At 43.7% G+C, this 124,333-nt stretch overlaps 8 protein-coding genes across 9 annotated transcripts; 1 reads left to right on the top strand and 7 right to left on the bottom strand.

Annotated features, from left to right (window-relative positions):
- Nucleotides 1-23,798: 23,798 nt before the first annotated feature.
- LOC133886422 (uncharacterized) lies at nucleotides 23,799-24,149 on the bottom strand. Its single transcript, XM_062326132.1, has one exon. The coding sequence runs from the start codon at nucleotides 24,147-24,149 to the stop codon at nucleotides 23,799-23,801; it is 351 nt and encodes a 116-aa protein (XP_062182116.1).
- A 1,256-nt stretch (nucleotides 24,150-25,405) lies between these two features.
- On the bottom strand, nucleotides 25,406-26,458 carry LOC133887013 (uncharacterized). The gene is made up of 3 exons (XM_062326922.1): nucleotides 26,191-26,458; nucleotides 25,826-26,095; nucleotides 25,406-25,759 (listed from the first exon to the last, which is right to left on the bottom strand). Exons 1-3 carry the CDS (start codon nucleotides 26,319-26,321, stop codon nucleotides 25,651-25,653), a joined length of 510 nt encoding a protein of 169 aa, XP_062182906.1. The 5' UTR covers nucleotides 26,322-26,458; the 3' UTR covers nucleotides 25,406-25,650.
- Nucleotides 26,459-32,628: 6,170 nt separating this feature from the next.
- LOC133887117 (retinoblastoma-related protein 1-like) lies at nucleotides 32,629-39,075 on the top strand. The gene is made up of 18 exons (XM_062327040.1): nucleotides 32,629-32,912; nucleotides 33,009-33,107; nucleotides 33,186-33,304; nucleotides 33,400-33,496; nucleotides 33,597-33,643; nucleotides 33,849-34,032; nucleotides 34,153-34,219; nucleotides 34,327-34,506; nucleotides 34,611-34,801; nucleotides 34,875-35,742; nucleotides 36,651-36,807; nucleotides 36,904-36,976; nucleotides 37,062-37,256; nucleotides 37,343-37,456; nucleotides 37,566-37,689; nucleotides 37,777-37,889; nucleotides 38,457-38,572; nucleotides 38,669-39,075. The coding sequence occupies exons 1-18, from the start codon at nucleotides 32,850-32,852 to the stop codon at nucleotides 38,820-38,822; spliced, it is 2,961 nt and encodes a 986-aa protein (XP_062183024.1). The 5' UTR covers nucleotides 32,629-32,849; the 3' UTR covers nucleotides 38,823-39,075.
- A 2,894-nt stretch (nucleotides 39,076-41,969) lies between these two features.
- Nucleotides 41,970-44,615, bottom strand: LOC133887118 (nudix hydrolase 13, mitochondrial-like). Of its 2 annotated transcripts, none has more exons than XM_062327041.1 (6): nucleotides 44,248-44,615; nucleotides 43,972-44,123; nucleotides 43,538-43,655; nucleotides 43,272-43,355; nucleotides 42,547-42,696; nucleotides 41,970-42,436 (listed from the first exon to the last, which is right to left on the bottom strand). In XM_062327041.1, exons 1-6 carry the CDS (start codon nucleotides 44,290-44,292, stop codon nucleotides 42,272-42,274), a joined length of 714 nt encoding a protein of 237 aa, XP_062183025.1. In that variant the 5' UTR covers nucleotides 44,293-44,615; the 3' UTR covers nucleotides 41,970-42,271. The 2 variants fall into 2 exon arrangements, with proteins under 2 accessions (XP_062183025.1, XP_062183026.1); XM_062327042.1 differs by having other exon boundaries at nucleotides 43,972-44,135; nucleotides 44,248-44,614.
- Nucleotides 44,616-61,045: 16,430 nt separating this feature from the next.
- LOC133886421 (uncharacterized) lies at nucleotides 61,046-63,143 on the bottom strand. Its single transcript, XM_062326131.1, has 3 exons — nucleotides 62,222-63,143; nucleotides 62,116-62,130; nucleotides 61,046-61,095 (listed from the first exon to the last, which is right to left on the bottom strand). The coding sequence occupies exons 1-3, from the start codon at nucleotides 63,141-63,143 to the stop codon at nucleotides 61,046-61,048; spliced, it is 987 nt and encodes a 328-aa protein (XP_062182115.1).
- A 687-nt stretch (nucleotides 63,144-63,830) lies between these two features.
- Nucleotides 63,831-64,394, bottom strand: LOC133886420 (uncharacterized). Its single transcript, XM_062326130.1, has one exon. It carries the CDS (start codon nucleotides 64,392-64,394, stop codon nucleotides 63,831-63,833), a length of 564 nt encoding a protein of 187 aa, XP_062182114.1.
- Nucleotides 64,395-64,460: 66 nt separating this feature from the next.
- Nucleotides 64,461-64,871, bottom strand: LOC133886419 (uncharacterized). The gene has a single exon (XM_062326129.1). The coding sequence runs from the start codon at nucleotides 64,869-64,871 to the stop codon at nucleotides 64,461-64,463; it is 411 nt and encodes a 136-aa protein (XP_062182113.1).
- A 38,074-nt stretch (nucleotides 64,872-102,945) lies between these two features.
- On the bottom strand, nucleotides 102,946-116,773 carry LOC133887409 (uncharacterized). Its single transcript, XM_062327349.1, has 4 exons — nucleotides 116,282-116,773; nucleotides 112,669-113,589; nucleotides 103,716-103,803; nucleotides 102,946-103,665 (listed from the first exon to the last, which is right to left on the bottom strand). Exons 1-4 carry the CDS (start codon nucleotides 116,675-116,677, stop codon nucleotides 103,268-103,270), a joined length of 1,803 nt encoding a protein of 600 aa, XP_062183333.1. The 5' UTR covers nucleotides 116,678-116,773; the 3' UTR covers nucleotides 102,946-103,267.
- Nucleotides 116,774-124,333: the final 7,560 nt, after the last annotated feature.

The raw sequence follows: 124,333 nt of genomic DNA, 5'->3' as shown, positions 1-124,333 counted from the left end.
CTTGTTGTAAATATGGGAGTGATCCCTCTGAATAGCTCTCCTTTTTTGAATATAATGGAAGCCTTTCTTTGGGATCGTAACTCCAGTGTTGTCTTGATGCTTGATGAAGTCTTTTCTCTTTTCATCTGATGTCCTGAGGAGTACTTAGTCGGACCGAGCCTGACCTTTCCGCCCCCGAGAACGAAGTAGCCCCGACCACTCATCGTCCGAGCAGTGAGGCCAATCCGCGCGCTCAGCCCCCGAGCCCTCGCGAGTCCGTAGCGGCTAAGTCAAGAGACAAAGGCACGAACTTCCTTGCTTAGGAGATAGGTCAATCCAGCACGGAGCACGCCACGACCAGTGAACACTTTTCCATTTTGCGACCACTCAAACACGCAGACCAGAGACACGTGCGGGCAGAGATGCGACCAAGAGTCCCCATGGCTTGGTGGTGCCTGGGCTAGGACGGACGGGACCGAGCATCGACAGCCCGCCCCCAGGGTCTAGGCTCCCGACCACTCTTTGCTCGAGCGGTAGGATTACCCGAGAACCCCAGAGGCTTGGTAGTGCTCGGGGTACTACCAAGCGGGCCGAACACCACGACCACCATGAAGGACTTCGGTCAGACATCACCGCTCGTACGGTACACCTTTCTACTGTCTGTTCTGTCGTTCCGGAAAAAGCGAGCACATGGGCAGGGTTTTGTGCGCGAGGAGACCATCTCGCCGAATAGATTAGAATGCGAGGGTCCCGAGGATAACTCGGGAATAATAGATTGCTGAGTATGTAAGAATGTAAATTCGTATGACTTTAGCCACTCACCGGACAGCTGTCAGCCTTTCGGCCGACCGATCCAGGAGAGGTATGCGCTCCGAGCTCGGGGTGCCCGAGAACTTGGTTCCTTCGGATAGAGCGCCCGAGCACTGGAAAGCATGAGAGGGAGCCCGGGGCCAGGCGGTCCTGACCACTCATGCTCGAGCGGTAGGACTACCCGAGGACCCTCTAGGCTTGAGCAGCGGTCTGGACGCTGAGGCCCTTGCGGTCGAGCTACTTTTATTCTCGGTTGTTGATCTGTAGCTTTAAGAAAATAGGATAAGATTCTTTGTTTGGTGCACTCTGTTAGTGCGGTACTCATTATAGACTACTCTTATTTTTTACCCGAGACCTCTCGAATACCCGGACCGGCGAAGTATACAGACAGAGGCATAACCCAGAGGTCCTATGGTTCGGTGGTGCCCGGGAAAGACTGACCAGACCGAGCACCGACAGCCCGCCCCTGGGGTCTAGGCTCCCGACCACTCTTTGCTCAAGCGGTAGGATTACCCGAGAACCCCAGAGGCTCGGTGATGCTCGGGGTACTGCCATGACACCGGACCCCACAGCCTACCACGACAGACTTAGGTCAACGGCAACTGCCTGCGCGCATACCGATTGGGATTCTTTTATCAACGGGAAAAATAAGAGAGCATGTTTTTCTCGCACAATCGAGCATCTCACCAGACAGATTAAACATATGGATTTCAGAGAGAAAATAAAATTTGAAATAAGAACTGGAGAATGATAATATATATTGACAATTTTGTACAAGGCTGGGAGACTTACATGGTTGGTGGTAGCCCCCGGCCAACTTGGGCGGGGGGGACCCCCGGCCTGGTTGGCCCGAGCACAAACATGCTAACCTAAGGATAGAACTTGTGCAGATGCTCGATGTTCCACGCATTTGGGAGCGGCTGCCCATCCTCCGCAGCCAGCCGAAAAGAGCCTTGTCGCGGGACGCCGATCACGGTAAAGGGGCCTTCCCACATGGGGGACAGTTTATTCCTTCCTTCGCGCGATTGGACGCGTCGGAGAACTAGATCCTCAACCTCGAGGGACCGGGCCCGAATGTGTCGCTGATGATAGCGCTGCAGGCTCTGCTGGTATTTGGCTGCTCGGACGGTAGCACGTCGTCGGCGCTCCTCCAAGTAGTCGACGTCGTCGCGCCTTCGCTGTTCCTGTTCGCCTTCGGAATAGTTATGCACCCGAGGGGAGCCAAGAATGAGCTCGGAGGGGAGGACCGCCTCAGCGCCGTATACAAGGAAGAAAGGAGTCTCCCCTGTGGCGCGACATGGCGTGGTCCGATCCACCCTTTCCCGTGCTTTGCGAGCACGTTGTAGGTCCGGGTTTTGAGCCCCTTCAGTATCTCAGCATTGGCACGCTCGACCTGCTCATTGCTCCGGGGATGAGCGACAGAGGCGAAGCAGAGCTTGATGTCGAGGTCCTCGCAGTAGTCCCCGAACAGGGCACTTGTGAACTGAGTGTCATTGTCGGTGATGATCCTGTTCGGGACACCGAAGCGACTTGTGATACCGCAGATGAATTGAAGCGCCGTGTTCTTCGTGATCTTGATGACTGGAACCGCCTCCGGCCACTTGGTGAACTTGTCGATGGTGACATAGAGGTACTCATAGCCCCCGATTGCTCGGGGGAATGGACCTAGAATGTCCAGCCCCCAGACCGCGAAGGGCCATGATAGGGGGATGGTGTGAAGAGCCTGAGATGGCTGGTGAATCTGCTTTGCGTGGAACTGGCACACCCTGCAGCCCTGAACCAACTCGGAAGCATCCTGGAGGGTTGTAGGCCAGTAGAAACCTTGCCGGAAGGCCTTCCCGACCAGCGTGCGGAACGATGCATGGCCACAGCACTCGCCCTCGTGGATCTCAGTGAGAAGCTCACCGCCTTCTGCCCGGGTGATGCATTTCAGGAGGACACCGTCTGTGCCGCGCCGATAGAGATCCCCATCTACTATGGCATAGCGTTTGGACTGCCGTGCAATCCTCTCGGCAGAGGCATCATCCCCGGGAAGGAACTTTACCTTCAAGTACCCTCGGATCTCATCCATCCATGAGGCATCTTGAGAACCGTCAGCAAGCGCAGCACACTCATCGGGCGGCGGCACCCTGACGGGGCTCCCCACTGAGGGCACCGTCTGGGTCCCCTCAACTAGGCTCGAGGGTTCCCCTTCATCCTGGTCGGCAAGCAGGACGGAAGGCCGTGTGAGCCTTTCTTCAAAGACTCCGGCAGGGACGTGCGCACGGGAAGAGGCCAGGCGACAAAGGTCATCGGCCAGAGCATTGTCGCGGCGAGATATGTACCGCAGCTCCAGGCCGTCGAAGTGCCTCTCCATCCTCCTGACATCCGCCACATACACCGCCATTTGAGGATCCGCGCACTGGTATTCCTTGGACACTTGGTTGACCACCAGCTGGGAGTCTCCCTTGACCAGCAGGAGACGAATCCCGAGGCCCACCGTGGCTCGGAGGCCAGCGATGAGGCCTTCATACTCCGCCATGTTGTTAGTTGCTCGGAAATGCAGCTGCACAACGTACCGGAGTTCTTCACCCATTGGGGAGGTGAGTATTGGTAATATGCCCTAGAGGCGATCGAGTTTGCGGATTGGATCTGCTAATGGGCTTTAATGTTGATTAAAGGACCATTAGGGTTTAGAGTCATAATGGGCTTTAATGTTGATTAAATGCCCATTAGCGTGCTCTATATAAGAATAGGCAGGGGCCAAGGCGCATTGAGTTTTTCAGAAACCCTGGCCGCCTCCTATTCCCGAACTCCCTTCGAAACCCTAGCCGGGCGCGCGGTGCTAGCACACCGGCGCACGGCGATTCCATCCTTGTACGTGTGGATACCGTAGAGGCGCTGCTACTATTGCGGTGCTGATCTGCTCGGAAGTACTCGGAACGTACCCGCGAGTACTCGGAAGGTGCTCGGGACGTGCTCGGGACGAGGTTGACGATCGACTACTTGACGCGCACGACGTTGGATTGATCTGCTCCAACTCTTCTTCCGCTGCACTGCTCGTCAAGTGGTAACGATTCATGATCCCCTACTCGCATGGCTTCCTGGTTGAATGCGGTAGAGAAAATTTATTTTGTGCTAGCGTAGCCTACCCGCAACCCTTCAGTGGTATCAGAGCCATCCTGCGTAGTTTTCGATCTGGATCAGTCACATATAGAAGATATGTGATAGAAATAGATTAGATCTATTGTTTTTGATCAGTTCATATGATGGATTGATCAATGCACGGTTGGTGAATTAGAGATCGGATGAGATGCCAGTCAATGAAACCACATAGCCAAAAAGATTAGCTCGATCTCCCACCTGGTTTTGCGTGCGACTTGCCCCTACCGGCTGGAATCACCATCGGGGCTAATTGCGTGCATCGCGACATGGTCGGGAGAACAGCAGGTCGAGGTCGTGTGTGCTATCATCGTTTCTGGAAAAACCTCACGCGATGATCAATGGGATTGATCTAATGGAAATTGAGGCATTATGAATGACTCGGAATTGGCTCAATACGATCGATCCGATGAGATTTTCATAGCGATTTCATAGATGCGATCTATGTATTTCCGAGAGGTTTTCAGGGCGCTGCCTCAGCTTGATGATTTGAATCCCACTTTTGTTTGGCATTGTCGATTAGGTCATATAAATGAGAAGCGTATGCATAAGCTCCATAAAGATGGTCTTCTACATTCATTTGATTTCGAATCATTTGATACATGCGAGTCTTGTTTACTTGGCAAGATGACTAAGACGCCTTTCACTGGTCGAAGTGAGAGGACAAATGAATTATTGGCCCTAGTACATACAGATGTATGTGGACCGATGAGTCCTACAGCTAGAGGTGGTTTTCAGTATTTCATTACTTTCACCGATGACTTTAGTAGATATGGTTACATCTACCTAATGAGGCACAAGTCTGAATCCTTTGAAAAGTTCAAGGAGTTCCAGAATGAAGTACAAAATCATATAGGCAAGACAATTAAATTTCTGCGATCAGATCGTGGAGGTGAATATTTGAGCCATGAATTTGGTGATCATCTAAGGCAATGTGGAATCGTTCCACAATTGACTCCACCGGGTACGCCACAATGGAATGGGGTGTCCAAGCGGAGGAACCGAACTTTGTTAGACATGGTCCGGTCTATGATGAGCCAATCTGATCTTCCATTGTCCTTCTGGGGATACGCTCTAGAAACTGCTGCTTTCACGTTAAACAGGGTTCCATCTAAGGCTGTAGAGAGGACACCATATGAGATATGGACCGGGAAGCGTCCCGGATTGTCTTTCCTTAAGATATGGGGTTGTGAGGCTTATGTAAAACGTTTGTCGTCTGATAAGCTCACTCCCAAATCTGATAAATGCTTCTTTGTGGGGTATCCTAGGGAAACCAAAGGATATTATTTCTATAACCGGGAAGAAGGCAAAGTGTTTGTCGCCCGGAATGGTGTCTTTCTTGAGAAAGAGTTTCTCGCGAAGAGAGTTAGTGGGAGCACGGTGCAACTCGAAGAAATTTGGGAACCACTTGAAAGTGTTTCAGCTCCTATTGAACCACAACTCGGTATGCAAGATGTTGCAGAACCTGTTGTCGAGACACCAGCCCCACGTCGGTCGGAAAGGTTCAGTCGTGCACCCGAGCGGTTTATGTTCCTAACCACGGGGCAGCGCGACATATTATTGTTGGACAATGATGAACCTAAGACTTACTCTGAAGCAATGGTGGGACCAGACTCCGAAAAATGGCTTGGAGTCATGAGATCCGAGTTAGAATCCATGCGAGAAAACCAAGTTTGGAACTTGGTCGATCCACCTGATGGTGTGCAAACTATCGAGAGTAAATGGGTTTTTAAGAAAAAGATAGATGTTGATGGAAATGTTCACATCTATAAGGCACGATTGGTGGCGAAAGGTTTCAGGCAAATTCAAGGTGTTGATTATGATGAAACGTTTTCACCCGTCGCAATGCTAAAGTCTATTCGGATTCTCCTAGCAATTGCTGCATATTTCGACTACGAGATATGGCAAATGGATGTCAAAACGGCTTTCCTTAATGGAAACCTAAGTGAGGATGTGTACATGACACAGCCTGAAGGTTTTGTCAATCCGAAAAATGCTGGGAAGATTTGCAAGCTGCAAAAGTCCATCTATGGACTAAAGCAAGCTTCTCGGAGTTGGAATCTTCGTTTTGATGAAGTGATCAAAGGGTTTGGTTTCATCAAGAATGAAGAAGAGCCTTGTGTTTACAAAAGGACTAGTGGGAGCGCACTTGTGTTTCTGATCTTATATGTGGATGACATATTATTGATCGGAAATAATATTCCAATGCTCGATGCTGTCAAATCTTCATTGCAAAAGAGTTTTTCAATGAAAGATTTAGGAGAGGCAGCATACATATTGGGCATAAAGATCTATAGAGATAGGTTGAAAAGACTAATCGGATTAAGCCAGAGCACGTACATTGACAAGGTATTGAATCGGTTCAATATGCAGGATTCCAAGAAAGGTTTCTTGCCAATGTCACATGGCATCACTCTCAGCAAGAATCAATGTCCTAAGACATCTGATGAGCTCGAGAGGATGAGTGCGATCCCGTATGCTTCTGCTATTGGGTCCATCATGTATGCTATGTTTTGTACACGCCCAGATATCTCTTATGCTCTAAGTGTTACGAGCAGATATCAATCGAACCCAGGTGAATGTTACTGGGCTATAGTAAAGAGTATCCTCAAGTACATGAGAAGAACTAAGGATATGTTCCTAGTCTATGGAGGTGAGGAGGAGCTCGTTGTAAATGGTTACACCGATGCTAGCTTCCAAACCGACAAGGACGACTCGAGATCGCAGTCTGGTTTTGTGTTTTGCCTTAATGGAGGTGCGGTGAGTTGGAAGAGTTCCAAGCAAGAAACGGTTGCTGATTCCACGACGGAGGCCGAGTATATCGCAGCTTCGGAAGCTGCAAAAGAGGCTGTTTGGATCAGAAAATTTGTTTCTGAGTTGGGTGTGGTCCCTACTGTGTCCAGTCCAATAGACCTCTATTGTGACAATAGTGGTGCCATTGCACAAGCCAAGGAGCCTAGGTCGCACCAGAAGTCCAAGCACATACTTCGGCGCTATCACCTCATTCGAGAGATTATTGATAGAGGTGATGTAAAAATATGCAAGGTGCACACGGATTCGAATATTGCTGATCCGTTGACGAAGCCTCTCTCACAGCCCAAGCATGAGGCACACTTGAGCTCTATGGGTATTAGATACTTGCGGGATAGACTCTAGTGCATGTGAGAGAATGTGTGACTTGTTTGTGAAACTCTTTGTTTTTATGATGTTATTCTAAATAGTCCCTAATCTCATATCATTGTGTGGGACAATAATGATTTATAGATTAGCACATTTGACTGAATGATGATCATGTTTCACGGATCATAGATATGGAGATATCAAATCAGTAATGTGGACACATGTTAGAGAACATGATGTTGGATAGACCCACCCTGAGATACTGCTGGGATTGTTATTTTTAATGTGCCATCAGTTGTTATCTCAAATGGTGTACCTACAGAATCCTTTGACCTGAGATCATCATTGATTCCAGAATGTGTAGTAACACACTTAGGAGCTTCCAAACGCTATTCCGTAATTGGGTAGTTATAAAGGTTGCTTTCGGGTATGTTATGAAACATGTCGTGGGATGTGAGTGATCAAGATGGAATTTACCCCTCCTAAATAACGGGAGAGATATCTTTGGGCCCCTCAAGGTAGTTGGATTGGAAAGTGCATGGCCATGCCAATGTGATTAAAGAGTTAATCATGGTGAATCCACTACTTGATCGAGTGAATGGTCGAGCTATCACAAGGGTGGCACGAATCTCGCCTTGAGCTTGACTGGTATCGTGTGGTAAAGGGATTGGTGCATGAGTATATCAAGGTTCAGCCGATATGATCTTTGTGTGCATTCGGGAGTCAATATGTCCTGCTAGGTACCGCTATTGACTTGCAATTCGGAAAAGGGTTTCCGGATAGCGGCCATTTACACATGAACCTAACGGGTCACACACTTAAGGGGATGGAATATAAAACTTGTGCTGACTCTAGTGCAAGTGGGAGATTATTGGTAATATGCCCTAGAGGCGATCGAGTTTGCGGATTGGATCTGCTAATGGGCTTTAATGTTGATTAAAGGACCATTAGGGTTTAGAGTCATAATGGGCTTTAATGTTGATTAAAGGCCCATTAGCGTGCTCTATATAAGAATAGGCAGGGGCTAAGGCGCATTGAGTTTTTCAGAAACCCTGGCCGCCTCCTATTCCTGAACTCCCTTCGAAACCCTAGCCGGGCGCGCGGTGCTAGCACACCGACGCACGGCGATTCCATCCTTGTACGTGTGGATACCGTAGAGGCGCTGCTACTATTGCGGTGCTGATCTGCTCGAAAGTACTCGGGACGTACCCGCGAGTACTCGGAAGGTGCTCGGGACATGCTCGGGACGAGGTTGACGATCGACTACTTGACGCGCACGACGTTGGATTGGTCTGCTCCAACTCTTCTTCCGCTGCACTGCTCGTCAAGTGGTAACGATTCATGATCCCCTACTCGCATGGCTTCCTGGTTGAATGCGGTAGAGAAAATTTATTTTGTGCTAGCGTAGCCTACCCGCAACCCTTCAGTGAGAACCACTCCGGCCCCCGCGCCCTTCAGCGTGAGGGAACTATCAAAGTGCATAACCCAGTACCCGGGCGCATCGTGCCCGGGATATGCGGAAATTTCTTCATGATCGATCTCGGGAACGGGCGTCCACTCTACCACAAAGTGCAGATCGAACTCCGCCAGCTCCACCACCCACTTGACGACGCGTCCAATGCTCTCTCGGTTCTGGAGGATCAGCCCCAGTGGATATGTGGTAACCACCGAGATCTTGTGCGCCTAGAAGTAGTGGCGCAGCTTCCGGGAAGCAACGAGCATGGCATAGAGCAGCTTCTGGGCTTGAGGGTACCTTGTCTTGGCGTCTCGGAGGACTTCGCTAACGAAGTACACCGGTCGCTGTACGCAGCGGGCCCGGACTGTGGCTTCACCCAAGGGTTTGTTACAGCCCCCGAGCTCAGCGGCATGGTCGGGGCTGGCCGAGTGCTCGGGCTCGACTCCCTAGTCGGGAGGAGCCGGGTGCTCGGGCTCGACTCCCTGCTCGGGAGGAGCCAGGTGCTCGGGCTCGACCCCCTGGTCGGGAGGAGCCTCGAGGACTGGGGAGTGCTCGGGGGCGGCGGGGAGCTGGGACCCAGCACCTTGGCCCGAGCACTCATCACGCTCCACCACCAGTACCATGCTCACGACCTGAGGAGTGGCCGAGACGTAGAGCAGTAGAGGCTCACCCTCGGAGGGGGCCACCAGTACAGGCGGTAAGGTGAGATATTTCTTCAAGTCGCGGAAGGCCTGCTCAGCCTCCGGCGTCCAGTCGAAGCGACCGGTCTTCTTGAGGAGTTTGAAGAGGGGGAGCCCTCACTCCCCGAGCTTGGATATGAAGCGCCCGAGGGCCGCCATGTAGCCGGCGAGGCGCTGAACTTCCTTGAGTCGAGCCGGGGGTCACATCTGCTCGATGGCCCGGATCTTCTCAGGGTTGGCCTCGATTCCTCGGCTAGAGACCAAGAAACCGAGCAACTTGCCCGCGGGTACCCCGAAGACACATTTCTCGGGGTTGAGCTTCAAGCGGGTAGTGCGGAGACTGTTGAAAGTCTCATCCAGATCGTCGAGCAGGGTGGCGCGGTCTCGGGACTTGACCATTAGATCGTCGATGTAAGCCTCGACGTTGTGGCCAACCTGCGAATCGAGGGTAATGCGCACAATGCGCTGGAAAGACGACCTAGCGTTGCGCAAACCAAACGGCATTGATCCATAACAATAAGTCCCCACCGGAGTGGTAAAAGAAGTTTTTTCTTCATCCTCTACGGCCATGCGAATTTGGTGATAACCAGAGTTTGCATCTAGAAAACATAAAAGATCGCACCCCGTGGTTGCATCTACGATATGATCTATGCGGGGTAAAGGAAAAGGATCTTTTGGGCAAGCCTTGTTTAAGTCGGTGTAGTCGACGTAAATGCAGAGCTTGCCGTTAGCCTTCAGGATGATGACTGGGTTCGCCAGCCACTCGGGGTGGAGGACTTCTCGGATGAAGCCGGTGTCAAGGAGCTTACTTACTTGCTCCCGGATGAATTCCTGACGCTCGGGCGCCTGCCGCTGGACTTTCTGCCTCACCGGCCGTGCGTCCAGGCGCACAGCAAGGTGGTGCTCGATCACCTCCCTAGGGATCCTGGGCATATCGGACGGCTGCCATGCAAACACGTCGATATTAGCCCGGAGGAAGGTGACGAGCGTGCTTTCCTATTTGCCGCCCAGGTCACCGCCGATTCGGACGACCTGGGAAGCGCCTTCGCCCACCACGACCTCCTTCGTAGGAACGGAGGCATCGGCAGCGAGTCGAGGTTTGGATGAAGAGGGTCCCAGGCCCCCTGGATGACCTTCGACCTCAGCCCGAGCTGAGACCAAGGCCGAGTATAGCTGTTCGGCGCAGGAGACGGCGCTGCCGGTCTCGACGGGCACGGAGATGGGGCCTGCAGGGCCCGGCATCTTGACCGTGAGGTAAGCGTAGTGGGTGACCACCATGAACCGAGCGAGCGTCGGGCGTCCGAGGATGGCGTTGTAGGGGAGGGGGAGTTCCACGACATCGAAGATGACGTTCTCCGTCTGGAAGTTGTCCCAGCTCCCGAATGTGATGGGCAGCTCGACCTGCCCGAGGGGCAGGGAGTGCCCTGGCGTCACCCCGTAGAAAGAGAGCGACGGCTTTAGGCGCTTGGAAGGCACCTGCAGCTTCTTGAAGGCTTCCCGGGAAAGGAGGTTTAGGCCTGCACCCTCATCGACCAGCACTCTGCTGAGCTTCACATTGCAGATGGTGGGGGACACTACCAGGGGTAGTCGCCCCACACCTGCAGTACTTGCGGGGTGGTCAGCCAGGCTGAACGTGATCGGGGAGTCCGACCACTTCAGGGGCCTCACGGCCTCCGTGCTCGGGGTCGCCGAGCACACCTCGCGCCGCATGGTCTTGACGCTGCAGCGGGAGGAGGGCGTGTACGCGCCTCTGTCGATGAAGGCGACGACATGCCCGGGCTCCTGAAAGCCGAGCTCTTGGTTGTCGGGGGCGGCTCTGTCGTCGCCGCCCTTGCGGGGCTCTTCGCGGTCCCTCTGTCGCCGCTCGATGAGACCTTTGATCGTGCAGCACTCCGTGAGGTCATGCCACTCGGTCTGGTGGATCTGGCACCACTTAACCATCTCAGGCTTCGCAGGAGCGGGGGCCCTTGCGAGAGTAGGAGCCCTCGCGGGAGCCGGAGCCCTCGTAGGGGCTGGAGCCCTTGCGGGAGCAGGCCTTCTGTCGGCGGCCACCCGGCGTGCTGGCCGGCGGTCATGCTCCTCGGCCGGCCTACGGGCGGGGCCCTGAGCCGGCACGACAGGGACAGCCTCGCGCCTCTTCTCTTTTTCTTTTCTCGCTTGTCAGAGCGGGAAGGACCTGGTTGATCTACGGCGGGCTGCTCAGGGCGTGGAACATGCCACGCCCGAGCCTCCGCCGCCTTAGCGCACTTGTCGACCAACGCGAAGAGTTCTGCGGTGGTCCCGACTTTGTGCGTGCCCAGCTTCTCGAGCATCTGCTCTTTGCGGACACCCTGCCGGAACGCGACAATGATAGCGTGGGGGGTTATCCGCAGGATGGTGTTGCGGACCTGGCTGAAGCGCTGTATGAAGCGCTGCAGCGTCTCCCCCTCCTACTGTTTGACAGCGTGGAGGTCGCACTCCAGGCCGGGGCTCGTGAACGTGCCCTGAAAGTTAGCTACAAACTGGTGGCAGAGGTCATCCCAGGAGCCGATGGATCCTGGGGGTAAGTTCATAAGTCAAGAATGGGCAGAGCCCCTCAAGGGGTATATGGAAATAATTGGCCATCACCTTCTCACTGCCGCCAGCCGCTTGGACAGTGGTGGTGTAGATTTGGAGGAGCTCGACAGGGTCGATAGACCTGTCGTACTTCTCCAGCAGTTCTGGCCAGAACTTAGTGGGCCATTTGACCCAGCGGAGCTCGCTGGTGAAGGCGCGGCAGCCTGTGCCGTACACCGCTGTGTGGGCGGCGCCCTTGGGCGATGAACGCCGGCGAGCCGGGGAGCCCCGACGGTCATGGGCCGGTATGGAGGAGGCCTGGTCCTCAACTTATGCCTCATGCCGGGACTCCCGTTGGCGCTCGAGGGTGACGCGCGCATCTTCCATGGCCCTCCGCTCATCGAGATGCAAGTGGAGGTCCTGGGCTCTGGTTGTGGCCAGGGGGCGGCACTCCGCCTGGAGGCCCCCCGACCAGTTCGGCCGCCACTCGAGGATGGACCGGCCTTGGTTGCACCGCGGTGGAATGTAGCACGAGAGCTCTCGGCCAGCATCTGATGGTGAGCCGTGCCCACAAGAGCGGCCACCTCCTGGAGCCAACGGCCTTCTGGGGTTTGCCCCGCCGCCTGCACAGGCGGATGCCTGAGGAGAGCTTGCGCTGCAAGCAGCGCACTCCCAGGACTGGCATCGCTAAAGGTGAGCCTGCGCCGCAACGGCGACCGGCGCTGTCCAGACGTGGATCTAGCGACAGGAGTTTCTGCCACTTGCTGAGGGTTAGGCGATGCGCTTACAGCGGCGGCGGCCCTGCTGGGCCCAGCGCCATGGTCCCCGTGAAAGGAGAGCGCCGTGCGGGCGGACCGTGGCTGCTGCTGAGGAGCAGCAGCGGCTGGGGCCTCCTGTGCAAGGGGCTCCATTTCCTCACTGGAACCGGAGCCGGTGCGTCGGAGACGATGGCCACCTGCCATTTTTCCTGCAGGGAAAAAACAAATTCAGGGATGCAACCCCCCTACCTGGCGCGCCAGCTGTCGGAGGGTGAACTCCTCGAGCAGGGATCCGGAGGGACCCCCTTTGAGATTCGGCCGGGGGGATGATTCTGAATCTGTTTCGCGGGAGAAATAAATGGGTGTAAATGCGATGGCAGGTGGAATGGAATGATCGGATGCAGAATGCAGTAAATGCTCATGAGGTTTTTAGACAGGTTCGGGCCGCACTGAGCGTAATACCCTACTCCTGTGTGGATGCTATAAATGCACTGAGAATGTCTCTCAGGGATGTTGCTGGTTACAAGAATGTTTGTCTATCCTAGAGCTTCGGGCTCCTTGTTCTTCGGTGGTCTCAGCTTCTGTGCTTGTACTGAACCTCTATCTTGGATCTTCATCCGAGATCGAGAGAGACTTTCCGTGTCCACCGGCTCCTCTTAAATACTCGCCGGCGGTAGCGTGCCCCGAAAGGGAGGGCATGAGTTCCAAGGTGCCATAAATGGAAAAACAACCATCATGGGCTGCTGCGCGAGGTGACAGGGAGGGTTGAAAATGCGCCCCCGTCTGGTCTCAGTCGTCATGATGTCGGTCCGCAACGGGCGCCGCAGAGAGGGCCCACCGGGCAGCCACCGAGCGGCCCGGCATGCCTGTTCTGTCTTGTACACCTGACGTAGCAGGGCGGCAGGCGGGGCGCTTCGGGCTTCGCGATGCTATCCCAAGGCACGCCGGATGTCGCGGGATGGGACCCGTGCATTAAATGTCTCCACGCCCCCCTGCCAAAACGTGGCAGGGGCTGACACCGAGCGTGGCAGGAGCAGTTGGAAGTGAAAGGCCACGCGCCCTCTTTAATGCGGCACCGGGCCTTTCACTGGTTGACACCTCACCGTTAGACCCCTATGGGGGCCACTAGCAAGGATTTCTTAGGCCGCCGGGGAACTGAGTGCTCGAGGATCGCTGTTCACAGCCCTGAGTACTCTCTCCCGAATATGCCCTCTCTTGGTCCTCGGGGAACCGAGTGCCCGGGGGCCACTGTTCATGACCCCGAGCACTCTCTCCCGGAATCTGACTGATCGGGTCCTCGAGGAACTGAGTGCATGGGGCCACTGCTCGTGACCCAGAGCACTCTCTCCCGGAACTGATTTCCTTTGGGTCTTCGGGGTACTCGGGTGCTCAAGGGCCGCTGCTTGTGGCCCCGAGCACCCCCTTCCCAGTACTCGGCTCTTCTGGTCGTCGGGGGACTTGAGTGCTCGGGGGTCACTGCTCGCAACCCTGAGCACTCTCTTCCCGGCACTTTATCTTCTCGGGTCATCGGGGAACTCGGGTACCCGAGAACCATTGTTCATGGCCCCGAGCACCCTCTCCCGTGTCTTAGTCTTCTCGCGCTTCGAGGAGATCATCCCCGCGGGAGGTCGCCACGTGGCAACTTGCTGATCTGGCCTCGGGACTCGGGGACCCCTGGTTCCTGTGTCACTGACAGTATCTATTTGATAGATATAGATGATTTTTATAAAAATTCATCTGTAATATTATCACAGGCGGCTTCTTGTAAGATTCACCTGTATCCAAACAATCATAGAGTATGTTCCCTTAGTCCTATGGAGTATTTTGGTGCCCTTCATCGTCGAAGGTTTCGCTGAAGTCCTTGTCGGTGACCCCGCGAAAGTGTTGCCGGCAAAGTCTGGTGGTCTAACCGCCAGTAGGTTAGGTCAAGCTCTTTCGCTAGATTCGGACTAATTCAACGACATTCGACATTTTCGGCCATAGAGAACTTCAAATGGTGACATTTCAATAATTGATTGATAATTGTTGTTGCAGGAGAACTCGGCAAATGGTTAAGAAATCTCACATTTCTTCCCATATGTGAGAGCACAAGCTCGCAACATGTCTTCTAGAGTTTGATTTACCCTCTCGATTTGACCATCGGTTTGGGGATGATAAGAGGTGCTATGGAAGAGCTCGGTTCCCATGGTTTCATGAAGGCTCTTATAGAAATAAGAGATGAATTGAGTGTCTCGATCGGAGATGATCTTCTTCGAAATTTCGTGAAGGCAAACAATTCAAGTGAGGTATAGCTCTGCATAGTCCTTGGCACTGTATCGAGTCTTCACAGGGCAGAAGTGCACTGATTTTGTGAGTCGGTCCACAATGACCCAAATCGAGACATACCCTCGAGAGGTCTTACGTAATCCGGTAATAAAATCCATACCGATCTCCTCCTATGTCCAAGAGGGAATAGGTAAGGGCTAGAGTGTACCGAACAGCTTGAGGTATTCGGCATTTACTCTCCGGCAAACATCACACTCAGCGATAGAACAATTGATTTCTCATTTCAAGCAGGTCCACCAAAATCTGGACTTGATGTCTTGGTATATCTTGGTACTCCCCGGGTGAATGGATAGTAAGGAATCATAAGTTTCATCCAGAATCTTTAAAGAGTACATAGAAATAATCCGACTCCAATGATCATGCATTTAGATGTTAACAAGGAGATGACCATATGGTTAAGTACATTCATAAGCGAAAGAAAATTTGGACACAATAATGTGAGTATCTATACTTAACCATACACATATATCCCTCCTATCCTATAAGCATCAACATCATAAATATCTGTAACGAAACCATCATAAATATATCTGTGAATAGAACCATCTCAACCACATCCCAACATACCATACCACATCATTTCACATTCATGACTCTATGACCGATGCGAATGAATAAAAGCATGATCATAAACGAGAGTGTGACAATTCGAATTGTCTTTACACCTGTAAGGGTACTCTTTTACCCACACGATACGAGGACCATTCGGCTTGTATGAAACATGTAGGGGTACTCGTGACAACTTTTCCCAAATAAACCCCAATCGTTTGAACAGACGCCTCTAGGTGCGGGGTCATCACTTCCAGAGCAAACTAGATACCCCTACAAGCCTATTATGCCCACAACACCCGGGACATGCAAGCCAAAGGGTCACAACTACATAAGATATTCAGCTCATCCTTCCTATAAATGGATATGAGGTTAGTACGAAAAGTACTAAAGCCAACGGCACCAACGGACGGTACTTAATCTATGCAAGCGATCTATGACATCCGGCTCCTCTCCCGACCTACCCTTAGCACCGCCCACATCTCGCATCATCCTCACAACTCATAAATCCCAACATCATTATCAATTTTGTGAACAAGTAATAAGACCTAAGCTCACGAACAGTGGTTGAATCCACCGCTCGACTTCTACCGATAACCTATGCATTGCTAAGCATTCAGTTAACCATTGAAGTTAGACAACCACATAGTTAAACCCATGTTACAAGGATAGAAAATATCAAATAACCAAGGTAAGATCAATGCAACAACATAGGTTCTACCCAACATCAACTCGCTATTCATGTACAACATACATATATCATATGTTACCAAATTAGACACAACTGATCCAAAGTAGTGGGTAGAATATGCTTAGATGCTTACTTTGATGCTCCGACGCCTGCCTAATGCTACCTACGCATCACTCACAGAATTTCGGACTATCCTCGATCAACCCGTGTCACACTTTGGTTCTTCGTTCACTAAATAAGAACACATGCAATGTGATGAGCATGAATGAGAGGCAAAGATGTAGGCTACAAGATGCATAGCAACAAATTAAAAGTACCAAGACACGTGAAAGATTAATGAAGTTTACATCTAAATAAGTTCGAAAACTCTAACAGAATTTGAAAGTTCTAGGTGAACCTCCGAATGGGGGTCCTTGGTTTGCAACTTTTGAATTAACTCGGAAGTTCTGGGTTGAGCTTGGAACTTATGGGTTGGGCCAAAAAATCTGGTTTGCTTCCGAATGGGGTACTCGGCTAATCCTAAATCGGATCAATCCGGAACTTTCGGGTTGATTGGATTCTCTGGGTGAGGTTCCGGGCGAGGGTGCTCAATTAAATTTAACTCGAGATAACTCGGAACTTCCAGGGTTAGGCCGAAACTTCCGAGTTCTGGCAGACTTGAGTTCGCGATGATTTTCCTCGACTGATTCGACTTGCATGTCAGATATATCCCACATAAATGTATATGCACTAGGACAAGGGTCCTAGACTCAAATTACATAATAAACCCACACGATTTTTGAGTACAATTCAACAGAGATTTCTTGGTGCTTCCCCGGAACTTCTGGGTTACACCTGGAACCTCCGGGTTGTTGTAGAGAGAGTTCTTCGCAGGGAAACTTTGGCTGATTTGGTTTGCGCGCCTCACCAATCTAAGGAGTGAAGGGTTTGCATTAACACATGGGTTATAGACTTCATCCACCAACAAATCAACATGATTTCCTAGCTCAAACTCATCCAAATCATCTTTTTTGCTCTAAAGACTCAAAAACTCAAGGCGCTTCATAACTTCACAACCGAAGCTCCAAAACTCGAATTCAACCAACCAAAATGCGCATTCTCACCATGGAATGCTATGGGACTTACCCAAGGTCCTTTATCGAGGCTGGTGACCGTCGGGTGAAGGAGGAAAAGCTTGAGGAAGAGGAAGAATGCGGTTGCTCCTCGTTGCTTCAACCAAGAACACCAAAAGTGGTCAAGAACGGCTCGAATCCTTTGGGCACGCGCAAAAGAATTGGATGGATGGAAGCTTAGAAGCTAAGAATCACGTGGGTACCGCATACATACCTCGATTTTGCTTCTCGGAGGAGGAATCCGAGGAAGAAAGAGAGAGAGATAGCTTGAGAGAGAGGAGGGGAGAGCAGCAGGTTGGCTGCTCGAGTGGGAGAGGGAGAGAGCTTGGGAGCGAGGGAGAGTGAGGGGGAGCAGCCCATTAAGGAGAGGGGGTGGTTGGCTAATTAATGTGGGCTCCATTTGCTAGAGAAAAAGTGATTAATATGGTTTCGATCGATCAATCATGTATAGCTATCTAGGTTTATGCGTTCTGAACAATGTATAATTTGCATATGTGTGATATTCTTAACATTTATGATATATATGTAAATGCATGTGTTTTTTGTTCTGAGCAATGTATGATCAATGTTCTGAATAATATGTTAATGTATTTAATTTGAGAATCATAAAATGTGTATCTGTGTGACCGTTCCCCCTATAAGCAACGAAAAGGGAGACACGAACGATTTTTTTTTAAAAAAAATCCGCCTGTGACAATTAACACAGACACATTCCAACAAAATTCATCTGTGACTCTTAGTAATCATAGACGGATTTAAACAAATACCGTATGTGACTTTTACTGCACACATACAGTTATATAGAAAATCTATCTATGTGTAAGTATATTGCAAACAGTTCTGAAATCGTTTGTAACAAGCTCAATATCATAAATACTTTTATAGAGACAAAACCTATAACCGTCTGTGATATGGTTTAAAATCCGTCTGTAAATATCCATTCTGCAGTAGTATGACTTTTCTTCTACCCAACCCAAGTCCAGCACCTTCCTATTAAATTGTTAAATATCTCGGTCATTTAACTTTTTACCACTGAGTCACTGACAATAAATCAGAGAGGTAAATACATTGCCACTCACCTCATACGAGTGGCAAATTGTTAAGTATCTCGAACTTTAGAGAAGTACAAAACCATGTGCTATATGCATGTATCTAACTAAAAGCATGATATATCATGAATGGAATCGAAGAGATGACCAAAAGAGATAAATGTTCGGTTTGGCTACATGACATTCCATGGTTTTAGAGGCAAAATAATTCAATTTGGACAATTAGATCAAATTACAAAACCCTTCTCCTTAGGTCATCTCCTTCTTTAGCAATTTAGGTTTGGATCAAGGCTAGGGTACTAGTTGTGGAATGGTTAGGGTTCAGGTTTTGACAAAATCCTCGTGACTGGAAATCCACTTTTTCTCCTTTGCCATCTCAATAGAATAGAAAGAAAAGGGAAGTTTTCTACTGTTAGCAATTTGTGTTTTAAGATAGAATCCATCAAGGAGAACAAGCAAAACAGGATCCAAAAAAGTAGAAATTGATTTTTTGAAAAATATTGAAAAAAAGTAAGTGGAATTAGATTCAAGATAAAAGAAAAGGGCTTTTAGTAAGAAAATGCAATTGACTTCTCCCTTCTTCATTGATCCGGGGGAAAGGGAACCGTCTACCAGTTGGGAAGCTAGACATCAAGGTTGTGGCTTGATGAGGATAACTAAGCTGACACGCCAGAGTTGGCTGCTGGCACAATAGGGTGGTGCCTTACCGCACTGCAGGAGCACGCGCGGTAGTGTTCGTGGTGGTGCTTCAGGATTCTAATGTACTGCGTCCAAGATCAGAATGAGCTTGCTGGTGGACCACTGCCGTCCCATTCTTTAGTGAGCTGGAGCACTGCCATCTTATCCACGGAAAACGTGTCAAGCTATCGCTTCGGGTCGAAGCACTAAAAGAAAAGGACCGGCAAACTCTTTGACCGGTACATATCGGTATGGTTGGTCATTGTGCATCCAGTACTGCTGCTAACTAGCGCCTTGATTTACCTATATATAATGGACTGAAAGAGTCCACAACATATCAAATTGAAGCGCCAGAAAAGGAATTCTGGAATCTATAAAATGTTTAGAATGAGATTTTTTCTTCCTTCCTACCAAGTCAGCTACACAAGCCCTCTAAAAGCTCTAAGGAATTGTTTGATTTTTCGACTACTCCATTGAGGAATACTCCTTAATGTCATATATTGGATGCTCGAGGCTCCCCCAATCGACAGCTACGGCAGTTGGGGAGTTTCAAGAAGACCAATGAGCACCCATTCATCGAGTTGGGGAGTTTACCTCCGCCTTCCGATTGATCAAGTAAAAAAAAATCCAGTTGATTATGAGACCTTCTGATATAGGATTTCTAAGTCAGATCTCTATCGAACGAACTCCCTTGAGGGTATACAGACCTATTCAATATTTCATTTCTGAAACCGTACCCGTAAACTAAAATGGGCATTCCTACGCAAACCAATATACACTCTCTTACGTGAACCTATTTTTGGTGTAGCTTTTGTCATATTTTATTATCTCAAACCACCCTTGCAGTAGGATAACGTTTGCTTTGGTTCTTTATTATCTCCTTCGAGGGGTTTTTAGGATCGTTTAGGCTATATTTATTTAGTCTATTTTGGCTTTTACTATCTACTTTTCTCAAGGAGATGGTTAAGTACCTCAGAAGATAGAGGAGAGCGCCAGGCGTGGATTTACGGAATACTTCTACGGGGAATCATTCTCCATATTATGCCTTGAAGAGGACTCGAACCTCCATGCTCTTTAGCACGAGATTTTGAGTCTCATCGATCACTGCTGGGTCAGTTGGTGAGTCACCTAAAAAAAAGCATCGAAAAAGGTCAAGCAAAATGATCAGCGGTCTCATTTATGCTATGCCATGCATCGTGTTCGTGTGTGTTTATTGAGCTTTCTTCACTTTCAGCGCCATGCGCTTTGCTTATATTTATAGCATAGAGAGACCGACCAAAGACGAGGTTTAGGGGAAATGAGGGTGGCGGAGTTATGTCGTCGGGTTGAGGCAACAGTATAGGGGTGTGGACTCGTATCATCATGCTAATACAACAAAGGCACCTTCTAGGGACAAGGATGGCGGCAAGATCCATAAATCCATGTATATTTATATTTTTTAGAATATAGTATAACTTGTAACACACTCATATCACTACATATGGACTCGTGTCTAGAGCTTGAATATAATGAAATCATCAAAAGAGTCTCACTGTTAACTGGTACGTCGCTTAAAAAAATCCAAGAAAATCTCTAGACATTTATATAGCTACAATTTAGAGAAACCAAGGTGAAAAGAAAACAAACAATCCCCAGACATAGCCTCTACACATCGGAGTGAGGCCTTAAAAGAATGTATACGGAGAGATATTTGCTTAGGGCGTCTTCGAGGCAAAGGAATTGTGGAGGAAAGTTACAGGAACCAAATCCAAAGAGTGTTCCAAACATATAGGAACCAAATCCAAAGGAGAAAATTCCAAATATTTGATCCACTTCCCTAGATTAGCCAATAGGAAAAATAGAGAAGATGAAAAGATACGTCTTCTCTCTTTCCTCTCTCCTCCTCTCTATTCCTAATGAACATCTACATCTCTCTCTCCTTATCTCAATTCCTAATGAACACCTACAGGCTACATCTCAATTCCTAATGAACATCTACATCTAAACTTAGACCATCTCTAGCGGAGTCCGTTTTCGCGCCGCAAACCCCTGTAGCGCCTGGTTTGCCGCCCGACGTCGGCTGCATCTGTCTCCAACGGCTACCTTATCGGGTGGAACAGGTTAGCGGGGAGGGGCTCGGCATCGGCAAAATTGCGGAGAGATGCGGGCGCATCATCACTGTGCGCGAGGGGACTAGAGTAGTGGCTGTTGCTCCCGCGAAGAGGCAGAACTGGAGCTGGCGACTCCTTGCGGAGGCGAGGCGGGCAGCTTCGGTGGCCGGCGCAAGCGACCACCATCCGGCGACCCGGCAGACGACACAGATCCGGCGACCGAGCTCGAAGCTTCCCCACCGTCAGTTTGCTCGGCCGCCGCCGCCCTAGGAAGACCGTGGTCCTCCCGAAGCCTGTGGTAAGTCCTCCGGTCCCAGATCGATGGCTTTGCGTGGCGGCCGGGCGGTGCTGGGGTTGGTTGCCGCCGGCAGTGAAGTAAAAACTGCGATCTTTGTCAAGTTCTTGGGAAGCTTTGACTCCGGATTCTGCTGTGATTTGTAGTGATTTGTCTGTGAATGTCTCATCTTTCTTGCTTTCTTGCACGGATCTGTGGGTTTGGCACAATAAACATTTCTATCTGCTAGGCAATGATGGATACCTTCCTTTATCTTTCCACCAAAATGGTAGGATTGTAGATTAGAACCAATTGGGTTCACCTTTACTTAAACAACTGTATTTTAGCATCTATCTGACTTGAACTGTGTTGCTTTTCATTTATGCTTGAGATTCAAGCGAGTTCCCATCCTGATATGAGCTTCTAGATTCAAAGAGTCAGGTCTTTTAGCATGCTTTGGACATCTCGATTCCCATTTGTTCGTCCCCTTTTTGTGCTTAGGATTCTAGTAGCTGCTATCTTGCTTTAGGTGCATGATGGTGGCTTTTGATAGGATCTCTGATACACTCAAGCATTGAGTGGACGCAGAAGATATTTTGACATAATTACATATGTTTTTGTTATTGTACAAGTCCACAATAACATAAGTGAGGATGGATTGATCCTGGATAACATAGATTGTTGTGATTATTACTGTAAATACACCTTTTTTATACAAGAAATGATGTGGCATACATTCTTTATGTGGACTTGTTTTTTAATTACATACGGTTATTTCTAGACCTAGTTTTGAGTTGACTATGCCCTTGACCATTTGTCTTGTTCTGCAAGGACTCCTGCAAATATATTGCAAATTGTCATGTGATAGAACTTCATCCACATAGTATGTTCAAAATTGATTTTGTGTCCAATTTTGAAGTAACCTGATGCTTGATAAATATAGTTTGATTGCAAGTAAAAGGTGAGGGAAAGAAAGTTAGAGTGCAAATCATGATGTAAATATCACTGAACTAAGTGCATAGTGTTTGATTAGAAAAATGTAGTTTTGTACTTTGGACAGAACCATATATGTTGCTGTTACTTAGTACTTGTGTGATTCATTATTCTTTATGCTACTCATTCGTGAACTGAAGCTTGAGTTAAGTAGTTAATTGCATCTTTTGTTCATATATGGTTCATGTAAGATAAAGGGTCCTATTAGAGGGAAGGCATGGTACCTAGTGCACTAAAAATGAGAATGGGCACTATATTAGTGTGCACTACTGTGTATATATGTATGTTGCATGAAATGCCTATCCAGTGTACAATTTGAGGTGAAATTTAGTTTCTCGCTTTAGTCATCTCTCTCCCGTGCTTGTAGATGGACACCGCAGCGCTTGCCGCTCTTGTGTCGAAGATGCAGGACCGTATGTAGGTGGCGGCTGACGCGTTGAAGAAGGTGGCCACTGAGAACATGAGTCCGGACAGCACCCCTGCTGCCGTGGACCTGAACATGGCACTTCTGCAGGTCGAGACCATTGCGGCGGACTTGGAACAACTTTGGGTTCAAAGTTGAAGATGCTATGAGCGGTGGTGGCGTGCCCAACCATGTTGGTCACGCCGACAATACAAGCATGGCAGTGGAAGGGGAAGCATCGGGATCGAAGGATATTGAGGACGATGACGTGGTTCCCGCTAACTGGAGCCCGGATGACCTACTGTGTTCGGATGATAGCATGTCATATGAATCCGATCGTTCTGGGAGGATGTAGTCGGGTAGGGTGTAAACTTAGATGTTTGGAATTTGCCGAGTTGAGGTAGCCGGTCCCTATATGTTGACGGTTAACCTCTAGTTGTTTGTCTTGTACTCCAGTAGTACCGCGTGATGTATGTGTTCTTTCCTAAGACGTATCCGTCAACGTGTTTGTAATGGCCTTACAACAATTTGGCGTAATGTTATTTAAGAATTTGAGTGTGAACTGGTTATGGTAGGGTGAAATCTGATGCTCATTGAGCTAAGTTCTGTCTCAATGTATCTTTCAGAATCTCCAAAGATGCTAGTTGCCACAAATTCTGCATTACTGGCAGTACCACTCGAATTGGGCTCCACACCTCCCAACTGTACTAGAGTGCTATCCTGGGACTTAGTAAATTAAGTATAGAAATTGTATTTAATTGTATCTATCTCTAATAGCATAGTGATTTCTTTAGAATGTCAGCCCATTTGCTTAATTTGTTGTGTGCAGGGAATCTATGGAGTATGCCGGGTTCCTTCGTGGTGACAACGAAGACATGAATTGGGGCGATGTTACGCCGCTCACCCAACAAGGCATCTTCGGTACCCAGAACCCTTCGGCAGAGGTGCAGAATCTAGAGGCCCCGGAAGATGTGGCAGCTGTGGGTGGCCGTGGATCCAGTTACAGGGTGGAGGAGGACCTTCTACTGGTGGGGGCATGGCTGCACGTGAGCATGGATCCCGTGGTGGGGAGCAACCAGAGTTTAGGATGATTGTCGGAGAGTTGACATGGCTGTTGAAAGAACCCGACCACGTCGTCGGACAGTTCTTCCACCTTCAATGCGTACAGTCGATGCTTCCCAACATCCCGGGGAACCCTCTTCGCTCGTTTATAGCAATCAAGTGAGCGGTGTCCTCCTCGTTCGGAGAACGGAGGTACTCATCGCCAAACACCCCGACGACGGCACGAACAAACCGCCTTATACTCTCAATGATGGTGGCCTCCCCTAGCCGGAGGCACTCATCTAGAGAATTGGCAGGAGCATCGTATGATAGCATACGAAACGCCGCAGTGACTTTTTGCAACGCCGACAGCCCGAGCTCCCCTGCAGCGTTCCTCCTCTGTTGGAACCACGGGTCATGGTCCGCAACTACCTGCACAATCTTGAGGTAAAGGTCACGTTTCATCCTGAACTTGCAGGACCAACGACCATAAGACGCCACACACATACATGTGTTCATAATACTTCGACAAGAGACTTTCTATTCACAATATTACCTACGACGGAAGATGTAATCGGGGTACACCAGGGGATCACGAAGTAGTCGTTGAACAACCTATGATGGCCCTCCAGTCGATTCCGCTGGATACGCCGACGGCCCGGCACTGAACCGCCCCAAGCTCCCCGCTATGATAACTCCGACTCATGCAAGGCACTGACAATCGCAAGAAACAAATTATCTTCCTCATCGGAAGAGTCATTGCCGAAACACATCTCTCTCACGGTCTGCTTCCAGGCTTCGCGACGATCTATTTTTGGCTGGCTTGCAAAGTCTGAGTACCTCACCCTCATATATATAGGTATATGATAAGCCTTGTGACGGAAGCCAACGCTGTTCCTTCCCCTAGAAGCCAGTACTCGTGAGGCTTCAGCAGCAAGACTGGTGGCCTTCTTCCGTAGCAAGGCACCACAGTTCCTTCCACTGCAAGCCACTACTCGCCAGTCCTTCGCAGCAAGACTGGTGGCCTTCTTCCTGTACAAGCTACATTGCAGTGGACGCCACGTCCTACGTACGTTGGAAACATTCATTTCAGACTGCGTATTTGCAGGTGGCGACAACAAAATTAGCGCTCAAATATTTAATGCAACAATATCGTGCGCAAAAATAATCCGAATAAATAAATTTCATCACACTAATTTATACCATGCCATTCAATAGCTGTTGCAACGGGAACATGTGAAAAAACAATACTGCTGTAGCGGTTATAGCGATTGGAAAAAAATCAGTTTAATATAGGAGAGAGAAGATAATTGATGAGGTATAGAGTAGCTACTGGAGATAGATGGAATAAAAGATACTGTAATAGTGATAAGAGATGCTGTAATAGTATTTTTTAAAGATAAAAATTTGAGATAGCTATTGAAGATGATCTTACTGTTTTTTTTTTTTGGGTAAAGCATCTAGACAGCTCGTGTGCCATTTCATGTGTTTCTTGTTCCATAGGATCTGAAGAGCACCTTATGTTTCCTGTATTTGGCGAGGCTTTATATGTAACAATTGACTGTAAACAACCAAACTCTAGTCACGCCATTCATCATTTGGCTGTAAGCAAACCACACCAATTGACTGTAAACAACCAAACTCGTCGACTGAAGATATTTGATCCAACTTAAGGGAACCGAAATTTAGATTTTAAAGACGGAATTGAAAAATCTCAAAAATTTGAAAGCTAGCACTGCTCTTCCAGAGATCGTCACAGTAGAGCAGACAAAGCTGCTCCAAAAGTACAGCCCTTGACTGTTTTCTTTTCTTAATGACACGTGCCATATCCTCGCACCCACCAAAAGATTTTTCTTCACGGGCGGGAGACTTCCAGGTAGGCGCCGAGTCTTATTTTTTTAGAGCTAGCTAGAAAACTCTCGACTATGTACTGTACAAATCACATCCACTTCGAATAAGCACTTGATTAAGCGTCGTTCTTCTTCTTGAAGATCTTGTCGAGCACTCCCTCCCTACCCTTCTCGATCTCCGGCGTGTCCACCCCGACGTCCTTGAGCGTCACCGCCTTCTTCGTCCTGCAACATCGATCGTCACCAGCACGCAAACAGCTGATCAGTCAGAAATCGCGACGACATACGTACGGGTAGCTCGCAACGGGGTCGGCGACGCCGGCGGCGAGGCGGCGGTCGTCCTGCACGTGCGCGACCTTGCGGAAGAAGGATTTGCCGACGAAGCGCTCGGCTTCTTCGAGGGCGAGGTCGGGCGCGGCCACCTCGGGCACGGTCTCGCGCTTCTTCTTGTCGACGCGGACGTTGGGGGAGTGCGCCAGCTGCTGCCGCGCCGTGCTCAGCCCCAGCGACACCGACAGCACGATCAGGCCCAGCGCCACGTACACCGGCACGTACTCGCCCCTACATGCATGCATCACAGCGTCAGGAAGTCGTGGCGGCGAGCACCAGTGGCGGCGAGCAGCGTCTGCCATCTTGGTGCGTCCGTGTGCGTGTACCTCAGCTTTCCCTTGGCAGGGCCGTCGGGGTGCGCGGCGGCGGCCGTGGCGGCGGAGCGGGAGGCGGAGACCTGCCGCCAATAGCCCTGCGCCGCCGTGCGGAGGGCGGAAGCTCGTGAAGCCATGGGCATGGTGGAAGGGTGGCTGAGAGCAGACACTCTCTGGTTGAGCTGACGGTTGGGTTGGCGACGCCGGCGGCTTTTATGCGGAGGGAGCAGCTGAAGCGTCTGGAAGGGGGGAGCGAGCGAGGTGGAGCCAGGGGGGACTGGACGTGTCGCGCAGCAGGGGCACGTGGCGGGCAGTCACGCGCCGGTGTGGCCACCTCGAAGGGGCTGGAAGACGACACGCTACTAGTCAGTCGTGTGTACATGCAGTTCTCGGTGGGGGCACCGGCGGTACGTGTCTTAGCTCGAAGCTCGGCCGTTGGTTGGATCGGAACGGTCATTTGTTACAGCACAGTACAACTGTTGCCGCATATCGGCTGGAAACAGCTATTTTTTAAAAAAAATTACAAATTGCTTAGAAACCATGCCTAAGAAGGTATCAAAAATTTTGAACAAATTTCACAAACACCCGGAACCCCCTCACAAGTGCTTACACGGTTTTTCCACTTGAATCGATTGTTGTCGTGTTGGATATGATATGCATTTTTTACCCATGTTTTTTTAGTTAAATTTGGTTGGTATTATGATCTCAGCAGCTAACAACCGACCGAGATCTAATGAGGTAGAACGTCCTAATCGGATGCCAAACCAACCGATAGTTTAGGTCTCTGTGGCCCAGCACAATATAAAGAAAGGGGGAGCCAGCCCTTTGATTGATCTATCTCCAGAGATTGCTCTTGCCTTCCAACAAATCACCTGCCCGATCGGTTTAACACTGGTGCTCACGGGAAGACCTAAATCTTTACTACAGGATCACACTAACAACCACATCTCTTCGGCGAACTCTCCCTCACGCCGACGTCCTCTGCATCGTCTACACGAGCATCACGTCGCCTGACTGGACCACACCACCATCTACACCGACAAATCAAGACCCTAATAGCATCTTCCAACGCTGGTACTTTCGCTGTGATGTTTAGGTGTTCAATCTAGATGTTAGTATTAATGAGATCAAGTTTAGAACATACATTTGGCATCAGAGCTGGGCTAATCTCAAATTGAACCCATTTAGTCATGGTTAGATGTTAATTATGGCCTGATACCATTAAGCCCAAAACTTTACTTCGGTTTTATGATAATTGAGCTTGATTAGACTCGGATTAGTATTTTAGTTCATGTTTATACACTTATATTCATGCAATCTGTGATGCAGTTAGACACCCTTTTGGATAATTTGCATCGGATCAGATGCAGTTAAGACTCATTATGCTTTGGTTTAGTGCTAACTGGCATATTAGTTCACGTTCATGTTCATGTTTAGCTTTAACTGGTTTCGGGTTAATGCAATTAGATCAGTATCGTGTTCACACACTCATGATTTGGAACAATTAGTTTTGGATTAGAGTGTTTTAATCATGTTTTAGATGTTCTTAATGTATGAATGTGTGTTGTGTGTGCTCTTTATACTCGGGATCGGAATAATTGGGCTCGGTTTGGGGATCCAGCTTAGGTAAGCATGAAAGGAGGAGAATTGCGGAAATCAAGAAATCCTAAGACAAAATCCTAAGAAATCACCAATTCCTCCTCCACCCCCACCTCGAAGCCAAAATCCCCGAAACCATAAATCCTATTGGCCCTAAACCCTTAACTCTAGAATCGAAGTCCAGTCGGGAATCCTGGACTAAACAAGGAAAGGGGAAAAGAGTAACATTTTTGCACATCTCATCGCCGTTATGCCCTTCGGAGACTCTTGTTCTTCTTCGGCGGGACCTTTTGTATTTCCTTGGTCTCACGTACGGATCTTCCGGCCCTCAATCGCATCGTTGCCATCTTCGAGCGTGTGTCGCAGATCCGATAGAGTACGCCTCTTCTTCGCCGTGTGCGCATGTCACCTTCACGACACCACCACAGACCACCCGACGGAGCGGCATGTGACCGCAGTCGCACGCGCGCGCCGATGAGCCGACCCATGGAGGCACCGATTACGCCGCCGCCGGAGCTCACAGTTGCCTCTCTCGCACAGTGCAGACAAGGTGGAGGAGAGAGGCCGTAATGGGCTAGGATTAGGGAATTGGGTGAGTGACGTTAGTTTTGTTCTGGCGAAACGCACAGGCAGCCGCATGATTTGATCCGACGGCCGAAGGTGCCTCATTGCATTGCGGGCCAACGCGAGTAGATGGGCCACACAACACCTTCTTGGGCCAAAAGGCCAATTTCAATTTTTCTTGGGATTTTTCAATTTATGAAATCATTTTTCCAGTGATTTTTATGTTTTATCAATTATGCACTAGATCTATTAATGTTTACGACCCAAAATAATGATGTTTTATGCATTAAAATTCTGAATTAATTGTCTGAACGAATTAGAACCAACAGTAAGATTTTTTAGAGAATTTTACGATGAATTTACGTAGGTTCATAATTACTTTCTGACCAAAGTTGACTGTAATTATGCACCATTTATGTGTTTATTTAAATTCTTTTCCAGTTTTCTGCCCAATGGTGATATGGATTAGAATGTCAATTTTGCATGAATTTAATCAGATCAAAGTAGGGTTATTTTCATGCAAATTATTTATTTATGATAACTTTTCTAATCTCGTCCAAACTTTTCTCTTCAGCTCTGCTTCCTCTGTTGCCACCACAATTGACAGCATAGAGCAATTTATGGGGAATAACTTTCCTGCTTGGAAAGCTAAAGCGACTGTTGTCCTTAGAGTTTTGGGTTTTGACTATGCGCTCAGGGTTGACACTCCCACTGCTCCCATCATTGACATGAAGAATTATGATGAACTAAAAAAACTTATGATGCACTTTTTGATAAGTGAGAGCGGTCCAACCGCATATCACTAATGATTACGAGAAACTCGATCTTAGAAGCTATAAGGGGAGTAATCCCAACCTCAGAAAAAACTAAGACGTACTTGGTATCCATAGAGAAGCAATTGAAAGGTACTTCTAAGATGTATGCCAGTACGTTAATTCAGAAGCTCATCAACACTAAGTATAATTATAACTTCGGCGGCATAAGATAACATATCATGATGATGATAGACATGGCTACTAAACTCAAGAGGATGGAAATGGAAATTTCTGATGGTTTTCTTGTCTACTTCATTATGACATTTCTTCCTCCTTAGTTTTCTCCCTTTAAGATCAACTACAACAGTCAGAAGGATAAATGGACCATGAACGACTTGATTGTGGTGTGTGTCCAAGAGGAAGAAAGGCTGAGAGCTGAAAATAAAGATTATGTTAATCAAGTAAGAAGCCCTAAAAACAAAAGTAAATTCCAAGCGGATTATAAATCTAAGAAAAAATTGCTTTTTTCGCTAAACATGACAAGGCAGTGCAGAGGGCACCCAGCCTGCTCCTTCTGTCCCTGACAATGAATAAACTGAGGATGATGGTTGCTACTTATGCAACAAGAAACAATATTACCAAAAAGACTGTCCTGATTTCCTGAAGTAGCTTGCAAGAAAGGGCATTCCATACTATAAGAACCATAAAAGAGGGGGAGCAAAGTGTTAGAATTGCCAACAGAAGAAAGATGAAGTTGCCGGATCACTTCCATTAGTATTAGATAGTGACTTCATTTTTCAACTTAATAATGTTTTTAGGTTCCTTCTATCAGGAGGAATCTTTATTTATTTTTTCCATTAGACAATTATGGTTATTAATGTAATAACTGTATCATTAAGTTTAAATTAATAAATTATTAGTTTTGCTTCCTCTGAATGAGTTCTTGATATCTCTAAATGTTTGTGATGAGAACAACGAGACTTATTCGAAACCGTGGCATTATCTTTTTGGTCACGTTTCAACGGGGAGAATAAAGTGTCTCATTAAGGAAAAGATTCTCCACCCTTTAGTCTCCTCTGACTTTGACCATTGTATAGATAAAGGGGAGTTGGCGAGTTTTCTTAACTTCCTAATGAAGCACCTAATGATGAGCCTCAGCAGTTACAGAAGATTGTAACTCATATAAAGAACATTCGCCTGAGTGGCTTTAATGCCATGAAGGATTAATTAAAGTTTATGAACGATAATTATGAATGTAACTTAGTAGAAACTCTTAATAGAGCTAAAATAGTAGGTTGTAAATAGGTCTACAAAACAAAATGTGATTCTAGGGAAAAAAAATCAAAAGGCTCAAAGCAACACTCAAAGAGAAAGATTGATAATAGTAAAGCTCATTTTGGCAAATAATAAGGAAATTGACAACTGCATTTAAGTAAAGTTTAGAAGGTAAACGATTCACCATCTTAGTCATAAGAAGGATCTTGGTGAAGCTTCTTACGTTCTTTATAATGATATTAACCGAGATAGGTCCAAAGACATACATTGACAGAGTACTAAAGAAATAAAATATGCATAAGTGCTCTGTCTCACCTATTCCTATTATTAAGGGCCATAAATTTGAGACTTTTTAATATGCGATGTCCGAGGAACCATTATGAAACTGATCAGATGAAGTCGGTTCCTTACATTTCAGCGGCAAGAAGCATTATGAACACGCCCTAATTTAGTTTTCGTAACTGGGATACTTTGCAGATATTAGTCAAATCTAGGTATTAGACCACTGAAAAGCTGTTAAGAAAGTCATTCGCTATTCGCAATGCACTAAACACTACATGTTCATGTTTAAGAATCTATTTACAAGGTGTGTGGATACTAAGGAAATCAATGATATGCTTTATTCTCACCCTCGCCAGATGAGCTATCTCGTGGGAAAACTCCAAATAGACACTTACAACATCATCAATGATGCAAACTAAGTTTATAGCATGTTATGAGGTTACCGAGCAGGCTATATGACTAAAGAATTTATATTATCTCAGAATTAAGAATGTAAGACAATATTATGAAACTACTTATATTATACTTAGTTTTCTATATAAGTAAGAAAGAGTCGAGTGATATTGTCAAACATATCGACATTAAGTATTATGTTGTAAAAGATAAAATTCATAATCAAACCATTAGTGTCAAGCATATAAATACTGAATTAATGCTTGCGGCGCCGCTCACTAAAGGTTTACCACCCCATTTTTTTCATGATTATGTTACCGGCATGGGGTTATAGGAAAGCCTACGATTCTAGATTAAGAGGAACATTAAACAAACCAACTCCCATTAAGTATAGAGTTTTTTCCACATTGAAATAAAATAGTACACTATAGGTACTAGGGTTTCAGTGGTATTTTATGGATCATTGTAACACCTTATCTTGGTGTATTATTTTATTGAGATGTGGGCCTATGATGTTAGCCTTTAACGATCAAAGGGGAGAATGTTGGTATTATGATCTTGGTGGCTAACAATCGATCGAGTTCTAATGGGGGTACGATGCCCACATAGGCACCCTGATTGAAGACGTAAAACCAATTGATGGTTTAGGTCCCCCCGGGCCCAACACAATATAAAGAAAAGAGGGAGCCAGCCCTCTGGTTGATCCAATGATCTGTAGAGATTGCTCTTGCCCTCCAACAAATCCTCTGCCCGATTAGCTACACGCTGTGATGTTTAGTGTTCAATCTAGAGGTTAGTACTAATGAGATCAAGATTAGAACCTACATATTCCAAACAAACAATTTGACTTTCGATCATTCTTTTACAAATACTAATATTGTATAAAAGTTAGGTTTAAAGTTCACTATTATCAGAACATGCAACAACATTATTCTTAATCACAAATATTTAGAGAAGAATCAAGAATTATTTCGTTATTATCACTGTATAGACAAACAATTTCTCTATTTCTAATACTCAAAATTCAAATTTCACGAGAGTGAAACAAATTAATATTATCATTGTCGGTTCCAATAACAATATATTCATGTTGGCTATAAATTAGAACCTACACTGATAATCCTAATACCTATGCCTGTCTCAAACTATAACCAAAAATGATGTATTTGTGTCATTTTTGTTCTAATAAATAGAAAATCTAGTTAAGTCGGCAAATGGAGGCAAAGACAAAGCTTAGCACAAATCGATCCAAAGTTCCAAACCATCAACAACTTAATTGCCATCAGATAGTGGTACATACTCTGACTATTCTCCTTGTAATTTAATCAGCTCAGGAGAATTTTCCTTAGACGTTTTGGAACACAATTTGGGAACAATAATAGCTGACGTTTTCCAGGTGGCGTCTCCTCATTGGTCAACTTTTGGCTCGCACGTGTAAGAAACGGACCACCTTTCCCGCGCTTCCGGCATGACCCAATCCCATCGATGCCCCAACGGTAGTAAAAAAAGGCTCTCATTCACATAGCCCCCTATAGAACTGCATAATACCGCTACGTGCAAACAGACCCGCACAGTACAAAGCGGGAGAGGGACAACACCAGTTTCCCGCAAACCCCCCTGTAAACAAATAAATTCACGCCGGGGCCCTCACCCTCCACAACCTTCCCGATCCCCAAATCCCCACAAACCCTAGCTCGCCGGAGCGAGCCCACCTTCCGGTGGCTTCTCCGACCGCCTCGTTTCGGCACCGCCGTGTGATGAGTCCAGAGCCTCGGGGTTGAGCCCTAATCTTAGTTGCCTTCAATGGCCGCGCAGACCCCGCCGAAGCCTCCCGCCGTGGAGGCGCGCTTGGCGGATCTCTGCAAGGTCAGATCTCCCGTGTCCGTCCTCCGGTGGGGTAGGGGGGAGGGTTCAGGCGTTTGGGGTGACGAGATCTTACGGTCCGATGGTGCGTTCGTGCAGGAGCTGGGAGTGGAGGAGGGCGTCGCCGGCGAGGCCGCGGCCCTGCTGGAGGAGGGGAAGGGCGCGCTCCTCGTGTCGCCTTCGTTCGGCAGCAGATCGGTGAGAGATACTGCTTTCTGCGGTGTACAGCTTCGATCCTTGTGTCTCGCTTGCTAATTAAAGCGTGGTCCCCTACAGCGCGAGGATGCCGAGAGGCTGTGCTTGGCGTTCGTGCTGTACTGCGCGGCGAGGCTGAAGGGGCGGAAGGAGGGCTCTGGGGTCAGGCTGTGTGAGATCTTGAAGGGCTGCAAGCTCGAGTGGGTTATCTTCAATTACGATAATTTCAGTTGTAGTCTGGTAATTTTAGGGTTTGGTTCAATTGGTTGGGGTTGCCTTTGGTTTGGCGTTGCAGGTACGATGATTTCTTCAAGGAAGCACAGCAGCTTGGTTTGAAGATCGATAAGCTTTTAGAGAGCCGTTATGGCCTGGACTGGGAAGGCTGGCTCGAGGTGGGTTGAGGGTTGGTCTTGCTTTTGCTTGCAAATATGTGATTTCCTGGAGGTCCTAACTTGCATGTTCCTGCTTTGGGGTTTTGACTCGTGAAACCAGCTGAAGCAATTGGAGAGTTTGGTAAAGCTGCTGACGGATGCAAGCAGGTAAATATTGCATCATGCCTTGTATTCAATTTGACAATAGCAAAAGTGTTGGTGAATTTTCTTGTCTTGTATTGAGATGTGATGCTCATCATCTGCAAGAATGTGTTACTAATTACAACTGCTGATATGTAATTTACAACTTTTTAGTTTGTCTATTTGCTCATATGGTAGTATAATTCTGACCTATGTTCTCATAAAATGCCAGGTTCTATCGTAAAGCATATAATGAACTATTCTCAAGTGCAAGTACTGATCAGAAGTCTGGGTCAACTACAAATACTCCTGAGTATATTCTTTTTGGGTGGCATCTTTTCTTAATGCTTCGTTCAAGATCACCAGAATTGTTTAAGGACCTGGTATCCTGCATCCATGGATTAGTTGCTGTATTGGTCAGTTTGCTTTTTTTTTTTTTAAATTTCGTTATAGATATTTGAATTTTGACTCCTTTCAATACTGCAACCTGGTACTTGTATTTTTAAGTGACCACCAAACTTATTGATCAATTGCAGGCCATACTTTTGATTCATGTCCCTTCTAAATTTAGGAGCTTCACAATTGAAGGATCTTCTCACTTAAGTAATAGTTCTCGACATTATGTCATTTGTTCCTTCTGAATCTATTCATTAATCTATTTGTTCAGCACACAACCCATAGTTACGTTTGTTTTGCTTGTTTGAATTCAGTCAAAAGAACCGAGAAAGGTGTGGATCTTATTGCTTCATTATGTCATAACTATCATACCTCTGAAGACCGCTTGAAAGACATGATGGGCAAATCTCACAAGGCAATAGAGGACTTCTTCAGCATGAAAGCAATAAGTGCTTCGGAGTGCAAAATAGAAAACTTGGATAAAATAGACACAGGCATGTACCCCTCCTCCCTCGCATGTGTGTGCACACATATTGAGTTGTGGTTATGTGGCTATAGTTTAATTAGCTGAAGTGTTGTGTTATTGTTCTGTTGGCAGATGGCGTGATGTACTTCAAAGTTCTTCTTGATGAGGAGTGTTTCCAGTCAAATTTGAAAAAACTGGAGAAACTATGCAATTCCAATACCAGGGAAGGGGAGCTTGATTTGCAGTTGTTTTTGATCAATAATGACTATATACCCAGGGCTGAGAACTCTCCTGGGGGCTCCACTAATTTAGGATGTTCAAAGGTATCCAGAATTGTTCATAATCATTTCAGTATTCCTTTTGCAGATTATTTCAGTCAATTTTTCCTTTTTGCAGCGTGTCTTTGAAACATTAGCATCGCCTACAAAGACAATAAAGAGCATGTTGACTGTCCCTAGTTCCCCTTCATCACCTGCCAGTGGTAGTTCAGTTAAGATTGTGCAAATGACACCAGTAACTTCTGCCATGACAACAGCTAAGTGGCTTCGCGAGGTGATATCATCATCGCCAGAGAAGCCTTCATCTAATCTCCAACATTTCCTTTCCTCATGCGATATGGATTTGACAAATGATGTTACAAAAAGGGTCAGCAAAGTTTTGGAAGCAATTTTCCCGACCAAGTCTTCAGCAGATCGGGGTGGTTCCATAGGCCTCAACTGTGCAAATGCATTTGATATTCCATGGGCGGAAGCAAGAAAAAGGGAGGCTTCCAAGTTGTACTATAGAGTGCTGGAGGCAATCTGCAGAGCTGAATCACAGAACAAGAATGTAAATAATCTAACTCCATTGTTGTCAAATGAGCGTTTTCATCGATGCTTGATTGCATGTTCAGCTGAAATAGTATTGGCAACACATAAGACAGTCATCATGATGTTTCCTGCTGTTCTGGAGAGTACTGGTCTAACTGCATTTGATTTGAGCAAAATAATTGAGAACTTTGTGAGACATGAAGAAACCCTCCCAAGAGAATTGAAAAGGCATTTAAATTCATTAGAAGAACAGCTTTTGGAAAGCATGGCATGGGAGAAAGGTTCATCGTTGTATAATTCACTGGTTGTTACTAGGCCATCGCTTGCTTCAGAAATAAATCGCCTTGGTCTTTTGGCTGAACCAATGCCATCTCTTGATCACTTAGTAGCACGGCAGAATATCCATGTTGAGGGCTTGCCAGCTACACCATCTAAAAAGCGTGCTGTTGGTCCAGGTACTTTTCTACTCAACCTTTATTTGAAGTTTGTGTGAGTAAGTATTTCCAAGCTCAGAACTGTTGCTTTTTTCTTGTTGAGGTTGCTATATACCACTTGCAGTTTTTTTCATCATCCAGTCAGTTTGGTTTCAGTGTTTTGCACGTTGTTGTATCAATTTGATTGCACAAGGTTTCATATTTCTCATTGTACAATAAAGTCAATAGCGGCATATCTTACCAATTTGGTTGCCCAATGTTTTGCAGTTCTCACTGCCTTCAAAATTTGATTGCACAACATTCCTTTTTTAGGTTAGGTAGCAACCATTGTTCTTCACTGTGTAATTGTCATCACCACTTCAACAGAAGTTTTTCATGAATCATGAGTTCAGGATACACCAGCCTTAACATTGTGCCTAGAAGGTTTAGATTAGCAGTTTTGCTAAAGGGCAAAACAAAGGGTAATGTGCGCTGACAAGCTATGGTCATGAAAAATCAAAATATCATCCTCAATTATGTGAAGCGAAGTGTTACGCACCAAGGAAACCTCTTCATTTGTAGCGCTACAATGTATAGCTTAGTATAGAGTATAGTCCATGTGCATAGTCAATCATTTTGTACTGCAGAAGGCATCATGAAATTAAGATTGCAGTCCAGCATTGGATCTATTTTCCCTTATATCTACTGTGGTATATTTACATAGAGCTGGGATATTCTTGAACAAGGCATGCTTAGGACAGTATGGTGCGTTTCTGAGTGGTCACCATTTAAGAATTTCAAAGTTCAATAACCTTAGGAGCTTAGATTGTATTTTTTTAAACAAGCAATTCTCAGGTTTCACTTTGTTAATCCCTGTCTTTATTACTCTTTGCTAATTACTTTTGGTTTCTGGTTCCTTTGGTTATTTATTCATCCCATGTTTCTTGCAGACGACAACAGTGATCCCCAATCACCAAAGAGACTGTGCAATGAATCCAGGAACACAGTAGTAGAGCGCAATTTGCAGACACCACCACCAAAGCAAAGCCATATGGTGTCAAGTAGCTTGAAAGCAAAATGCCATCCACTCCAGTCCACATTTGCAAGGTTTGGTCACCCATTTCAGTTTGTACTAGTGTTCAATCATTCTACTTTTCTGTTAACCAAACAAAAGTATTGATGCTCTACTTGTCTATTGTGCAGCCCAACTGTCAGTAACCCTGTCGGTGGGAATGAAAAATGTGCTGAAGTAACGGTCCAAATATTCTTTTCCAAAGTATGGATCTTCTTGTAATTAAAATTTCATTTCTGTGTTTTATTTTCTTTTTCAAAGTTCTAATTTTGGGATGCAATTTCTTCAGATTCTGAAGTTGGCTGCTATTAGAATAAGGAACTTGTGCGAAAGGGTTCAACATGTGGAACAGACAGAGCGTGTCTACAACTTGTTCAAGCAGATTCTTGATCAACAGACAGCATTATTTTTTAATAGACACATTGATCAACTTATTCTTTGCTGCCTTTATGGTGTTGCAAAGGTACTTGGCCTACAGAGTAAGGTATTACCCATATACGCTAGTTAATGAACTTCCTGTTGTTACTTACCTGTTATTTGGGCTGACCCTGACAATGCCTTCTCCGACAGGTTTGTCCATTACTGCTGTCATTCAAGGAGGTACTGAACAATTACAAGAGAGAGCCGCAATGCAAACCAGAAATTTTTTTAAGTATCTATGTTGGGAGTAGAAATCGCAATGGGGTATGTACCTGGATCTCAATATTTCACCTTTTCTTCTGATAGTTTGTTCTCAACCTTCTGGTTTCATCCTTATTGCTTCTTTCCTCTGACTGTTCTTTTCTGCTAACAGAGTCTAGGATCACGCCATGTCGATATCATTACTTTTTATAATGAGGTATTTGTTCCAGCTGCCAAGCCTTTCCTGGTGACACTAATCCCTTCTGGTACTCGTCCAGAAGACAAGAATGCTAATGGTACAATGCTATACCCCTTTTCTAAGTTTAAACTGCTAGTTCTTCACCTATGGGTAACTGATGTCATTACTATTACATACTCTGTAGGCCAAATTCCTGGATCACCCAAGCCATCTCCTTTCTCAAATTTACCAGATATGTCCCCAAAGAAAGTTTCGGCTTCACATAATGTTTATGTGTCTCCTTTGCGGCAAACCAAGGTCTTTTCTCATTCTATGTTATATTGCTTTACGTTGTCTGTTTGCTCTTCATTTAGTACTATTAATTTCTTAAGCTGAATTGTATACCTCCAATCTATTTTGGTAAGGTAGTAAGGTTACGAATCATCCTTTTATATAGCGTATGCATGTTTGAAATTCTCTATATACACAACACAGTAGTGTATTATGTAGACAAATATCCACAATTTTGCTAGGTCACTCCTGACATGCCATTAAATGACGGGGACAATTCTCAAGTGGAGTTGGAGCACTCTTTGCTGCAACAGTTTGGTGTCACACATTTCACTATATTTCAAGTAACCTTACGAATAGTCATAGTCCTTTCATCAATTACAGGAAAACTGTCCACATGTCAAATGCGATGAGGGTGGGTGGTGCTGCCACCTTATTGCCTATTTCATGTCACAGTATTTTGATCCATAGATATCTGAATAACATTTTTTTGGTTTAACTAGGGGCTAGGATAATGTAATTAGTTTTTTAGCACTTGACTCTTTGCTGCATTCCCTGCTCCATTAACACATGCTTCTCTATGCCACCTATCAGATGGATGCACTGCTTTCACCAAGTTCCAGGAGTTTTTATGCATGCATCGGTGAAGGCACCCATGCTTTTCAGAGCCCATCTAAAGATTTGGCTGCTATAAATAACCGCCTAAACTAGTACGTTAGCCTAAAACGAGATCTTTTTTCCCGTACAACATGAAGTTATGTTTACAACACTAATTGGTACCATTCCATTTCATGTTAAATTTACAGTACTAGCAGGAGAATAAACACTCGAATAAACTTCGACATGGTGAGCGACTCAGTGGTAGCTGGTAGTCTGGGCCAGCCAAATGGTGGTTCTGCCTCCTTGGATCCTGCAGCTGCATTTAGCCCCCTATCAAAGAAGAGAAAACCAGATTCTTGATCAAATAAATGACAACCTCTCTGTATATAGCTCAATCCACAGCATGCTTTCTATTCTTCTGAATAAGTGGGTTAAGTGGAGTGCTTTAACTGTACATGTATGTGTTAGTGAGTAGTAGCAGTCGACAAGCAGCAGACTATTTAGAATTGGCTTTGAGGTGTATCATTTCATTTCCTTGCTGATTGAATGCATTAGATTGTAACATCTGATCTGTATAGAATGCTAATTAACCTTTTTTCCAGAATACTGCCAATTAACCTTAATTTTCAGTAAATAATTTGTTCTCATTTCCTCTACCAAATCCTTATCCCGACTCTTGGAAGGTATTCGTCACGGGTATATTTGGTCGGCAGATGGTACTGCATTTTATTTATGCCTTTTTAATTCGTCACTAGCATTGCCAACATTAAATCATTTCCCTGACTTTTAAAATATATTCGTCAAGGGTATAAGTTTGCTCTTCAGATAGTATACTATTTGAATCCTTTTAGTTTCTCACTTTGTAAATAAATTCTCTGTTTCTGCTACTTCTGTATCATGCATTTCCAGCTTCTCTATCAGACTGCTGGTTCCATATTCACTGCACTGCAAGTGATATATGCGGCTTCTCCTTCAGATGTGTCTCAGGGTGAGTGTGTGTCAGATTTTCAATGAAATTGCTTTTGTGGTGAATAAATGTAACATTACTGTTGACTCCACTGCTCTGTTGAAGTCAACCTTTTCTTGCTTAAAGTTCTTCTATTTTGACTTGCACACCCATAGTGATCGGTTTTCTGCATCACTCAATTCTTTCCTCAGGACACAAGATAACCTTCAAGGGCAAAGTTACAGTTGTCAAAATTGTTAATTCAAAAGGCTGAAACATTCCACAAATGAAATGTGAAATTTGTTAGCTTCTTTCTTTCAATTTTCTCAGCAACATTGAACAGTTATGAATCAATCGTCTAACAAGATGAGACGTGCATCTGGTGATTCCAAATAATCTGATATCACATCTCTTTCTGCAGGTGAGATGAGAAAAGCCTGAACCATCATCAGCATCTAAAACATTGGCTCCAGGAAGTTCAGATGATTAGCAAAGCTGTTTGCCACCCCCATTGGAGTGAGATCAGCAGCATCAGCACAGTGCTAGATCTCCTTCAGCTACATCTGGCATCACCATGTACAGGCTCGATGAGTCCAGCGACTCCAGTGCTCTCTCAAACAGCAGCTGCTCCTTCAGTTTGTCCAGCGCTTCTCACAACCGTACGCCTCCCCTACTGGTACCTTTATTTATATATGCACAGCTTCACGAGCAAGAACTGCATGAGTTGCTGATGTGAACTCAAGTCTGTATAATGGCAGAGAACTGCAGCTGTAGAATGAGATGCTCACCCATCTCCTTCCATAGGTGACCTGCTCAGGCCATGATTCCAGTAGCTCTTTGACATGGAGCGCAAAGATGAAGCCCTTGCAAGCACCTTGCAGGCCACAGCTGCTCTGCTCGCTTTTGCTCTTGAAGATCCATTCTCCCGGCAATGTTGCCTGAATAAAATCCATTTTCAGTTATTAGCTCCACCCTTGACATATTGGCAGATATATTTTGGATGATTAGTGTTGGGCTGAAATCATGGGCTGCTTAAGTCTCGGAGCAGAAGTCATTGCCGGGCATGGTGAGTTTCAGGCACAAATATATTTGAAAGTGAGAGTGCTGCTTGTTGCCAAAAAAACCAAGGAACAAAGGGCAAAAGGTTGATAATCAAATTAAGTTATCTGTATACACCTCACATAGAAGGCTCTGTATTCTTCTGTGTAAGTGGGTTAAATGGATGCTAACTGTACATGTATGTGTTAGAAGAATAGCAGCAGCAGACTATTTAGAACCAGCTTTGAGATGAATCATTTCATTTCCCAGCTTATTGAATGAATTTGGTTGTAACTTTTGAGTTGTATAGAATGCTAACTGACCTTAATTTTCAGCAGGGGCGGAAACTAGAACCACATTTATGGTGGTGCACTAATTTACCATACATGTGGCAATATACACAATTATGTTATTTTAGGTTGGATAATTTTGGGTTAAATGGGTCCTCATAGCCAAAACGAGTCATAATTTCTTTTTTTTTACCTGGTGCACATGCACCCCTTGGCTAACGTAGCGTCACCCCTGATTTTCAGTGAAATATAAATTTTTCCATCTCTACTTAACTAGCAATGTGATACTAAATATGTATATTCAAATACTTATGAGCTCAATCTAAATTAGACCGGATGTCACATATAACCCTCAAAGGACCTGATACCTTTGTTGGACGAACCTACCCACTTTGTCACTTTGGATCCACACACGTCATGCACCCTATGCCTGTGCCCCCCTAGCTTGCATGCAATCGTGTAACCGTGAGGATTGGCTTTGAAAGCATTTGTAAGTTGGTGATATAGACTTTAGGGACCTTATAAGTTGGTTTTACTCTTGCTCAACTAGTAATGTGGTACTAAACATATGTGCTCATATACTCATATGTTACTTATGGGCTCAATCCAAATTAGACATGTCACAAGTTGCTAGCATTTGGTGTGCGAAATTCTTGCCCTGACTCTTGGAATGTATACGTCATGGGTATGTTTGGTTTTCAAATAGCATTTGATTGTACCCTTTTAGTTTTTCACTAGCATTTTCTGTACTAAATCATTTCCCTGACTTTTGGAATGTGTTCTTTAGGGGTATATGTTTGGTCGTTATATAATATAGCACTTGATTCATATCCTTATAGTTTTCCACTTTGTAAGTACTTTCTCTTTCTCCTAGCCCTTTTTTTCTCTATTGCGCCTTTCCAGCTTCTACATCTGACAATGGTTTACATATTCAGTGCACTGCAAGGGATTTGATATATGCAGCTTCTCGATCAGGTGTGTCGCAGGGTCTCTGTATGTGTTTGTGAGGTGAATGTATGCATTTAGTCTGTTAGTTGTTGAATGAAATTACTTTTGTAATGCACAAATGCAACGGCACTGCCTAACTCCATTGCCCTTTTGAAATAAACCTTTTCCTGTTTTCTATCGCCCTGCTATTTTGAGTTGCACATCCAGAGTGATCAGTTTTCTGCATCATTTAATTCGTTCTCAGGAAACCATATAATTCTTATAACTTTCACGAACAAGTTGCAGTTGTCAAAGTTGCATTTCATTCATAAGGTTGAAACATTGAAAACTGTTAGTTTCTTTCTTCCAATTAGTTCTCAGCAACATGAAACAGTTATTACTTAATCATCTAGCAAGATGAGATGTCGTTCTGGTAGTTCCACAAGATTCTGACATTGCAACTCTTTTCTGCTGGTGAGATTAGAAGCCTGAACCATAATCTCACCATCCAAATCATTCGCTCCTGGAAGTTCAGATGACGAGCAAAGCTGCTGCTGGCAACTGCCATTGGAGTGGGATCAGCAGCATCAGCACAGTGCTACAGCCCCTTAAGCGACAGATGGCATCACCATGTACAGGCTCGATGAGTCCAGCAACTCTGGCGACGGCAGAAGCCTGAAGTTGTTCTCGAACAGCAGCTGCTCCTTCAATTTGTCCAGCGCTTCTCGCATCCAGTCGTATCGACAGAGTCCGTACGCCTCCTCTACTGGTACCTGAATATATATATACACAGATTCATGTGCAAGAACTGTATGAGCTTGCTAATACGAAATCAAGTCTGCTAAAATGGCAGTTAGTTGCTGCTGTAGAATGATTTGCTCACCCATCTCCTGCCATGGGTGACCTGCTCGGGCCATATTTCCAGCAGCTCTGTGACCTGGAGTGCAAACATGAAGCCCTTGCAAGCACCTTGAAGGCCACAACTGTTCTGCTTGCTCTTGCTCTTGAAGATCCATTCTCCCAGCGGTGTGGCCTGAATCAAAGCCATTTTCAGTTCTATTTTCAGCGATGAATTTTGGACTGAATCATGTTCTGCTTAAGCCTCGGAGCAGAAGCCATTGCAATAGCAAGCCCAAATTCAGGCACAAAAATACTCCAAAGAAAGAGTGTTCAACCATATCTAATATTGCGAACCCCCCCCCCCCCCCATTTCTATGTTCTGTTTCTCTGAAGCAAATATCTGGTTGATAATCTGTTTTAATTTTTCCGGAGCCCTTGCTTCAGGAAAAACCTGTAAGCAACAGATAAATAATTACTGTCTTTTCTAAGCTGGTAGCTACCTGACCATTCCATCCATGACAAAACCAAAAAGACAAAGTCATGAATGACTCATCATGCACTGCCTATCCTTCCAAATCTATCCAACGTGATGCACGTATATATATAAATAAAAACACACAAAAAGTCCAAACATGCATGTCACGCCAGAAGAACAAACAACTCCCTATCATGATGCACGCATATATTATATTATACTCTAATCCAGCAACTAATAATATATAATTGATTAAAAATCATGCCACGTCAGGAGTAGGTCAAGGCACCTACGCTTATAATGCCCTTGGCGCCTGCTTCCTCGAAGGCCTCCCTGCACGCAGCTTCGTCGATGCTCTCGTCGTCCTCCCATCCACCCTGCAGCATGAACACCAGACACAGCACATGATGTCATCACAAGAGCTTTTCCATGGCGATTTCTTTTCTCGGGCTTGATTGAGTTTATGCTTAGCATATAATTGAGCAATCATGATATATATTCTGATTCTTTTCATGATTAATTGAAGGGTGCATATGATCGTATGATTTCGTTGCATCACCTTTGGGAAGATGAGATCGCTTCGCTTTGGCGTCGAGATCATGAGCACTTGCAGCCTGCCTAGCACATCCTGGCAGCTGTTTTCCTCCTCATCCTCCTTGAGCATGTAAGGGATGCATCTGGTAAAGAAAATTAAAGTAAGATCAGCCATTCGTTGAAGATGAAGGAGAAGCATGTCACACAGAGAAATCTTTGCTAGACACTCATTTCAGCATCAAGCATGACTTCCTTGGCAAAGTGAAGCCGACATATTCTTTGCCGTTCTTCTGAACTCAGTTGTAATTTCATGTGGGTTTAGGAGAGAGTAATTTTGCTTTCTACAGTATTCCTCAAACGTGTAAAGTCCATGTCCATCCTTTACTTTGGATATGTCACCAATTAGCGCTTAACGAACAAGGTGTGCATGATATACAGAAAGGTACTAGTTAAGTATACCCGGAGACAAGGCGATAGAATCCTTCATAACGTTGCCGGTGGCGTCCCTGTCTAGCGCAAGCCATGGTTGTCGACGGCGATGACGATGCAGGTGGTGCCAGTGCCATCTTCTCTTTTCTCCACAAGAACAGTCTCCTTAACCGAGCAAGAACCTATGCACACAACTAAAAATCTAGGTCAAAACCTGAACTAGGCAATTAGCTTGGTACATGCTACATACATCATAAGCTTCAGATCAATATATATAGGCAGATAGCTAGAGATTAGCAAGCTCACCTCAAGTAGACAAATCCAAGAGCAATTCCACCTCTCCTTCCTCATCAGGCCCAGCAACTGGTGTCCCTCCTGATGCCACCAGCTTCCCCCAGCTGCATGCCACCGACTCCAAGAATCTCTTCCTTTGCATTAGTCCACTGGTTCTGATGCAATTGAAGGCTCTAGATTTGGGAGATATGGATGCCCAAATGGAGATAGCTGTCCAATTTGCTGCTGTGAAATTGGAATCCAATTCTCTTGGAATCTAATCCTTCTCTTTCTAGCTTCTAACTAGAGCTTAATATATGGTTATATACCAGATAGAGCTTTGGAATTGATCCAATGGGGGTTTATATACAAAGTACCCAGAGGCGACCTTCTTGCTCCTTGTAACTCTTGGAGCTATTTATAAAGAGAGGATGGGGTGTTTTGGGCATATTTGCTTTGAACCCCTTCGTTTCTCTGCAATATCGTATGCATCCATACTTTCCTTATTTTCTCAGCTGATCAATGGATTGCTGGGCTTTTCTTATTGTGTCAACCATACCATATTAACTAGGAAACCGCCAATTTGGACGAAGGGGTGTCCTTGGTCTTATATGTTGCCCTTTGGAGTTTACGATTCTTGTAGCTAGAAGACTGATTGTTTGTAATTGTAAATTAAAGGACCAACCGATTAATTTTAGTTACCGGTGAACTATATATTTACGCTATTTGTGCATTATGTCAGCTGAACTTCTCAAGCAGAGAGTTATTTCACGCTTGACGGTTGAGGCCCGTTAGAAATTTCACAGAATTTTTTGTATCATTTTCATAGGAAACTGTTTAATTCCACAAAAATCGAACCACCCCCCCCTCCCTTCATATTCCAAACCAGCCTGGAGGAGAATACTCAGCCTGATAGAATGGATTGATAAGGCGCACTAGGCATCAATTTGGAGGAAAAGCTTTGTAGGGTTCGATAAAAATGGACACCTTGATATATTAGGTACCAATTAAAATAGATTAAAAGATGCAGTGGTCATACGCAACTCACCAACAAGTCATTTTCTAAGAATTAATACAAGTCCACTATTCTCTGCTGTACCTTTTCACTAGTGCTTAGTGAAATGGAGTATTTTATCTAAGATGTAATTTTAATATCGGGAGGAAAATACTCGACACCTTCCTCCACCCCATTTTTTACCAGGCCACACCAAGAAGCTGCAGGTTAATTACTCTGTTGCTGTCCTATCCCTTCATTTTCCTACCATTCATGGATCTTAATTTGTTGGGTATATTATTGTTCTTCCCACTAAATCAAACGAAGATTAACCATGTCGCTTCTTGCCTTTGATGGGAAGTTCAGAAACTCAACGTCGGTTTACCCTCCAAACAAAAATTGTGCAGAGAACAAAAAAATCAGGATAATCATTTTCATGCCACATTACCGCATGAGATCAACGCTAACCACTTAAATCATACTGTGGCAACCTCTCTTTGATAATTTGGGCCGTTTTGCCACACCTTAGGCAGGGGAGTCTGACTGACTCTGGCAAGCATTTTAATTTAGTTTGCTGCCACAGTTTTGGGGCGTCACGAAACTGTAGCCTGGAGCTCTACCTGTTATAGACACATTTTCTTACCAGCTTTTTTTTTTTTTGCGTAAGTTGCGATGAAGGATTTTTTAGCCACACAAACTATGACATGCCACACTTTTTCGCAGATAAAGTAATTAGCAAAGTGTGGCTTACCATCAAACAGGCCCATGGTCTTTTGAGGGCGCATGGAGAAGAAGATGGTGGAGACGGAAGCCATGTACACGAGGAGTTTGTGCCTGCTGCAACTTGGCCACTGCTCTCCTCTCCCAAACGGCAGTCTTTTTGACGGCTTCCGGTCCATCCACCATACAGTCTGCACCCTCTTGTCTTCTCATGATGGATGCTTTGACTGCCCAAAAAACAATGTCCTGAGCAGATATAGGATAAGCTTGCTGAGAAATTTCGTGCGGTAGACCGGTTCTCCTCCTAATGTGCACGGCTCTCTTCAGCTATCCCCTTTGGATCTATGTTGCTGCACATGGACACAAACGACACCAAGCTTCTCCTTCTCCCTTATTTTGACAGGAAAAGGACATCAAGGTGTGAAAATTCTGCCTTTTATTAGAAGTGTTGGCTTGAACTAAAGGGAAGGACGAGGTTCCTTTTTTCATTCTTTTTGTGTGTTTAAAAATATAGATAGATCTTAATTTCTATTTCTTGCTGGACACATTGACAATCTAAATTTGGAATTTTTTATACACAATAATGGAAAATGATTTTGAGAAACAAATCAGCACCTTGAACTACGGTAACTATATATATATGTACAAAAAATGTTTCATGTGTGCATCAGGAGTACTATGCCACGAGCAGTTTTGTGAGTGTGACATCGACACGCTAGAATGGAAGTCTGAACCATCGGTCGAGTACATAGCAAGTTCATGCTTTATTTCATATTTCATGGCCTGACGAATGAGAGCTACTATGGCTAAACGTTTCAACTCGACTTTATCTGTCTGTCCTCACGAGGATGGATTGAAGGTGACTAGATGATTGCTCAGAAATGTTCTTTCCTTCGTTCTTTTATACACGAAAGACCCTTTCTTTATCTACATTCAACAGTTCAGTACCATTGACGGATGCAGAGAAGTCAGATAGGATCCATCCATCTCTCTCTTCTTTTTCATCCTCATCCCTTTTTTCGTACTCCCTCTTTTCTTCTTCCTCTTTTATCTATAGCAAAAAAAAAAAAAAAAAAAAAAAATCAAGGATTTAAAAGAGGTCTTCATTGGCTGTGAAGTTAAGAGAGTTAGAGCTCTCCAGCCCCTGGATCCGCCCATGTCCAGTACAGCTTCTTTTGCTTGCACCTACATGCTTTATTTCCCTTTTTTCCATCTAAAAAAAAAGTGAAGATACACTACAACCTCTCCTTTTACAGTGAAGTTTCCGAACCAATTTCCAAATACTGGTGTCATCCACCTGGACTGCAGGTGATAATATATATTTTTTTTGGGCCAAGGGAAAACGCCTCTACCTCCTTTTTAAGTATATCCACCCACAAAATGTGCGCTGCAGGTGGCAGTATATTTCTTTAAGATAAAAGAATAGAATTCACTATGTAAAAAATAGATAAAAGATACATAAAATTAGTGATGGGTCATCGTGACCCGTCACTAAAGACACATTAGTGATAGGTCCCGTTATAACCCGTCACTAATGTGTCTTTTGATCAGGACTAGACATAGACCCGTTACTAACGAGTGATAATTAGTGATGGGCCATATAACAACCCGTCTCTGATGATAATAGTGACGGTTTAAGTTGGGACCAATCACTAATGATCAGATTATAAGTGATGGGTCGTACTAGGCCAGTAATTAGTGATGAATTAAGTTGTAATCTGTCATAATGATCAACTTATCAGTGATAGGTCATCCTAAGTTAGTCATTAGTGACAGGTCAAGTTGTAACCCATTATTAATGACGGTATTTATCAGTGTAGAACTTTGGTAAGTACTCTGCTTGTGGTATTTGCCATTGATAAAAAAAAAATGGAAATGGAATCATAGATTGTTTTGTAATATGCTAATCTTCATCTACTCAACAAGTGTTCCCTGTTGAAATAAACATGTTATTTTAGCTCTCCATTTAAATGCTCAGCAATGTAAAGCGATATAAGTAATGATGATTCATCCGAAAGAACTTCTTGATTTGATCAATGAGTAACAAAAGGTCTTATAGAAATAAGCTAAAGAACTTAAAAAATTTAATACCCTTAATGATATTCATGCTATCTTTTGTTTCTAATTATGAATAATTATTGAACAAATTCAATTTGCTAAACAAGAAGCATGAAGAGCTTAAGGCTAAATTTGAGTGCATTGAATATCAAACTAAGGCCCCTTTGAAGTATTCTACCTCTCTCTTTAATTTCAATCCTAAAGTAGATGCTTTCACTTCTTGTGATGATTCATTTGATTTATCTAGCTCACCCTTTGCAATGAGACATGCATTAAGAATGTTATTGTAGAACCATCTAATAAACTTATTGAACAAGAGAATGATGAGCTCAAGTAAGAAGTGGAGAAGCTCAAGAGGGACTTGGCAAGATTAAAGGGCAAGAACCATGTCCAACTTCCTCAAGATAACCATGCTATCATGCTGAAGAAGCTTACGGAAGAATTTACCGTGACATGCTTCAAGTACCATCAAGAAAGTCACAAGTCTTTTCAATGCAAGCAGCTCAAGAAAGAGACCAAGAAGAAGAAGAAAATCATGAACCTCTACAACAAGACCTCCAACATCTACATCAACCCCAACTAAAAGACCAAAACCATAAGTAACCAGTACAAGCTCAACAAGAAGAACAATGACAAAGTTGTTGCACATATTGTTGGGAGACAGAACCGGAGGTGGAACCAACCCATTTGGATGCTCAAAGAAGTCATCACCAATATGAAGGGGCCCAATCGGTTTGGACTACAAAAAAAACCTGAGGTCCACAAGTCGACTTAGGGATTTAAAGACTTGACTTACAAGATGAAATGAAGATTCAAGCAAAGAAGCTAAGTATACAAGATTGGACATATTAGTGAAGATCATAATCATCATATACCTAAATTTCTATCCAAAGGAAAATAAGGCAAAGGTACTAGATGTTAAATCCTCTAAAGTGATGAATTCACTTGCCTTGTCTAGGATTACATACTCTCAATTCAATTTATTGCAATGCCTAGTGTAAATTTTTCATATGATTAGTTGAGTGCCCATGCGTTGCATTGGAAACAAAATTTATGCAAGATGATATCAAGCATATGCATAGATATTACTTACATTAATGGATCTAAGAAGTGATTTCCTATGCTACCACATGACAGATCTGCTGCTCATTTGTAACTATTTTTATTCTAGTGCCTCCACAGGATGAAGGATGGTTTTGCCCTATATACATGTCCAAATTAGACGGTAGAGTTGAATGCCCATATGTTGCAACAGGAGTCGCAAATTTACACATGATAACATTGTTGACTCCTCTAAAACCAGCCATCATCATCGAAGTATCTTTCAAGCAATAACATTGTTAATATTGTTTAAGTACTGCAAACACTAAAGTCACTACTCTAAACACCAGGCAACACACTGTCGTACAACCAAGTTTATACTTTGTGCTTCGGCAATATGAAAGAATCAAGCTCGTACCCACCGGTGAAGAAGAGAAAACATGGTTCCTAATAAGCAGCGCGCACTGGACCTCATCGTAAACAAGTTTTTTGTCATCATCCACATGGGTTGTTACTCTTGCCCTTACCCTTACCCTCTACATCATATCAATTAGGTACCTCCTACCATTGAGCCTGCGCAAAAAAAAAAGAAATTTATTAGATGTATCACATCAAAGATAAGCGAAGTATAGCAGTAGCCACAAATCAATCAATAAGCAATAAAATACCTTGACTATGGTGTGAGGACTTCTCTATAAACGATATTCTTAGTGCATGTCCCACTCTGCTTTGAGTACTTCTCCTTTTTCTTATCGTCATCTGGGGTGGCGAAGATCTTGATGTTCCTTCTAGCAGTGGCTCTAGATAGCGCGATATATAGCTGGCCATGAGAGAACACTAGCTGGGGGAGGTACACGTCGACATTCGGGATAGTCTGACCCTGTGCCTTGTTTATTGTCATGGCGAAGCTGAGCCTAACAAGAAACTGCTTCCGCTTGAACAGAAAAGGGAACATCTCATCATCAGAGGGACATAGGGAGATACGAGGTAGAACAATCCTCTACCCAGCATGCTTCCCGAGCATGATCTCTGCGTCAATAGCATTTCTTTGGAACCCGCGGATCACAAGTCTTGTCCCGTTGCAAAATCCATTGGTAGGGTCAATATTTTCGAGCAGTATTATAGGACAGTTAACCTTGAGCTTTAGCACATGCGTAGGTAGCCCGTTTGGGGCCAGAGAGTTAAGGAATTCTGGAGGATAGTAGTTGTGAGGGTCATCTTCAGCGCGATCAAAGCTATGGTACACCATCTTGTCTCCCCTAAAATGACCAACCATCTTCATGTTAATCATATCCAAGCACTCATTTTGTGTGGACAAGATGGCTCTCGATGTGATGTAGTTTGGGTCAGCCAGGTTAGCGTCAAGCATCAAAAACACGCTATCTATAAGTTTATCAAGGTCTGCATCCTTTCCTGTATACAGCACACATATATCATTAGGAATACATATTTTGCCATCACCATCAGCCTCCTCGGTGCCATTACCGATGCGCAAGGTATTCCGCAAACCATGGGTCGCTCTGATCCCTCATGTTATGCATGATCCTTAGGTGTTGCATATGCTCCCACAGGTAGGACATGCGTAGTGTCGAATCAACTATCTGAGACCTTGACCCCTTTCGGACAACAGGGAGGATCTGTCTAAAGTCACCACCAAACACAATTGTCTTCCCGCCGAACGGGATATCTGGCTGGCCCATTATGTCGCGCATGCTGTTGTCCAGGGCCTCCACCACCTGCCTCTTAGTCATGGAGGCTTCATCCCACATAATCAGTGACGCCGCCTGCAGAAGCTTAGCCGTCCCACTCTACTTTGTGAGACCACAGAAACCCCCATCATCAATGGTTAGAGGTATCTTGAATCACGAGTGCACGGTTCTTCCTCTGGGCATTATAGAAGCGGCAACACCTAGACATCGCCACGATGATCTTCCCCTAGCTGTGGACCATAGCAAGCAGTGCCTTGTAAAGAAAAGTCTTCCTAGTGCTTCCTGGGCCATCAATGAAGAATAGGCCTCCTTCGCCGTTGTCAACCACGGTTAGAATCTTGTCGTACGCAACCCTCTGCTCAACGTTGAGGGAGTCAGAAAGGCTGTGTGCTCATGATCCATAATGATCATAGACTACTCGAATATCTCCCTTGGCATACCATTTGCCATGTCAAGTGCATCATTGATATCAGGAAGAGGAAACGATCTTATATCCTTCCCCATCGACTACAGCATGTTCCTAACATCTATCAAAACCTTCTGCTCGACCATATGTGTGCATTGATCGATGCGGCAGTAGTCATCCAACATTGCCTCAAGGTGTCTATTCTAGAGGCCACCCACGTCACTGGGCTCACAAAATACCAATATTGTTGCAAAGAGCCTCCAAAGCGACGATGGCATTTGGAACAACTTGGCCTCCGTGAGGCACTCGTCTAGCGTATTGTCTGCCTCAATCAGACCCCTTCTTTCTGCGGCATCACTGAAGGACGATAGGATCTCACCATCAACTATCATCAGGTCCTCGTAGGATGTGGTGCCCGTCACGTGGTTCAGGAGAACCTGGAGGTAGTAGCGTTCCCCCTCGGCTGGATGGGCCGTCACAATTCTACGGACTTGTTCATGCTTTGTTTCATATTTCATGGCCTGACGAATGAGAGCTACTATGGCTAAACGTTTCAACTCGACTTTATCTGTATGTCCTCACGAGGATGGATTGAAGGCGACTAGATGATTGCTCAGAAATGTTCTTTCCTTCGTTCTTTTATACACGAAAGACCCTTTCTTTATCTATATTCAACAGTTCAGTACCATTGACGGATGCAGAGAAGTCAGATAGGATCCATCCATCTCTCTTCTTTTTCATCCTCATCCCTTTTTTCGTACTCCCTCTTTCCTTCTTCCTCTTTTATCTATAGCAAAAAAAAAAAAATCAAGGATTTAAAAGAGGTCTTCATTGACTGTGAAGTTAAGAGAGAGCTCTCCAGCCCCTGGATCCACCCATGTCCAGTACAGCTTCTTTTGCTTGCACCTACATGCTTTATTTCCCTTTTTTCCATCTCAAAAAAAAAAAGTGAAGATAAACTACAACCTCTCCTTTTACAGTGAAGTTTCCGAACCAATTTCCAAATGCTGGTGTCATCCACCTGGACTGCAGGTGATAATATATATTTTTTCGGCCAAGGGAAAACGCCTCTATCTCCTTTTTAAGTATATCCACCCATAAAATGTGCGCTGCAGGTGGCAGTATATTTCTTTAAGATAAAGGAATAGAATTTACTATGTAAAAAATAGATAAAAGAGACATAAAATTAGACACAAAATTAGTGATGGGTCATCGTGACCCATCACTAAACACATTATTAGGGGAAAATAAACCAGTCTGAGGATAATGGTTGAAGATTACCATCCAGGTCCCTCTGGAGCCTTGATCTCCGGACCCTCAGTTAAAGGCTCGATCTCTGAAGTTATCACATCCTTTCACGGTACCTCTTCGTACCTGCGAAACTTTCCCTTAGCTTAACCGGCTCGGCCTCCCGAAGGCTCAGCCTCCCAAAAACCCGACCTCCCGAAGCCTCGGTCCCTCGAAGCTTCGGCCTTCTGAAGCCCTGGCCTTCCGGAGGCCTGCTTTCTGAAGCTTTCACCTCCTAGTTCCATACCTCCCGAGGCCCCGCCTCGGGTTGCTTGGGCCGCCTTCCCAAAGGCTACAAGATGAGTCAGCAGTCCTTAGGAAAGATTTGCCAAAAGGGGAGCACCGGTCGTGCTTTGCCTGCAAGGAAGTGACCGGTATTAAAAGCCTAGGCTGATGGACACCGCTCTGACACTCCAGCGTAATGGAAGCTATCCTGACACCCCTGACATTGCGGCGCCGGGCGTAAATTGGCGATTGGCTCACCGCACTCCAGGGGGTAGGCACCACGGTAGTTACCACTGTGGATATTTATCTCCCAGATAGGGTAGAAAGTAGCTATCCGGGATAAGGCCCAGTAAATCAGTCAGATCCCAGATATTTGTACATTATGATAATTTGTACACCAAGCTACGCATGACCCTATAAATAGGGGGCCATGGTCATCTGGGTAGGAGGACGGGCAAGACAACGAAAAAGACACAGAGGTGAAAATACACCAAGTCACGCTATGATACTCCTCCCAGAGCGATCTATTTTTTCTACCATCAATACATTCGTGGTGTTCCTTCCTCTTAAACTTCATCTCCAAGCTTGGGTCTCCTCCTTAGAAGAAACTCTCGCCGTACTTGCTGAGGCAAGGCAAAATCTTGCTCCAACAGCGCGCCGTCCGTGGGGACTCAAACACAGAAGTGCTAAGAGAGGTAGGAATCCACCAGGAAAACCACCAAAGGCCTAGCTAAAACCGCCATACCCACCGTTGCAAGCATGCAACCATATGCATGGCTGTCCCAGCCATACGCACTGTATGCATGCTCCAGCCCCGCTACCGTGTGGAATGGCGTTCCCCCGACCTTGGCCAACTTAGAACCCTAGGTCGGTACAGGAACTCCAGACGGCGTGGAGGCCTTCCAGCCTCTGCACGACGAAGACCTCACCGCCTCAGGAGAGGACACGGCCGAAACCACAGCCAAGCAGGCCGCCTTCCAATGGTTCTGGGCGGTCCAACCCAGGAGTGCTCCCACCTGGGCTTGGTCCCCAGGTATCCCCTTCGACCACACCTGGGATACCCTAAGCGAGCCAACATCTTCGGAAAGTGTGTCCACCCAGCACCCTCCTTGGGCCCCTCAGGCGAAAGAGGGTTCCAAGGAGACGGAGGGCTCCAGGGTGCACGGACCCTGCCGGTGCCTCCAACGCCGCCCTCGCAACGCCAATCGTGTGCAGGAAACCCCAAGCCCACCTCGTCCGGGGAGGCATAGCCAGAACCACTTCGGCTCCAAAAGCCGGTTCACCGGGCAGCCTCGATGGTCTCCCAAAAGGGAAGGAGACCCTGGGGAAACCACAGGCTCCGGGACACACCGCCTTCGGCAGTGATCCCAACGATAACTCCAAGCTCTGGCACCCCAGGAGGCACACGGGTGCATCCTGTATGGACCAGGACGCGGTCACAACACTAACGACTGCCGCACCCTCATGACCTTCTAGGAAGAATACTTCGGAAGGAAAGCAGAATACTTGGCCGCAGAAGGAGTAGGCGAAGGACGACGCAGGGTTCGAAGGCCTGGGGAAAACTCCCGGGCAAATCCCCGACCCCTCAACCCTGCACCTTCACTACCGACCCTACATCCAACAATACCACATCCAGCAATGAGAACTGAGTCAGGGACACGCCGTCGCCAGGCTCCGGACAGGGTACCTCTAGAGCTGGGCAACGGCTAAGGGCCGAGGCGGTCGAGGACCGCCTCTCCCGACTAGCCTTCGACTACACCTCCAACATGCCATCGCCAGGCTCCGGACGGATTACCTCCGGGGCCAAGCAACGGCTAAAGGCTGAGGAGGTCAAGCACCGCCTCTCCCAGCCTAGCCACAGGCTTTGAGGCCACTAAGCCTCACAATTGAGGCCTTATTCCTACAAAGGTACGCCCACTGTTAACCACCAGGTAGTTTACTCAGTGATCCGTCTTTCATACGGCCAGGTTAGAGTCTGTGTGAGGCCTCCAACCTTACTGCTAGAAGTCTTTTTGCAATAGATAGCCACTAGGTAGAAGCGGTAGAATTTAAGTTATATTCTCATTTAGCATGAACAGTTATATAACCTAGCTATGTTTTATGCTACAACTAGCTTCTTATTACCAAAAATAGATTGCAAAACTTAGCTAGTATAACCATGCAAAATCCCTACACTCCCGCAGACGCATTGTGCCTAGGTCGCCTGGGGGGCGGGTCTGCCCAGGTCTCCTGGAAGGAATTGTGCAGCCTCAGAAGTATAGTTGCCACGTATCAAGGGATTTCCTTGATAGACCGTGTTGCGGCACCACCCGTAGGACATATTTGGGTGGCGTGACAAGCCCACGTACCACGGACGTAGCATGCCTAGGTCACATGGAAGGCAAGACTGCCTAAATTTCCTAGAAGGCATTGAATAGTCTCGGTACACAGTGAGGGCCACACACCGCGGGCGCCGCTTATGCTTAGGTCACCTGCAAGGCAGATTATGCCCAGGGTGCCCTGGAAGGCATTTGCACAGCCTCGGGTGTCGAAGCCACGCCCCGGGGGATGTCCTCGGTGGCGGAGTTGCGGTGCTCCGAGGAATGCTGTTGCAAGGAATCCTCGTTGCACGACATGCCTACACACCGTGGGCGTAGCGTGCCTAGGTTTCCTGGAAGGTATTGTGTAGCCTCGATAGTGTGTAGATGCCGATTATCAAGGGACTTCCTTGGTAATGTAGTTGCGGCGCCTCTGAGGGATTTCTTCAGAGGCATGACAAGCCTACGCACCAGTAAGCATTGCTTGCCTAAACCCAAAGTCACCTAAAAAGGTTTCCCGGAGGGTAGGCTTTGCCTTGGTAGGAAGTGGAGCCCACACACCGCGGGCGTAGCATGCCTAGGTCACCTGGAAGGCAAGACTGCCTATGTTTCCTGGAAGGTATTGTGTAGCCTCGATAGTATGTGGACGCTGCATATCAGGGGACTGCCCTGATGTGAGGATGCGGTGCTCTGAGGAATGCCGTCGCAACACGACATTCTTATATACTACGGGCGCAAAATGCCTAGGTCACCGCTAAGGCATCAAGCCTAGGTTTCCTGGAAGGTATTGCATAGCTTCGGTCGTATAAATGCCACACGCCAGGGCACATCCTTGGTGGGTAGTGTTGCGGTGCACCCTGGGCGTTTCCCCGGGAGCACGACAAGCCTACAAACCGCGGGCATAGCATGCCTAGGTCACCTGGAAGGCAAGACTGACTAGGTTTCCTGGAAGGTATTGTGTAGCTCCGATAGTGTGTAGGGCCTTCGGCATTAATACATGCCAAGGAACCTTACAAAACCTCTAGCAAAAACGAAGAGTCTTACAAAAACCTCCAACAAAAACGGAGAGTCTTACAAAACCTCCGGCAAAAACGGAGAACTTTACAAAACCTCTGACAAAAACGGAGAGTCTTACAAAACCTTCGACAAAAACGGAGAGTCTTACAAAAACCTCCTACAACAACGGAGAGCTTTACCAAACCTCCACACAACGAAGAGCTAAACATCCGGTAGAAACAGAGAGCCTTACCGCCTTACCAAACCTCCGCACAACGGAGAGCTTTACCAAACCCCCGTACAACAGAGAGCTTCACAAAACCTCCGGCAAAAATGGAGAGCCTTACCAAACCTTCGTACAATAGGGAATTTTACCAAACCTCCACTAAAACGGAGAGACTTCCAAAAACTCCTGCAATGGGGGTGTTTTCCAAAAACTCCGCCGGGCGGAAAGGTTCTGAAAGGACCTAATGGGAAGAGTACCTCGGCATCTTGAAGGCAAATGCCTTCGTGCCGAAGGGACAAAACCCACTGGCCTCTAAGGAGCACAACACATAGATCAAAGGGGTATAAAAATCCCCCTCCCGACATGGAAAGGTATGACCCGCGTGACTCAAACACGTATGGTTAAAGGTAAAATCATTACCCTACCATCTCCTTTAAAGACACATTTCATACATCATTTTATGAGTGTTATACTAACACTTAATAAGAGCCACGTTGCGTGGCACGGGAAATATAGTGGAACTCTCGACTGTCCATTGTAGAGACCGCAATTTAGGGCACTGGCTAAGGGCCGAGGGGGTCACGCGCTGTCGCCAGGCTCCGGACGGAGTACCTCCGGAGCCGGACAGGAGCTAAGGGCTGAGGGGACCACCTCTTCCGCTTAGCCTTCGGCTTCGCCTCTGACACGCCGTCGCTAGGCTCCGGACGGAGTACCTCTGAAGTCGGGCAGCAACTAAGGGGCGAGGGGATCGCGGACCACCTCTCCTACCTAGTCTTCGACTTCGCCTCTGACACGCCGTCGCCAGGCTCCAAACGGAGTACCTCCGGAGTTAGGCAGTGGTTAACGATCGAGGGGGTCGCGGACCACCTCTCTCGCCTAGCCTTCAGCTTCGCCTCCGACACACCATCGCCAGGCTCCAAATATAGTACCTCCGGAGCTAGGCAGTGGCTAAGGGCTAAGGGGGTCGCGGACCACCTCTCCAGCCTAGCCTTCGGCTTCACCTCTGACACACAGTCGCCTTAAACCTAGGTAGTCACTAAGGAACCCGAAGGGTCAAGGACCACCTCCGGAGCTTGTCTCTAAAGGTTCCAGATGGACTTCGCTGAGTCGAAAATCTGAAACAAATTGAGAAGAAGGCCCTACCAGTGCCAAGCCCGAGGAGTACGCAATAACCGGGAACGACGAGGTCACCACTGCTCCACCCGGTTCTCCTTAGTTACCCTACGTATCTACCACCACCAGATTCCCGAGGCCACCTCTCCCCCAGAAGGAACGAAATCGGTGATGATCTATGCGAAGGCTCGGTACCTCGGTCGTCAGAAAAAACTAGCCATCGCCTACGAAGGGGACAAAGAAGCGCGGTTTGAAGGCACGAAGGCACACACACATGCGGTCACCCGTTCGAAAGATCCTCTTGCACTCCGATACGGAAGGAAACACGACAATTCCTGAAGGTCCATGTTATATTATTAAACAACTGGTACATCCAGAAGACACATATTGAAGCTACAGTACAGAAATAGCCACGAAGAAGATAGATCCCTACGGAGCAAAACAGGGTGAGAAAGAGTACAAGGTGACTAAGTCAAGCCATGAGCCCACAACAAGGCCATGGTCAACCGTGAGACATGGATGCCTCACGACATCATCAAGTACGCTATCCCGCTGACCGCCTTCACCTCCTACGGGTCCTGGCAGGGGCCACACATGGGACGGCGTATGCACCTCATCTGTGGCCTGCTGCTGTGAAGCCGATATAGTAGCCGGCTCCCGAGCTGTTGGAGGATGAAGAAGAGTCCAAGGAGGTCACCGGCGGGGCCTTCTCCCTAGCCTTCCCGGCCTCCTCCTTCGTCGTCGTCTCCATAGACGCATGCTCGCTCTCCCCCGCAGGAGATCCTAGTCGATCTCCTCATCGTCATCGAAGATATTGATGATCTCGACGGGCATGGCCTCCCCGGCCAAAGGTCGGGCTGGAGCGTTGGGCAGCCGCCTCCCCTGCAGAGATGGAAGCGGTGTGGCCACCGGCGCCTCTATCAACGACCAAAACGGTCTGGCTCCCGAAGAAGCCGTCAAGATCATCGACATCTCTGAAGAGCATAAGGAGGAAGACGATGCCATACTCAAGTCAAGGTTAACTGCTCACTCGTAGGGCTATGGAGACTCCAGCCGGGTGACCCCAGCTTTATACCCGGGCCAAGTAGCCACGTAAGTACGGAAGATGAAGCGGAACCAACACCGCGGTGTCCCCCATTGAATACCTGGGGGGGGGGGACCGTGGCCATGCCCCGGTCGTTCCTCCAACACGTGGCAGCACTGCACGACGAATGCCTCGTTTTCTCGCACAGACGTCCCGTCACATTAATAACCCTAGACTCCTTTTGGCACATGACAGGGGCGTGGGCACAAGACCCTAAATGACCCCCCGCATTGTCGAGTCAGAACGCAACAGTGGCACGTCTTATCCTGCCAAGCTAACGTGTAGGATCCTCCAATCCTACACGTAACCTCTGCTTTGGCGACCTCAAAGGGCAGGAAGAACCATACCAAAGGAATCCGGATAACCTGTATTGGTCTCAGCACGGACCCTGGAAGTACACCACATCCATTGACATCCCTCTGACCCGGGGTCCCAACACCACGCATGATAGATCCAACAAACTCCGGGGCAAATCGCCACCACTAGTATGCCATCATCCTTGGGCTTGCCATCGACGCCCACGGTTTCTTAATGAAAAAACTTCTTAAAGGACAGGGAATTGCCATCAGGCATACTTGATACTATACCAGGCTGGGGTTGGTTTTTCATCTACATCCTCTCCCCCCTCCGAAACATCGGGGCCCGAGAATGAGGGGGTACTGTTGGGGGGAAAATAAACTAGCCTGAGGATTATGGTTGAAGATTACCATCCAGGTCCCTCTGAAGCGTTGATCTCCAAACCCTAAGTTAAAGGCTCGAGCTCCGAAGTCATCAGATCCCTTCACGGTACCTCTTCGTACCTGCGAAGCCTTCCCTTGGCTTAACCGGCTCGGCCTCTCGAAGGCTCAGCCTCCCAAAAATCTGATCTCCTGAAGCCTCGGTCCCCCGAAGCTTCGGCCTCCAGAAGCCCCGGCCTTCCGGGGGCCTGCTTCCCGAAGCTTTCACCTCCCGGTTCCATACCTCCCGAGGCCCCCGCCTCGGGCTGCTCGGGCCGCCTTCCCGAAGGCTACAAGGTGAGTCAGCAAGCCTTAGGAAAGATTTGCAGAAAGAGGAGCACTGGTCATGCTTTGTCTGCAAGGAAGTGACCGGCATTAAAAGCCTAGGCTGATGGACGCCGCTCTGACACTCTAACATAATGGAGGCTATCCTGACACCCCTTACAATGCGGTGCTGGGCCGCAATTGGCGACCGGCTCACTGCACTCCAAGGGGCAGGCACCAAGATAGTTACCACGGTGGATATTTATCTCCCAGATAGGGTAGAAAGTAGCTATCCAGGATAAGGCTCAGTAAATCGGTTAGATCCCAGATATTTGTACATTATGATAACTTGTACGCCAAGCTACGCACGATCCTATAAATAGGGGGCCATGGTCATCTGGTCAGGAGGACGGGCAAGACAGCGAAAAAGACACATAGGTGAAAATACACCAAGTCACGCTGTGATACTCCTTTTAGAGTGATCTATTTTTTCTATCATCAATACATTCGTGATGTTCCTTCCTCTTAAACTTCGTCTCCAAGCTTGAGTCTGCTCCTTAGAAGAAACTCTCATCGTACTTGCTGGGGCAAGACGAACTCTTGCTCCAACAGACACATTAGTGATAGGTCCCGCTATAACCCGTCACTAATGTGCCTTTTTGATCAGAACTAGACATAGACCCGTCACTAATGAGTGATCGTTAGTGATGGGCCATGTAACAACCCATCACTGATGATAATAGTGATGGGCCAAGTTGGGACCAATCACTAATGATCAGATTATAAGTGACGGGTCGTCCTAGGCCAGCAATTAGTGATGAGTTAAGGTTTAATCCGTCACTAATGATCAACTTATCAGTAATAAGTTATCCTAGGTCAGTCATTAGTAACAGGTCAAGTTGTAACCCGTTATTAATGACGATATTCATCAGTGTAGAACTTTGGTAAGTGCTCTGCTTGTGGTATTTTCCATTGATAAAAAAATATGGAAATGGAATCATACGATTGTTTTGTAACATGCTAATCTTCATCTACTCAACAAGTGTTCCCTGTTGAAATAAAACATGTTATTTTAGCTCTCTATTTAAATGCTCAGCAATGCAAAGCGATATATGTAATGATGAATCCGATAATGATTCATCCTCTCAAAAAGAACTTCTTGATTTGATCAATGAGTAACAAAGGGTCTTAAAAAAATAAGTTAAAGAACTTAAGAAATTTAATACCCTTAATGATATTCATGCTACCTTTGTTTCTAATTATGAACAATTATTGAGCAAATTCAATTTGCTAAACAAGAAGCATGAAGAGCTTAAGGCTAAATTTGAGTGCATTGAATATCAATTTAAGGTCCCTTTGAAGCATTCTACCTCTCTCTTTAATTTCAATCCTAAGGTAGATGCTTTCACTTCTTGTGATGATTCATTTGATTTATCTAGCTCACCCTTTGTAATGAGACATGCATTAAGAATGTTGTTGTAGAATCATCTAATAAACTTATTGAACAAGAGAATGATGAGCTCAAGCAAGAAGTGGAGAAGCTCAAGAGGGACTTGGCAAGATTAAAGGGCAAGAACCATGTCCAACTTCCTCAAGATAACCATGCTATCATGGTGAAGGGGGTTGCAGAAGAATCTATCGTGACATTGTTGAAGTACCATCAAGAAGGTCACAAGTCTTTTCAATGCAAGCAGCTCAAGCATGAACCTCCACAACAAGACCTCCAACATCTACATCAACCCCAACTAAAAGACCAAAACCATAAGTAACCAGTACAAGCTCAACAAGAAGAACAATGACAAAGTGGTTGCACACATTGTTGGGAGAAAGAACCGGAGGTGGAGCTAACCCATTTGGATGCCCAAAGAAGTCATCACCAATATGAAGGGGCCCAATCAGTTTGGGCTCCGAAGAAAACTTGAGGTCCACAAGTCGGCTTAGGGATTTGAAGACTTGGCTTACAAGATGAAATGAGGATTCAAGCAAAGGAGCCAAGTGTACAAGATTGGACGTATTAATGAAGATCATAATCAGATATACCTAAACTCCCATCCAAAGGTAAAAAAGGCAAAGGTACTAGATGTTAAATCCTCTAAAATGATGAATTCACTTGCCTTGTCTAGGATTGCATGCTCTCAATTCAATTTATTCCAATGCCTAGTGTAAATTTTTCATATGACTAGTTGAGTGCCCATGCGTTGCATTGGAAACAAAATTTATGCAAGATGATATCAAACATATGTATAGATATTACTTACAATAATGGATCTAAGGAGTGATTTCCTATGCTTCCACATGGCAGATCTGCTGCTCATTTGTAACTGTTTTTATTTCTAGTACCTCCAGGGGATGAAGGATGGTTTTGCCCTATATGCGTGTCCAAATTAGACGGTAGAGTTGAATGGCCATACATTGCAACAGGAGTCGCAAATTTATACATGATAACATTGTTGATTCCTTTAAAACTAGCCATCATCATTGAAGTATCTTTCAAGTAATAACATTGTTAATATTGTTGAAGTACTGCAAACACTAAAGGCACTACTCTAAACACCAGGCAACACACTGTCGTACAACCAAGTTTATACTTTGTGCTTCGGCAATATGAAAGAATCAAGCTCGTACCCACCGACGAAGAAGAGAAAACATGGTTCCTAATAAGCAGCATGCACTGGACCTCGTCGTAAACAAGTTTTTTATCATCATCCACATGGGTTGTTACTCTTGCCCTTACCCTTACCCTCTACATCATATCAATTGGGTACCTCCTACCATTGAGCCTGCGCAAAAAAAAAATTTATTAGATGTATCACATCAAAGATAAGCAAAGTATAGCAGTAGCCACAAATCAATCAATAAGCAATAAAATACCTCGACTATGGTGTAATGACTTCTCTATAAATGATATTCTTAGTGCACGTCCCACTCTGCTTTGAGTACTTCTCCTTTTCTTATCGTCATCTAGGGTGGCAAAGATCTTGATGTTCCTTTTGGCAGTGGCTCTAGATAGTGTGACATATAGCTGGCCATGAGAGAACACTGGCTGGGGGAGGTACACGCCGACATTCGGGATAGTCTGACCCTGTGCCTTGTTGATTGTTATGGCGAAGCTGAGCCTAACAGGAAACTGTTTCCGCTTGAATAGAAAAGGGAACATCTCGTCATCAGAGGGACATAGGGGGATACGAGGCAGAAAAATCCTCTTCCCAGCATGCTTCCTGAGCATGATCTCTGTGTCAATAGCATTTCTTTGGAACCCCCGGATCACAAGTCTTGTCCCATTGCAAAGTCCATTGGCAGGGTCAATATTTCTGAGTAGTATTATAGGACAGTTAACCTTGAGCTTTAGCACATGCGGAGGTAGCCTGTTTGGGGCCAGAGAGTTAAGGAATTCCGGTGGATAGTAGTTGTGGGGGTCATCTTCAGCGCGATCAAAGCTATGGTACACCATCTCGTCTCCCCGAAAATGACCAATCATCTTCATGTTAATCATATCCACACACTCATTTTGTGTGGACAATATGGCTCTCGACGTGATGTAGTTTGGGTCAGCCAGGTTAGCGTCGAGCATCGAAAACACGCTATCTATAAGTTTATCAAGGTCTGCATCCTTTCTTGTATACAACACACATATATCATTAGGAATACATATTTTGCCATCACCATCAGCCTCCTCGGTGCCATTACCGATGTGCAGTAGGTATTCCGTAAACCATGGGTCGCTCTGAGCCCTCATGTTATGCATGATCCTTAGATGTCGCATATGCTCCCATAGGTCGGACTTGCGCAGCATCGAATCAACTATCTGAGACCTTGACCCCTTTCAGACAACAGGGAGGACCTGTCTAAATTCACCACCAAACACAATTGTCTTCCCGCCGAACGGGATATTTGGCTGGCCCATTATGTTGTGCATGCTGTTGTCCAGGGCCTCCACCGCCTGCCTCTTAGTCATGGAGGCTTCATCCTACATAATCAGTGATGCCTCCTGCAGAAGCTTAGGCGTCCCACTCTGCTTTGTGAAACCACAGAAATCCTCATCATCAATGGTCAGAGGTATTTTGAATTGTGAGTGCACGGTTCTTCCTCCGGGCATTATAGAAGTGACAACACCAGATGTAGCCATCGCCATGATGATCTTCCCCTAGCCGCGGACCATAGCAAGCAGTGCCTTGTAAAGAAAAGTCTTCCAAATGCTTCCTGGGCCATCAATGAAGAACATGCCTCCTTTGCCGTTGTCAACCGCGGTTAGAATCTCGGCCTCCATGAGGCACTCGTCCAGCGTATTGTTTGCCTCAATCAGACCCCTTCTTTCCGCGGCATCACTAAAGGACGATAGGATCTCACCATCAACTATCCTCAGGTCCTCATAGGATGTGGCACCCGTCATGTGGTTCAGGAGAACCTGGAGGTAGTAGCGTTCCCCCTCGGCTGGATGGGCCGTCACAATTCTACCGACTTGTCCACCATGTTTCCTCGGTTACCAAAACTTTCTATTTTTCCCTTTTTGCCAAGTAAACCACTTGGGGAAATCACGGTAGAGGATGCCTCTTGCTTGCTCGTGTACTTTGTTTGCCTCGAAGTACTCTGTTAGCATTGACTTCTCAACATCATCACGGTCGAGCACCTCCTGTATGTCCTGCCCCCCTCGGTACGAAACCATATGCATGTTCATGAGATGAAGTTGTAGTTGCATCACAGGTGGAGAGTTCTTGCTCAGGTCAAAGCCGTATATCCTCCACAAGGCTTCCAGTGGGGTAACCCACCTCGCCGCCCTGTACTGCTTGATCTCATCGATGTCATTGTTGTCAGCCTTGTTGACAGATACAGACGCCCGATCGTGGCCCTTATATATGTACTTGAACATGTACTTGACAGCTTTTATGCTCGAGCAGATCTCAACATTGATGTGGCAGTTGAACAACCGCAAGAGGTAAGGGTTGTAAGGGATGACCCACCTGTTGTCTAGCTGGCATTTTTGAACCATTGCATGGTGACCATCATCGCATCTCCTGTACACCAGGTAGGAATCCTTGCTTTGCATGGTAGCCGCATTGAAAGGATGTGGATAATGGTTCTTGCATGACCCACGATCCTTTGTGCACGGGCACTAGGAGTTCAGCACACCAGAAGGGCCATGCATCATGTGCTTGACAACCATCTTGTATAGCTCTGGGTACTTGTGCTTGTCCGGGAGCTCAGTAGAGATGATACAATCATATTGCTCTGGACACACGAGCTTATATTTGCCCTGCATGATCAGCAGGAAATGGGCGTGCGGCAATCCCCTCTCCTGGAACTCCACAACATATACATAGGCCTGGACCTTGCCAAGCATGTGCTTCTCAAACAACTGCTTCTTTAGTTCCTCGAGCTTTGCCTTGAAAACACGCACGATGAGATCTGGGCGATCTTGAGGTATCTGGCCATGCTCGAGCTCATGTGTGATCTCTTCCCAGTTAGGGTTGCAGGTCATCGTGAGGAAGATGTTTGGCTTCCCGTACTTCCGCACCAATGCCATAGCATCCATGCACCGACGCCTCATATCTCGTGGTCCTCCGATAAATTATGTAGCCAGCACGATCCGTTTGCCGACCGCGTTCGCTCTGCTCTCTCCAACATTAAAGCTATCCACCAAGCCTTGATAGAGGTCCGTCCTTATCTCCTTTTGATGATTCCATATGTAGTCTAGCCGCAAACTCTCGATCTTGATGTAAGTATCGACCGCAAACTGCTGGAAAAAGATGTTTGCCAAACAGTATCGGGTTGAATATCCCTGACCTCATCTAGAATTTGTAGCAGTAATAGTCCCTCACAGAGGCGCACAACCTGCTATTTGAATCTGCGTGGAGCGTAGGATGATAGATGTTAGTGCAAGATATAAATGAATGCAAAGGCAAAACCCATGCTAAAAACATTAATTGTATGATAATATCAACCTGGATCCTCATTATTATTACCACACGCTGCACGAGTCGCCCTAACCTCATCCATGGATATGCAACCTTTGGGATATAAGGATGCCAGCCAATTTCACCTCTTGGGAAGAAGAGAGGGTATGGCAGGGGGTCATAGCACACATGATACTATCGGATGCTATATGTCTCGTTGTTGTTCCCATATAGGATAACACTACAATTGGAGTTTTTCCGTTGCTCGCTGCCTACCACCTCTGAAGTGAGCGGTACATTATACATCCTCTGGTCGAGCCTATTATCAAGATTTAGTGTCACACAGTAATCCTCAAGGTCTTCGACCTGTGCCATACTCCTGAACTACTGAGAGTATGGGTTGTCACAAAGTATGCCAAATAGCCTTGTGATTACTTCTTGGTCTTGCCGGTATTGCTTCTCACGACATCGCCGATACCGGTGCTCTAGACTTGGGTCACCATCATAGAAGTACATCTCTAAATGCTGAGGGTCCAAGCCATTAGTTCCAAATAAATGTATATTGTGGTACATTTGACTGTGGGATCAAAACATGTAGATACCACTACTTGCCATGTTGGTGGTCTCGCTGTCAAGGTGACAATAAAGAGAAGTGAATGAGAAATGACCATTGAAGAACCTAATGTTGTCCCAAAAATGCTTGGCATTCGAATATGCACTTGACCATAGCCTCAATAGTTCGGGTGGCGTATCTGGATTGGACAGACTGATCTTTCTGTTATGATAGCAGAACCCCTTAGGCTCATACTCGAACATCCTCACATCACAGAATTCACAGTTCGGTTGGGGCTTAAGCATGTGCATGCTTTGGGGTATGTTGCTATACACGTGGTCGTACGGTTCGGGGACGCTTGAGGCCGTGACACTGGAATCGTCAGCTCCATCAAATTCAACATCCTCATCATTGTCCCCATCTGTAGAGATTTAGCATCAAAGGGTTAGAGGAGGCTTAGTATGGTACTAACAAAGGATGCGACCAGTGCAAAAAGTACCTTGACCAGCAAACATGTAGTCCTCCTCGTCCATGTCCTCTTCGAATATGGCTTCATCATCACCTGTGGAACATTACGGTAAACAGTGGTTCCTTTTGTATTGTATTTCAAAAGTAAATAAATACAACCAAGAACTTTACCGTCTTCATTAATAAATGGGCGTATTGAAGACGTTATGATGTTGGCAGGTTGGGAGGTTGAAGAGGGGTCTTATGTCAAATGAACATGAGTTCACATACATGAGGGTGGATTTTGCATTAGAAATACAAGGGGAAAATATACACAACTGAGGGAATTACCGTTGTTCACAACGTCTGGCTGTGTTGAAGGGTCCACACAGCTGGTGTCCTATGTTTCTGCTGTAAGATTTTCTTCAAATGCAACAAAAGCTCCCGTGTCTCGTCTAGCTATGAAGGCTGCATTACGACAGGCAAGCAAGGTTTTCCTTTCTCCTGGTGTTACATGTTGTCTATGTGATCTTTGACAGTTATTCATATCTCGGATCTCCACCTCTACAGGGGAACCTTCAACACCAGGTGTGGGACAATCGCCAGAGATTGTGCAACCATCAGGGGTGGAGGCACTAATTGTAAGGGGTACATCCGTTTGGTTGTACAAAGGGTTCTCCATTGCAATTGAATCTTTACTTCGGGTGTTACGTCATTGAGCGTGAAGCGCATTTTTGCGGACTATCTTTGCCTATTTTTGCTTTGGTGTCATATTTGTATAGCGTGCCCTATCACTTGCACGCCTTTCAACTTGCTCGGTTGTTAATTCTGGTCTACAAAGATTAGCATTAAACCACCTAGAAGATTCAGACACTAATCCACTAAGAACTGATAACTGCACCTAAATCTCTACTATATGCATACATCACAAGACAAAAAGAAAGATTGAAACAAAATAATATCTGCAGTACTTAAGGAAAAAAAAAGGTAGTAGCATTCAACATATAATTATACACGGTACCTGGCAATTGAACGGGGGAATTGTGTGACTGAGTAATGTTCATGACACTCTCTTGATCTTGATTCAGAATGGGTACTTGTTTGATCTCAAAGGCATCATTTCTATGAAGCCAATCAAAATTTCCGTCAAGAGAATTATTTTCCTCGTTGCATCCAGGGACTCCCTCTGAAATAGAAGACTTCATCGTACAAATAACAGGAGAGCGGGACTACTCTAGAACGTTAGAGACGCCTACAGAAATTGTGACATACCTTGAATTAAAATCAGTAAAATTTATTTAATATTGGATATCATATGGGGATTGAGTGTAAGAGACACCTTTCACGGTTGGTGTGTTTTGTAGTTCAGTCAATGCGGATTGTCCTATCCCCATTTGGGCTATCATAGACTATTTTTTTATGGTTCTTGATATTGGCTTCGACTGATGATACTTTCTTTTGTTGACGTGCTTTGCGATGCTTTTGTAGTAATTCATCTTTATTCTGGGCATACCGCTCCCTTTTCCTTTGCCTCTTACGTTCTCTAGGATCTACGACTGGTGGCTGCACATAGGATTGTATGGACGCGCCATCTGTTGTAACATTGAGGCCATCTAAAGGAAATACAACATCTATTCAGTTGTTTAGTATCAGAATGGACCTTTAAACAATAGTAGTCAATATAAACATTACCGCTGGTGGTGTTGGTTATGTCTTTAAATGAAATGTGAGCCCCGGTTCGTTTCGAAGACGTCATCTGCGATGACAACGCTAAATAAGACAAGGACAACCATCTCTATGAATTTGGGGTTCAATCTAAAATTAGGTCACCTCTTGAGCTCATATTTAATCAAAGTAATAAAGTTAACAAAGAAAATGAAAGGAGTGAGCTAATTAGCCAGCAAACTAATTATCCAGTAACTAATTATCCAAGGTCAGTCTACCATGCAAACTATATATCCAGCAACTAATTATCTTAGTTGATTGTGCAAGTATATCTAACATGAGCAGTAAATTATGAAATTGAAAAAAATGTTTTTTTCCCTAGAGGTCAACAATTTGCTCTCCAAACTTGTGCTCCACTCGCAAGATTGCAGCAAGCAAATCGAGATGTAATGATCATTCGCGGGAACATAAACAAATACTAATAGCCCAAATCGCAGCAAGTTGGATCGTTTGAGCTTACTGTAATGCGCGGAGGATATCGCCGATTTGCCTGTTGATCTCGGCCAACTCCTCGTTGACCGACGCCAAATCCATCTCATCCTTCTCCTAGGCAACCACACCCCACAGAGGAAAGCGAAATCCGAACAGCAAGAAAGATCAGGCCCCTGTCCTCGAGGTCCCAGCTAAACCCCACGAGAACCAAATTAGTGGGGGCAGCGGTGGCGCGGGGAGGGCCCAATGCGGATGCGGCGGGGAGCCCGATGAGATTCGTCTCCTCAGAAATGATCAATCATCTTCATGTTAATCGTATCCACGCATTCATTTCGTGTGGACAGGATGGCTCTCGATGTGATGTAGTTTGGGTCAGCCAGGTTAGCATCAATCAGCCGCTGCACAACTCGCTTCAGTGACTAAGCTCGTTGAGAACATCAATAAGTCTCCACTTCTTTCTCAGAGACCAAATGTGGTAATGGAAAATCCTGACTACATATAGTTTGGTGAGTAAAGGTATCCAACTATAACTAAAAGGAAGCAGAATATAGTTTCGATTGGAAGTATAAAATTTAAGCGGATACATCCAAAAGTATTGAACGAGGTAACAAACTGAAATACTATTACACTGAAACTGGCATCAGAGAAACCAAATTCGGACATGATGCTGTGCTACCAAAAATCTGAAAATTTTTTAGCCTCAAACTGAGATCCATAATCTGATGAAAGTTCAATCCACCACAATCAAAATCACTACACAAAAAAGACGAAGAAATCCAAAGAAATTGGTACTTCTCCACTCCTTTTGCACTAACAAGCAGACTGACAGTATCTCAACTTTTGAACCAAATAGTACTACATACAGAGTAACAGACTGAGACTAAAAAAAAATATGCAGGCAAATAATACGAAATTGATGCAAGGTTTTTTTTTTCTCGAACACGTAGGAGAACTACGTATCATTGTTTTAAAGAAGAAGAAAGGGTAGGAAACCCTGATTACAACCAAACACCTTCAAAACTTAGCGTACATGCGCGTCTGTGATAACGACCTCAAGAACGACTGAAAAAAACCTAGTCACTAGATGCTAGGGTCATCAAAAGGGAAAGCCCTCGAGCACCAGCCATACACCAAAAATGCGCCTCCTCTTCAGCAAGCAACAAAACCCCTACAATGTTTGGGGCGGCACCATCAAAAACACATCGATTTTGATGCTTCCAGAGAGCCCAGGCCCCAAGAATGATAAGCGAGTTGAGGCCTTTTCTCATCTGGCCGTCAACCGCATCATTAACCCTGCTCCACCAGTCATCAAAGGATCTGTCATCAACCGAAGGTGACAGACCATGAAGTCCAAACCGCCGCAAGAGGTTGAACCAAAATTGTCTCGCAAAAACACAATCGGTGAGCAGGTGATCAATTGTCTCATCATCCTGATCACAAAGAGGACAGCACACCGGATGCGGCAAATGTCTTCGAGTAAGACGGTCTGCAGTCCAACACCTTTTATGCATAACCAGCCAAAGAAAGAAACGGCATTTGCCTGGCGCCCATGACTTCCATATCCGGTCGCATGGCAAAAAAGAACAGAGCCATGGAAAAGGTTTTCATTGGCCGATTTAGCAAAGTATTGTCCTGAAGCTGAAAATCGCCAACGATGAGAACCTTCCACTCCTGGCCGCAACACAATCTCGGATAAAATGTCCCAGAGATCAAGGTACTCAGCAAGAACGCCAACAGAGGTTGTGCCTTGAATGTCCTGAATCCAAATGTGATCTGTTAAAGCATCAAGAACAGTGCGCCGATTAGCCCTTCTTGTAGAGACCGCAGCAAACAAATGTGGTGCAAGCTCTGCAATTTGCTGCCCATGAAGCCACCTATCTTTCCAGAATAAGGTATGCGCACCATCACCGATCTCAGTCTCAACTGCCATGGAAAAGAAAGCACGAACACATTCATGCACCCGAATTGGAAAAACAGACCAAGGTCTATCGGGCTCCGTCTTCTGCAGCCATAACCATCGCATCCTGAGGGCCCAACCAAGTGTTTTAAGATCAGAGATACCTAGACCACCGAGCTCTCGAGGTCGTTGCACCTTGGCCCAGGCAATGAGACAATGACCGCCCTTGATGTCTTTTCTTCCTTTCCAAAGAAATCCCCGCCGAATTTTGCCAATTGCCTTATTGGCCCATGGCGGGAGGTCAATGGCCATAGCTAAATAGATGAGCATGGCTGTTAGGACAAACTGAACCTGAACAACCCTTCCAGCTTTAGACATAAGATCAGCTTTCCACCCAGGCAATTGATCTGCAATTCGGTCTATTATAGGCTGAAATTATGCTTTTGTCAATTTCCACAAGGAGAGAGGAATCCCCAAGTATTTGCCAGGAAAAGCTTGCAGCTCGCAAGGGAGGTGCTCTTGAATTACAGCAACTTCCGAAACATTGCATTGGATAGGGAAAGCGCTGCTCTTCTGCACATTTGTTTTGAGACCCGAGGCTGCTCCAAAGAGATGTAAGACATCAAGCAATAAATCAATATCACTAGAAGTTGGGTGGAGAAAGACGACCACATCATCTGCATACAACGACATCCGATGCTGCATTGCCTTAGAAGAGAGAGGCTGCAACAAGCCGTTCTCCGAGGCACGTGACACCATATGATTGAGGATATCCATAACCAAGATAAAAAGCATTGGAGACAAGGGATCACCTTGCCGTAATCCTCGCCGGTGCAAGATAACCTCACCGGGAACCCCATTTAGCAGCACCTGTGTCGATGAAGAAGCCAAAAGCCCACAAATCATATCACACCAAATCGGTCCAAACCCCAATTTCTTCAAAACTTCAAGAAGGAAAGGCCAAGAGACTGAGTCAAAAGCTTTTGAAATATCCAACTTGAGTAGAAAACGAGGTTGTTTCTGTTGCTGCAAAAATCTCGCAGTTTGCTGCACAAGCATGAAATTATCCTGGATAAAGCGGCCCTTAATGAATACACTCTGATTGGGGGAGACCATTTGGTGGAGCCGGCCAGCCAACCTATTGGCCAACAACTTGGTAACAAGTTTCGCAAAACTATGCACAAGGCTTATAGACCGAAAGTCATTAACCTGTTTCACCTCTTCTTTTTTTAACTCACTTGTAAGCTTCAGCATTTTGGTTAACTGAAAAAAACCACAACAGGTCATCTCGCGCGGTCTAAATTGTGACTACAAAATTTTCAATCACTCTCAATGAAAAAAAAAAAACATCAAGCAAAAAAACTTGTGTTCTAGTATCAGCTTCTCTACTTCCCCTCTCTCATGTACCAAAAAAAGTATCGTATAATTCATCCACAACAGGTACGCAAGCTATCCAATGATGATTTCAACATGATATCCGAAGTGCTGATACAAGCTATCCAGTGATGATTTCAGCATGATCTCCGAAGCACATTTTTTCATGTTGAACAGAAAAAGAGTTTGACAAATTTCATGCTGACAAGAATACCCTACCAGGATCTACAAATGTGTCTTTCAAGAAAATAGCAAATAAATAGTTTAAGATTCATCAGAGACCAGAGTCACGAAAGAATAAATGTTGCACTAAAAAACGTCACAATCAACAGTTTTAGCTTCCACACCATAGTATGCATGAAACTGCAAGATAGAGTAACTGACAATAAAGCAATCACTGATCCTTTTCTTAGTAATATTGAATCAATTTCCACAAATCCGGGTCGACAGTTTGACATCCCTAGCATTTCGTGTTAAATTCGAAATTATTCAGTCCCCGCAATCTTCTCTAGAAGTTCATCAAGTTAGTCTTCTACCCAATCTAAATGCTGCAGCAAACTTTATCTTTTTTTCCAACTAAATCTGATTGATATAAATAGACGCAGTCAGAATTTTGCAGCGCAGCCTAAGTTGAATCATCTGGCCAGAGTCACAAATTTTCTACCATGTAATCTAGAGAATCACCAAGAAGACCAATCATAGTCTTCCATCACAGTAACCATTAAAACTAACAACACTACAAAAATCACACAAACTCTCCACTGCGATGAACACTATAGACAATAGAGTGAACAAAATTGACTCCTTCCACATCAGAACCAACGCTAGAAACACACATCTCATCCAAATTCATAAAATTTCAATGAACCCTTGGCCCATCGTCATCAAGTGTCCACAATCATGGTCACTGGGAGGCACGTGTCTAACATGAACAAGCAAACAACACTAAAAAGTACAAAGCTTTAATCAAAGTCTCCCACAAACGCCACCCAAGAAACATTAAAAACACACCTATCCTCAAAATTGACAGGCCTCCCAATGCAGTCATGCTAAAACCCAACCTTGTAATCAGAGTTGAAAGAATTTGCACTAAAAGGGGAGCTGGAAAGTTAGTAAAAGCCGTACCTTTGCCAAGTTCCTCGCCAGCTTCTTGGCCGTCGCGGCAAGCGAGTCCCTCTCCTTCGCCAGCTTCGTCTACACACCAAGAATCAGAGGGCAAGAAACTAAGTACAAATCTTAATCCTTCGGGCACATGAATTCGGACGACGGCGAATCACGTCACTTAAGCAACAAAACAATCCCCAATTCACCGAACCACATCGCCCATACCAAACGAAGAGACTATGGCCAATCGATCAATAAAAAAACCACAAAGCTAACAGTTCAAGCGAAAAAGGAGAGATCTAGATGTTCAAGAGCGATCCCTGGCTTGGGATTCCAAAGGCAGCTAGGGTTTGACCTGGCGGAGGAGGCGCCTGCGATGCGGAAGTAGTAGGGGAGGCTGATGCGGTGGTCAATGGCGATTGGCCGTGATCGCGCCTCAATGTTGATGCCACCCCTAGCGTGCTGTGGTGGTTCGATGGCCTGCGTCCGGTGAGCTCCTCTCGTTCTTCGCCGGAGAGCTCATGTCGACGCGAGGGTTAGGAAGGAACCGCAGTAGACTTCGGTAGCAGCGAAGGAATTGCCAAATTGGTCATATTGGACTGCGGCTCTTGTCTAGTCACTTTTTACGTGAGAAAGGCAAGAAGTGAGCAAAAGGAAGTGCAGATTCCCGATGGGAAAGAGGAGATCGAGGAGAGACTCACGGGCGTGATCATGCCAACTCTACCGTCAGGCACGAGCAGGTCTTCATGCTGGTGGTGGTCGTGGGAGAGGCAGACAAAGATGAGGAGGAGTAGGAGCACGATGGAGGCACCGATGAGAACCCAGAGGCGGAGACTGAACACTGCCGTTTGTTACGACAACCACCCATTGAGGTACCGCGCTCCACGTCAGCGGCGGTGCGTCCTGCTTGTGATGATGGCCTGAGCTCGAACATGATCGATCCAGGGATGGGAGAGGGAGGCGGTGGCGGTGGCGGTGCAGGAGAGGGCGATCACAGAGGGAGGCAGCGAGGGCAGGGGTTGGGGGAGGAGGATGCACAAAAAGGGTTGCGGATGGGGTGTGAGAGAAGAGGGAAGCGGGAGGAACCAGGTGGTGGTTTCGCGACATGGGAGGCCCACCTGTCTGGTGCAAAGGGGAGAGGACGGAACAGGGTGAGGGGTAGGACGTCCTGCCTGATGCGGGAACCACTATGTATTTTTTAAGTAGTAGAGATATGTTGATTGTGTTTCTCTCTTTCTTATGAGCAACCTACATTGTTTATTAGTTGTAGGTTTTTTGCATAGCACTAGTTATACAATTGGTATCATTTATGTGCCATGAACCAATCTATATGGTACCCTCCACATTGGTATCAATAACAAGTGTATATCTCTCACAAGTATTCAACACTTGTATGCATACATTTAAGGGGAGTATATCCTATGAGTTGTGATTTTGAGGCTAACATGTGTTTCAAGTAATATCTTTTTTAGTCTTATGGAGTGATCAATAAGTCCCTGGAGGTATGCAATGCTTAAAGGCTTCAATTGATATCGTTATCAATTCATTTGTTTATTTAAGCTACCTTCATGCATAATATGACTTAAACTTCCATCTTAACATATTGTCTAGTTGTACATATGTCTCTCTCTTATCATATGTATGCACACATATAGGGGGAGTTTGAATCATATTATGTGAGTTTCATGAATTATGATCTGTGTGCTTTCATTTCAATTGATACCATATTCTTCAAATATTATCCCTAAAAGTGGTATCCCTTCAATTAGTATCATTTCATTGGATCATGATTTATGAAGCTCTCTCTCATGTGCTCTAACACTTTTCCTCGATTTCAACATGTGTTTATAACCCTTTTTGAGATTATTGACAAACAGAGAGAAGTTTGACTATCAAAACAAGAAGCATGCCTAGCAGAGAATAAACAAGATGTCAAGGTTGAAAAAGGGAGACTCATCTACATTTGGTATCAAAAGCATGCAATGGAGAAGTTCTTGCATGGGTCGATCAAGGGAGATAGTGGCAATGAAGAAAGGGGGAGCCACAACAAAAGCGGGACTAAGTGGTAAGAACATGTAGCCAAGCAATGTGGTAAGGCTTTGTGCTATCTACAATTGGCATCATTTATTATTTACCACTTGCTTTGGTTGTGTTATCATCAATCACCAAAAAGGGGATATTATAGCGAAAAATGACCCTATTAGGCCATAATTGTGATTTTAGTAATTAATGACAACATAGTCATTGGGATTAACATGTTTGTCAAGAATATATGTTAGTATTTCTCGTAGATACAATACATGAAGAAGCCACCATAGCCGGAACAAAGTTTGATTGAATTGGAGAAGTCCTAGGAAAAATGACTACGGCAGATGGTTTGGCGAAGAGGGCATTGTACACGCTGGAGCATTTTAGTTCACGACACTTGTACATGTTGTATAGTCTGACGATATGAAGATATGCACACCAGAGTATTTGCAAAGGAAGATGTTCTGCAACGCAATAGACTAGATAGTCTGACGTTCTGGGATGGACACGTCGGATAGTACGCTAGAGCAATTCTTGCAGAGAGGAATTGTAGCTATGAAAAAATGAAGATCAACACACCAGATGGTTTGGCGTACTGAAGATCATCATGCCGGAGTGTTTCTACACAGAAGAAGAAATCAAACAAGACACCAAATGGTCTGATGATGAAGCAAAGCAACGTCGGAGTATTTTGTACAGAGAAGATGAAGTGGCTCGGGTGGTAGAAGAATTGTACACACCGGATAGTCCGATGTTAGAGATGAATGTCCAGGGTTCCAACGGCTAGTTTCCTCTACTGTACTCACTGCATGATCCGATGTTAGTACTTCTATTAATTCTGGATCATCCGGTGTTCATAGTTTCCATGAGCCACTGGAGTAATGGCTAGTTGGCGGGTTTGAGGCTATATATACCTACCCACTCGGTCATTTGAAGGTGCTGGAGTCTAGAGAAGCCCATATACACTTGAGAAGACATCCAAGGCATTAAAGTGCTAAAAGTGTTCATCCAATACGATTAAGCACAAGATTAGAGAGTGATTAGTGCTTATAGGCCTACAGAGAAGTGTTGCTAGGTGTTGCGACCTAGAGAGTGGATCAAGAAGTGATCCAACCATGTACCGAGAGGTACGCTGGTGCCTTAGAATCTTTGTGACTCACTGGTAACTTGTTGACTCTTCGACTTAGTGTGAAGCGGCGGTAAGAAGATTGTGCGGGGATGTAGAGGCTCATGTCTTTGTGACTAAAGCTCTAAAGTGAAGACGACGCATAAGTGACCAAATGATAGGTTAGTGGTGAGACCACACTTTGGTGGCTTGGTGGCTCATCGTGCTTGAGGCCTTATCTTGGTGAATTGGTATCTCAAGAGTTGTGACCAGAAGAGACTTGGTGACCGGGAGCATATTCTTTGTAGAGCTCGAATGTGGACTATGGTGTCTTATGTGCCACCTATACCATAGGATAAAAATCCCACATGCCGAGTTTATCTCTCTATCTTATTTACATTTCCGCATTTACATTCTTGCAATTTGTCTTGCTAGAGTGGGTTGTAATCCTCTTGAGCGGTATAGTAGACACACTAGATAAACATAGAGCATATTTAGATAGAAATTGATATAGTTTATCTTGTGAAGTTTTTGGAGCCATTAGTTAAGTGTCCTAATTCATCTCACTCTTAGGACGTCACCATTCCTCACAACATACCTTTTTAATAGTAGTTGAACCTTCATGATAATCACAAAGTACTTTTTATATCTCGTACACTGATTTGAGATGTATTACTTAGTCGAAGTTGCTCCTTCCTAATCCTTGGATGATCAGGTTCCTTGCCTTGCTGTTCGCCTTGACGGCCAACATGTTCTGTATCGTCACCTCATTATTCTCTGGAACCACAATGTATGTCTTGTAGACCTTTTCCAAAATTGCAAAGCCCTGTACTTGAATGTAGGTCTCAATCTTTTCCTTCCAAAACTAAAAATCAACTCCATCGAGAACACAAGGTTTTGTAGAATAACTATCTGAAGCCATGTTTCTAATTACCAATTAAGATCAATTAGAAAAGGATTAAGACTTTGATACCAATTGTAGGATCGATTATGCTCTAATAAGGAAATCATAGGGGGGTGAATGATTTCGGAAACCAAATTCAAATATTAATTCACCCAAATCAAAAATCAATTAAACTCGGCATTCCACTAGAAACAGACTGTTCATGCTCTAGTAAAAATAATGTAGAGAAAGATCCACTGGTATGATTGCCCTGAAGTTTAAACAGCTAAAACTAGATTCAAATACAAAACTAATTGAAGAAGAATCGAGTCAATTGGATAAGTGGATCAAGAATTATGCCAAGTCGAAGTAGACTATATCAACCAGAATTAAGTTGATCAAAACCTAGTTGAGTTGACAAAAAAGCTACTCGAGAGCAAACCAAACCCACTCAAAATTTTCCCAGATCAAACATTGAATATTCTAGAAAGGTTTTGGATAGATTAAACCAAGATGAAACTTGATAGAAACATAAAATTAATCAAAACTAAGACCAAGTACGCAGAATATAGAACATAAAGAAAATTATGAATCAGCAACACATCAGCTTACGAAAGTTGATTCCCATTGTATATACGAGTTTAGAAGATTCCTCTCCAAAGCATCCAACAAGGATTCCATGAAATCCCAAACTCTAGACAAATCTACTCCCTAGATCAAAGTCTAAGTTCTCTGAGCGTGTTCTCATTCTTAGTACTCGACCCTGACCGAGACCCCCTGAATATATAGCCCTCCAAACCATCCTTGGTTTGGAAACAACCTGGTCGTATCCTAACTGGACACAAACCATAACAAAACACGTCCACCCATAACCGAATCTAACTCGTGCTCGAGTCTGACTCTGACTCTGACTCTCAGTGGATTCTTTATGGAACTGAACTTTCCAACCTGTCAGACCACAGCTCGACCTAGCCATGTACTCGAACGACCCCACCATTCGAACACATCACCTGGTTGCCCACGACCTCGCACTCGTGTGCAATCTCGCAATGCACCTAGTTGCACACTTGAAACCTTGTCTTCATGTACATTGTTCTCTAGCCCAAACTTCCAGCATGACATCCTCGATCACTACGACCTCAGTTCCTCCTGAACCTAGTCGTCGAACCTTAGTTCCTCCCCGAACTAAATTCTCCGATCCGTCATCGACCATGTTCGCCTTTGAGCAACAACTGCAAATGAATCAAACAATAAACTAGTACGAGCACAAGTCCTTCCCAAATTGACTCAAGGTCAGTTCACGCAACACCACACAAACTCCAAGCATAAACCAACATGCTAACAGAAGCATACCCAACTTTTGATAGCACATCAAACCATCTATGCTACATAAGCATACTCAACTTTGCTCTACCATTACTATTCAAACCAATTTTTCATCACATGATCTCACACCTGCATATTGGACCTTTTCAATACCTTAATCTGATAAGCCTTCTTGATCTATCTCTATAGATCTTTATGCCCAATATGTATGATGCCTCTCCTAGATCTTTCATTGAGAAACTCTTTTGCAACGAAGATTTGACAGCATCAAACATTAGAATGTCATTTCCGTACAACAATATGTCATCTACATATAAGACCAAAAACACAAGTGCGCTCCGACTAGCCTTTTTATAAACACAAGGCTCTTCTTCATTCTTTATGAAACCAAACCATTTGATCACTTCATCAAAATGAAGCTTCATTCTTTATGAAACCAAACCATTTGATCACTTCATCAAAATGAAGATTCCAACTCTGAGAAGTATGCTTTAGCCCATAGATGGACTTTTACAGCTTGCAAAACTTTCTAGCATTTTTCGGATCAACAAAACCTTTAGGCTGTATCATGTACACATCCTCACTTAGGTTTCTATTAAAGAAAGCTATTTCGACATCTATGTGCCATATATCATAGTCATAATATGTAGTAATTGCTAAGATGATCCGAATAGACTTTAGCATTGCAACAGGTGAAAACATTTCATCATTCAACACCTTGAATTTGCCTAAAATCTTTTGCCACCAATCATACCTTATATATGTGAATATTTCCATCAACGTCTATCTTTTTCTTAAAAACTCATTTACACTCAATAGTTTTAACACCATCGGGTGGATCAACCAAGTTCCAAACTTGATTATCGTGCATGGATTCTATCTCGGATCTCATGGCTCTAAGCCATTTCTCAGAGTTCAATCCCAGCATTGCTTCTTAGTAGATCTTAGATTCATCATTGTCCAACAATAATATGCCACGCTGCTCCGTGGTTAGAAACATAAACATCTCAGGTGCACGATTGACCCTTTCCGACCGACGTGGGGTTGGTGTCTCCACAATGGGTCCTACAATATTTTGCATATTCAGTTGTGGTTCTGTAGGAGCTGAAATACTTTCTGATGGTTCCTGAATATCTTCGAGTTGCATCGTGTTCCCACTAACGTTCCTTGATAGAAACTATTTCTCCAAACAAACACCATTCCGGACAACAAACACTTTGCCTTCTTCCTGATTTTAAAAATAATATCCTTTAATTTCCCTAGGATACCCAAAAAAAAACATTTATCTGATTTGGGAGTGAGCTTATCAGACGTCAAACGTTTTACATAGGTCTGACAACCTCAGATCTTAATGAAAGACAACTCGAGACGCTTCCCAGTCCATATCTCATATGATGTCTTCTCTACAGCTTTAGATGAAACCCTATTTAAAGTGAACGCATCAGTTTCTAGAGCGTATCCTAGAATATAATGGAGCACTATATTGGCTCATTCATAGACCGGACCATGTCAAGCAAAGTCCGGTTCCTCCGTTCGGACACACCATTCAAGATCAGAGTCAATTGTGGAACAATTCCACATTGCTTTAGATGATTAACAAATTCATGGCTCAAATATTCACCTCCACAGTCTGATCTCAGAAATTTAATTGTCTTGCCAAGTTAATTTTGTACTTTATTCTGAAACTCCTTGAACTTTTTGAAGGATCAGACTTATGCCTCATTAGGTAGATGCAACCATATCTAGTAAAGTCATCAATAAAATTAATGAAGTACTGAAAACCACCTATGGCTGTAGAACTCATTGGTCAACATACATCTATATGTACAAGGGCCAACAATTCATTCGCCCTCTCACTTTGACTAGTGAATGGCGCCTTAGTCATCTTGCCAAGTAAATGAGATTCACATGTATCAAATGATTCAAAATCAAATGAATTTAGAAGACATCTTTATGGAGCATCCGCATGCGTTTCTCATTTATATGACCTAAGCGACAATGCCAAATAAAAATGGGATTCAAATCATTAAGCCGAGGCTTCTTCATATTAATGTTATAGATAGGGACATCCTCAAGATCTAGGATATATAATTCATTCACCAATGGACAAATACTATAGAGCATACCATTTAAATAAATTGAACAACACTTGTTTTTTATTATGAATTCATAACCATCTTCTTCCAAACATGAAGAGGAGATATTGTTTTTGCCCAAGGTAGAAATGTAATAAAAATTATTTAATTCCAAAACTAATCCTGAGGGTAGTGATAAGGAATAAACATTAACGATCAATGTAGCAACTTTTGCACCATTGTTGACGCAAGCATCCAACTCGCCTCTCGCACACTTCCTAGTCCTTTTTAGTCCCTGCAACAATTTATAAGTATGAATCATCGATCCAGTATCAAATACCCATGAGTCATTAGGACAAGTAGCGAGATTAATCTCTATAATATTTATACCTGAAGCGGAAGTCTCACTTCCCTTCTTCTTCTTGAGTTCTTCCAAGTACAGCTTACAGTTCCGCCACTAATGGCTAGGCTTGTAGTAGTGGTGTCATGCATCAGCAGCAGCGAGGCTACCCTTGGACTCTCTAATGGGTTTAGGCTTTGAACTCGAGATCTCATCTGAGGCTTTAGCCTTGGCCTTGTGCTTTCTCTTCTGCTATCCTTTTGAATCATCATCACATGACTAGAGCTTTTCTTAATACTTTCCTCAGTTGTCTTAAACATCCCATGCAATTAAGCCATGCTCTTCTCCATGTTATTCATATGAAAATTATGAATGGCTCAAAGCTCACAGGGAGCGACTGGAGAATCACATGAGGACTGACTGGACTACCTTCTGTCAACCTGCACGCAAATAAGGACTTGAAGGTGTTGAACCTCTCGGCCCTAGCTTGGTTCTCAACCATGCCTCGAAGTCCCACAGTCATATCATGGGCATCCGTATTTTGAAACTCACAGGATATGGTGGCAAGCATGAGACAACTAACATCAAGTGAATCATTGGTATGCTTCTCGTAAGCCCTTTGATCAGCAGTAGATGCATCATCAGTTAGTTCATCAGGATAGGGAACCTCTAGAACATACTCTTTTTTTCTCTTGTTTAAGAACAATTCTCAAATTTCTATACCAATCAATAAAGTTTGTTCCAGAAAGCTTTTCTTTTTCAAGAATCAACTGCAAATTAAAACTGGAATTGACATTAATAGTATGTGCCATGATCTACAACAGAAAATAAATATACAAAGTTCAACACTATGTTTATGTAAATCTTTCATTAAACAATTTAACAAAAGGTACTCCTATTATATGAAATTGTCTCCCTCTAACGATATATAGGGGTCAAGATCCATATTCAACTAAGTTCTAGTGAGCTTTAGCATCACTACTAAAAACCCAGTGGAATACGTAAGCAATATTTTGCTAATCATATCAAATATGACTCTTGTTTGTTGGGTGGCATCCAATGCCCCGACACCTAACTCCATACCCTAAAGGCCAAAACCATTTTAATAGCTTTGTTAAGTAAACCAACACTATGCATGTACATGTTCGACATCCACCCTAACTGGTTAAGGTAATAATGGCACCCTGCTTTGGCAGACCTACCAAACAATGATCAATGCAGTTCTCTAAAAACCTCTTGGAAATATATAGATCGTATCTATGAAATCGTTATGAAAATCTCATTGGATTGATCATATCAAGCCGATTCCGAGTCATTCACAATGCCTCAATTTTCATTGGATCAATCGTATTGGTCATCACGTGAGGTTTCCTAGAAATGATGAGAACACACATAACCTCGATCTGCTGCTCATCCAACCATACAGGACGCGCGCTGTTAGCCCTGATGGTGATTTTAGCCAGTAGAGGCAAGTCGTATGCGAGGTCAGGTAGGAGAGCGAGCTAATCTTTTGGTCATATGGTTCCATCGATTTACACCTCATCCAACCCCATTCATAACAAATCGTGCAACAACTGATGCATCACATAAACCGATCAGAAGAATAATAATAGATCCAACCTATTACTACAACATATTATCTATATGTGACTGATCTAGATCTAATACTATACATGTTGGCTCTGATACCACTATTGGGGAACAGGTAGATTGCGCTAGCATAAAACAAAACTTTCGTATTGCATTCGACCAGGAAACCATGCTAGTAGGAGATCATAAATCGTTATCACTCGACGTGCAGTGCAACGGAAGAAGAATTGGAGTGGACAGATCCAATGCCGTGCGCGTCAACCTCCTCGAATAGCTACTTGACCAGTTCCACACATATTGTGCTCCTTGACTAGTTCGTCAACCAGCTCCGAGTAGGTGCGTCGAGTTCTTGACTAGTTCTGAGTGGTCGCATTGTGTTCCTCAACCAGTTCCGAGTGAAAATCATCCCACTTCCAGAGGCAATTCAGAACCACCTCTGGAAATGACCTTTTACACATACGGTTTACATAAGGAACAGCCTATGGTAATCATTCCATTTCACAGACAGTTCACCAAAAGAATCGCCTCTGAAAATAACCTTTTACATAGACAGTTCAAATAAGAAACCGCCTGTGGTAATCGTCCCTTTTCTAGAGATGATTCATATAAGGAATATCATCTTGAAATGACCTTTTATATAAGTGGTTCATATAAGGAAATGTCTGTGGTAATCATCTCATTTCCAGCGGCGATTGTTGTAAGAAGTCGCATGTGGAAATTTATTTCCACAGGCGATCCGAAACCACAGGAGCTTGCTCAGGCAGTTTGACATATGAGCCACCTATGGAAAGACACGTTGGGTGTTGCAAAAAATAGTTTTTGTAGTAATGAGTTATGAGTTAAAAGATTCAAATCAAGGGTATGAAGGCAATGACGAAATATCAAGCGATGATGATAACAAGGTTCACAAATACGACCAAGGACCGAAAATCGGGATGGACCGAATTCACAAAATGCGCAAAATGGGATAAAAAATTTGAAGACTCAAGCAAATTCACTTAGTCAAACTAGATTGACCGAGGCAAAAAACGCTCAAATCGCTTGCTCGAAATGCGACCTATTTCCTCTATACTCGAACAAATTCTACCAATATGTGATCACATTCTTTGCATTTCGATCAATGTCAAAAACCCTTCGAATTCTTTGAAAACTGTTCGATTTTCCTGATTTACTGAGAGCAGTTCTCGAATTTCAGTGATGTCCAACAAAAAAACCAAAAAAAGCCCATTCTTACAAAATCAATAACTAATTCATTTGAGCTTCAAATCAATTTAAATAAATTTTGTTTGTTTCCTTGTAACATGATCTACATGATAAAAATATTTCTACTCATGAAAAAGTTGAATATTTTATGTGAGAAAATGTATTTTCAAACCTAGTTAAATGCATAGTTAATTCTTTGCTAATGCAAAATCATGAAACCAATTTTCTTAGTCTTATTACATGATCCTATGTCTTTTAAAAATACATGAACTCATGAAATAGTTATTGTAACATGTAGTATTGTGTAAATGTTTTGCAACTAGAAAATCCATAACTAACCCATCACTCCTCCAAAATTAGTGAAACCACTTTTATTAGTTTACTTAAACAATGCTTTGTGTAGGAAAAATAATGGTAGACACGACAAAGTTAATTAAAATGATTTTTCTTAACATGTTCATTTTATGCTTGTAATCTTTGTAAAAATTATGAAAAAATTAATAAAACTCTAAATGAAGTGAAACTAACCTACACAAAAAAAATGTGTTTGAATGCTAATATTTTTCTTAACGTGAATCCTACTAAATGAGCTGCACGTTTTTTAAAGCATATTTGTTTTTCTCTCCAAACTTCCTCTCCATGAACTATGATGCAAAAGAAATTATTGTCTCTAGTATTTTTAGATTTTTTTGTGTTTTTTTTTATTTTTTTAATTCAAATTTCAAAATTCGCTTGATTTAGAAATTCGATGTGGCTCGAATTGGTTGCATTTCATGAATTTCAACCGATATTCGTCGCATTGCAAGCTCCATGATCGATCAATGGGTGGTTGTGATAATCTTGAAAAATATTTGGGCCCAGTCATAACGCAAATTTTTCTAAGAAACTGTATATATAACTCCGTCAGGAGCCTTATAAAATTCAAGCATTCCAAGTGGGTACTTGTTGTAGCCTATCTTTACGCTCATTTACCGGAACGACACGGGAACCACAGATGAAAACATCGATCAGAGCATGTGAGAACGCCAATGCAGACCACTGCTTAATTGGTTGGAAGCCGAACGTACTTTACTACACCTTGACAAAATCGTCTTTGAATGTTTTACCAAATTAAGCAGTGGTCTCAAGTCTATAGCTACTTGTATCCTGGATATCTTATTTTTTAAATACCAGTACAACTCGTATACGTATACATATACACTTACATTATCACACGTATCACACAATATTTACTTAAGACCAGAGGTGTGAAATTTAAATATTGATAAAGTCATCGCATGTGCCTCGTTATGGACGACAATATTGTCTATCATTGAAAGAAAATCTACTGAAGACCAGAGATATAAAACTTAAAAATTGATAAAAATACATGAGGAGGATCACCTTTACTAGTCATCTAAATCGAGGCTTAGTTCTCTCTCGAATATCTTGTTGGTGTAAAAGCTGAGAAGTTATATTTATCACCCTACATCCGCCTCAAGCTAGGCGTGTGTTAATTTTTTTTCCCTAGCAAGGTTTAGGTTTGCTAAGCTTTTTTTTTTTCCTTTTGACAAACCTATCTACCGCCTACCGCAAACCAAAAATACGTGCGGTAATCTATGTACGACAGTACTTGACAGTGGTCTACGCACGTGCTCGGGGAAAGGGATCGATCGAGTTGTTTGGTTTGGTCTACTTGTGCGAAAAGTACACACGCTGGCGTTATCCAGTACAGTACGTGATGCACATAAAAGCATAAAGAAACCAAATTTCTTCGTGGTACAGATGGAGTACAATGCAAATGGACGTACTTAACTGAACTGAATGTGCGAACCAAAATCCTCCGTGATTTACCAGTTTAGCAAACCATTGCCTCGAATTCTATTTTTTTTTTTGGAATTTTCATCTAAAAATCAAAGCATAGCTAAATTTCGATATGAAACTGTGAGAAACTTACGCTCGTCCAGAACTTCTTTAACTGCAGTGGTATTGCTCCATGCAATAATTTGTTCAACATCTTGGAGTTGTCCATGTACAGTTCATACGAGTAGATACGGCATGGTTGATATCGTTGGAGGCCAAAAGAAGGATAGAAAAAGGGAGAAAGAAAAAAGGATTCAGAGTCAAAGCACAGCCTTCTCCCTGCTTGAAACGCTGACCAATTCTGACGGTTGTATGGTTACGAACCTGCAACGCGCGCGCCAAGCCATCGACCAACTCCTCATCAGCTCGGCTGAACCAGATTGACCACGATGACGGGCTGGCCGACCGATGTCGCCGGTAATCTTCCTGGGGTCAGGTCAAGTCTGGGCGAACAGGGAAGGAGAAGAGTCCTAGCTGTTCACACGCCTCTGACTGGCTGACCGACCGTGTCTGAAACTGAAAGAATTCAGAGAACCCAGCATGCTGAAAATCTGAATGTTTTTTTATTACGGTACAGCAAGAACGCACATGACCCTTATATGCTACACTCACACCTCACGGCACGTGTGCGTATCCTAAATACATACCAAACTCATAGTGAGCAAGCACACACATCCTACTAAATACGCACATATATACTTACTCTAGCTCTGAACCCATCTCAAAGCAACAGGGGATTAAAACCCTGGTAAGCACCCGCGTCGAAGCCAGACTTAAAACACATGCAGACTCGATCACTCACCTAACAACTTTGCCAAACTAGCTACGGATGTTCTGTAGTTGACAGGATTTGACCAGCGTTTGGCCACTCAATTCATTGTTGAAATCACGTCGATGCATCGGAATTACGCCACTCAGTTTATTGTTGCTGTTCATATTTGGCAGTACATTACTGAATCTCAGATGTCAACAGTGTAGTACCCTTGTATTTGGTCGCTGCCAAATTCTGGTCACTTTGGGTTGTGGCTTGTGAAGCAAACATACCCTATATCCCCTCTGCATTATCGACTGACTGACGAGCCAATCTAATCTGGCATTTAGATTTTATTGTTGAAAAAAACTAAATGCCCCAGAAAACTCTCTACAACATTATCGTGCAAAGCAACACGCTGCAACGTTAACAGCAGTTGTCAGGCAGGCAAGATGGATCATGGACAACAAGACAGACGAGAATAACACACATTGTTAGTACTGATGGGTCTTCAGTTCATCCCGTTCTTGAAAGATATCATTCGGAATTTCAGATACATACTTACCTCATATACCCAAGGAGATAACAAGACACGTTAGTTCCACATGGTTGCAAATGACAAATATAGGAAACCACAACTCTTCAGCCTTCAACAAGACGAAAGAATAATCGAGGGAGATGCCTAGTTAAAGGAGTATATCTCCAAGTTTTTCAAAGAGCTATTTGGACCACCAAAAGTACTCATTTTTCCATGATGGAATTACGAACTGACATTACTCAGGTGTCACAAATAAAAAATGACCTCCTAACTGCTCCCTTTTCGGAAAGAGAAGTTCGGGATGTAATTTTTCAAATAGGACGTAATAAAGCACTAGGCTGAAAGGGATCGGTAACATTATAAGCGAGAGAAGGGTGAATTACGATACATAAAACTGATCAGCTCTAAAAACTTCACAAGATAAACATATATTAATTTCTATCTAAAATATCTCTAGATTTATATAGTGTGTCTACTCTACTGCTCAAAAGGATTTACAACATATAGCCCATACTAATAAACTATTCTAGAAAGGTAAACACACAAATGTAACTTGCAAGTATGTAAATGCGAAAACGTAAAGAAAGTAGATAGCAAACTCGGAACACATATTTTTTATCCCGTGGTATTGATGACATAAACGCCACCCTTAGTTCAAGTTGGAGTAGCCACCTAACCTATTACTCCCGGTCAGCACTCGGTCACGACCTTTGAGACACAAATGCCTTAAGTATGTTGAGCCACCAAGCCATAAAGATAAAGCTCACTTCAAGCCTCTCTTCTGGTTACTTGCCGTCATTTTCACTTTAGAGTTGGAACCACCGAGGCAAGGGTGTGAGGACGGTGACGTCCTAGAGGGGGGTGAATTAGGACACTTAGAAACTAATGGTTTCAAAGACTTCATAAGATAAACCTATCTCAATTTCTATCTAAATGTACTTTAGATTTATCTAGTGTGTCTACTCTACTGCTCAAGAGGATTGTAACCTATTCTAGTAAGGTAAATTGTAAGAATGTAAATGCGAAAACATAAATAAGATATAGAGATAAAATCGGCATAAGGGATTTTTATTCCATAGTATCGGTGACACACAAGCCATCCCTAGTCTATGTTTGAGCTCCACAAAGAATATGCTCCCAGTCATAAAGTCTCTTTCAGTCACGGCTCTTGAGATAACAAATCACCAAGATAAGGCGTCAAGCACGATAAGCCACCAAACCACCAAGGCGAGGTCTCACCACACTACTATAAAAACTATTTTTAGATGCGGGTCGTAACCCATTTGTACAAGCGTTTAGCCAACCCACATGTGATTGAAGGCCTATGAAAATAGACTATTTCCATATACGCAAAAGAGATCGTCTGTGAAAACCTATTATCACAGGCGGTTCACCTAAGAAAACACATGTGGAAATTAATTACTATAGGCGGTTCACTTAAGAAACCGTATGTAAAAATCGATTAAGGTGGTTCCTTAAGCAAATTGTCTGTGGTAATCGGTACCCGAATCGACATTTTTTGGTTAGAGAAAAGCAAATTTTTTTCACCTGAGGAACCCTCGCTGTCGCGCTGTTGCAAGTCACAAGCCATGCTATTTTTTTCACATTATTTTCAGCCTTTGGGTTCGGTAGGAATCGAACTGAGGACCCTCCGCTCGCGCGTGAACCTCCTTACCAGCTCTCCTATCAAGTACCTGTGATAGAAATCGGATAAAATATCTTTTTAACCTTTTCTGCCAAAGCATTACAATGACTCTGAGTACCTTCGGTAAAACAGACATAACTTTTACATGCAGACTCCAATTTGGATGTTTTTCTACTCTACGGACATCTACAGAAAAGTTACACCCATTTCTCCCCAACTTCTGTAAGTCAAGTCTTGATACTATTGTTATCACTTGTACTTCTGTAAGCCAAGTCTTGTTGTTGTAGTGGGGGTTTTTGATCTTCTTCTTGTTAATCTTGTTGGAGATGTTGAAATTTGTAGTATTCTTTTTCTTCTCCCTGTTCTTGATTTTACTTGCATTAATAGAACTTGTGTTAGCATATGTGATCGAATCTTATGTGTGAAACTTCAACTGATTATTTAGACACCTAAATGATTTCAAATCAAAAAAATTTCAACTACAAAGTTGTAGATCTCAGTGAGGCTACAATTTTCATATAAAGTTTGTCCCCATCCGATTGGTATGAAAAAATTATAAATTTTTTAAGATAAGATGTCATCTATTTTCAGATGTGGTTCCTTGTGTGAACTGCTTCTGAAAATGCCCCTCCATTTCCACAGGCGGTTCATATAAGGAACAACCTGTGAAAATAACCGTTACCTTTAGCAGTTCCTTATGTGAACCGCCTGTGTTAATTATCCTATTTTCACAGAAGGTTTACATATGTGAAAATGACCTTTTACATAGGTGGTTCCTTATATGAACCGCCTGTAGTAATCATCCTATTTCTATAGGTTGTTCACATAAGGAACCATCTGTGAAAATAGCCTTTTACACAGGCTGTTCATATAAGGAACCGCCTCTGAAAATCAACCTATTTCAACAGGTGGTTTACGTAAGAAACCGCCTATGAAAATTAGTTTCTACAGGCGGTTCGAAACTGCAGGGGTTGCCACAGACTGCTCAGGCGGATTTTCATATGAACTGCCTGTGAAAAGACACCTCGGGTGTCTCAAAAAATAGTTTTTCTAGTAGTGCTACTAACCTCTCTTCCGGTCACTTGTGCGCCATCTTCACTTCGGAGCTTTAGTCACAAAAACAAGGGCATTCGCGTCCTCGCACAATCTTCTTGCTACCACTCCACACCAAGTCAGAGGGTCAAGAAATTACCGGTGAGTCACCAAAACTTCAAGGCACCGACGTACCTCTCGATACACGGTTGGATCACTCCTTGATCCACTCTCTAGGTTGCAGCACCTAACAACACTTCTCTCTAGGTTTATAAGCACTAATCACTCTTTAATGGTGTGCTTAATTGTATTGGATGAACACTTTAAGAACTTTGATGGCTTGGATGTCTTCTCAAGTGTGTATGAGGTTCTCTAACTCTAGCCCCTTCAAATGACTAAGTGGTGGGTATATATAGCCTCAAACCCGCCAAATAGCCGTTGCTCCAATGGCTCAACTTTATTGTGAACAATGGATGATCCGGTGACAATAGTAGTACAAGCACCGGTCCGTTTGGCGTGTACATCAGTGGATACTAGCCGTTGAAACCCCACTCAAATACATTCTAAACACAGGATTGTCCGATGTACCCTTCACTTCCATCACTAGACTATTCGGTGTGTTGTCTTGCGCCAAGCTGAGCCACTTCTTCTTTGTGAAATTAGTCTGGTGTGTAAACTCTCTGATCATCAGGCCTTCCAGTGTGTTGACCTTCATCTGCTTTGACATCTTCCTGGAAAACACTATGATGTGTTGGCTTCTTCATCAACGGACCATCCGGTGTGTTGAATTCTTTTATTCCCTCATTTGTACAGCTTCTGTTAAATGCTCCGGAGTACTTACTCTTCTAAGACCGGATCATCCGGTGTGCTTAATTTTAGTTTCCTTCGAAGATCAACCCTTCTGTTAAATACTCTAGTATGCTTCTGCTCCCATCAATGGACCATTCGGTGAGTATAACACACCCAGGAGGAATACTTCGGTGCGTACAAAGTCCTAAACACCAGACCATCCGGTGAGATTATTTTTCCTGGGACTTGTCTAATTCAGTCCAAACTTTGTCCCGACTTTGGTGGCTTCTTCATGTATTGCATCCATGAGACTTACTAACATATATTCTTAATAAACATATTAGTCTCAATGACTATGTTGTCATTAGTCACTAAAATCACAATCATAAACTAATAGGGTCATTTTCTATACAATATCTCCCTTTTTGTTGATTAATTACAACACAACCAAAGCAAGAGGCAAATGATATCAATTAAGAAAATACATGATACCATAAGTTCACAAGACCATACCTCTTTGCTTGGATGTATGGTAAGAATAAATTAAGATACCAATTATAAGGACAACCATGTTCTTACAAATATTATATCTCCCTCAATATTATGTCCTCCTTTTAGTTGTGGCTGCCATGTAGATAGTTCTTCCTTTTTCTCCATTGCCACTTTCTCCCTTGATAGACCTATGCAAGAGTTTCTTCACCTTTGTCAACCCGAGATGTGTCCCCTTTTGTCAATAATCTACCTGAGATAGTTCTTGCATCTTGCTTTGGTTTCAAAATTCTCTCCACTTGTTAACAATCTCAAAAAGGCTACAAGCACATATTGAACTCAAGGGAAAATATTAGAGCATTTGAGAGAGAGCTTCATAAAACATGATCTATATGAATAATATTATGAAGAATTATGAGGAATTAATAGCAATAGAAAAGTGTATGAGGTATTGATATCAATTGAAAAAGGCAAATAAGGATCATAATTCATGAAATTCACATGATATAATCTAAAACCCCCCTATATGTATGCATACATATAATAAGACTCACTTGTAAATACCACTTGTAGGAAAGTAGCAATACATGCACAACTAGACATCAGAGGTAGGAAGTTTAAGTCATATCATACATAGAGGTAGCTTAAATGTAGAAATAAATTGAAAATACCAATTGAAGCCTTTAAACATTGCATACCTCCCGAGACTTGTTAATCACTCCATGATCCTACAACAGATATTACTTGAAATAAATGTTAGTCTCAAAATCACAACCTATAGGATATACTCTCTCTAAATATGTGCATACAAGTGTTGAATACTTGTGAGAGATATACACTTTTATTGATAATAATAGGGAGAGTACCCTATAGATTGGTTCATAGCACATAAAGAATATCAAATGTAAAGCTAGTGCTACGTAAGGAACATATAACTAATAAATCATGTAGGTTGCTCATAAGAAAGAGAGAAACACAAGCAACCTACCATATAAAAAATATACACTAGGCGTCGCAATAAATTGAATTAAGAGTATGCAATCCTAGACAAGGCAAGTGAATTCATTAATTTAGAGGATTTAGCATCTAGTACATTTTCCTTATTTATCTTTAGATGGGAATTTGGATATATGATGATCATAATTTTCATCAATGCGTCCAATCTTGTATATTTGGCTTCTTACTTGAACCTTTACTTCATCTTCTGAGCTTAGTCTCCAAATCCCTGAGCCAACCTATGGACTTCAAGTCTTCTTTAGAACCCAAACCGATTGAGGCCCCTTCATGTTGGCGATGACTTCCTTGGGCACCCAAATGGGTTGGTTCAACCCCCGGTCTTTTCTCTCAACCATATGTGCAACCACTTTGCTATTGTTCTTTTTCTTGAGCTTGTAGTGGTTACTTTTGGTCTTGGTCTTGTAATTGGGCTTGGTATAGATGTTGGAGGTCTTGTTGGTGAGGTTCATCATCTTTTTCTTCTCATTTGTTTCCTTCTTAACTTGCTTGCATTGGAAGGACTTGTGTCCTTCTTGATGACACCTGAAGTATGTCAAGGTGGACCCCTCCACAAGCTTGTTCACAATGCTATCATGATTATCTTGAGGAGGTTGGACATTTTCTTTGCCCTTTAATCTTGCCAAGTTTTTCTTTAGTTTCTTTACTTCTTGCTTGAGCTCATCATTCTGTTGTGCAATGAGTTCATTAGATGATTCTACAAAAACATTATGAATTTTATCTCATTGCAAAGGGTTGAGTAGATAAATTAATTAAATCCTCACAAGAAGTGAAAGCATCTACCTTAGGCTTGAAATTAAAGAGAAAGGTAGATTACTTCAAAGGGACATTAGTGTTAGATTCAATGCAATCAAATTTAGCCTTAAGCTCTTCATGCTCATTGTTTAGCAAATTGAATTTGCTCAATAATAATTTATAATTAAAAATAAAGGTACCATGAATGTCATTAAGGGTATTGAATTTCTTAAGTTCCTAAGCTTATTTCTTTAAGGCCCTTTGTTGCTTATTGATCAAATCAAAAAGTTTTTTATGGGACGGAGAATCCTCATCGAATTCATCATCACTTATATCGCTTTCCATACCTTTGGCTATAAGACACTTGTGAGATGATGACTTGTGTGATGATGATATTGAGAAAAAGCTTCTCTTGGAGGAGTGGATGGCGAGACTCTCATCACTTGAGTTTTACTCTTCATCCTCACTCACCCATATTCTTATGCTTGCGAATGATTTACTTCTTTCTCTTGTCCCCCTCTTATTCTTGGTCTTCTTCTCTTTCTTGACATGATCAACCGTTTTGACTAAATCTTTCAAGGTGATTGGATGACCAATCTTGGCATTGATCCTCTTAATGTTCTTTTTCACTTGTGAGAAGAGCTTGGCCATCTTGAGATCAATTTCTTAAATGATGTGCTTTGATCATCTTCTTCAACGCTAACTTCTTCTTCATCGTCATCATCTTCACTTGAGCTTGATTTTTTCTCTTGTCTTCTCATCCTTGCCTTCATGTGTTGGTATTGAGCTTGCTTTCTTTTGAGGAAAAGGTTCTTGGCGTTGGATGAGGTAGAAGCTTCAACCGTCATGTTCATAGTCATCCCATGGGCTGTGATCTTGCTAAGAACTTGGATTGGAGTCATCTTGCTCATGTCATGGTTGTCATAGATGGTGGAGACAATTAGCTTACACTTCGAAAGAAGAGCTTGAAGTATTCTTCTCACCACTTGATCATCTCCAATTTACATCAAACCTAGCCCATTGATCTTGTTGACAAGAATATTCAAGCGAGAATACATATAATTAGTATTTTCATGGGATAGTTGTTTGATGTCATTGAGCTAAGTAACCAGCACATGATATTTTTCATTACGCACATCTTTTGTATCTTTTTGTATTTCAATGATACTAGTCTAAATATCATGTGCATTGGTAAGAGAATAAATACGATTAAATGCATCAACACATAAATATGATAAAAGGATACTCTTTGCCAATGCATTTAATTGTCTCTCCTTATTGGTGACACGTGGTCTCATCTCTTCTTCGGTGACTCTATAAATATCTAAACCTTCAGCTTGTAAATAAGAAGTCATTAGATTTTTTCATCAGGGAAAATTAGTGCCATCGAAATGTGGAGCGCTATGGATATCAATCCCAACCCCAAATGTCACAACTTTAGGCGGTAACCTATCAAGAGCACAAGACTCTGATACCAATTGTGAGGAACAGTGACGTCCTATGGGGTGAATTTGGACACAAAGAAACTAATGGCTCCAAAAACTTCACAAGATAAACCTATCTCAATTTCTATCTAAATGTGTTCTATGTTTATCTAGTGTGTCTACTCTACTACTCAAGAGGATTGCAACCTACTCTAGCTAGGTAAATTACAATAATGTAAATATGGAAATGTAAATAAGGTAGAGAGATAAACTCGACACAAGGGATTTTCATCCCATGGTACCGGTGGCACAGAAGCTACCCATAGTCCATGTTGGAGCTCCACAAGGGATATGCCCCCGGTCACCAAATCTCTTCTGGTTATGGCTCTTGAGATACCAAGTCACCAAGACAAGGCCCCAAGCACAATGATCCACCAAGCCACCAAGGCGAGGTCTCACCATTAACCTCTCTTCCGGTCACTTGTGCGCCGTCTTCACTTCGGAGCTTTAGTCACAAAGGCAAGGGCATCCGCGTCCCCGCACAATCTTCTTGCCACCGCTCCACACCAAGTTAGAAAGTCAACATGTTACCGGCAAGTCACCAAGACTCCAAGGCGCTGGCGTACCTCTTGGTACACGATTGGATTACTCCTTGATCCACTCTTTAGGTTGTAGCACCTAGCAACATTTATCTCTAGTCTTGTAAGCAGTAATCACTCTCTAATGGTGTGCTTAATCACCTTGGATGAACACTTTAAGCACTTTGATGGCTTGAGTATCTTCTCAAATGTGTATGAGGTTCTCTAGACTATAGCCCCTTTAAATGATTGAGTGGGTGGGTATATATAGCCTCAAACCCGCCAACTAGCCGTTGCTCCAATGACTCAACTTTACTGTGAATACTGGATGATCCGGTGATAATAGTAGTACAAGCACCGGACCATACGGTGTGTATATCAATGGACACTAGCCGTTGGAACCCACTCAAATACATTCTAAACACCGCATTGTCCGGTGTACCTTCACTTTAATCACCGAACTATCCGATGTGTTGTCTTGAGCCAAGCTGAGCCACTTCTTCTTTGTGCAATTAGTTTGGTGTGTAAACTCTCTGATCATCGGACCTTCCGGTGCGTTGACCTTCATCTTCTTTGACATCTTCCTGGAAAGCACTCCGGTGTGTTGGCTTCTTCATCACCAGACCATTTGGTGTGTTGAAATATTTATTTCACTTATTTGCATAGCTTCTGTTAAATGCTCCAATGTACTTACTCTTCTAATACCAGATCATTTGTTATACTTAACTTCAGTTTCCTTTGAAGATCAACCCTTATTTAAATACTCCAATGTGCTTCTGCTCCCATCAATGGACCATCCGGTGAGTATAACACACCTTAAAGGAATACTCCGGTGTGTACAAAGTCCTGAGCACGAACCATTCTGTGAGGTCATTTTTCCTGTGACTTGTTCAATTCAGTCCAAACTTTATCCCGGCTTTGGTGGCTTCTTCATGTATTATATCCATGAGACCTACTAACATATATTCTTGACAAACATGTTAGTCCCGATGACTATGTTGTCAATAATCACCAAAATCACAATCATGACCTAATAAGGCCATTTTTGCTACAATGTGTCTCTACGTGCCTGCACAAGCTTCTTGCCCCCGCTCCACACGAAGTCGAACGGTAAACAAGCTTGAGCCACCAAGGCTCACAGTGCCTGTGAGTTACCAAGATTCCAAGGTGCCAGCATACCACTTGGTACAAGGTATGATTACTCCTTGATACTGCTCCAAGCACCGAACCATCCATTGTGCATCGATCACAACAACTAGCCGTTAGAGCCACTTGATCCTCCCGCGAAGCCTCCTTTGTATGCACCAGACCATCCAGTGTGTATATATCCATTTTCTACTCCACAAGAACCTCTTGGACTTTACTCCAGCAATGCTTCCAAGATATACGCAGGACCATCCGGCATGTATAAATCCTTTTTCCATTGAACACAAAGAATTTCTGGACTTTGCTCTAGCGATGCTTCTGTTGTGTGCACCGAACCATCCAGCATGTACAACTTAAACCTAAAAATACTATGACGTGATCAATTACTTCAGCGCCGAATCATCTGGTATGTACACGCATTAAGGCTTGCTTCTATACAAATCCTTAGGCGTGTACAAGCTCCCTAGCGCCGGACCATCTGATGTATTGAGTTTTCTAGAACCCATCAAATTCAAACTTCTTTGAGTTATATCTTCTCGTCTAATTTCTCAAGTGTGCATTCATGAAACCTACTAAAGCATATACTTAATAAACATATTAGTCTCATTGACTATGTTGTTATTATTAATCACCAAAATTACATACATGTCATAAAAGGGCCATGTTCGATACAATCTCCCCCTTTTTATGATTGATGACAACACAACCAAAACAAGTGATAAATAATAGATGATACCAATTGTAAAGAGCACAAGACGTTACCTCTTTGCTTGGATGTATGGTAAGAACAACTAATGATACCAATTGTAAGGAAAAGACCACATCTTTATCATCCCTTATTCTTACCTTCACTTTGTCCCCCTTTTGTTTTGACTGTCATGGAGACAATTCTCCCCCTTTCTCTATCACCATTATCTTTCTTGATCAACCTATGCAAGAGCGCCTTGCTTTACGCGCTTATTACATCATGCTTCTCCCTTTGTCAACAATCTTGCATTTTGTTTTGGTTGCCAAAATTATCCCCCTTTGTCAACAATCTCAAAAGGACTATAAACACATGTTTAACTCAAGGAAAAACTTTAGAGCACTAGAGAGAGAATTTCATAAATTTTGATCCATTTGAATAGCACCACTTGTGATGTGAAAGGGTTATGTAGATACCATTTGAAATGAAAAATTGATCACAATTCATGAAACTCGTATGATATGATCTAAACTCTCCATATATGTGTTCATACATATGATGATGTCCACTTGTAACTACCACTTGTAGGTGTGTAACATATGCATAACTAGACAGTATGTAAAGATAGAAAGTTTAAACCATATTATGCATGAAGATAACTTAAAAGATCAAAAGAATTGACAATGATACTACTTGAAAAATAAGTTAGTCTCAAAATCAAAACCCATATGATATGCTCCTTCTAAATATGTGCATATAAGTGTCGAATACTTGTGAGAGATATGCTCTTATCATTGATAACAATGAGCAAGGGTACCCTGTAGGCTGGATTCATGACACATAAAGGATATCACTTGTAGAAATATGCTACGAAAAGAACATACAACTAATAAACCATATAGGTTGCGCAAGGGTTAGAGAGAAACACAAGCAAACAACCATATGAAAAAAAATTACTCTAGTCATTGCAAGGAAATAAAATATGTACATACAATTCTAGACGAGGCAAAGGTACTAGATGCAAAACAAAAAGCATGAACAAAAATCTAGCTACCATTAATTCTTTTACCTCTGAATGGGGGATCTGGGTATATGATGATCAAGATTTTTATCAATGCGTACAATCTTGTATACTTAGCTTCTTTGCTTAAGCCATCACTTCATCTTGTGCGTCAAGTCTCTAAATCCCCCGAGCCGACCTGTGGACTTCATCTTCTTTAGAACACAAACCGATTGAGGCCCTTTAATGTTGGTAATGACTTCCTTAGGCACCCAAATGGGTTGGTTCCATCTCCGGTCCTTTCGCCCAACCATGTGTGTAACCACTTTTCTATATTCTTTCTTCTTGAGCTTGTAGTAGTTTCTCTTGGTCTTGTGGTTGATCTTGTAGTTAAGCTTAGTGTAGATATTAGAGGTCTTATTTGAGAGGTTCATCATCTTCTTCTCTTTGATCTCCTTCTTGACTTGCTTGCATTGGAAGGACTTAGGACCTTCTTGATGACACTTGAAGCATGTCATGGTGGACCCCTCCACAAGTTTGTTCACCATATTATCATGGTTATCTTGAGGAGGTTGAACATGATCATTGCCATTCAATCTTACCAAGTTTTTCTTGAGCTTCTCCACTTCTTGCTTAAACTCATCATTCTCTTATGTAATGAGATTATTACATTATTCTACAGAAATATTCTCAACATATATTTCACTGCAAATGAGTGAGCTAGATAGATCAATCAAATTATCACAAGAAGTAGAAACATTTACATTAGGATTGAAATTAAAGAGAGAGGTAGATTACTTCAAGGGGGTTTAGGTTGAGATTCAATGCCCTCAAGTTTTGCCTTAAGCTCTTCATGCTCCTTGTTTAACAATTCAAATTTACTCAATAGTTATTTAAAATTAGAAACAAAGATATAATGAATGTCATTAAGGGCATTCAATTTATTAAGTTCTTTAGCTTGTTTCTTTAAGGTCATTTGTTGCTCATTGATCAATTCAAGAAGTTCTTCTTGAGAGGATGAATCATCATCTGATTCATCATCACTTACACCACTTTCTATATCTTTAGCTATAAGGTACTTATGTGATGATGACCTTAAGAAAGAGCTTCTTTTTTTGCAGAGTGGATGATGAGGCTCTCATCACTTGAGCTTGACTCTTCATCTTCACACACCCATCTTCCTATATTTGCAAATGCTTTGGCGATTTCTTTTGTCTCCCTCTTGTTCTTGGTTTTTTCTCCTTCTTGATATGATCAACTGTTTTGATTAAGTCTTTAATAGAGATTGGATGATCAATCTCGGCATTGATATTCTTGATGTCCTTCTCCAATCTTGAGATGAGCTTGGTGATCTTGGGTTTCGTTTCTTCATCACTTGATGTATTTTGCTCATCTTCTTCACTGCTCACTTCATCTTCATCACCATCATCTTCGCTTGAGCTTAACTCTTACTCTTGCCTCCTCATCTTCTCTTGCATGTGTGGGTAAGGAGCTTTTTGGCACCCAATGAGGATGAAACTTCAATCCACATGTTCATGGTCATCTCATGGGCGGTGATCTTGCTGAGTACTTGGTTTGGAGCTATTTTGCTAATGTTGTTGTTGTTGTAGATGATGTAGACAATCAACTTGTACTTTGGAAAAAGAGCTTGAAGTATCCTTCTCACCACTTGATCATCTCCAATTGGTGTTAAACATAGCTCATTGATCTCATTGACAAGAATATTTAAACATGAATACATGTCATTTGCACTTTCATGGGCAAGTTGTTTATTGTTATTGAGCTCAGAAACTAGCACATGATATTTCTTACTACGCACATCCTTTATGTCTTTATGTATTTCGATGAGGTTAGTCTAAATATCATGTGCATTAGTGAGAGAATATACTCGATTGAATGCATCGATGCATAGAGAAGATAAAAGGATACTCTTCGTCAAGGTATTGAATTGCCTCTCCATGTTTATAGGACTTTCCTTCATCCCCTCATCGATTACTCTCCAAACATATAAACCTTTGGACTGCAAAAAATAAGTCATTAGAATCTTCCACCAGAGAAGTAAGCGTCATCAAAATGTAGAGCACTACCGATATACATCCCCCTGACGTCACAACTCACTAGACGGTGAAACCTAACCAATCAAAAAGTGATCACAACTCAAATGTCACTTAGATTGGCGTATCCTTCTAAAAGGTGTGAGCCTCAACTCTGATACCAATTGAAAGGGATCGATGACGTCCTAAGTGAGAGAGGGGTGAATTAGGACACCTAAAACTGATCAGCTCCAAAAACTTCATAAGATAAATCTATATCAATTTCTATCTAAAAACGCTCTAGGTTTATATAGTGTGTCTACTCTACCACTTAAAAGAGTTTGCAACCTATAGCCAACCCTAGCAAAATAATCTAAGGAGGTAAACACGCAAAGGTAACTTGCAAGTATGTAAATGCAGAAACGTAAAGAAGATAGAGAGAGCAAACTCCGCACAAAGAATTCTTATCCCATATTAACGATGGCATAAACGCCACGCCTAGTCCATGTTAGAGTAGTTACCTAGACCTCAAGTAGGTTGACCCACCAAGCCATAAAGGCAAGGCTCACCACAAGCCTCTCTTTCGGTCACTTGCCGTCATCTTCACTCCGGAGCTTGAGACACCAAGGCAAGGGTCTCCGCGTCCCGTAGAAGCTTCTTACCGTCGCTCCAAATGAAGTCGAAGGGTCTATAAGCTTGAGCCACCAATGCTCACGGTGCCGGCGATTCACCAAAACTCCAAGGTGCTGACGTACCACTTGATACATGATAGGATCACTTCTTGATCCCCTCTCTAGATAGAAATACCTAGCAACAACTCTCTCTAGGAATAATAGCACTAATCACTCTCTAATATTGTGCTAATTGCCTTGGATGATCACTTTTAGCACTTTAATGGCTTAGGTGTCTTCTCGAGTATATGTGAGCTTCTCTGGACTCTATCCCCTTCAAATGACCAAGTGGGGGTATATATAGCCTCAACCCCACAAAACTAGCAGTTGCCCCAATGGTCACATTTTTCCTGAATGCCGGATGATTCGACGTGCACCTGCTCCAAGCACCGGACCATTCGGTGTGGATCGATCACAGAAATTATCCGTTAGAGCCACTGATCCTCTAGTGAAACCTACTTTGTATGTGTCGGACCATCCACCATGAATTTCCATTTTCCACTCAACAAGAATTTCCCGGACTTCACTCCAGTGACACTTCCAAGATATATGCTGGACCATCTGGCATGTATAAATCCTTTTTCCATTGAACACAAAGAATTCCCTCTGGACTTTGCTCCGACGATGCCTCTGTTGTGTATACCGGACCATTCAACGTGTACAACTTGAACCTAAAAACACTCCGGCATGTTCAATTGCTTCAGCACCGGACCATCCGGTGTGTACTTGCATTAAAGCTTGCTTCTAACCAAATCCTCCGGCTCCCTAGCGTCGGACCATCCGGTGCATAGAGTTTTTCTAAAACTCATCCAATTCAAATTTCTTTGAGTTCTATCTTTTCGTCTAATTTCTAAAGTGTGCATCCATAAGACCTACTAAAGCATATACTTGACAAATATGTTAGTCCCATTAGCTATGTTATCATTAATCACCAAAATCACATACATGGCCTAAAAGCGGCATATTCGCAACACAGGCTCCTACGGTTTTCTGGCAGAATTCTACCAGACGTTCTGGGACATCATCAAGGATGACTTGATGAAATTGTTCCATGACTTCCATGCTTTACCAACCCATAGCCTTAACTTTGGGTTAATTACGCTCCTCCCAAAAATGAAAGAGGCTAGCTACATCCAACAATACATATCGATTTGCCTACTAAATGTTAGCTTCAAAATCTTCACCAAAGTCTTTACTAGTCGGCTTAATTGTATCGTGGAACAAATAATCAACCCTACTCAAAAAACTTTCTTACGTGGTTGGAACATCCTTGAAGGTGTGGTCATCCTTCATGAGATGATCCATGAACCGCACATGAAAAATATGAGTGGGGTTATTTTGAAGCTAGATTTTGAGAAGGGTTATGACAAAGTAAAATGACCATTCTTGTTACAGGCCCTCCGGATGAAAGGCTTCTCACAAAAATGGTGCTCATGGGTTGAAAAAATTATATCCAAGGTAGTGTAGCGGTAAAAGTTAATGATGAGATAGTCCATTTCTTTCAAACAAAAAGGGGCTCCGTCAAGGGGACCCCCTCTCTCCGATTCTTTTCAATATCGTTGTAGATATGTTTTTCTTACTAATTGAAAGAGCTAAGAATTCTAGTCAAATTGAGGGAATCGTGCCTCATCTGGTTGATAATGGGTTATCCATTCTTCAATATGCTGATGACACCATCCTTTTTATGAATGATGACCTAGAAAAAGCAAAGAACATGAAGACCTTGCTCTACGTGTTTGAGCAGTTATCAGGTCTAAAAATCAACTTACATAAGAGTTAAATGTTCTGCTTTGGGGACGCTCAAGACAGAGCCGACCAATATGCAGACATTTTCGGATATGCAAGGGGAGAGCAACCTTTGCGTTATCTGGGAATCCCTATTCACTATCGTAAACATAGAAATGCAGATTGGAAAGGAGTGGAGGAACATATTGAAAAAAGGTTGTGTAGCTGGATGGCCAAATACCTAACCATGGGTGGTAGGCTAGTTCTGCTAAACTCAATCATTATTAGTTTACCCGCTTACATGATATCTTTTTTCAAAATTCCCCGTGGGGTTCTTAAAAGGTTGGACTACTTCCGTTCCAGATTCTATTGACAAGACGATAGTCACAAGGAAAAGTACCATATGGCGAAATGGAAAGACCTTTGTAAGCCTAGAAATATGGGTGGGCTTGGGATCTTGGACCTTGATACCCAAAATTCCTCTCTCCTATACAAATGGTTGTTCAAACTTTTACTGAGGATGGGATGTGGCAAAACCTTCTCTGCAACAAATACTTTGGATCAAAACCGCTTTCAAGTGTCCAAGGCAAACCAAGTGATTCTCACTTCTGGGCAGGACTGATTAAAGTAAAAGATATTTTGTTTTGCTATGACACTTCCACCTTGAAAGAGGGCATGAAAATATATTCTGGGAGGACCGCTGGCTAGACAATGCTCCTCTAAAAGACAAATATCATACCCTATACAACATTGTATGAAACAAAGAGGCCTCAGTTGCTAATATCATGCAGGAAACTCCTCCATACATTGCCTTTAGGAGGGACCTAATAGGACCAAAACTGGCAGCATGGAATGACATGTTATCCCGATTAAACAGCATAACTCTGTCCCATGAGCTGGATGAGTTCAGATGAGCCTGTCCAGAATAGCTAGTTTGGAAGTTAAAAATCCTGTTGAAATTTTTTTTAAAAAAATCTTTGGTATAAGCTCAAATGGGTTCTCTTGACAAAAGACAACCTAGCTAAGAGATGATGGTAAGGGGATCAGAAATATTATTTTTGTCACAAAACAAAGACAATTAAACACTCTTTTTTTATTGCCGCTTTGCTTGTTCCGTATGGTTTATAGTCTAAGTGTCATCGAATATTTACCAACCAAGAAGCACACTTAACATGCTTGGAAGATGGCTTCAGGGTCATGATATTATCTTTAACAAGAGATATGTTTCGTGTCCCCTGTAAGTTATTTTTACTTATACGCACTGGCTCCATTCGTGATTGATATTACAGCGACAGGAGCACAGTACCTTGGTTACTACAGCTTGTTCTTGCTAGGAAGGAGTGGCTACCCGGCATGGCTGGCACTCTAGACAACGTATCGAAGCTCAACCATAACAATCATTGCAGCGGGGATTTGTCTCCCCTTGTTAGGCTTTACTTTGTATTCAGATTTTTTTGTCTTCTTCTCTATTTTCGGCCATGTACACCTCGGATATGCAGAAACCGGGAGCAAGCTCAGCTGCGTTTGTAAAAATGTTGTGAGATAATAATGCTCCCTTTTCCAACAAGAAAAAAATTACCACATAGATACATACAAAAGATCCGAATCTCGACCAACATAAACTACAACCTTATTTCTAGCATATCAAGTTACTAAACAGGCAGATAATTGGCCCAAACATATTTGGGACTCTTAACGGTCAGGCACCAACATTTAGCCAGTGTCCAGCCTAAACCCTAGAAATATATTACAACTTCAGTTACCATGCGAAAGTGGAATAGTATTTCTCTGATCCCTAACTTCTTATCAGGGAGATAGCACAGAGGCAAGAGGAGATCACTGCATTCTCAAAGCTCTCTTCTATCACGCAGTGGCGGACAATCAGCCTTCCAGTGCCTGACCATGCCGCACCAGTAACAAGGACTGCTTCCAGGAGATGATTTAGGGCAGTCCTTGGACCAGTGCCCTTTTTCATGGCATTGGAAGCAGATGTCTGAACCAGGAGTAAAGGGGCAGTGGGTGCCATTAGGTGGCATGGGTGACTTTTCGGGTGTTTTCACCATGGCAATTGATTGGTGCAGCATACTGGGTGATTCCTGACGAACTTCATCACAGGCCGCAGGCTGAGCTGTGGGTACAATATCATTATCAACTATAACAAATGGCCATTCATCGTCTCCAGGTTGAGCAGGATTGACTGATCCATTTGCATTTTTGTCTCCCAGTTGTAGATTGTTTCCATCGTCTCCAGGTTAAGCAGGATTGACCTTCTCGACTGGATTGTACTTCAAATGCTTATCCCTCTTGTATTGTTGTTTCCAGTTTGTGGTGGCTCTTTAGCGACTGCGTTGACTAGCACCTTGTGACTACATGCACCTTGTCCCTGCAGAATAAACAAGTAGTGTAACAAAGATGGAAAGGTGATAGAGAAGCCATATAGGATGCATATGGAATGTAATTGTAGAGTTTCTGGATATGAGAGCATGTAGTGACTAATGATTGGTAATTCATATCTATCATGTAAAAAACATTTATCTATTCACAACTACAGCTTAACAAATATGGCAATGGACTTGGGATTCATAAGGAATCGAATAGCTTGTTCATGTCTTTTCTAAACCTTGTTTAGTCAGAGACAGTAGATAGTTCAGCATAATAACAATTATTTACACATAAGCAGTTGGCTTATTAGTTCAGCATAATAGCTCGTTCATGTCTTTTCATGCATGTGCCCAGACAGATGGGCTCCATGAAGAATTAGGTGATGGGACCATGGCAATGAAGCTTCCATTGTCTACTATTAATCAACGATGGTAAATATATAATTTAATTTGTGCAAACATTCCATACAACATGAAAAAAGAATTGCTAATAACTAATGCATGCACTTGTTTAGAAAGATTTTTTTTTGATTGATTTTGCAAGTGTCGGAAATCAAACACAGCAGTGAGATCTTGGATTAAATACAGTGAAGACTTTGAATTCTGAAGCAAAAATCTAGGTTTTAGTACTAGCAGTTTCTAGACTACAGAAAAGCTAAAGGTAGGGTTATTACTTCAGATTACATTTGTGATTTTATATGGTTCACTTATCAGGCTTACACTTCCATAAATAACATTTTGAGGAAATATGCATGTAACAGTAAACAACCTGGCAAAACATGGATTATTTTAAGAAAGGCAGCGTGTCAACTAAGGGCTTGTTTGTTTGTGTCTTTTACAAAAGCTGATTCTAGATTGTGGGTTTGGATAGTTCTACAAAGCTGTGACTATTTCGTACCCTAGATTTTGGATGAACTTTGATATGAAGTGTATAATGTCTGTAATACCACCTAGTGGCAACATCATAACACCATCCCTCGGAATCCACACCTTAGAATCCACAGAAGCCTTCAGGGCAGATCGTGGATTCTAGGTGGTAGAGATAGCTTTAGATTTCGGACAATATCATTTCCAGAACTGAGCTGTTTGTTTCAGCTTTGGCTTTCGGGGCATCATCCAAAATCAAATGCTGGAACAAATAGGTCCTAAATCTAAAGCTACTCCAGAGTCAACATGATGGCTTCAGAAAAAGGTACTAATACTATAGATATTAGTAATTTTGAAAATTTCCTCAATATTATCATTGTTAGACATATATATAACTCTATGTAATATCCCCAGACTATAATTAGTGTTTTGCATATTATCACCTGTACATGTGTATATATATTGCCCTAGGACCTCTAGCGAATACAAATTGCTATTTCTAACATGATATTAGAGCTCGGGTTTTCTTTAGAGACATAGCAACTCGTTCCAACCTAGATCTAGTCCACATCTTTTTCTTCCCATCAGTGTTCGTCTACTCGCTAGCTCCTCCGCCCGTCATGCTCCTCCACCCACTGGATTCGCACGCCCGTCGTTCTTGACGTGCTGCTCCACTTGCTCCGACTCCATTTCCGCTTCTGTGCCCTCAGGACCTTTCGCTTCTACCTTGCCTGCTTTCGCACCGAGCCGCCATGGCTTCCGCCTCATCCACACATTGCCGGTTTGGCCAGTTTGGCCACCCCTCGGGTGGATTTGCCTCGAGAGTGTCAGCCTCGCCCCACGCCGCCCCAATCCGCCAGACTCACATCGATCTGCGAGTCTACTGTCCGGCCACGCTGCCTCATACCTACCATGCCGCGCAGATTGGCCCCGCCCACCTCCGCCCGAGCCATCGCGCTGTGCTGCCCGTGCTGGCTGGACCTCCCGGCCGCCCTGCAGTCGTCAACCTCCATCTCCTGTCACATGTCACCCAAGCCATTGGCCACTGTCTCCCATGCTATCTGCTCTGTAACGCCTTGCGAATAGAGGTAACAAAGCTAACGCTGAAAAAAAGAGGAAAGAGGAAAACAATTTTTTTTTTGCAGCTCACCAGTTTCTTTGCACTCTTGTCGTTGCTCGTCGCTTTTCTTTGCGCTCTCATCGTCGACCACCACTCTCTTTTGCGCTCTCATCGTTGTTTGTCGCTTCTTTAGGACGTCTTCGAGCACCATTTCCGTTCCTCGATGCTCGGTGATATTTGATAATGCCAACTACCGGGACTTCGCGCAGCAGATGCGCGTGCACATGCGTGGGCTTCGTCTTTAGGGTGTTCTCTATGGCGACGTTCCTTGTCTGCCTTCCCTTGAACTTCTACCAGAGCCTGTACAGCTATCTGTTGAGAAAGGAGACAAATAAGCTATTGACATCGCCACTAATGCTTATGAGAAGGCTATCTCTATCTACCAAGAAGCTTTGGAGTTGTATCATGATCGATTGTCTGATTGTGTTTAGTGGATGGATGATGATGCAAATGCAACGCTTATGTTGATTGCTAGTGTGGATCACAGGTTTTTTCTGAGATTGTTGGTTTCCCTATTGCCTTTCAGATGTGAACTTATCTTCGTCAGACCTATGAACCATCTGCGGATGCTCTCTATCTGTCTATTGTTCAGCACGAGCAGTCTCTTCAGCAAGGTGATGCTATGATTGATGTGTTCTATACTCAAATGTCGGCTGTGTTGCTGGTTGTCACTCTCGTCAGTGCTGCTTGGAACTACGCGTTGAGCGTGATTATTGACGGCTTCACGTCTTCGTCCTAAGTTTGAGCAACACCGGGCTCAGCTGCTTGCAAGATATCCTCGTGTCATGCTTGTGGAAGATCTTACAAAGCTACACTCGGAGGAAACTCGTCTGCATGATTCTGGATTGATGCCACTTCCTCCAGTGTTGGTTGCTCGTCCACCTGTTGTGCCTACGCCTTCGTTTACACTATTGTCTGCTCCTCGTGCAACTCCTTCGTCTTCTACGGCCTCTTCAGTGGTGGTGGCCACCCTTGCTGCGCCTACTGCAGCAAGAAGGGCCATGTTAAGGCAAACTGCTAACAGAAGAAAAGCATTTTTGACGTTCCTCTAGTGCTTCTATCTCAGCTACCTCCTTGACTACCTCTTCGACTGACACTCGGCAGAAGATTGTGACGCTGTTTCGTCACTTGGTTGCTAGCTCTGGTTCTGCACCAACAGTTTTTGCCGGTTCTTCTACTCTTTCTTCTATCACTAAGAGACCACTTTCTATGCAGTCAGATACTTCACATTGGATTCTTGACTCTAGAACATCTTTTCATATGACTTCTAATTCTTTCAGTCTGTCTTCGCTTCATCCTCTTGTTTCTACTATTCATGTCGTTACTGCTAATGGTGCTTCTCGTTCTGTTGCTAGTCGGAGCACCCTTAGCACTTATTTTTTTAGCACTCCTTCTGTTGCTCATGTTCCTCAACTCACCATGCAGCTCATATCAGCTGGTCAGTTTACTGACCATGGTTGTCGTATTATCCTAAATTCTGACTCTTGCTATGTTTAGGATTGTCGCACGGGTGCTCTAGTTGGTACTGGCCCCCGCTGCCATAATTCTCAACGCCTATGGGAGTTTGACTAGCTTTGTCTTCCTTCTACTGTCGCCACCGGTCTCTCTACTTAATCAACTACTGGCTCCTTTCAGCAGTAGCATCGTCATCTTGGTCATGTTTGTGGATCGCATCTATTTTCATTAGTTCGTCATGGTCTTTTACGGTTGTCTTAGGAGATTCATCCTTAGATTGTCCAGGTTGTAAGTTTGGTAAATAGATTCAGCTTCCATATCCTCATAGTGAGTCAGTATCTCAACGTTCTTTTGATATTGTTCCGTCAGATGTATGGGGGCTGACTCCCTTTGCTTCGAAAGAGGGTCATAGCTACTATATTATATTTATAAATGATTTCTCTCACCACACTTATATTTATGTCATGTCTTCTCATAGCGAGATGTTATCTATATATAAGCACTTTGCTACTATGATTCCACACTCCTATTAATGTTTTTCGTGCTGACTCTGCTAGCGAATTTCTTTTTGGGCATCTTCATTCCTTCCTTGCTGAACAACTGTCTCATTTCTCCTGTCCTGGAGCTCATACTCAGAATGATATAACTGAACACAAGCATCATCATCTACTTGAGAAAGCTCGCGTGCTTATGATTGCCTCTTTTGTTCCTCATTTTTTAGCTAAGGGGGTCCCTACTACCACAAACTTGGTCAATATCTAACTTTCCTTTGCTCTCAAGGGTGGGATTCCTTTTGAGCGTCTATATGGACGCCTTCCTGACTACTCTTCTCTTCATCTTTTTTGTTATGTTTGTTACGTTCTCCTTGCCCCTGTGAATGTATCAAACTAACTGCTCAATCCGTTGAGTCTTTCTTTATTACAGTGCTGAGCATAAGGGTTATACGTGTTGGGACCATATTGCTCACCGGATGCATATTTCTCGGAATGTTACTTTGATGAGTCTCTCCCTTATATCCACTTCTTCAGCTTCCTTTGTCGAGCCATTGTATCTTCTCACTTTTCCTACCACACCTGTCACTATTTCTCTTCTGGCCTTGCTGAGCTTTTTCCTTTCCACTACACTCTTCGTTCTCGTGTTGTTACCTCCTGATTGTTTTGGCTTTGCCGGTGTTGTTCCTACCGAACTGTCTTCTTATTGTGATGTTGCTCATCAGGAATGGTAGCATGCGATGGCAGATGAACTTGCTGCTCTTGAGCGCATCGACACGTGGGATCTTGTTCCTCTTCCTTTTCCTCTACATGTTCATCCTATTACGTGTAAATGGGTCTATAAGGTTAAGACTCGCTTTGATGGTTCTCTTGAGCGTTATAAGGCTCGTCTTGTGGGCTATGGTTTCCAACAGGAGCATGGTAGTGACTATGATGGGACTTTTGCCCCAGTAGCCCGCATGCATAGTGCACACTCTTCTTGTTGTTGCATATGTGCATCAGTGGTATATCTCCAAGCTTAACGTCAAGAATGTCTTTCGTAATGGTGAGTTGCATGAGGTCTACATTCACCCACCGTCAGGGCATTCTGTTCCTGAGGGCATAGTTTGTTGTCTCCGTCGAACTCTGTATGGCCGTAAGCAAGCCTCTCGAGCCTGGTTTGAGCGCTTTTTTCCTGTGACCGTTGCCGCTGATTTTTCTGCTAGTGCTTGACCCTGCGCTCTTTGTTCACACTCTCTCATGGTCAAACTCTTCTCTTGTATGTTGATGACATGATCATTATATGAGATGATTATGAGTATATTTTTTTTGTGAAGGCTTATCTTAATGAGTAGTTTCTTATGTCTGATCTTGGTCCTATTCGCTATTTTTTTGGAATTGAGATTTTTTCTACTTCTGAGTGTTTCTTTCTGTCCCAATAGAAGTAAATTCAGGATCTTCTTTATCGTGCTTCTCTTACTAATGAGCGCATTGTTGAGACTCTCATGGGGCTTAATCTAGCATTTTGCGATCCTACTCGTTACCGTTATCTAGTTTGGAGTCTTGTTTACTTTACTATCACTCGTCCTGATATTTCTCGTGTAGTGCACATCCTCAATTAGTTCGTTTTTGCCCCCACTCAGCTCTACTAGTCATCTCCTGCTGTCATGCCCATTTCTCTCTCCCTCTGATTTCTCTCATGTGGGTCCCACCTATCATCCCTCTCCTCTCCCTTGAATCCTCTCTCTCCACCTTTAGAGCTCCGCCTGTTTGAATCTCATTGATTTCGCGCTTGAGTAAAGGAAGGAGGCAACGTTTGTTTAGAAACCGACACCACAGTGAAGGTCATCACGCTGGATCAATTTCACGAAGGAAAGTGGACAGAGAAAGGAAACGGAGCTCGATTTCTCGCCGTCGCGTTAAGTCTCCAATCAATCCATTCAAATCGCCCTTCCCCTCCATAAAACCCAAATCAAATATCTGGCCAAGCCTCCTTTTGCTCCACCACATCCACCATCCCATCTCTCGTCGACTTAGTGCCACCAGAGATCCTGCACACCGCCGTTGTAGGACCTCCGCTCCCCGCCGCTATCGCTGTGCCACTCCAGCCCTCCACGACGTTGTCCGAGTGCGTGCCGATGTTCTTCGTCCGCATCTCGTAGTCCTCGACCACCCTCCGTCGAGTTCCACCGCCGTAGCCAAGCTCCCGAGGCGGCCGAACCAACGCCATTGAAGCCCGCTGTCGTCGAGCCATCCCTATCTTCCCTAACGTCCGCAAACCTATTAAACAAGCTCGCCATCGCCTTCTGGTCGCACTCCACCGATCGCCGTTGACTCCTGAGCATTGCATCGCCATCCCCGCCTGTCTCCGGCTATCCTCCGCCAACCCCGAGTCGATCGATCTCACGTGATAGGCTAGGATTAGAAGTTGGATACCGGTTTGCTCAGAGTAGATCTCGACAGTCTGATCCGTAGTGTGCAGTATAGATTTAATGAAGTGCTCAATCCGCTCTTTTGGCCACATCAGCGTGTCGTGTGTGCACTTTTATCCGACGTGGCATCCCAATCAGCAAACCCGAGCCTCGTCAGCGTGCCTAGTCAGCCAGTGACGTCAGCGTTGTGCAGTAAATCCGAGTTTCCTTTAGAAAAATAATTCACGAAAATAGAATAAATCCAAAAATAGATTTTCTTTATTACAAAAATTCTAGAAAATAGTTTAGTGTCTAAATAAATGTTTTTAGCTCTTCTTTTTATTTCTATAAATGTTATTTAATGTTTTTCTAGTATAAAAATTATTGCAAAGATGTTAGAATAAATGTCTTAATTTTGAAAATAGTTTAGAAAATATAGACTAATCCTGATAATGTTTAAAAATGCTTTCTTTGATAAAATAATTTTTTAGTATGTTTTTTGCATATAAAATTAGCTTTATTTCAAAAGAATTGCAAATAAATTTTATAAAATTGTTTTAATTAGTTTTATGCTATAATATAATTCTAGAATATTTTAATAAATATTTTAGGCCTTTTAAATATTAGGTTTATGTTTACCAAAATATTTTTTGTCATTTTTAGCCTTTTAATAATTCGTTTAGTTGTAGTTTTTGCGTCGTTACTCCGATTTGAACAGTTCTTGCACTGTTTATTGTGTTTGCTTTGTTCAGTGTTGTTCTTAGTGTTCTTTGTTCACGTGTAGTGGAGTTTGTCCCAGAAGCGTTCAAGAACATTCAGGATCAAGACTCCGGGGATTTCGAGCAATTCTTCGGAGAAGGCAAGTGTCATTGAACATCTTGCGCCTGTTTTTGCAAAGTTTTATTTTACAAATTGCATGTTCATCAAACATGATATCCTATTGTTAGGGTTTACTAGCTTTCCTCAATCTTCCTTGTAGCCGTAGATTTTTCATGTTATGGTAGAATGTGCTTAGTTATGATTCCTCATGTGTAGTTTAGGCAAAGTGTGTTTCGGTTATTAATGACGGTGTTTGGTAAAAATGCTTAGATTTGGAAAGTAGGGTCTGGGCAAGTTGGCATGACGGTTGGCCTATGGATGTGTTCCAGGCAGAATTGTTAGCTTTCAAATAATTGGTTATTACTCTGTTGTTGGGTTGATGACGGTCTTGCCTAGACCATATTGAGAACCGGTTCATAGAGCGACCACATATGATAACATTACAACCACAAGCCTGGTATGAGACAAGCCTAGCCGAGTAGTCCTGGCATACATGTAGCTTACATTCGGTTCGATCTTAAAACCAGGTGTGACCACGCTTTAGCTCTGTACAACTTCGTGCTTATTGTGATGCTACTTGGGCTAGTGATCCTTCTGATCGCCGATCTATTTCTACCTACTGTGTTTTCCTTAATGGTTCTCTCATTGCTTGAAAGACTAAAAAGAGATCACAGTTTCTCGTTCTAGTGCAGAGTTGAATTGCGAGCCATAGCGTTGTTGGTAGCGGAGTTTAGTTGGTTAAGGTGGTTACTTGAGGATTTTGGTGTTTTTTTCTCCTGCACCTACTCCTTTTTACTCAGATAGTACATGTGCTATCAGTATTGCTCAGGATCTGGTGAAGCATGAGCTCACCAAGCATATTGGTGTTGATGCTTCTTATACACGGACACAGAGTTCAACTCAACACAAGTTCTACCTCTTCAGTATGTTCAATATGTTCCTTCCAAGCTTCGGTTTGTTGATTTCTTCAAGAAGCCACAGAGTTCAACTCAGCACAAGTTCTATCTCTCCAAACTCTGTGTAATATCCTTAGACTATAATGGGTTCTTTGCATATTGTCACATGTACATATGTATATATAGTGGCACAAGGCCTCCAGGGAATACAAGTTGCTATTTTTAACAATCATCAATGCAAATTGTAATGCAATGTGCTAGATATAACTGTCCAAAATTTGAGGGACTACTTAAGGAGTTTTATCAATATAAACACCCAAGCCGGTCATAGGACCCGATTGGGCGAGTTTAAAAAGGCTTTCCAATCTACACAACATGGCCACTAGCCTGTTCTGTATGCTATATTATTCAATTGTAGGACTGCAGGAGCAACTTTGCAATTGAAAATATATATTGCCATTCTCACAAGGGAAGCCCTCAAAGATTCTTCTCATGATTTATTTTACTGCTTTTCTCAGGACTAGTATGAACAATTGAGCAAACACTACGATATAAATAACTAACTATCTAGTTAATAACAGTGCAGTGTACCAGGTCATAATTAAATCAAAATGCAAAAAACATTTCAAAAGAAGCAAAAAAAAAAATGCTTGATTCCTAGTTGATTTTGAGAAAAGCCAGTACCTAGCCTGTACTCTAGGCAATCTCCAAGGCACTATTGACCAAAAAGAAACATGCTTGATTCCTAGTTGATTTTGAGAAAAGCCACTACCTAGTCTGTACTCTAGGCGATCTCCAAGGAACACTATTGACCAAAGAGAAACATTACCTTCGGTATAGGACATACATAGTACTGTTTCCCTTTCTCTATCGACTTGGTGCACTTCCCAGCTGTACACAAGCAGATCAGCGGTTCATTGGATCTAGCACCTTGGGGACTAACATTATCTGGAGATGTAGCGCCAGCACCTTGGGAACCAACATTAACTGGAGTTGTAGCATGAGCACCTTGAGGATTGACATAGACTCGGGTTGTAGCAGTAGCACCTCGGGGACCAACATTAACTGGAGTTGCAGCACGAGCACCTTGGGGATGGACATAGACTTGGGTTGTAGCACTAGCACTTCGGGGACCAATATTAACTGGAGTTGTAGCATGAGCACCTTGAGGACTGACATAGACTCGGGTTGTAGCAGTAGCACCTCGGGGACCAACATTAACTGGAGTTGCAGCACGAGCACCTTGGGGATGGACATAGACTCGGGTTGTAGCACTAGCACTTCGGAGACCAATATTAACTGGAGTTGTAGCATGAGCACCTTGAGGACTGACATAGACTCGGGTTGTAGCAGTAGCACCTCGGGGACCAACATTAACTGGAGTTGCAGCACAAGTACCTTGGGGATGGACATAAACTCGGGTTGTAGCACTAGCACTTCGGGGACCAATATTAACTGGAGTTGTAGCATGAGCACCGTGGGGACTAACATAGACTAGGGTTGTAGCACCAGCACCTCGGGGACCAATATTAACTGGAGTTGTAGCATGAGCACCTTGAGGACTGACATAGACTGAGGTTGTAGCACCAACACCCCGGAGACTAACATTAATTGCAGCTCTAGCATCAACCATGTGATTGTTTGAACCGTTCAACACACAAGAATTGCTTGCTTTAGGATGAATGCTTAAAGCAGGCTTCAACTTTAGATTAAGATCAACTTCCTCATACAAAGCAACATGCTTGCACTTCTGAAAAGTCAGGTTCAACAAGAAAACACTTTGTCAACTATATACACAGAAATCAGTGTAGCTATCTGAAAGAACAGAAATATTTGCAAGTCTTAGCAACTTTGTTCAAAGACATTGCACAGCTGAAGAATACCGAACTCAGTTGTTAAAAGATTAAAGGAAAAGTAAGCATGGGGATTCAAATACGAGCACCTCTGAACAATGGAATGAACTTGTACAAACTTACATGCACAAAAGAATAGGCATGCAGCTTCAGAATATATTATGCAAAGAACAGGTAAAATACTTCCAGAAACATCAACACATAAACTATTTTAGCATGGAAAACAGGGGTTCTAATTGCATTTTCTCAAAGATATGTGGAGGAGCATACAATGGAAATTTGAGGATATGACTATGAGACCAAACTTGAAGTTATGATATTTAGATGCCATATTATAATAAGCAGCATTTCAAATAAACTTTTTCAGAGATTGCACTGCAGGGCATAACATAACTATACTATAAACTGGATAAATAGAGAATTCACAAACAAGTCGTAGGGTCTAATAGTCTATAAGATAGATTCAGCATCACTTAAGTTGTGCATTCACGTAAACGAGCTAACTATATATTACTGTTCCAGCAAGATTATTACTACTTTATCGGCTACTACTTTATGTCCCCAGTGTCTGAAGCATCCCAAACATGTTTCACATACAGTTGTATGGTGGCTAGATTATCACAAAAGTTAATACAGTGCCACATCTTGGTTAAAAATGGGCCACTAAATTGCCATAAGAGGTTACCGTTCATTGGTCAAGGATTTTTTTTTTAAATGACAGGACGGCACCTTGAGGCCACACATTCTTCTAACAAAGAGAAGACTAGCATGAATTTCTAAAAACACATTAAGCAGGATAGTTCCACATATACCATTTTATCGGTTCCTAAACATTCTGGAATTTCTCCAAAATATATGCAAGATGTTTTTTTTTTTACTTTATGTTTTAGTAGTTAAAAGGCATATTTTTTATTTGATGTTATATGATTGCAAGAAGATACATCGATACATCTTCCTAAAATGTCCATACCTCATTTTACGAGACTCAAAGACATTTGCTCATAGGTCACTAACACTAAGATGGGCCGTTTAAGAGATGATTTGGATGAGCTAGCATGAGACAAACTTAGTAGAGGCATATGCTCATCTTGTAATTTTTCTTTCAAAAACATGAAACAGAAAAGAACAGAGGGATAGATGTTACTTCTACACCTGTTCAAACTCTATTCTCCGAGCAAAGGGGCCTCCAAAATCATGCAGTCCGAGGCAACTATAACAAATCCTCAACCTTCCGAGACGAACATTAGTCATAAGAGAACACTAGCACAAGAGATGCATAAGAAGTCTAACGATTGTACTAGTTTAGACTTAGACAAGGCTTGATAAATTATGACATGCCGCTTCACCAATTTGACCGCTATATTTTAGACATGACTCGGAAAAAACTGAGATGCAAATTTTCAACTTCAAAGATGAATAATGTGACGCTAAACATTCTTGCAACTAGTAATAACAGTAGAAAACACAAACTTCATCCAATATGTGTTGGATATGTGTCGAATAATTGTACGGAGTTGGTTACATATAAGACTTAGAGTTGTATAATCGGTACGTGGTGGAGTTAGAATATGATTCATGTAGCTTGACCTCCTCATAAATATGAGAGGAGGACCGTTATTGTAACCATGACGGCATAGCAACAGATTTGCAGGGGGCGGCGGTGGTTCTACCGGAACCCCTAAAGTGGCTGGTGTTGCAAGGTGGTGAGGAGCGCCTGTAGTCATGCCTTGGGGATGTAGACTTCGGCTAACCTTATTAACAAACATTGTGCCTTTGGTGCACTCTATGATCTCTCGTGCATCGTTTCGGTAGATCAATCCGTTGCTTCCGTTGGCTATTTTCCTAACAATATGGAAGTGACAGATAGCTAACCTGGTGGCCAAACACATGCAACCTTTGTTAAACTTGGTAATAATTTTTGGTCATAAACATACAAGGATTACTGCAGTAGTATCTACGAAAAATAACCACCGTGTCCAAGAAGTACACATTTCCACTCAACAAACTTACTGTTCAAGCCCCTCTAAGTTTGTTTCCAAAGTACACTACCACTAGTACATGAAAACTCGCAACCGATGAATCAGTAAATTCTGCAGCAAGCTCATCAAAATCACATTTGAGGCGTTTGTTTGCTTGCAAATTGCAATTGGCAAAGTTAGTCCGCATGCGGTCAGTAGATTACATTTCCTTTTCGGTACCAAGGGAATGACTTTCTCGTCAGGCAAAAGACACGAATCACTAAAACCCTCTCACAATTTCACCTGAAAGCGACGGATTGATGCCCGGACAGAAAGGAAGAACAAGTTTGGACCATTACCAAACAAGGCAAAATCCTGCAAGAGCTGTAGGCAGACAAGACACCCTCCCTACTACCCTGCATTCTACTCCCCAGATTCTAGCATCCTCAAATCGGCCTCTTCTAATCTACGTTTCATCATCAAGAACCGAAATTTCCCCATCCAAACAGTAAAACCCTCTCAAGACACTGCACTTCCCTACCGAAAGCCATCCAAGAAACAATCATATCCCTCACAAGAAGAAAAAATCGAGGCTCAAAGATCGATCTTTGGGGACACGGCAGAGGCTCACCGGCCGCGACGGGCAGACGTACATCCACCGGCCGCGCTGTTCGTCCCGCTCCACCGCGCACACGCCACCGCGCCGGCAGATGCACGGCGGAGCCCGACGCTTGGCCTCGCTATAGCCCCGCTCAATGTCGTCCAAGGCGCGGCAGAGCAAGCTGTCGTCGTCCAGGTCGCCGCCGCCGCCGTCGTCGTCCAGGTCGCCGCCGCCGCCGCCGTCGTCCAGGTCGCCGCCGCCGCCGCCGTCGTCCAGGTCGCCGCCGCCGCCGAAGTCGAGCTGCCGCCTCATGGGGGCGCCACGGTGGCCCGCCGCCGGAGGAGGTGGAGCGGGAGGAGTAGGCGGCGTGGGAGGGCGGCAGGAGCCGATGCTCTCCTCGTAGCTGGTTGTGGTGGCGCTGTTCATTGCTCTGCCTCACCGCCTCCTTGCTCTCCTCGGGCGACGGCACATATCTCTCTAGGTTTCCATTCTCTCTCTAGCTTGTTGCCGTTAGGAATGGACAAGAAACGCCACTAAAAAATTCACAGGGTATAGGTTTTCAGGCTTTTTTTTCTGTCCTAGTGTCGCCGCATGCCTGTCACCTGATGCTAGTTGGGTATATCATTGATTCTATTTTATATCTTATATTTTTTTTATTGAAATTGAAGTCGAATATTTATTATATTGAATAAATATAGATATAGATAGATTTGATCACAAACATGAATCGATACGGATTGAATACGTGACGAGTCAGATATAGATAATTTCGATCATGAATATTTATTCAACTATTGAGTAAAAGCAACAACCATATATCGCATATATTATAATTATTCGGCTATTCCACGTATCTAAAACTCATCTATATTAGAGATCTAACAAGCAAATCAATAATATATTATCATGAAAGGAGTTATGTTATAGTGAAAACAGAGAAGTTACGAATGTCCAATATGCTGGCTAAAATTTATATTAATTATTTGAAAATATTAAGAACTTCAAATGAAAAGGTATTAATAACAAACTTATAGATCTCATTAAAAAACTATAATTTTCATATAAACATCATCTCTATCTGATTCTGTATGAAAAAGTTAAAAGCTACAGAAGATAGGTTTAGATAGTTGTCAGACAGTCTTCGGATATATCTGATTTTATTCTCAGATATCCAATATCCGACAGATACCTGGCTCCCTATATCCGAATCCAATATCTAATACAACTATCCGAGATTTTTTCAGATATCCGAGATTTGATTAGCAAATAAAACGGTTCGAGCGATCGGACGGTGAAATGACAATAATGTCGCCTAAAGGGGGTGAATAGATATTTTTGCAAAACTTCGTCTCCTTTAGATAGTTGGTTTAAACTTACAGCAGAAATAAACTAACGGAATTTTCATAAGCGAAAAACATAAATATGCTAGACTCAGCTAGTGCATAATCACCTTAAACAATTGTGAATGTTACAATCCTAAGGTGTCTCCAAATCTAGCAAGAGATGCAAGAAATTCTAATTACATATTCTGAAATTATTGTTCATCGTATGTTCTAATTTTACTATTTATCATATGTTCCGATACCGTTCATCAGAACTTTCGAATAATGAAAAAACAACAAATTTAAATATCATAAAATTAACTTAATACACATACAAATAAGCATACAAGCATGGACATCAAATTAATGCATAAGAATAAGGAAATACTAAGACACATGATTTGTTACCGAAGTTTGGATATCAAGTGATATCCGATGTCTCCATCGAGGAAGCTCGGTCACAATTGAGCCAAGTTTTTTTCAACAAATTTCTTCATGAGGTTGCACACATGCACTCCTCGCCTCCACTATAGCCAACTCTTCCTCTACTCTGAAGATGGTGAGTTCCGCAACCATTTTTGGGTCTCCTCATAATCTTCACTTGAGGAGATCAGTAATCCACCACCGAGACAATGGTCTCTAAAAGTATCAAACTTTCGAACTCACGCACAATCAACGTTAAGTGCTCAAACACACGCAACTAATGCGACACGTGTGAGCAATTCAAGCTCCACATACCTCACTCTATCCTCACTAAGCCACAAAAGCTCGATTTTCACAAATTCTTAATAGAGAGAGGAGGGGAGCACTTAAAGGTGGAAGACCAAATTCTAACACCTCTCACAAGCACCACAAAGACAACCAAGCAACAAACCCTACACAAAGAGGCCAAGGGGTATTTATACTCCACTCTGAAAAACTAGCTGTTATAAACGAGATGATCTCTCTACGCATCTGGCAGTCAGACCGTAGTACAATTAACGTCAGATCGACACTGGACCAACGACTCTAAAACTAGCTATTATAGCTTTTTCATGCCTCCGACGATCAAACCGTCCATCTTGATGGTCATACTGCCAACCAGGGCACAGAGTCTGAACCTCCCTGTTCCTTGGTGGTCAAGACTGACCATCTTGGCGGTTAGACCGCCATCCAGGGCAAAGAGTTCAAACCTCTCTATTCCTTGGCAATCAAATCAGTTACCTTGCTAATCAGACCGATCACCTTTGCGGTCAGACTGCCATCCAGTGCAAAGAGTCCTAACCTCTCTACAAACTCCAGCAGTCAGACTAACCACTCCCTGAATCACATCTAACACTTAGAGAAACGACGATAACTTTTGAATCCGATGCCCGATTTTAGTGATTTCGGACTCTATGGAAAGTTTATTCAAAGGGCTATACATCCCTACTGAATTCATGATCTTAACAACATTGGATCAAAACTAAGAACATTCCGAAAACTGATTCAGACACTTCCACACTTTCGGCACCGAACTCTCAACACAAACTCTTCCCACACTAAGCATATGGTTTGAGCACTCAATACAACAATCGAGCAACTATGAGGAATAGTGACGTCTTAAGAGAGGGGTGAATTAGGACACTTAGAAACCTAAACCAAATAGGTTCTAAAAACTTCACAAGATAAACCTATCTCAATTTCTATCTAAATGTACTCTAGGTTTATTTACCGTGTCTACTCTACCGCTTAAGAGGATTGCAAACCTACTCTAGCAAGGTAAATTGCAAGTATGTAAATGCGAAAACGTAAATAAGGTAGAGAGACAAACTTGGCACAAAAGATTTTTATCCCGTGGTATCTATGGCATGAATACCACCCATAATCCACATTGGAGGTCCATAAAGGATATGCTCCCGATCGCCAAGTCTCTTCCAGTCACGGCTCTTGAGCTACCAAGTCACCAAGGCAAGGTCTCAAGAACGATGAGCCATCAAGCCACCAAGGCAAGGTCTCACCAGTAGCGTCTCTTCCGGTCACTTTCTGTCGTGATCACTTCGGAGCTTAAGCCACCATGGCAAGGGTCTCCACGCCCCCGTACACGTGTCTTGCCGCCGCTCCACACTAAATCAGAGGGTCAACAAGCTTGAGCTACCAAGGCCAACATGTCGGTGAGTCACCAAGACTCCAAGGCGTCGACGTAGCACTCAGTACAAGCTAGGATCACTCATTGATTCCTTCCTCAAGCTGCAGCACCTAGCTATAACTTACTCTAGGGCTATAAGCACTAAACACTCTCTAATCTTATATTTTATTACCTTGGATAATCACTTTAAGCACTTTGGTGGCTTGAATGTATTCTCAAGTGTAATTGAGCTTCCTCAAGACTCCAGCAGTATGCCACACATTCAAATGACTGAGTGGAGGGGTATTTATAGTCTTAAACCCACCAACTAGTTATGTTTCCAATGACTCAAAAAAGCTGTTAACACCGGATGATCCAGTGAGAATAGTAGTACTAACACCAAATCATCCAGTGAGTACAAACTCAGAAACTATCCGTTGAAACTCTACTCAATACCTCTGTAAACACCGTACACTCCGGTGTGGCTTCAAATCCATCATCAGACCTTCCGGTGAGTTATCTTGAGCCATCTGAGCCTTTGTATTCTCTCTGTGTAAAATGCTCTGATGCATTCATCTTCAGAGCATCAGACCTTCCGGTAGGTTGTTCTTTATTATTCAACACTTGCAGTCGCCTTTGCAAAAATGCTCCGATGATGTACTCTGGTGTGCACAAACCAAACACCGGACCTTCCGATGAGTTGATCTTCAGTCATCTGCATTTGCATTCTTCTCTACAAGAAATGCTCCGGTGTTACCCAATGTAGATCACGGACTATCCGGTGAGGTCCTCAGCCTTCTCCCCCTTGTCAGAAACACTCTAGTGAGTTCAACACAGAGAGCATCAGTGAAGTCATCAGCCTTCACTTTGCCTCTGGATAAAATACTCCGGTGAGTTAAATCCCTGAACACCGGACCATCCGGTGAAGTCAATTCTCCTAGGACTTCTCCAATTCAATCAATCTTTGTCTCAACTACAGTGGCTTCTTGATGTATTGTATCCATGAGACATACTAAGATAACCCGTAGGAAAGATAACCGTAGAAGCGGCCAAGAAGTTCATGAGGAGCATAATTACTTGATTTGGCATTCCGCATCGGATAATTATGGATAATGGTAGCTAGTTCAAAAGCGGGACCTTTATTGCGTTCTGCGAAGAATTCAATATCAAAACTTGTTTCGTCTCAGTAGCTCACCCGCAGAGTAATGGTCAAGTTGAACATGCTAATGGAATGGTCTTGTAGGGTATCAAAACTCGAGTCTTCAACAGGCTAAAAGCCTACTCAAAAATCTTGGTAAAAGAGCTTCTCTTAGTACTATGGGTTGTTCGTACGTCGACTAATAGGATCACTTCGAGTGGAAAGTTACTCAGAAGAAGGGCAGGAGCACTTACGAGCAGATGACATAAATTTACTTGAGGAGTACCGAGATCGAGCATTTATTCGAGTGGCTAAGTATTAGCAGGCGTTGCGTAGATATCAAAGCCAGAGAGTTCAACCCAGAGAACTCGCTACTGGGGATCTCGTCCTATGAAAGGTGCACAAACAGGCCTAGTGCCACAAGTTATCACCTAAGTGGGAATGGCCCTACATAGTAGTCGAAGTCACTCGACCTGGGTCAGTACAGCTATCTACTCTGAACGGCGAGATACTCAAGCACTCATAGAACATCGACCAACTCTGAAAGTTTTATTAATAGAAAAGGTATATTACAGGTAAGTCGATTACATTCGATTCGGTTAGCTACTTGATTACATAATCTTTCCATTTTCTTCTAATCCGTGTGGCTAGTGCAAAATTAGCAGAAAGGATAAGCCTAGCTTTGGCAAATAGTGAAGATTCACCACCTCTGAAAGTATAGAAGCATATGGAACCTCATTCACCCTTGAATGAGTCGAGGAACCTTTTATACTCGTCCATTGGGCGGCAGCATAAGGGCCAGGAAAAGTGGCCGAGGCGAAGGTCCTGCTGGAGCTAATGACCGACGCCGGTGACGCCGAGTGGTCTTCTGCCTGGCGTGAAGGCAATCTGGCGGTTGTCAACAGAGAAGGCGACCATGCCTCCTTCATCGGCGATGACTTAGGGGCTCCACCGCCGAAGACCATAATGGCCGCTTGGTCGATGATCCGATCAAGATCACCACCATCCTCATTCCTCTCTGGTGTAGAGCGCTGCGCCGAAGCATAGGTCTTGATGTAATGGTGAACGCGCTGAGTGAGGGGATGACGACAATCTACGGTGGATGCTTCTTCCCTATCCTTCTGAGGCCCGCTACTCGAGTCCTCGTCATTGAAGGACATGATGATAATGACCCCAGAAGGTATCATGGTGAGAGGCCTAGAGGAGAGGACTTCTTGGATTGGCTCAAGAGGCAGAGATGGAGTGGAGGCCATGACTTCAAACTCTACGAGTCTTAGGAGGCAATAGGCAAAGGAAGCAAAGGAGACGACGGACAAATAGCTTCGAGTCCCCTGTATTTATAGCGGGGGAAACGGGTTGTACTGTGTAAACGTGGCCATCAAGACCCGAAACGATGGCATCGCTTTGGGCGCGTAGCACGTTTAGTGGATCGGTGAGAACAAGTACAAATGGGAGTGGGATCTTTTAATGCTCACCTGCCCAGTGGTTCGAGTTCACTCAATAATCAAATTGCAGTCAAAACCATAACGCTCAGGGGCTTGCATTCTCAATCATTCGGTCAGAACAAGCCTTACTCTTCGGTCGACTCCGTGGTTGAGTACATGGTTGAGAACGAGATTCGGTCTAGTACAGAGTTCTAAGCTATAACACTGTTCTTCGATCAATGGTACATGTATGTCCTTTTCTACTCTCTAATCGAGTAATTTCTTCCTCGACCATAGAGTCGGGGGCTTCATCGTAATACCATATTCCTTTTATATGTTTTTTGCAAAATTTTATCTGGCTTTGCATTGATCATGATAAATAGAAACAACGGAGGCATGTGTTGGATCGATGATGGATAACTATACCTCATGAGGTATAACTGCACAGAGATTGTCAGACATCTCATGCCTAACGACCAAAAGGGTTCTGAAGTCCTAGTCTACCTTGCGTGTGCTCTCTATCGAGTTCGTGGTTGTATGCTGATCGAATGCGCAAATTGATAAAAGTTCGCAAAAAATTTGATATGCTCTTTCTTTTTCTAGCTCTGTATTAGTCTTTTCCTCACTATTACGATCTTCTCGAGTACTCGAGGGCCATACATCTAATGGCTTATCTAGTTAAGATTTCAGGTGTTGACAGATGCGTAATTGTATGGTCTTGAGAATGATGACAACATGTATCTATCAGTTGTTGCATCTACTTATGCTCATCCTATTTCATCGACAAGGGAATAGCAGATAAAAGCATAATAGACTGGCAAAGTGTAGTATTTTTGTGGGCATTCTCAGATCATAAAATATGTTTTACAAGTGTCAGAGCATAATGGACCATCAGTCCAAGGGACTCTCCTCACTATCATCATTAGGCAGACTAAGCCTTAACGACTCGACAAAGGCGGGAACCACCAGCTAGATGCTTTCAACAAGTTTTGCAGCCTCCTCGCTAGTACAATTGAACCTGATTGTCACCAATGAGGTATCGAGCGCGGGGTTATAGCTCTTGAGAATACCTAGCAATGTGGCAGCACTTGCAGAGGCTGCTTGTGACATGAGGTCGAGGGTCTGCTCCTTCAGCTCTTGAAGAGCCAAGAAAGCAGCATCCCTCTCAGCCATCATTGCCTTCTTTTCAGCTCGAGCGGTTTTCACTTGATTCCTGAGTCTCTCCCGAAACTTGACATCATCGTTAACCTTCTTCATTGCATTAGCAAGAAGCTTTTCCTTGTTGTTGCAGGAGGACTCAAGGCCTGGAAAAGGTAAACCGAACTATAATTCTTTGCTAGTCACCAAATAACCGAATCACGCACTTGTGATCAAGAACAGACTTACGTTCAATTTTTCCCTCTTTGCTTCGTGCTTCTTGCGGTGGTTGGCCTCGGCGGCAGCTATCTGAGCGCTTGTAGCCTGAAGAAGAGTCTTTATCGCCACCCACGGATCATCAGTCGAAATTGATGAAGTTTCACTTCCCCTGAGCTGCTGGTCTTCTTCGGGCGCACTCGAGGCAGGATCTCTAGTTGGAGCCGAGGCTGAGTCAACCGGGGAAGTTAGCCCCGGATGACTGGTCGAGGTGCTGGCAGCCTTGGTTTGCGCCTCAGTCGATAGTCAGCAATCAACAGAATAAGAGAAGCGGATAAGAAAGGACTGCCAATCGACCAGTCGAGATCAGAATCCAGGACATACCTCTTTGAAATTGAAAATGTGAAATGATGCTTGACTTTTGCCTTTTTGTGGTCACCTTCTTTGTTCTTGGTCCGGTAGGCATAGCCAGTGGAGGAGTTACACATGGACCAGGCAAAGTCAAGTCATCAGTAGCATACAAAGAACCAAATAATAAGAATGCATTATCGAGTGAAAGTATGACCAACTAAAGAGCAATAATTCGACTAAAATTACCTCTCTAGTCGAGTCATCAGGCATGACGGTTCCTTGAATTGGTGATTGCAACTCGTCATTAATAGAATGACCGAAAGGAAATCGATAACTCGATAAGAGTTACCTTTTCGGCTGGGTCATTGAGAGCGGTGGTTGCTCGAGGAGGCGATTGGATTTGTGCAC

Source organism: Phragmites australis, chromosome 12, assembly GCF_958298935.1.
Source record: "Phragmites australis chromosome 12, lpPhrAust1.1, whole genome shotgun sequence".
NCBI classification, from domain to species: Eukaryota; Viridiplantae; Streptophyta; class Magnoliopsida; order Poales; family Poaceae; genus Phragmites; species Phragmites australis.
The sequence above is the reverse complement of the archived record's forward strand: the minus strand, read 5'-3'. Positions and strand labels throughout refer to the sequence as shown.

Coding starts and splice junctions, on each gene's coding strand:
- LOC133886420 (XM_062326130.1), bottom strand. CDS start 64,394: ATGCAAAGCAAGGATTCCTACCTGGTGTACAGGAGATGCGATGATGGT.
- LOC133886419 (XM_062326129.1), bottom strand. CDS start 64,871: ATGGCATTGGTGCGGAAGTACGGGAAGCCAAACATCTTCCTCACGATG.
- LOC133887118 (XM_062327041.1), bottom strand. CDS start 44,292: ATGAGGAAGGAGAGGTGGAATTGCTCTTGGATTTGTCTACTTGAG. Junction 43,356..43,537: donor GCGATCTCATCTTCCCAAAG/GTGATGCAACGA, acceptor TTCATGCTGCAG/GGTGGATGGGAGGACGACGA. Junction 42,437..42,546: donor TCACCCATGGCAGGAGATGG/GTGAGCAAATCA, acceptor ATATATATTCAG/GTACCAGTAGAGGAGGCGTA.
- LOC133886421 (XM_062326131.1), bottom strand. CDS start 63,143: ATGCTGCGCAAGTCCGACCTATGGGAGCATATGCGACATCTAAGGATC.
- LOC133887117 (XM_062327040.1), top strand. CDS start 32,850: ATGGCCGCGCAGACCCCGCCGAAGCCTCCCGCCGTGGAGGCGCGCTTG. Junction 33,108..33,185: donor CTTCGTTCGGCAGCAGATCG/GTGAGAGATACT, acceptor GGTCCCCTACAG/CGCGAGGATGCCGAGAGGCT. Junction 35,743..36,650: donor AAAGCGTGCTGTTGGTCCAG/GTACTTTTCTAC, acceptor TGTTTCTTGCAG/ACGACAACAGTGATCCCCAA.
- LOC133886422 (XM_062326132.1), bottom strand. CDS start 24,149: ATGAAACGTGACCTTTACCTCAAGATTGTGCAGGTAGTTGCGGACCAT.
- LOC133887409 (XM_062327349.1), bottom strand. CDS start 116,677: ATGAACAGCGCCACCACAACCAGCTACGAGGAGAGCATCGGCTCCTGC. Junction 113,590..116,281: donor ACGTCTGCCCGTCGCGGCCG/GTGAGCCTCTGC, acceptor CTGACTTTTCAG/AAGTGCAAGCATGTTGCTTT. Junction 103,804..112,668: donor ATGTATGTCCTATACCGAAG/GTAATGTTTCTC, acceptor TTTATTCTGCAG/GGACAAGGTGCATGTAGTCA.
- LOC133887013 (XM_062326922.1), bottom strand. CDS start 26,321: ATGCCCATGGCTTCACGAGCTTCCGCCCTCCGCACGGCGGCGCAGGGC. Junction 26,096..26,190: donor CCTGCCAAGGGAAAGCTGAG/GTACACGCACAC, acceptor GCATGCATGTAG/GGGCGAGTACGTGCCGGTGT. Junction 25,760..25,825: donor GACCCCGTTGCGAGCTACCC/GTACGTATGTCG, acceptor TCGATGTTGCAG/GACGAAGAAGGCGGTGACGC.